Raw genomic sequence first — 141,176 nt, forward strand, 5'->3', positions numbered from 1 at the left:
TTTTAATTCAAGGAAAAATGTTACAGAAAAACACATTTATTCTTTTCTCTGATTTTTTCATTGAAGATGTGAATTGGCTGGGAGAGATGTGACCCCTCCACCTGTGTTTGGGCAGTGTCTCACCTCCTCCTCTGGGCCTGGCACTCCTGGATGGCACAAACAGTAGGCACTAAAGTAAAGCTTGGCCACACTCTGCTTATGTATTGTACACTGCAAATAATGAGGCCAAAACCTGTTTTGCCTCTTGGCATCTCGGTGCTTTGCTGAGTGTTCCTGCCCTGCAGAGCTCTTGCTTCAAATTTGCTAAATCTGACCCTTCCTGAGTGACTGCATTGCCTTGCCCTGCACTGACCCCTGTTCTGTGCCTGGCAGTGACCTTCTGGTCCCTAAGCAGGTCCCCCCACAGCAATTCTGCCCATTTACCACACACCCAGACAGACAAGCTGTCCTGCACTTCCTCACAACAGCGAGACACGCGGGACTGACAAGGGCACAAGTAGCAGGGATGGCTTGGGTTTGCTTGTGGAACCTGCAGGCACACCCTGCCATCCCAGGGTGAAGTCACCTCCACAAACATTCCTGCAGGTCTCTCACCTCCTCCTTCCAGCTCTCAGTACCAAGTCTCTTCTTGAAAACTCGGTTCATTACCACGACCACAACCAAAGAGCAGCTCTGTGAGATAATTTTATAATGTCTCCCTCTTGCTGTTAAAAGGAGAGGGAACAATTAGTCTCCTTGGTCAATAAGAACAGAAGGTGTTACCTGACAGCAGATAAAATTTCAGTCTTGAAAATACAAATCCAACAGTCAGTGCATGAAGATTTGGACTCTGGTCTGAGAGATACCAGAGAAATCCCCCAGATGGGCAAGCTCACAACATCAAAGAGGCTGAGGAAATATGGAAATATGACAGGCTAAAAACATCAGAGGCAGATGACTGAGTGCAAACCCCAGCCAAGCCAGCATGTTCTCTGTGGGTAGCATGGTCTCTTTTCCCTACACCATTCTTTTTCTTGTCCCAGCTTTCCATGGTCACTCCCAGAGGCACCTTACCAGGCCACAGGACTCACAGGCCCATCACAGCCCTGCAGATTGTTGGAAACCTAAATCTCATGGTTCATGTACCAGGGCCAGGCAGCTCTCCTGGGAGCAGAGGTAATTAAATTTTGCTCAGTCATGCAGGTAGAGAAACAGCTCTTGACAATCCTGCCTCTTGTCCTTGCACGCCTCCGTAACACCCTGTGCGTGGCAGCTGGCCTTGCCTCTCCAGAACCCATGAGCTGGAAACCCAGAGTACTGGAGGAGCTGAGGACACCCCTTAGGCTTCAGATGGTCTGTCTGGTCTCTCTCCTCAGAAAGAAGGGGTCACAGAATCACAAAATCTCAGGATGGTTTGGACTGGAAAGGACCTTAAAGGTCATCTCATTCCATCCTTCATGTAAGGACAACTTCCACTAGATGAAGCTTTCCTGGCAAAGCCCCCTCCAACATGGCCCCATCAGGGAGGGAAACTCTTTTTAAAGGAAAACATCTCATTCTGTGTCATTCATCAAACCTGCATAAGTCTTTCTGTGAACATGAGGGGCTGCAGCTGCACCCTCACCAGCCCGGCCACACAGTGACCAGCAGCTCGACCAGCATCTGTCCCCCCTTCAGCAGCAGCTGGTTCTGGCACAACTCCATTTGTGTGGAGGAGATGCAACCCTCACCCAAATGAGGGACCTAGGACAGTGCAGGGTCAGCCCCTCCACTGCTGGACAGTCTCAGAAGACCATGAGTCACCAGCAGAGTCAGTAATGAAACCAGAGAGCTCTGACAGCCATGTTATTGTAGATAACAAAAGACTGTCCCAAAAGAGTCAGAGTCCTTGGCTCCACCTTACACGTGAGAAACTGAGGCACAGAGCAGTGACGTGACCTCCCAGGGCTGAGGACCGAGAGCTGGTGTCACTCCAACACTCCATCACACTTCTTCTGCACCTGTAGAACTTTTTCTTCCCTCCCACCGCTCCTCTGGTGATGCACTGTCCCGTTCTCAGCCAGCTCTGCTCACTGCTGTCTCCACATCAGGTCACAACTCTCTGGCCAAAACATTCCCTTCCAGGTACGGGTGAGCTCTGCAGCACCTCAGTGAGTTCAGCTCCTTGTCTCCCAGGAAAAAGGCAGCTCTTCGCCATGGAGAGAAAGAAGTAGATAGGGAGGGGCCTGAAGGTGAAAAGCCCCTGCCTGAAAGAATCCAGGGTGCATGCGGTGCTCCAGTCCCCGGTCCTGAGCGCGGCTCTGAGGTCCCCACGGTGTCACCACCTCCTGGCTGCCTCCTTTGTTACTGCAGAAACTCTTTCACTGGTCCATTCCACCATCTAGTGGAGATCTCTGGAGAGGACACACGCCAAGCCAACAGGGCAAGAGCTGCCACAGAACACAGAACCATGGAACATTTAAGGCCAGAAAAGACCTCCAAGAACGTCAGGTCCAACCTTTGCCCAAATCCCACCATGTTCACAAACCTTATGATGAAGTGCCACGGCTACTCGTTGTTTGAACACTTGCAGGGACAGTGATTCCACCACTGCCCTCAGCAACCTGTACCAATGCTTAACCACTCTTTCAGTGAAGCAATTTCCCCTAATATCCAATTTAAACCTCCCTGGTACAACTTGAGGCCATTTGCCCTCCTCCTATCCCTTGTTCCCTGGGAGCAGAGCCCGACCCCCCCCAGCTCCCCCCTCCTGTCAGGGAGTTGCAGAGCCAGAAGGTCCCCCCTGAGCCTCCTTTTCTCCAGGCTGAGCCCCCCCAGCTCCCTCAGCCACTCCTCATCTTGTGCTGCAGAGCACTGTGCATATACAGTGTGCACCTCCTTCACACACCCCTTGTTCCTCCCTCGTTCCTACAATATTTTGTATCTTATTTAAGATCTGCCAAGACCCTTTGGTTACTCAGGGTAACCTGGGGTGTTTACTTTGCACTTAGATAAAAACTTGATCAAGTTCAGAGCACCAGTGTAGGCTTGTAAAGGATTTGAACACTTTACACAAAATCTGATTAATCCTGCACGTGGAAACCTCGAGGAGCCATACACAGAACATTCACGGGGAGTGTCCTGCAACGTGGAAGTGGGAATGGACAGAGTTTGCCATCTGCCAGTGACTCCACATTGCCCCTGTGAAGTTTATATCGATCATGAGGTGAAATCCAGTGGTCAGCACACAGTGGAAACCAACTGCAGAAGAGCTTCAGCAGTGTGTTCCAAGGCCTGGCTGGCACTGCAGTGGCTTTGCTCCACGTGCTGATGGGAATTCGTTAGGAAGAACTAAAAAATGGAGATTATTACAGTCATCTCTACAGAAGACAGACCAGCATCATACCTCAGGTAGTACACACCTGAATTGCTGAGAATGAGCTTCCACTCCAAACCACCGAAGAAGCCTTTTAGAAAACATTTGGATCACAGTAGGAACTATTTCATCACCGCTTCAGCAGCCACAGAGTAAGAACTAAGGCTGAATCTGGAGAAGGGCAGATGCCAATCACCCTCATGTTTTGATTTTTAAATGCCTGAAATATTCTGTACTTAAAAATCTGCCAAGATGCTTTTCACAGGTACTCAGAAGCAGAGATGCCCACGGCACTTCAGCAGCACATAAAATGCTCCAAGTGGAGGTGCCCAAAGCCAGGTAGGACAGGGCTTGGAGCAACCTGGTCTAGTGGAAGGTGTCCCTGCCCATGGCAGGGAGTGCAACTTTTCCTGGTCTTTAGAGATGGTCTTTAAGGTCTATTCCAACCCAAACTATTCTGGGATTCTGCGATTCCAAGTGTCCAGTCTGTTCTTGGTGATTCCAGCCTGGTCCTGCAAAGCCCTCTGCTGCTGCCAAGGGACAGGTCAGGGTGGATGGTGATGGTGACAGGGATGTCCTCACCCACACCGCTGCCATTTGGAGGGCATTTGGAGCAGGCACCACTCAGAGGAGCATGAGCTGAAACCCACCCAGCCCCCTATGGCTGAGACAGGTGCTAAATGTAATATCAGACACCTGTGGTGCTGGGCAACACCAGTAATAATACAAACAAAGTGTTTTCTCTGCAGTGCTGCCCAGTGTGGGGTGGCAGCCAGCCCACAGAGCTGCCAGACTTCACCAGTAAGGAAGTTACTCCAGTCAGGACATTTGCAGCCTCCTCCCAGCATGGTCCTTCCTGAAGATGACAGTGTGACCTATTGCAACAAGATTTTGAGACTGGGATATCAGTTCAGGCAGTGAACATCTGCCAAGGTACCTGCTTGTGGGACACCCAATCTCACTCCACACTGAGCCAACTGGAGCAGCATTTTGTACCAACATGGCACATAAAACTCCATCACCTGCTTCAAAAGCTTTGTGCACCTTTGTCTTCTCCATCTGGTAATTCTCCCATCTGCTCTTCAGCTGGAGGATAAGGGCCCAGAGAAGCAGGTTTGGCCAACCTTTTGCTTGTAGAGCAGGGCTTGCATCTTGCAGACATTAATAATAACCAATATATTAACATAACAACATAGTAACATATTATGTAATTTATTATCACTGTTTTTAACACTATACACATGTAACCTCACAATAAACCTCTTCCTGTACCAGTAGGTCCCCTGAACAACAAGGAAGTTCAAGTGAGTATTTGAGAATTCCAGCCTATTCATTCCTTGCATAATCCCAGTAACACATTAACATTCCCCAGAGCTATGCCAGTCCTCCCAGCAGTGCTTTCCAGTTAATTTGTTTCGTTGTTAATCACATCCGGTTAAATAAACAGAGCGGATCCATTTCATCTCATTTCACATTTCTGAAAGGAAAATATTCAGTCTGTATTTCACTGAGAGCTGAGAACAGGGCACTGAGAGAGCAAAATTTACTGAGGCAAAATTAAGGGTGCAACACACAGACACAGACACACATACACACATACCTTCCCTCGCTTCTCCTCCAAAAAGTTGATGTAATTTTGCATAAGTTGAGATATTTGTGATCTGACTTTTCTGGGTCACTGTTATTCCACACCATTTAATGTTCACAATAGCTCCCACTGAGTGCAGTTCTCTTCTGAGCACCACGGGATGTCCAACCCCTGAGGCCTCAATGAGGCACTGAGAGAGGGATTTGTGTGTCCAAAAGGAGATGCTCACATTTAGATTACACAACCCCCCCCCAGGTAAGGACTTGCCTTCAGTCACAAGGCATGGGTCTTATGGCCTACTCATGAAATGGGAAAAGGTGGGATATCCAGACCCAGCCCTGGGAGAGCTCAGCCTCTCTGTGCCTTGTTGGGATGTGCCCTTAGATAGGGACAGCCTGAGCACAGGGCAGAGCACAGGCACACCCTTCCCTGCTGGGCACTGTCACCCTATCTCACTGGTCCCACACCCAGCACCAGCATTCCTCAGAAAAGCTGCTGGAAATGTTTGTCTCACTTAGGAGCTACTTGCAGAACAGAAGAAAGCAAGAGGGGCCCTTCACGCAGGAAGAGATCAGCACAGCCAGGCAATTCTGCCAGCAAATGCTTCCTCCAGGGTGGCACCAGGCCCTGGACTCCTGTGCACACTGTGCAGGTCACTGTGCCATGGGGGAGAGCCCTGTCCCTGGGAGAGCAGGAGACAGCTCTGCCCACAGAGCTGATCAACACACAGGGCACCGTGTCCATGGAGAAATGTGCTGGCAGAGGAGACCAACAATGACAGAATCCACCTCAGGAGCAGCTGAGGGAGCTGGGGGAGCTCAGCCTGGAGAAAAGGAGGCTCAGGAGGGGGGACCTTCTGGCTCTGCAACCTCCTGACAGGAGTGGAACCAGTGGGGGTTCAGGCTCTGCTCCCAGGGAACAAGGGACAGGATGAGAGGAAACCACCACAAGCTCTGCCAGGGGAGGCTTAGATTGGATATTAGGGGAAAAATTCTTCACTGTGTTAAGTAAGCTTCCTGATACTCTCTGGCAGTCACAGTCCCAATGCCAGGTGCTTCAGCTGCTGGGACTGAAGCCCCTCCAGTGACCCAGCAGAGTCACTGACTCCCCTCACACCCCACACTCACATAGTGGGTTTTCTCACCAGTTCCACTCCAGGTTTCCCCCAGCAGAGCCTCAGATGTCTCATTCCATAAAGCATTATTATTCATGGTGCAGTAACACAGAAACAGCTCCGAGCTGGTGCCTCAGAGGAGGGACCCTGAGCAAAGGATCCCTGGGCTTTTATACCCTCCCAGTCCACGAGTGAGCAAGCCTTGCTGTTCCTCCCGAGCCCCCTGCTCCTGCCTCCCTCTCCATGTCCATCCACCTTGCTGGCATCACTCCCTTCGTGCCCTTTGTTACCCCAAAGGTTGGCAGTTCAGGGCCTGTCTCGAGCTCCTGCCCAGAGCTCAGTCTGCATCTCAACCCGCAGCTTGCAGACTGATTTCCTGCCCCAGGCGTGTTCCTCAGCAGAGGGACGGGCGGTCAGGCATGGCTCAGGATGCCCAGGGCAGTGGCGGAATCACCGTCCCACGATGCGCTCAAAAAACCTATGGACGTGGCACCTGCGGGCGTGACTTAGTGGTGGGCTTGGCCCGACAAGGGACAAGAGGACACAGTCTCACGTTGTGCTCGGGGAGGTTCAGGTTGGACACTGCGGAAACTTCTCCACTGAAAGGATCGTTCAGCCCTGGCACGGTGAAGTTGCCGTCCCTGGATGTGTTCAGAGAAGGTGTGGGTGTGACACCTGGGGACATGCGGTGGCCGCGGCAGCGCTGGGAGCACCGCGGCCCCACAGATGTTAAAGGTTTATCCCACCCCGATCCGCTCTGAGGGCTCTGAGGGGACCGGGGCGGGGCCGAGGGGGCGGGGCCATCGCAGGGCCGGCCCCGCCCTCACAGTGCTGCGCACGCGCCGAGGGCAGCCGCGCGTGCGCCGCGCCGCGCGCCGGCCTCATGCGCTGCCCCGCCGAGCTGCAGGGGAGCGGCCCCGCGCGCGCCCCGCACCGCCCGCACCCCCCCCGCCCGCGCAGTGAGCGCGCCCGGCCCGCACGGGTGAGAGCGGCGGGCGCGACCACCGGGGCCGTGCGGAGGCCCGGACCCCGCGGGGCTGCGGGGGGGACACGGGCGGCTTAGGGGGGACAGCGGGCACAGGCTCGGCGGGGCCGCGGCTGTGGCGGGAATTTGTGGCGGGAGGAGCCGGGAGGAGGGGACAGCGGGGACCGGCCGTGAGGGAGCGGGGCACAGCGGGGACCGGCCGTGAGGGAGCGGGGCACGGCGGGACCGGCCGTGAGAGAGGGGCACGGCGGGGACCGGCCCTGAGGGAGCGGGGCAGAGCGGGGACCGGCCCTGAGGGAGCGGGGCACAGCGGGGACCGGCCCTGAGGGAGCGGGGACCGGCCCTGAGGGACCGGGGCAGAGCGGGGACCGGCCGTGAGGGAGCGGGGCACGGCGGGACCGGCCCTGAGGAGCGGGCACAGCGGGGACCGGCCCTGAGGGAGCGGGGCACGGCGGGGACCGGCCGTGAGGGAGCGGGGCACAGCGGGGACCGGCCGTGAGGGAGCGGGCGGGGGAGCGGCCCGGGGGTCGCTGCGGGCAGTGTGGAGCCCCGCGCTGAGGCGGTGCCGGGTGTGCCGGCCCAGGCGCGGGGCAGATGAAGTACATCCTGGTCACGGGCGGGGTGATCTCGGGCATCGGCAAGGGGATCATCGCCAGCAGCATCGGAACCATCCTCAAGTCCTGCGGGCTGCATGTCACCTCCATCAAGATCGACCCCTACATCAACATCGACGCCGGCACCTTCTCGCCGTACGAGCACGGTGAGTGCCCCGCGGGCGGGTGGCCCCGGCTGGGTGCGGGCTCTGCCGGCTGGTCCCGGGGCTTGGCCTGGAAGGCGCCATCCCTCCATCCATCTATCCATCCCTCCCTCCATCCATCCCTCCAACCCTCCCTCCCTCCATCCTTCCATCCCTCCATCCTCTCTGCACAAACCTCTGTGCCTGCTCCTGGTGTGGCTCCCCGGACCGAGCCTGCCAGCGGCCCCGGGCTGGCTGGTGGGGCTGCAGTGCCCCAGCCCCCAGCAGAGATGTGCCTGGGGGGCTCAGTCCCCACTGCATTAGTCCTCTGTTGTATAAGGCTTGTAGTTTTATTTGCCACTCCCAAGCTTGCTGTGGCAGTCAGAGAAGGCGTTTCTTTGCACTGGATTCTCCCATTTTTGCTGTGGACTGTTTGCCATGTGTGCTGTGCCCATCTGTGTGTGTGCAGGGGAGGTGTTTGTTCTGGATGATGGAGGGGAGGTGGACCTGGACCTTGGGAACTACGAGCGCTTCCTGGATATCCGACTCACCAAAGACAACAACCTGACCACGGGGAAGATCTACCAGTATGTCATCAACAAGGAGAGGAAAGGAGACTATCTTGGCAAAACGGTCCAGGGTAATGCAAAGCCTGTTTCCTGGTCCTTAGAAATACGTCCTGTAGTTCAGTTATCCCTGGATGTTTCTGTTTTTCATCTTCACTCTGCACAATCCTACTTGTTGGGACTGTGCTGGATTTGGGTCCAGCTGTCTAATGCAGCCAGTGGTAAATGTGAGCAGATGTAGACTAATACTCCTGGGGGGTGGTTGTGAGCTGGATAAAATGGTTATTGCTTTTGGTGACTGGTGTGTCTTTAGAGAACCCAGAGGATCTTTGAGGGTCAGATCAGTCCTTTCCCATTTTAACCAGTCTCCACAGCTGGTTTGCATCAGGACTTTTACAAACAGTTAAAAACAGAGTAACTCTCTCTGCTTAGAGCAAAGAACAGTTTGTACTTAAATCTTTCAGATTAAAGGGAATGTTCCTTACATGTGTTTAAATTCAGGCAGGATTCCATTTCCTGCCAAGGCACTTGAAAGTCGCAGCCAAGAATAATCACTTCAAAAATGCATAGTTCTTTAAAGACACAACTCCCTGCTCAAGCCATATGGGAAGCCCTGGCTGGTGACTGTCAGTAATTTGCTCTGTAATGAGTTAAGAGGGAGAAATGTGTGTATGTGGGGGTTTTAATCCTTGCCTGGCTTTCTTTTCCAGTTGTTCCCCACATCACAGATGCCATACAGGAATGGGTAATGAGGCAGGCACGGATTCCTGTGGATGAAGATGGCATTGAACCCCAAGTTTGTGTGATTGAGGTTTGTAACTGGTAAAAAAAGGATAGTTTTGTTTCTTGTATGGAGCAAACTGAACCATGTGCGTATTTTGCATAGTAAATTTTCTTTAAGAAATGTTCCACTTTGCATGCTATTGAATGGGTATAAAATCCCCCTTGTTGACTTGACTTACTGGGGCTAATCTTTTGAATTGCAACACTCTCTGTGAGCAGTGACAGGACCCTAGAGAAGGACATGAAGCTGTTTCAGGGCAGGTTTATATTGGATCTCAGGGAAAGGTTCTTCCCCCACAGGCTGGTTGGGCACTGAACAGGCTCCCCAGGGCAGTGGGCACAGCCCCAAGGCTGCCAGAGCTGCAGGAGGGTTTGGATGATGCTCTGAGGGACAGGGGGGAGTTGTTGGGGTGTCTGTGCAGGGTCAGGAGTTGGATGGTCCTTGTGAGTCCCTTCCAGCTCAGGAGATTCTGTGAGCTAACCTGTAGAATGAATTTTACCTCTTGTAACTCAATATGCCACAGTCTGAGTTAATCGTGCTGTGCCCTCTCCTTCCTTGGTGGATGGAGGGAGAGTAGGGACATCTCCCTCTGGAAGGAGTTGTCTTTTCCTCTCAGCAGTAAAAGGAGCCTTGGAGTGACCAGTTCAAGCATAGACCTGGGACAGGGAATGGCACAAGTTAGTGGTGACAAACCATGCAGTTTGCAGTGTGTTTATGGAATGTTTCTGCTGCCAGAGGAGATGGAGTAGGGCAAAGGCTGAGACTGCTGGGATATGCTAACACAGGAAAGGGAGCTTGTCACAGTGCCCAGGTCATGGTGACTTAGGGCTGTGCCTGCAGCTTGAGTGCCAGTTTGTGTGCCAGGATCACAAGCTCAGGTCTGAAGCGCTGAGGAGACACTGTCTGACGAGGGATGGGAGGCTCCAAGTCTTGCTTTTGTTCCTGCCTTTGTATAAACACACTATATAGTTCTTAAAACTTAGCAGAAATTTTGCTTCTCGGTGCCAATCATGTTCATAAATCATAATTTTAATATCTAAATCTTTTCCCTGAAGAGAAAGTGGAGGTAAAACTGATGTCTCTGAAGAGGTGCTGCCCATATCAGAAGCTGGTTTTCTTGTGCCTTTTTGATTTTTAGGGAAATGATGAAGGAAAAATAATAGTTGGAGTAGATTGGAGGCTGTGGAAGTAGTGCATACAGGTGGCAAATCCTGGTGCTTTGCATGGAATAGGATCACAGAATATCCTGAGCTTGGAGGGGACCCACAGGGACCATCCAGTCCAACCCCTGGCTCTGCACAGACACCCCAGCAATCCCACCCTGACCCTCAGGGCATTGTCCAAACCCTCCTGGAGCCTTGAGGCTGTGCCCACTGCCCTGGGGAGCCTGTTCAGTGCCCAACCAGCGTGTGGGGGAAGAACCTTTCCCTGAGATCCACCCTGAGCCTGCCCTGACACAGCTCCAGCCATTCCCTGGGGGCTGTCCCTGCTCCCCCAGAGCAGAGATCAGAGTTGCCCCTCATGGGGAAGCTGTGTTGGTGTTGATGCTCCTTTGGGGAATCAGAGGAGGTGCTGAGGAGATATTTGTTTGTTATTATATATATTTTCATGTGCTGTAGCCCAGGCCTTCCAGGGGCCGTTTTGGTGCTGAATTTCCCTGTGTGTGTGTTCCAGCTCGGGGGCACGGTGGGTGACATCGAGAGCATGCCCTTCATCGAGGCCTTCCGCCAGTTCCAGTTCAAAGCCAAGAGAGAGAACTTCTGTAACATCCACGTCAGCCTTGTTCCCCAGGTGAAACACTTTGGTGCTCAGAGGCTTCCTCAGACCAAAACTTGCTTCCTAAAATAGGTGTTTCTGAAGTGCTGTACTCTGGGTACTGTTACTTCTGTATTTCTGTGCAGAAATGCAGAGATTACGTAGTTACCTATTAAGTCTGGCAGGAAGAGAACAGAAACTTTTAAAAAGTGTGCAAATGTCTAATAAAGGCTTGGGAGTTGCAGCAAGGGCAGTTTTGCATCTTTAACTGCTGTTTTTTTCTCTGTGGAATTGTCTCCTAGCTTTTGCAGATGAACTTGACTTTCAGGGCTGAAAGCTTTCACTTTCCTTTCCTTTGCATGGCCTGTAAAGCCACTTCTTGGCCGTTTAGGCATTAATCAGGTCATATTCCAAGCTCTTCCTGGAGTTCCCTAATACTTTCGTTTCTGTTTGCTTTCCCCTTCCCCCTGCAAGAGTTACATTAGCTGTTGCTCATGAAATATGCTGGGTTACTTTTGAAATTTGAAAATATAATATTTTGAGAGATAATCTGGTTGGTTTTTTTTGCCCCAGACCATGTTTTTAATGTGATTCGATCTTTAACTGTAGTTTCATAGACTGTCACATCTGACTGCTGTGTGAGCCATAACAATCTGAGGGGCTCTTGGGTCAAAGATAAACCTAAGAAAAGGTACTATGAAAGTGGTGCTTTGATAAGAATCAATTAATTAGGAATCAACAAAGAAAAACAAAATATCTTTGTGTGCCAAGCAGGTGAGGTGAGCTCCAGTTAATACCAAAAGTGTATGAACATGCTTTATGCCATATAATGCCTGATACAACCTCAGCTGTATTATCTACTCTGGTTTTGGAGACAATTTGCAGTCCTAGCTAAACAAAAAAAAAATCTCTAGTGCAGGAGTCATTGCTGAAAAAAACTTTCTGTGGTTATGCTAAATTTGGGCGAGCATGAGCATTCCTTGTGTTGGAACTGCATTTGACAGAGCAGATTGATAGTTCCTGGAGTACAGATCAATCTTTGTTCTCTTCTTCTCCCTCTTTCCCCCTCCGTGCAGGCCAGGTGATTTACAGAGAAAAATCAGAAATATAAAATATTTGGTATTTGTTGGAAGCAGTGGATAAACCTCTGTCCCTCTCCTTCCCATGCTCCAGTGCAGACCTGCTTACTGGGCAGAACTGGGACTGGGGTTTGTGCTCCTTGCTTTCAGTCTTGGAGATTAAAATGGCAGCACACAGGGGTGCATAATGTTCATGTGATTTGTGCAAGAACTGAGTCAAAGCTTTTGCAAGATTAATAGAGTGGACAGTCGTGATTAGCCTGATGAATCATTGCTGCATATCATCCTAATCTGATGTACTGACTCCTGCTCTTCTCTGCCCAGCCAAGCTCGACAGGAGAGCAGAAGACCAAACCCACCCAGAACAGTGTTCGTGAACTCAGAGGTCTCGGCCTCTCCCCAGATCTGGTAAGGTTTGTTGCACGACTTGGAATTAAAAAAGGCACTTCTGGTATGTTGCAACAACATTCTTGTCTGAATAATGCTTAAGTTGAGAGCTCTTGTGTACTGGTGATAAAAAAGGAAAAGTGACTGAGTTGGTCTGTTTTCCCTCAAATCACAGAGACTGTACAAAGTCAGCTCTTTTTATAGGTTTATGGCATGAATGCTCGAGTACTTCTGTTCTGCCTCACAGCCCTGACGTTGCTGCTCTGTTAGATTGTTTGCAGGTGCTCCACTCCACTGGATACCTCAGTAAAAGAAAAGATTTCCATGTTCTGTCATGTTGAACCAGAACAGGTAAAGATTGTTTTCTGCACTTCCTGGCAGTGGATATTCCAGCTGTTTCTCAGACACTGAGGGGAGTTTTATCTGAGTGTAGTGGTTTTCTGTTCTAGCTCTGTGTTTTGGTAGCTGCATGATTAATTTGCTGCTTTGTCTTACCTACCTTCCTTCCACGTGGACCTGGTGCTAAACCAATCCTTTCTGTACCTAGCACCCAGCTTTTCTTATAAAGTAGTGTAAGCTTAGAGAATCCAGTGGAATCCAAGGTTATTTCTGAACAGCTGTTTTGACTTTATTTGTCCTTCCACATTCCTTCTGTATTCAAGAAGAATGAGATTTTCTAGTATTTAGAGGCCAAAGAGTTGCCCAAAATTAAGTTTAAAGGATACACGACTGTATTTTGTACACTGCTCTTCTGCCCAAGATTTCATGAGAAGAGATTGCACTGAGAAATTGAGGTGGGATTTGGGAGGAGCATTGATTTACTTGAATGTATGTGCAGAAATTCCATGTTAGCATGATCGTTCTTGTACTGAGACTCAGAGCACAGTCTGGGGTGGACCTTGGAAAATAATCAAAAAGTCTGTAGGCTGAATATTATTAGCACTTTCCAATCCAGCTGGAGCTTGAAACATTTTGTCTTTTAGTGAAAGACTTGAGTGTCTCTTCACAGTCCCAGGTTCTGTCAAGTCATTTTAATTAGTTTGCTCTACAACAAGACCAAACTTGACTCCTGCACATTCAGGTACCGCTTGAATTCACTGCTAATTCAGAATTAGCTGACAATGATGTTGGTGTGTTACCAGTACAATATCTACCTCATGTTGGCCAGGAATTCAAAATAAGCTGGCCCTTGTCACTGTCTGGGAAGTTTAATGCAGTTCTATGTAGTTGTTGCTCTGACTGCAGTTGTGCTTGGATTGAGAGGTAAAACAGTCCTGGCTGTAGAGGAGGAAAATGTGCAGCCAAGGGGCTTTGACTGGTGCAGTGCTGAACTCTGCTTTCATTTGAGTCAGGAGAAATTAGGATTTAAAAATTGTGCCACTGTATTTTGGCTACCTAAAGGACAGCCTCATTCTTGATGGACAGGTGACAGTTGTCCAGAGCCATGTTTTCCAAGGAAGCCCATTTCAGTGAAGTGGAACTGTTGATGCAGGTTTTCCTCCTTGACCTAAGGATTCTTTGCTCTTAATCATTTAATCCTAAACTGGATAAAGGACACCCTGTAAAATGTATTGCTCTGTTGGGATCACAGATTTCCCTGGGTTGAGATCAAATTGGGAGCCCTGTAACCAGGAAGGAGAGTGAAGGGAAGCAGGAAGCTGGGCTTGTGGCAGTTTGGCTGTGGTTTCAGTTGGGACTCTGTATCACAGGAGTCTCTTTGAAGTGTTCTTTGAACTTTGCTGTGTGCTCACATAACTTGCCAAGCAGCTGTGCCTTTCCTGCTGCTGGGTTACTGTTTTATAGCCCTTCTCAAGGAGCTCCAGGGAGCACTAATACCTTCCCAAGCATACGGAGACTAATATTTAAGCTATTCCTGTGTTGCTCTGTTCCTAAACACGTTATTGCCTCGAAGTTTGGGTGGTTTTCTGCTATAGACAGGAACACTCTTGAGTGTCTGTCTAAAAGAATTGCCCAGGCACTGGGTGCCTGTGTTCTAATGGCACTTGTGTTTTGTGCACAGGTCATCTGTGTTCATGATGTCTCCTCTGTCTACCGGGTTCCTCTGTTGTTAGAGGAGCAGGGGGTTGTTGATTACTTCAGGCACAGGCTGGACCTTCCCATCGAGAGGCAGCCCAGGAGGATGCTGCTCAAGTGGAAGGAGATGGCTGACAGGTGAGCTGGGCACGTGGAGTTCAGGCTGCAGATTGGTGTCTCAGCTGTTGGTGGTGAGGGGATGAGTGTTAATTCCTGTTGCTCAGCTGTTCTCAGGTGCTCACACTGTTCTTTTCTCCTTGCTCAGAGCCCCATCCAAACCTTGAATGTTTCCAGGGATGGGGAATCCACAGCTTCTCTGGACAGCCTGTGCCAGTGCTTCATCACTCTCACTGTAAAAATGTTCATCCTTATCTCTAGCCTAAATCTCCTTCTTTTAGTTTAAAACATCACCCCTTGTCATAGCACAACGGGGCTACTGAAAAGTCTGTCTCCATCTTTTTCATAAACCCTCTCACTCACAGGCTGCCGTAACATCTCCCTGGAGCTTTTTTTCCTCCAGGCTGAACCATCCCAGCTCTCTCAGCCTTTTCCCATAAAATCCTGTGAGACAAATTTCCTGAGATCCTTATCTTGTGGTTGATAATATAAACTGTCTGTGTCAAACCCAATCTGAAGTAATTAAAAGCTGGACAGCTCTGCCCTCCCTTTTTATACAAAAAACTCTCTTAACGTTACAAAGTGTTACAAAATCTTTTGTGGACACATCAGGAATGTCAATAAAAAGTACCTTTGAGTGTGCTTTCAGGCAGGTGAGACAAGTGTTTGGTACCTGTTCTGTCTGAGAATCCTTGGACACTGGATTTTTTTTTTTTTGGTGAGGAACAGACTCCCTGTTTGGGGGGGAAATAGTGAAGAGTCTTTTCAGTTGACATTCAGGCCCTTACCTTCTTATAAGAGATTAGTTTTCAAGATCTGGATGTTTCCCTTTATTTCTGTGCCTGACACAAGCCAGGCCTGTCTGACATTCCCTCTTGATGGGGAAAGCCCTTGGTACCAAATGTGTTGAAAGTACCTGGCAGTTCTGAGATAAACACTGAACAAACCCTTGGCTGTGGCCAGCAATGCTGTGTAAATCCCATGCTGGGGTTGCAGGTGTGGGCAGCTCAGCCCTAGGACTGCAGAAGTCCCTTCTGTGTTTGCAGCTGCTGCAGTGAACTCAGCAGCACCGTGGGAAGATCCTGGGCAGTACAAACACACAGCGAGCTGTGCTTTGATCCCTGTCACTGCAGCCTTTGAATGTGATACAGCTCCCTGAAAACACACTTTGGGTTGGATCTGCTCAAAATGGCTTTTCAGCAGAGGGAGAAATGAGTTAATTTATATGTGGCTTTCTGCAACTGTTTTCCTCTGTCATTGCTTTGACTTTGATCTTGCTTTGATGTGTTTGAATCATAATTATTATAAAAGGTCACTCTTCCAGAGTCGTCAGCTCTGCTGGACACACTTTGAAGAGCCCAACTGTTTGTTCCTTGAAAAGCTGAACAGAATGTGAGTGAATCTCATCCATCTCCTGTTACTGATGGAATACCCCTTGTGTTCTGGTTTTCTGCAGGTACGACCGTCTGCTTGAAACGTGTTCCATTGCCCTCGTGGGCAAATACACCAAGTTCTCCGATTCCTACGCCTCTGTCATCAAAGCCCTGGAGCACTCTGCACTGGCCATCAACCACAAACTTGACATTAAGGTGGGGCTGGTTCTGTGTGTGCAGAAAAGATTCCCCCCCTCACCCATCTTCCACCTGCAGTGCTGCCCATCCTGGTTCAGACACTCACAGACCCGGAGACAGTAAGGGAGAAGCGATTCAGCCAGGGAGGTGCCAAATTGTCCCTGGGTTACAGCCTCAAAACAGCTGTTTTCAGGCCCAAAATGGCTTCAGAGCAAAGCAGCCTCTCATGCTGTGAGCTGTACGAGGTGTCTGTAGTGGATGGAAACTCCTCAGTGCTCAGGACTGGAGGAAGGCACTGTCTGCTTTAATTTCTGACAGTTGTTGCAAGTGAGCCTTTTTTAGGGTTTTTACCATTAACCTTGTGGTACTCACAGCTTTTATATGCTCCTGCCTCAGGCTTTATTAAGGTTTTCATGCTGGTTTGGCTGTGTAGATGTTTTTCGGGGTCTTGGTCATAGCTGGGTGCTCTGAAGAGGTGAAACATGTATCTGTTGCCAGAAATTTTACTTTCATTTAAATATACTATTTTTAATGTTCAGCAGTTTTATGTTGCCAGTGAGTCACTGAAATAGGTGGTTGCTTTATAACAGCACTGGTCTAGGTTTAGAATGCCTTTCGACTTCCAAAACCAGTCAGTACAAGTGAGAAGAATTAAAACAAGACTGGTGAAGTGCAAACCCTGCATGAGCAACTGTGGGTAGTCCCTGACACAGCTGTATCTGAGTGGTTCAGAAGGGGAGTGAGTTCTGCAAACCCTGGATGTGGAGATCTTATGTTAAAGAACTGACTAGCAGCACTGCAACCTCCCCCTCCCAAAAAACCCCTAAAACCAACCCAACAAAGTGGTTGTTTTAAAGGGTTAGCAGCCTGCCAGAACATCCAGGAGTTGAGGTACTGGAAAAATTGCAGGTTTTTTTCCATGTTCATGACACCCTTTAATTACAGAGGCCTGTGTTTTATCACATCCTATTTTCTCTGCAGTGCTTCTTGAAGAGGATGCATTTTTGAGAGAGTGATCCAGTTTTTCCTTGCTGTGTGGTGGTTTGTGTCTGCTTGGCCCCGTGTTCCCACCTCGCTGTGTTCCAGTCACACCTCCCATTTAACATTGGAGTCTGGGGCTCACAGGCTCCTTGTCACAGCAGAGCTGCAGAGAGGGGAGGAAGGAAAAATCCTGGCTTGTGTTTGTGCACTGATGGTGGGATGGTGGGGAAAGCAGTTCTGTTGGCTGACAGATGGGAAATCAGCCCAGAAAAAACACAAGTATCCATTAGGAAACAAATGCAGAGCTCTCAAGGAGGAATGATGCTATCTTAGTTTAATTGGATTTCAGGAGATGCTGTGCACCCCTGTGGCAGTGTCTCATCATTCTTGTTTTGGATTTCCTCCCAGTACATTGACTCTGCTGACCTGGAGCCCGACACGCTGCAGGAGGAGCCCGTCCGCTACCACGAGGCCTGGCAGAAGCTATGTGGGGCTGAGTAAGACTCTTCTTCCCTGGCCATTTCCTTGGAGCATGGCTGATAAACCTGCTGCTGCTGACAGCTTTGGAATCAAGGGCCTCCCTGGAGACTCCTTTCTTAGGCTCTGCACCAGCACTGACGTGGCCCCACACGCCCGTCAGGGACATTGAGGATAGGATGTTGAATGGAGAATTGTTAAATAAGTGAGGGAGGGGGTGAAAGGCAGCAGGGGGGAAATGATCATGCAGGTGAGGATGTGCCCAGACTCGCCTGCATGATCAGGGGGAGACAGGGTGAGAGGAAATGAGAAAGGAAAGGTCCTGATAAAGGCTGTTAAAGCCAGGGTGGGAATGGAAGGTGTAAATGGGGTATAAAGTTCTTTAAAGTGTGAGAAGGTAGCATGCAGAGGAGAGCCAAAGAGTTAGCACAAGGGGGCCTGTTACCCCTCAGGGTTTGGGTGGGATCAGGAACCTCCTGCAGAATTTGGTGTTTTGACAGCCTGGCACTGCAGCCAGTGGCTTCCTCAGGACAGGCCTGGCTGGGTGATGTGTCTGCAAACACATCTGGTGCAGAGCATGAGTCCCACACCATGAACCATTCCAGTATGGTAACTTGTGTTGTATTTGGGATCTCTCTTGGGAGGGTGAAATTGGCATTTAGAAAGTATTTCCCTGGCAGTTCAGTGACATTTTATGTGACTGTTCACATGAGGCCACTTGGAAATGGTGCTGCAGCCAGGCCTTGCCATGAAGGCTGCTTCAGAGCCCTTTTCAGGAGGGAGGTCTTGCAAGCCCAAAATTTTATGGGAGGGAGGTGGTACAAGGGTTTGGGGGAACGACACTGGTGATCCCATGTGAATGGAATGTCTTCATCCTCATGCAGTGGAGTTCTGGTTCCTGGTGGATTTGGTGTTCGAGGAACAGAAGGCAAAATTCAAGCTATTTCCTGGGCAAGAAAGCAGAAAAAACCCTTCTTAGGTGAGAAACATGCTTCATCCTTAAGAAGAAATAAAGCAAGGAAGGAGGCTGAATAACAGCAAGAGCTCCCCCAGTTTTCTTTGGTGTGCAGTTGTGAAGGAGGGAGGGCAGTGATCTGTGCTCAGCAAAACTGGGATTGCAGCCTCAGCCCAGTGAGCTCTGAAGTGGTGGGAGCTGTCAGGGATGGGATGACAAGGAGTCTGTCATGAGGGGATGGGGGTCTCAGAGGAAGTTTCAGAGGGGGCTGTAGGGATCCTGGCACCGAGAAATTTATGCCTGCATTTCAGTGAAGTGGCTCTGGGGAGAGACTGGAACTGATGTGTGAGCAGTGTGTGGGGAAGGGGAGGGCAGGAAAGCTGCTCAGGGTACAGCCCCTAAATGCCAGTCAAAGGTCTGCCTCGTGCAGGTTTTCCTGTGGTTCAGGATGCTCAGTGAAGGGGTGTGTGCTTTGCACTGTGGGCTCAGAGGGGCTTGTCCTGACTCGATCCATGTCCTGCCTTTCCTTCTGCAGGAGTCTGTCTGGGAATGCAGTTGGCCGTGGTGGAGTTTGCTCGCAGTGTTCTTGGCTGGCAAGGTAATGGCTCAAAACCCTTCCTGCCTTCTGCTCACATCTTGGATTGCCTGAGTAATAGCTGTGATTTTTTTTTTTTAAATACTTGTAACTTTTAGTGTTTCCCATCTCCTTTGCTAATTCAAAGGAAAAAGAACAATTGCTCTGAGTCTCACCAGGAGTAAGCGTGGGGAAAAGATGTTTCTTGGAGCATTCTGCTCCCTCCTTCCCTGCCTTTATTTCTGTATCTGAAGCTGTTGAATGTGTGTTTTTCCTGAATGACCCTTGTTGTTCATCAGTGACTGCATGAGGTGGGTTCCCCCAAGATTGCAGCCTCTGAAATGGGCACCAGACAGTGCTGACAGCCCTGTTCCTGCTCCCTGGGATGAGCTCTGTGCCTGTGAGGGGCTCAGCATGGTTGGGGATGAGAAGCAGCTGAACCTGGGGCAGGTCCTGGAGCTGCCTGTCGTGGTGTGAGGGAATTTGGTTGTAATTGCTGATTGTTTCATTGCAGATGCAAACTCGACAGAATTTGACCCCAAAACTGCTCATCCAGTGGTGAGTTTATGGTGATCTGCTTGTAATATCCTTAAATTCTGTACCAGACTGCTCTGCACATCCCTTGGTTATGTTTGTCCAGAGAAGCTGTGGCTGCCCCAGCCCTGGAAGTGTCCAAGGCCAGGTTGGATGGGGCTTGGAGCAACCTGGGCTGGTGGAAGGTGTCCCTGCCCATGGCAGGGGGTGGAAATGCATGAGCTTTAAGGTCCCTTTCAACCCAAACTGTTCTGTAATAGTCATAATGAATTCCTTGGAACACTTGTGGACAGATTTTTGAACCTGCATTTCGTAGCCTGCAGGCTCTGTGTGCCTCATAACAGTGTCCACCATAGTGATTGTCTTCTGCTGTAACTCAAAATGCCACTCAAAAGGAGAAAGTCCTCAAAAACCAGCCTGTGAAGTTATTTATCGAAGTATAAGTGATTGGGGATTTTGTTTCTGTACATGTAGTTCAGTAAATAGCACAGTATTGGTGTGTGGGACCTGTGTAGACTCTGACTTAGGGGAAAGCTTCCTGAATATCCACAAACCTTCCATGTGTTCTGTGCAGCCTTTTTTAGAGTAACTTGGCCAACTAACCTGGCTCTTGCTCTGCCTTGTCAAGACACTGTTCCTTGGGGTAGTTTGCTTGTTTTTGACATGGATGTTGATGAGGCTTTTCCAACCCCTTTATTGTTTCAGAGTCTGTCTGGGACTGTTATTCCTCCCCCATTCCCACCTTCCTCTCCCAATGTTCTTCACAGGTCATAGACATGCCAGAGCATAACCCTGGGCAAATGGGGGGGACCATGAGGCTTGGCAAGAGGAGGACACTCTTCCAAACCAAGAATTCAATCATGAGTAAGGCACTTCTTCTCTCTTCTGGAAATGTTTCCTGGGAATGGCATGCTTGTGTGGTGGGTATGGGGAAGTTAGACCTGGGAATGTTAAAGCATCCTTAAATGGCAGGTGTTCAGACTGTTCCAGTAGGGAAATGGAAATGGGGGAATTTAGTCCCCTCCAGAAGGGTCAGGTGCTGATGGATGCTGTTATATGGATGTGTTCACACTTGGTATCACTGCTGTAAGGAACATCTTCCTCTTGGTGCAGGGAAGCTGTATGGAGACCATGATTTCTTGGAAGAGAGACACAGACACAGATTTGAGGTAAAAATGTTCTGGTAGGTATTGAGCTTTTCTGTGTGATCCAGACACAAGAGATCATGGCTTTTCTTGCTTCTGCTCTTCCAGGTCAATCCAGAGTTGAAAAAGTGCTTTGAAGAACAAGGTCTGAAGTTTGTAGGGCAGGACGAGGAGGGAGAGCGGATGGAAGTGGTTGAGCTGGAAGGTGAGTCCTTAAGCAGTTGGTTTGTGGGCGTAGGATGGACAAGGGAATGTGGTTGGAGGGTAATTGAGCAGGTTTTTTTCTTTTGTGGGACCAGACCAGAGTCTCAGAGTGATTCCATCCATGAACTGACAGTAAAGAAAGAATCCCACGTGCCTGTCCATTTAGGGACAAAAGGCAGGTTAGAAGCAACACTTGGCCATCATCAGGGCTTCAACACGATCAGCATTTCAGCTGCAGCTCAGCCAGAGGCTGGAGAGATGTGACCTGAATGTTTTCATTTTGCAGAGCACCCTTTCTTCGTCGGTGTTCAGTACCACCCTGAGTTCCTCTCCAGGCCCATCAAGCCATCACCCCCGTACTTTGGGCTCCTCTTGGCATCTGCAGGGAGACTCACCCATTACCTGCAGAAGGGCTGCAGGCTCTCACCCAGGTGGGTTAAGAAGGACCCCCCTCAGCCCTGTCACAGGTGCTGCTCCCTGCACCACAGATGGAAGATCCTCTAGGCACAGTTTTCCTGGGGATAAGTGGTGGTGTTGCAGCTCCTCTTCTTTCCACTCTTGCTGTGAGGGCTCTTGTCTGGTGTGTTGAGGCTGACTGGGGGCACAGAGCTGTCCCTGGCTTTGGGGAGAGGGGACCTGCAGCCTCGTGCTGCAGGTCAGGGGTGTTTGGGGAAAGTTGAGCCTTGTCTTTTAGATGAGTGGAGACCTCGTGGGCTTTCCCCATGTTCCTCGTACAAGTCCCAGGTACAGGTTGATCTGTAAGAAACTTGTTGCTGCTGCTGGTTTAAAGAACAGGTCCTGGTGGTTGCAGCCTCATGTTTTTTTCTGCTGACTTCAGTTTTCTTTCAGTGTGCAAAGCAGCTGATGTTTTGGGTAGGTTTAATGGTGCAGTTACTTGTGCTGCTGCTCCCCAGTGCTCAGCACTTGGGCACTGTGCAACAAACACCCACCACTTGCTGGTGATCCTTCTCCCCCTCCCAGAGAACAGTGAGGAGCTGCTGAGTGCTGAGGCACTAAACAAAAAACCAGACTAAGTGCAAAGGAGAATTAGCACTGTCTGTATCAATCCCAGGCAAATGCAATACCCAGATGGAAGTGTTGCCTCCGTGTGTTGGCAGCAGGGCAGTCAGGTGAGTGTGTCAGGGGAGCTCCTTGTGTGATGGTCACTCATTTCAGTGAGGGTTGAGGGATATTTTAATTTCCTGCTTTTGCACACCTGAGTTTGAAGTGGCTCCTCACAGCAGAGGAGCTGAAGTGTTCTCTGTGCTGCAGCATCCCAGGGGTGTGTTGGCTGCTCTGGGAATCTCTTGTGTTGGGGTCACAGCTGGTTTCATGGCTGGCATGTAACCTAAAAGTATTGGTGGCAGTTGTAGGCCTGTGCTCCCTGTTCTTCCTGTCATCACCTTTTCAGGTGGGTGTCACTGCCCTGTGATGAGGCTCCATGTGACACTGAGCCAGGGGACACTCTGTACCCCTGAGCAGGGGCCTGGGCTGGAGCAGGAACCTCATGAGGCTCAGCAAGGGCAAATGCAGAGCCCTGCATCCAGGGATCCCCCAGTGACAGGGGCCAGGACTGGGCAGGGACAGCTCTGCTGACCAGGGACTGGGGAACAGCAAGGGAATGGGAAACAGCAGTGGGCAAGGGCAGTGACAGAGGGACAATGGACAGCATCCTGGGCTGTTTGGGGAGGGTGGATGCATGGACAGCATCCTGGGCTGTTTGGGGAGGGGTGGATGCATGGACAGCATCCTGGGCTGTCAGAGTGAGCACAGCCAGGAGATGGAGAGAAGTGATGGTGTCTCTTGGCATTTGTTAGAGACCCCATCAAGAGCATTCTGTGCAGTTTGGGCTCACCCAGCACAAGTCAAGGATGGATCAGTTGGAGATGATGGATCAGTTCCTAGCAGAGAGCTGCTAGGAACAGGAAGCTCAGGAGAACTGGCCCAGTGAGCAGAGGCTGAAGGAGCTGGGCTTGGTTAGCCTGGAGAAGGGAAGACTATGGGGGACCCAAGAGCGGCCTGACAACACTGACCAAAATGTTACCAAAGGATAAACAGGATCTTTACAGAAGTGCATGAAACTCAAATAAGAGGTCCTAACAGGATATAAGGAAAAACATCTTCTTGATCTGACTCGGATCAGTCACATGTTATTGGTGTCCTTTGCCCAGAGAGGCTGAGCAGTGCCCATCCTTGGGAAACTCCAGGATGTGACTGGATAAAGCCCAGAGCAGCTGTGTCAGTCTGTCCCTGAGTGTATCTGTCCTGAGCTCCCTTCCCAGATGGATTATTTTGTGGCTCTCAAAAAGCTGTTTAATGGATTAAAAGCAATCAGTTGGTACTGGGGAGCTGATAGGGCTCTTCTCCACGTAACCAGTGACAGGACAAGAGGAAATGGCTTCAGGTTGTGCCAGGGGAGGCTCAGGTTGGGTATTAGGGAAAATTTCTTCACTGAAAGGGTGGCCAGGTGTTGACACAGGCTGCCCAGGCAGTGGTGGAATCACTGTCCCTTAAAGTGTTCAAAAAAATGTGCATGTGGCACTTGAGGACATGGGTTAGTGGTGGCCTTGGCAGTGCTGGGGGAACAATTGGACTGATGCTCTAAAAGGCTTTTTCCAACCTTAACGATTCTGTGATTTCATGAAATAGTGTCTGATGGCTGGTTAACCAGGCTCCTGTTTAATTAATTTCATTTAGAGTAACTTTGCCTTCCAAAATGCCTGTTACACCTGTAATCATTTCAGTTCACAAACCTTAAACCAGGTGCTGCCCCAGCCCTGTTTCCTGAGGAGTGGCTGCACTGGGCACTGTGTGTGCTCTGCTGTTCCCCCTGAGCTGGCAGCACCCACACCAAGCCCCCCTGCCTGCTGGTGCAGATGGGGGTGCTCCCTAACCCCCCTGTGCCCTGCAGGGACACCTACAGCGACCGCAGCGGCAGCAGCTCCCCCGACCTGGAGATCACCGAGCTCAAGTTCCCCTCAGTGAATCACGACTGATCCCTGGTAATGTTTAGTGATCTCAGCCTCTTCCTTGGGGAGAAAATTACTTGCCCAGTCTTTTCTCCTGGCATCTGACTCTGAAATTTGGAAGGCTGGCACGCCAGGGGTGTGCTGGTGCTCACGTGTTCCAGCTGTGCTGAGGGCTGGGCTGTGCCCCTGTGCAACACATGGGGGTGGTGTTCCCTTAGCAAACTGACACATCGTGAAGTATAAATACACAGGCAGGGGTTTGGGATGAAATTCAGGTTAAGAACCAGAGCACCACTGGAGCACATGCTCCTGAAAATGGGGGCAGAACTGAGCAAGGGCTTCCTGGATTTGGGAAGCTCAGTATTTTGGGAGCAGTCTCTCACTGATGTCAGAGAATGTCTTGGAAGTAGCCATCCTGCCCATCTTCTGGGACAGCAGTCCCTGTCACACCAGAGGCTCGAGCTCTGGTCTGTAATGGCTGCAGATGTGAAAAATGGATGTACAAGGAGGGGACACTGAAATCTGGCACTCAGACTGCACCAGCAGAACAGGCAGACTCAGATGTTAAGGGAGTTCTCCCTCTGTGCAGCAGATGATCAGGGATGTGACCTTCTGCTCTGGCTGGTTTGTGTGCTGGCTTTGGAGGAGTTGAGCAGCATCTTTGGGGTGAGAGCAGGGCCCCACTGCTGAGTGCCAGGGGACCCTCCTCTCCCTTGCCTTGGTCTAACAGGCACTTCCAGAGCTCACTGCAGAGGGAAAACAGAGTCAGCCCCTGTGTGGCACAGGAGTGCTCCCCACCACTGGGCACAGGATTGGGACGGGATGCTGGGATCACTGGGTACTGGGCTGTTCCACAGCCTGGTACAACACTTCAGAGCTGAAGAATTCTCCCTGTAAATTTTTATCCTAAAGATGCTCTGAACCTTTGGCTCCCTGACAGCATCCCATGTGCTCTGGAGGCTTGGGGACTGCCCGGGTGAAGCTGTAGGAGAGGGGCAGTGGCAGTGTGGGTATCCCCAGGGACACGTCTCAGCCTGACTCCAGTGCTGTGCAGCTCCAGCCTGTGGCTCTGGGCCATCAGTAACTCCTGCTCTTTTTCTCTCTCCTCTCCAGGTGTGTCCCTGCTGCAGAGAGGAGTCTCTGGTTCTCCAGGCATTCTTACAGCAATAGCTTCAACACCCTCAGCTTTGGGCTTTCCTGACTTCTTACGGGTTTATAATTTTCATTCTGAGATCCTGTCCCTTATTTCCTCAGCTCTTCTGTCCTTCCTTTATCTTCCATGTAGATCCTGCTTCTTTGTGGAGGAGAGTTCACACAGACTCCTCCATTTCCTTCAGTTCCTTCAGTTTGCACCAGCTTGGAGAACAAAGCAAACTGTGGGCTCTGATGTGTGTGGGGGAATCCCATGGCACACGTCCTTCCCAGCACAGGGAATGCTGGCATCAGGGTGCCTTGGACACTGACAGTGGAGTTGCTTTCTCCAGCCTTTCTGCTTCCTCCTTGCTCTTTACTTACTGGTGAAATGATGTGGACGGCACAAGTTTTGGGGTTTGGCTCAGTGCCTGGGCCGGGCTGCGCTGCAGAGGAGGGCTCTGGGCAGCTGCATGCAGCCTTTCTGTGGGTTTTTCTGGGGGGGGGGGAAAGAAGGATGATTTTTTCTTTTTTTTCCTTTTTTTTTCCGTGGTATTTCCAAACCTTTGGCATTGGTGCTCTCGGTGCATTCGTTGCCACAATGAATTTGTAACCAGGAACATTCTCCTGGAATAGTGTTACTCTGGAACACGGTCAGCTCTGCCTGACGTGTCACTGCAGGGATGTGATTAACTGGGATCAGGTTGGGGGGGGGTGGAAAGCAAAGCTGCCAGGAAAGCCCTGACCCAAGGGGTCCGTGCTCCTGGAGCTGCTCCTTGGGCTGGGACACTCCAACCCCTTGCATCAAGGGGGAGGTGTACAGTGAACCACTGAACCACTTCCACTGCTGCCTTGAGCTGCTCCTGCTGTCCCTGGCCTTGGACACAACAGTTCCTGGTGCTTTTTCATGGATTGGAAGCAGAGCCTTCCATTGCCTTTCTGTACAGTCGGAGCCGTGTGTCCTGTGCTCCCGCCTTCCCAAGGGCTGTTCTGAGGGAGGGCGTTCCCCACCCCCGGTGCTGCCCGGCTGGGGTGCTGGGCGTTGCCGTGCAGTGCTGGGGGATGCCCTCCCTGGTTCCCTGCTCGTGCTGCTGTGGAACACCGTGTTTGGCTGTTGGGGATCGAGAGGAGAGGAAGGGATGAAGAGTTTCCACTGTCTGAGGTGCCACGCGCTCAGAACTCGGCAGGGTGCGGGAGTTGGGGGAGAGCTGCACAGTCAGACCTGGCTGAGCCACGTAACTAAACCCTGCCCTGTCCCTCCTCGCTGATCTCCTCCCCTTGCTTTAGTCCTCAGTTGTTTTCAATATTCCCTGTAAAGCTGCTGTGAACCCGGAGAGCTTTGGGCATTCTTCGTGTGCCAGTTCCAGCTCTTCTGGAGGAATGATTGCGTTTGATGCTCTGGTACTGCCCAGCCCCTGCCCTTGGCGTGGGGCAGGGTGAGATTGTTCCTCAGCTGCAGCACAACTGTTGTTTTCTTTCTCCTGAGATGTTTTTGTTTTGGCCAAAACTGTGCCACTGACTCGGTCATTAAACGCTCATTTGTAACGAACTGCACAGGAGCCCCGAGCTCGTTCTGTTCCTGCCCTGCTCGGAGGGAGGGAGGGAGAAGGGATTGAGGTACAACTCAAATGAGTCCTAAGTCAGGGAAAATCTGTGAACTGCATTCGCAGTGGTTTTAGATGTGGATTTCCGAGGTGGAGCTTCCGTCCAGCAGCAGAGAAACCTGGGGAACCTGTGCTGAGCCTGCATATGAGTCAGTTCCTAATGGAAGAGCGAGGCAGGGTTTGTCCCTTCTTCCCCCGCAGCTGGGATTGTTGGCCAGACACCCCAGCAGGGCTCCTGTTGTGGGGAGAGGGCCGGCCCCCAGGCAGCCCTGAGCCCCCCGGGCAGGGGCAGTGCACCCAGGGGGTGGGGGCTCTGCCGTGGTGCTGTGCAGGACCAGCCCTGCTGTGGGGTCTGCCCGGGCCCCCTCTGGCCCCTCCCGTGGGACGGAGCAGCCCCTGAGGGCCCACAGGGGCTCCGGGCCGTGCCCAGGTGAGGGGGCCAGGCCATGGCACTGCTGTGCTGGGGAGCACAGCGGGGGCTCGGAGCTCACTGTCCCCCCCCTTCTCCTCCCTCCCCCGGGGACTGAGAGCTCATTGTCCCCCCTTCTCCCTGCCCCGTGTGGCTGCAGGTGCTGTCGGCCCACGCCGCTGCCTCAGGGCCCTGCGGGGCAGGGCTGAGCTGTGCTGGCAGCGATGGCTTCAGCGGCTCGGCCGGGGCTGCTCCTGCCCTGACACCCCCCTCAAGCTCCAGGCAGGAACAAGGAACTGCAGCAGTCCCTGCCAGCACCGCGGAGAGCGAGAGGGGGACCAGCCTGGGGGGACGAAGGGGCTGGGCGGAGATCGGGAGGACACGATGTCATCCCTTCGCCACCCTGCGAGTGTCGCTCCGCTCCCCTCGGCTCCGGAGGCAGGGCAGGCGGGCAGGGCAGGTGGGCAGGGAGGGAGGGCAGGAGAGGCAGCCGCGGGTCTGTCCTGCAGCAGCACCCACTGCCTGTCCCTTCGCCCCCCCCGGCAGGTGCCTGTGGGAGCCACTGCAGGGCCCAGCCCAGAGCACAAACAGCGGGGAGGAACTTGGTATCCTTTTATTTATAAACAAATCAAGGTAAAATAAGTGCAGAGGAAAGCACTGGCTTACCCTGCCAGGCCCCGGGTGCAGCGGGACCAGCGCGGGTCACACCGAGGGGTGTCCCAGCACAGGCTGCGCTCTGTCACAAAGAGCCTTTTGCCTTCTCAGTACTTTGGGGGTTGGGGGATTTTTTTTTTTTTTTTCAACTTTGCCCCTTAGGGGTAAACCTGACCCAGTGCAAGAGCCTGGAGGGTTGGTCACCGCGGGGGCCCCTCGAGGCTGGCGGGGGGGCCTGAGCTGCGGCTCTGGATGCAGGGGGTGAGCGGAGGGCACGAGGAGCAAGTGCTTGGAGTGGAGATCCCGTCCCAGCCCTTCGGTCCCTGCAGGGGCAGCCTGTGCACGTGTGGGTCGGTGCTGGGGGTGTGTGGGGACACAGCAGGGTCAGCCCTCGCCTGCCCCTCCAGCCCTGCCCCAGCTCAGCCCGCTCGGGGGTCCAGGCAGCCCCTGCCCCACAGGCAGCCCCGAGCTGGCAGCTGCTGCCCCGGGACACGGCGGTGGCACAGCCCGTGGCCTCCACACTCCTCTTGCAGCTGCAGGAACGTGTCTGGGACCGTAGGAACTGCTCAAGTGCCATCAAAAATAAATACATTAAACTGCCTGAGACCAACAGGGGCCCGGGGCAGGACAAAGCCCTCACAGGAAGAGCAACATCGGGGTGGGTCCCCAGGATCCTCTGGGAAGACCCAAAACCCTCTCAACACGCTGAGCTGGGACGGACCAAAACTCTAGAGGAGCAGGAGTGCCCCTGGGAAGACAAACCTTGGCAGCTCTGGCTAAAAATCACCAAGAGTTGCGAGTTCAACATAGGTAGAAAAATCATCTCATCGCTTTAAACACACAACTCCTTAGTAAAAAAAAAATCCCAAAAGAGAAAATTAAAAAAAAAAAGGCGAGAAGGATCAGCCGAGTCCTGCAGCATCCAGGCAGCTCCAACCCATGCCAGGGGCACCCCAGCCCCGCTCCCCGGCTCTCCCAGCTCACTCCACGCTCTCAGCCAAGGCCGTGTGGCCTTTCCAGTCTGGAATAAATATGGAGGCCTCCACCCCCAGCCTGGTGTGCCCAGCTGGAGCTGGGCTGGAAGCCAGGGGCAGGCAGAGCTCAGGGGGTGAGTGGCCCGCGGGCTCCCCACGGGTGTGGAAGGCAGGGACGGGGTGGTCGATGCTCCGAGCTCGCTGTGGTGCCGCAGGGCTGAGCCCAGTCAGGGGCACGGCCCCACTGCAGCCCCGTCCAGCCCCCCATGCCCCGAGCAGGTGACAGGGAGGAGAGGTGGTGCGAGTGCCCAGTCCCCACAGACACTGCCCAGAGCTGCTGCTCCATCCCAGGCAAGCAGGACCGGGAGCCCACGGAGGAGTGCTGGGAAAGACCCTCTGCTTCCAACAGGACACCCATGGCTCGAGGCTGGTGTGAAGCCCAACTGTGCCAGGCTCCCTCCCGGGGAGGGCCGGGCTGTCAGCGAGGTGTCCGTCTGTCCGTCTGTCCGTCTGTCCGCGGTGTAAATGGGGTGTGTGCATGCGAACCTGTTGGCAGGTGAGCGCGGGTGGGGGTGGCCAGGAGCGGAGCTTCCGGGATCTGTCCTGTCAAGTGTCCTCTCAGAACTTGCCTTGCTTTAGCTTGTCGATGTGGTAAGTGAGCTTCAGGGCTGGCCCCAGCTTCAGCCCCATGTACTTCATCATCATGTCACTCCGCAGCAGGAGCAGGGCCTTCCCGTCGATCTCCTGCACGGAGGGAAACAACAGCGCTTGTGGCGGCCCCTGGAAGCCCCATCCCTGCCCACTGAGCCAGGCCAAGAGGCAGCAGCAGGGCTGGGGGTGAGCCCTGCTCAGCAGCATCCCAGCAGGGACATCTCAGCGTGGCCAGCACTGCATCCACCCTGCTCCAGCACAGGGCTCAGCCCCACAGCCCACGTGCGGCAGGAAATCTGCTGGGGGATCAACACCCAGGAGCCTTGGCCAGAGGGGCAGCAAATCCTGAAGGGAGGTAGGGAGGGAAGAAAAGGGAGGTTTTGCTGACAGGGGAACGATGGAGGCAGGGGAGCGGTCCCTCACTCCAGGGCACTGTCACCCCAGCACAGGAGCAATGGTGACAACAGCCCTGCCACGACACAGCCCTGAGGCACAGATGAAGATGGAGGTGAGGGAACAGTCCCGAAACTCAAAGAGCCTGCACTATGTGATTGGTTATTAGGAAAAATTTCTTCCCTGAAAGGGTGGTCAGGTACTGGCACAGCTGCCCAGGGTAGTGGTGAAATCACCAGCACTGGAAGTGTTCAAAACACATGTGGATGTGGCATGTCCCACCTGAGGCTCAGGAGGGGATGGATCATGAGCTTAGAATAACCAGGGAACAGCTCTGTCCTTGGCATCTGCAAGTGGAAGTCTCCCAGTCCCTCTCAGTGCTCCTTTCCATGACCCAGTCCAGGCTGGGGCCAGAGCTTTGCACTGGACAGTTTTCCATGAAAAAATGTTAATGGACTTAAAGAAGAAAAATAAAAATCACCACCTCAAGCAACAGAACATCCTGTCCTATGTCAGTGCCCAGTGAGGTTTCTGCCTGATGAGACCTCCAGGGATCTCCAGTACCAGGTTTGAGCTGGTTTTCCCTTCTGCAGATAAAAGCAAGGTTCTCCCCAGGACTGCCAATCCAGGGCACTTCCAACCCTTGACAGCTTTTGCATAATTAAAACAAACATTTTTCAATTACTGGTGGTTTGAAAATAGAACTAATTAAAAAAAGGAGTGTTGTGTCAGCACAGCCCAGAGCAGGATGCAGCACTGGGTGTTTGCTCCCAGTGCTCTTCTGACTTCCCAAGCAGCACCAGATAGAACAGGGACTCAATCAAAACAGTTCTGGCAGGAATCAGGACATGGAGCTGCCAAACCTCTCGTAGCTTTAATGGTACAAACTCCACACTGTGTCTGCAGCTGTTTTACACTTACAGATGTGCACAAGGAGCAGAGCCTTAGGGGACTCCCTGATACAGGAAACGGAGTTGAGCAGCGAAGCACTCCGTGAATCCCACTTGGAATGTGTTTCTTGACAAGGGAATTTGCCATGAGGTGAGTTATCAGGCTCCAGGGCAAGCAGGGTCTGTGTTTTCAGCACCAGGATTCAAACACACCCAGGTTGCCAGGTCTGCCCCTGGAGGGGTCTGAGTGAGGATCCCAGTCCTGGACAGGGGATGAGCAGGATTTATGAGGATATTTTTATTAAGCACAGAACTCCAGCTGGTCCAAAGTGCTGCCATTTTCTGACTCTCCTGCGTTTTCCTTGTGCGCTGATTTCCCCCTCCCACAGGTGACACACGTGTTCACACAGACACTCACGTGTTTCCGGAACAGGTCCGCGTGGGGGCCCAGCTGAGGGTCGGACTCGCGGATGAACTGCATCACCTCCTCCACCGTCCAGGACGAGGGGTCGCGGCTGCTCAGCCGGGGCCCGTCCCGAGAGCCGAGGTACCTGTCGGACCCTGGGGGTGCAGACAGGGCTGTTACTGCAGCTGTCCCACAGCCACTGCCCCTCAACCCACCACTCAGCCTCCTCTCCCACAGCAAGGGCAGAGACACAGCAAGGATCACATCCCAGTCAGGCCCCATATTCCTGCAGCGCAGGTCTGGCACAGGAGCCGTGTTCCCTCTCCTTTTCAGGGCAGCCTTCTACACTGAGCCCTTTTCCTCCATCTCAACCCCAATTTCCCCTTGTTTGCCCCCCCCTTCCCACTCCTCCTCGCCTGTCAGCTGACAGCTCCCACCTCTGCAGAACACCCTCCCCACTCCCACGTCTCTCCCCACACATGGTTCCTCCCCCACTCCCAACACCTTCAGCACATTTAACACAGCAAAGCTGGTAAAAGTTTTCATTTTCTGACAGGTTGAGCCCACAGGTGACGTCCTGTTGTCCCGAAGCATAGCCCGAGCTGACACAAGTCCTGTTCCCAACGTTCTGGCATCAGCACAGCCCCTTGTCCCACCTCTGCCCTCACACACAGGTGGGGGGGAGCCACCAACAGCCTGAGCTTTGGAGAGGATCTTACTGACACCTTGCACTTAAAATCACACTTTTTGCAACCTGATGTGCTGCAGTGACCAGCTCAGCTCTCCTACCCCTGTCCCTCCGCACAGACACGTGCTGTTCACACACCCCACCCTCCCACCCCCTCTCAGCTCCAGACTCTCCAAGCAGCTCTTGACTCCCCAGCCATTCCCCATCCATCCTCATGGACCCACATGCCCATTTGGACACAGTTCAGCTCCTGCCTGCTCCTTCCTCTCCACCAACCTCCGGGTCCCCCCCGTCACCAGCCACAGGAGCAGCGTCACTGTCCACACTGCCACCCGCCCAGGTGCCATCACACCTCGCGGAGCTGGTGGGCTGTGCAGAGCCCAGTCTGGTACTTGCTGAAGTCAGAAAGGTGTAACTGGAGTTAGGAAGGCCCTCTCTTGCCATTGTGCAGCTGCAGGGCTGTTCTGAGCTCTTACCCCCAGAGCTAAGCCTGCGCAGGGCAGAGCTGCTGCCCTGGCTGAGGCTCGAGGGTTGGTGCAGGTGCCTGTATCCTGGCAGGTGATAGTCTCTGGAGCTCCTGCTGTGGCTGGAGGAATTGACAGAGTTCAAGGCAGAGTCCATAGGGTCCAGGCGAGGCTCCAAGGGCCCTGGGAGGCCATCTCCCAGGACAAAGGTTTCACCTGGAACGCACCAAGCTGCAGTCAGTGCACCCGCACGCCACGGCCCGACGCTCCCGCTCGGGGGCAGAACTGCAGCACTCCCTGGGTCTGACCCCTCTCACCGGGCTCCTGCACAGCACAGGGATCAAACCAGGCACCGCCTGCTGTTCACCTGGCAAATGCCCGTCCAGCTAGTGACAATGGTCAGTGCCCAGCCTGGGACAGCAGCTCCTCTGCTCGTGCCACCACCAGCTCTGGCCCAGCCCTGTGCCCTGATGGCTCTGGGCCCTCCATAGCAGGCCTGATCCATCTGGATGCCAACAGACACAGCACTCACACACAGCCCTGAGCAGGGAGGGGACAGGAGGTTCCCTGAGGGATCCTGGAGGGCAGCACCACATGCAGGGCAGGAGGGGCTGCACTCTCATGGCCAGGCAATGCTCCCATGCCGTGCTGGTCCTCCAGCCCCAGAAGCAACATGCTGGTGACCAGCTGCTCATTCCTCCTGCCCTTTTCCAGCCTAACCACTTGGGAGACCAACTCCCTGTGCTGGCACATGCACAGCAGGGACTGGGCTGAGGGTTCTCTCCAGGCAGGGTCCCAGGGCAACAGCAGCTTCCTCACCTTCTCTAGAAATGCACTGAATTTCCAGCTGTCCATGGCACTATTGGGAAGGAAAGGCTGAGGGGACTATCCAGGGTTCTATCTGAGCCAGCAAGACCTGCCCTGCTGTTACACTGTGACAGTTTCACATCAGGGCCACCGGTCTGTAGGTTTTACTGGCACAACCAAGTCTCAGCCCACGTGGCCCTTGAGCCTCCTGAGTCATCCTTCAAATACCTGCATTCTTTACTTGAATTACCTGGCAAGTTCCTGCATCAAGCAGGAAAGCAGCTCCCACACTGAGGGGCAGTGCCTGTGCACTCCAGGGCCAGCACACCGGGCTGGGGCTGCAGCTCCTCTAGCAGGGTCTGCAGAGACCCCGAGGGCAGCTCACAGCCCTGAGCTGCTGCCACTCAACACACAGCAGGTGACAAGGGGCAAGAAACCAGAGCCACTGCTCTGGCCAGGCCCTGGGTTTGCTCCCTGGGTCTTCCCAGAGCACAGGAGCAGCAGGTGAGAAGCCAGCACAGCAAAGCTGTCCTGAACTGGGTTGGTGGTGAGGATGCAGAGTTGATACTGCAGAGTTGATACTGCAGTCTGTGAGAGCCAGAAGCTGTTGAATTTTCCCAAATTCCCTGCTGACACGATGGTGCCAGGCTCCAGCAAAGGGAGGTGCAGAGCCTGAGCCTAACCCTGAGTGCTGCTGACACACAGTCCCACCTGACTGCAGCAGCCTCTCCTGAAGGCACCTTATTTGCTGTGGTTTCATGAACTGTGGGACTGCTGTGTGAGCTGCAATCCTCTGGTCTCAGTGTTCTGGTCTGTGTTTGAGCAGAGATCCCAGAGTCAGTTCAGCTGGAAATACCCAGCCCTGAACTTCCAGAGCTTCAGCTCCTAAGGGAACCCCCTTGTCTGGCTGTTGGCCAGTTTGGTGAGGCCAGTGGGAGGTTATCACCTGGGTAACTGCTGTTCTTCCACCTCGGGGGCTTTGTCACTCTGCACTTGAAGCACTCCTGCCTCTTTTAGCTTTAGGTCTCTGGGACATATCCCAAAACAGCAGCACAGCCCTGAAGTCTCACCTAGAAACTGCTGGTGTTAAGACTGTACCCCCCTGGTGACCTGTCCTGTGTCACTCACTTCCCACGTGGGCAGATGTGTTCTCACCTGCTCTCAGTGCATAAAAGGTGTTTTTATGACTCATGGCTTTTCCTGAATAAGTGTGAACCCCTCCTGCACTCCCACCATCCCATTTCAGCTCCTGGCTGGACACAAACCCAGCACAGAGATGGCTGCTCTGGCCCAGGGGTGGGTGCAGATCCCCAGCCAGACCCATCACTGGCTGTCCCTTACACCAGGGGGTCTCCACTAGAGCTGCTTCTGAGGAGACAGTTGGTCTCCTCTTCAACAGGACAGTTCTGCTTAAACCCCAAACCACTTCCCAATAAACATCTGGGAGAAGGTGCTGTCTGACTGCCAGGGAAGGGCAGAGGCAAGAGAGGGGTCGGTGGGCACGGTCCTGAGCACTGCCAGAGCAGCTGGGGCATGGGAACAGCTCCCTGCTGCACATCTCCACTCCCCAAGGAAACCCAGCCCCCCTGAGGTGCCACACAGCTTCAGCTGGGCAGGAAGCCCCAGGGCACTCACCCAGATGTGCTGGGTCAGGCACACACATCTCTAACTGCTCCCAGAAGTCAACAGAAGGCCCATCTTGGGAGCTTAGGAGAGCACACGCACAGGTTCATGTTGGTGCCATGCTGAGGATCCAAAACTCAACCCCAGAAAATACTTCACTCAACAATCAACACACTGATGTTATCCTGATGGGAATGTGATGCATTCTGCAGCTATGTGATCCTGTTCTCACAGGAACTGTGATCACACCCCCAGAGGCCAGGGGTGAGGCCAGGCCTGGGGGCAGCACGGTGCTTTGCCCAGGAGGCAGAAGTGAAGGTGCTCACTGACCCCAGGTTCCCTATCCCTGCACAGGGCAGTGTTGCTGGGCTGTGAACTCTGCAGCAGAGCTGGAGGCTTCCTGGCAGGGTCAATGCAAGAGAGACTGAGGGTCTTCTTAAAAACACAAGTACACAGAGAACTGCTCGGATGAACTGACATCTCTAGGAAGGGGAGAGGGAGATGAGGCAAGAGGGCAATGATTACTGTCCCTGTGAGTCATCTGCAGCAGAAAACAACGTGCCCGGGGGCATGGGCAGGGCAAGACTGTGCTCAGGCACGATCTAGGATCCTTCACCCTCCTCAACCAGCGTTGAAGGAGGGAGGAGGTGGTTGATTCTTAGGCAGATTTCCCTACACAAACTGCTAGACTTAACTAAAGGCTGGCAGTTGGCACGATGTAGGGAAACACACCACAATTAGTGGCGGAGAGGTAGGGAGCAGATAATTAAAGTTTAATTAAACAAATAGTGCTACAGACTCAACAGTGCCATTTTACTGCTGAAACACAGGAGTTTGGCCACAAGCACAAATCTGATTTGCACAACTACTGAACACCCACTGCTTCCAGCAAATGCTGGGCTGTGAAGGCAGGTCCCCACTGAGCTGGGACTGCAGCGTTTCAGCAAAAAGCAACACAAGTGCCACTGGATGCAAGAGGAAAAACAATGTAAGATGTGAGATCCCTTCCTCATCTCTCTGCTTTGCCAAAGGCATGGTGAGTGGGATATCCCACTGCTGCTCACAGCCTTCCATTTGGCAAACTGGGAAGCGTTCAGGGCCTGCTGTCTGTCACTCTGTTGAAACCAGAGAGAGTTCAGCCCCATGAGATGTACCTCTTGCTCAAGAAATATTCAATATCCAAGCACTTCAGGTGCATATTCTTAAAATATATCCTCTGAAATGCAAGTATTCCTGCCTGCACTTTGACTGCACGGTGGAGGAGGATATATTCATTCCAGCTTTTAGCTATGGGATAAGAATGACTTTCTAGGTGGAATTTGGAACTGCAGCTCGTTCCTCCCTGCTTGGACCAAGCACAGAACCAGACCAAGCTGCTGCAGGAAGGTCACACACTGACAGGATCACCCCCTCACACACAGACACACTTTCTGACCCACTCGTCTGTGTTTTTTGAAGAGGCTGGAGTATATTGCATCCAGATGGCACAACCCACTCAAAGGCCAAGGAATAACTGAATAGACTTTGAAGCAGACCAAGAATCAATCTCACAGACAAAGGTTCCTCCTTGGAATTACCCATTTTGGAAGGCTTCTCTATTCACTGACAGTGCAGAGTGTGCAATATTCACCACCCAGCTAAGGCACCTGAACCTTTGGAGCAGACCAGCACTTCCAGAACAGGCTGAACTGCGTGTCCCACCTGCTGGGGGAGGAGGAGGGGCTGGGCCATGCTAATGGTACCTCAGTGCAGTGGCTGATGGATCAGAGGGGAACGTCAAAGACACCAGCACGGATGTGTATTTGGAGGTGAGAAACAGAGGGGGCCTCAGGGAACAATTTCCAACTTGTCAATACGCTGGAATAGATGAGACAGTCCCCACATACCACCTTGGTCTTTGTTTCAGCTCTGTGACAAACCTACAGTTTTACTTACTGTAGATACTGAGGCCACTAAAAACCGTCCATCACAGAATCATAGAATGGTTTGGGTTGGAAGGGACTTTAAAGCTCATCTCATTCCCACCTCCTGCCATGGGCAGGGACACCTTCCAGTGGCCCAGGCTGCTCCAAGCCCTGTCCAATCTGGCCTTGGACACTTGCAGGGATGGGGCAGCCACAGCTTCTCTGGGCAACAGGGTGCAAGTTCAGACCAGCTGTGCTCAGTGACAGAGTCAGTGACCCTGCAGAGCACAGGACACTGTGATGGATGGAGACCAAAATCACCCACAGTGATGGCAGGCTGGGCACTCACACCTGGGATCAGCAACCCCAGCAAAGCCAGGGAAATGGGGATTCTAAAGGGACAGCAACAGAGCATGAAGCCATTGAACTGTGAGCCCACCCAGGAGTCTCCAGCACTTTTTCAGGAATGTATTACAAAGAATTGTGATTAACACCTTGGCAGATTTCACCATCCATTAATTAAAAGGCCTCAGTAAGATTAAATCTCCAGTCTGCATTATGGAGGGTTTGCAGTTCAGAACAGAAGTGGAAGGATTTTTACTAGAGGTTGCTCAGCTCAGGGAGCCCTCCAGCTACCTGGACCTCCTGGAAATCTCCCAGCTGCACATGCAAAAGACACCTGTGGATCAGACACCAAAGAGGACATTCCAGCAGTTGCTGGAATGTGGCCCAGCACACCAGTGCCATCCCAAGGGACTCTGTGGGAAGCAGCAGCAGGATGTGAATGATTTGGCTGAGCCAGTGGAGCACATGCCAGTGAGACCCCCAGCTATTTCAGGGAGGACTGTGAGGAACAAGATGAGATCCTGGGAAAGGGCAGCAGGTTCCTGGCTGTCCAGCTGCACATCAGCATCTGTACAACACACCCCAGCAAACCCTCAGGGAACAACCCAGGGCAGACTGACTGGAGCAGCTGGGCAGTTTAAGGATGTTAATGCCATGCATGGCCATGGAAGCCAAACCACGGGTGATTAAACCCCAAATTACACGGTATGAGAGGATGACTATCAGGGTTAGAAGGAATTCCCACTGCATTCCACATGCCTTACACATCCGTGTGGGGAACCTGCCTCGCCACAGAGCAGTTCCCTTCCCTCTGGAACACCAAGCACAACCCATGCCAGGGACAAGCAAAGCAGCTCCCTGAAGCCATGGCTCAGTCTGGCACGGCAGATGTGACCCTGCTGAGCCAGGACAGGGCACTGTCAACAGCCAGCTTTGGGAAGAGACGCTGTGCTCACCTTCCAAAGGGTGACGGTCATTCTTTGGTAACTTGGGGGAGAGAGGAGCAGTGTATGGAGGGGAATCTTGGGAATAGCGCTTTGTACCCCGGCCTGGTCCCTGCAGAGAGCCGTCTAACGAACTGCTTCTGTCTAGGAAGAGAGAACAAGCCCTATTTAGGAGTGGAGATGCCCTGGGAAATTCAGTCTTGCCAGAGTCCCTTGAGCTCTGCGTGCATTGCCAGCCCAGCACATCCGAGAGGGCTCAACAAGTGTTACAGAGAAAAAGGGTGGCGAGAAACCTAACAAAGAATCTTAGCCATGTTTTGCCACATTTTACCCCAAATATCATCCCTAGTTGACTTAGTTCCATTTCTCCTCGTTCTACCCCTTGGCTCATCCCACACAATTCCTGCTCGTCCCACTCTTCCCCTTTCAGACACACGTGACCCTTGGACAACTGGCAAACAACCCTGGGGTGATTTACACACCCTCTGTGCCAGACACAGTGCTGGATTAAACTCCACTCCAATTTTCCATCTTCCCCTCAGTGCACCCCCAGCTGTGGCTGCTGCTCCTCTCCCAGCACACCCCAAGGATGGGGCTCTCCGTGCCACAGGGGGATGTCGGGATGGGCTGGGACATCTCCTTGCACACACAGTGTCAGTGGGTGGATGGACACAGAATGGAAGTGCCAATACTGATGGGGACAGAGCCGGGTGAGTGACACAGGGGGTGGCAGACCATGTCCCAGCTGAGGTGACTCTCCAGCTGCCCCCTGCCCACTTGGGCCACCAGCTCCCAGGCCCCTTCCAGCTGCCCTGAGCACACGTGTGAGCCCACAGCACTCCGTGCTGGGCACAGTGGTGCAGTGTCACAGACAAGAGCCAGGAGCCAACACCAGCCCAGAGCAGCCCCCAGAGCTGGCACAGGGTGCAGGAGGGGGGACAGGCACGGCGGGGACCGACACTCAGGGAGATGCATCACACCCAACACACAGGGACAGGCGGGTGGGAGGCACCAGACGCACAAAGGTAGAGAAAAGGACCTGTTCTACCAATATCCTTCAGGGAAATGAAAGACAAGCTGCTTGCCCTGGGACTCCATGTGAGTATGACCAAAAATCGCTGTGACATTGTTAAAAAGACAAACTCCATCCTCAGGACAAGTCCCTGTAAGAAACATTCACTGCCCAGCAGAGATGGGAACAAATGCTCTTGGTAATGTCTCTGGATATCCCTGTGTCACCCAACCTTCTTCACCCAACAGCCACAGAACCACAACACGAGGTGATGCTTTGTAAAAGGTTTCATCAGGTTTTGGTTTGGGTTATTTATTTAAAGTGGTTGATGTTCAAAGTCATGCAAACACAGAACGTCAGGCTGTAGAAGACAATCCAGCAATCAGAAGTGAGGTTGGTGTAAATTAATGAAAGGATAACCCAAAAATAGAATTTTGCTTTTAAAGGAAAAATTTTAAGAAAATAAAGAAATGGAGTAAGATCCAGAGCTGTACTCAGCAGATCATCGGGAAAAAAACCCCACCTTCAGTTCAGGGATGCCATAAACATCATGGATGTGAATCATCTGAGAGGGAAGGACCCCAAATCTCAGTGGACAAAGGCTCACTTTGAGAAGGATGCTGAGAACAAGCAGATCATTTACTGGGATAAAAAGGCCCTGCTCAGCATGGAGCTGTGCACCTCAGAGCACGGGGAGGGCAGGAGGAAGGCAGGCTTTGAACTCAGCTGTGTTCTGAGACAGTGTACAGGCAAAGCCAGGCCTGTGCTTCAGCTACAGAAGGAACGAGCACAGGGCAACAGAGCAAGGGGATGTGCAGAAAGGTAAGGGTTAAGAGAAGAAGAAGGGAGGTTGTCTTGCCTGCAAATGATGGGACTGCTGTGAGGGGTATTTCATACCCCCTGACTCGGGAGCCTGGTGGGAGGAGGAGAAGCCCACCTGCCCATGCTTGGATGGTGCTGTGGGCCATCCCAAGGCCCTGGGATGGACACCTTTCCAGGCAGCCAGAGGCACTCACCTCATCCTGCCAGGCCAAAGTCACTCCAGGCTCCCACTGTGGGACACTGTGCCTTGCACTGATGGCACTGGCACCTCCTCCCTGGCTGCAGAGAACACCTACACACCTGGCTCAGGTGTTGATCCATCTGTGACACCCACCTGCACTCAGTGCACTTTAAGCTGAAAGAGGGTAGATTTAGACTGGACATCGGGAAGAAATTCTTCCCTGTGAGGGTGGGCAGGCCCTGGCACAGGTTGCCCAGAGAAGCTGTGGCTGCCCCATCCCTGGAAGTGTCCAAGGCCAGGTTGGATGGGGCTTGGAGCAACCTGGGCTAGTGGTGGAATGGGATGAGCCTTAATGTCCCTTCCAACCCAAACCATTCTGGGATTCACTTCCATCTGCAGCCAGGCTGAACACTGGGGCAGGGCTCAAAGGACAAAAGAAACAGGATAGGAATGAAAATGTCCACCACTGACTAAGTCAAACAACGGAATGTTCTCAAAGGGGGATGTGAGGGCACAGAGGAAGCCAGCAATGATGGTGCACCTGAAACTCTGGGTCTGCTGCAGCAAATTGTAACAGAACTCAGCGACACACTACTCAGAGAGACTGGACACGTGGTGCCAACATTTGGAACAGAAGGTGAAAAAATGATTCTGGCAACAAAATGCCCATGTCTGACCTCAGCAGCACCACAAGGCTTGTGGCTGGCTCCGAAGGAAAGGGCAGGGAAAATACAAGTGGTACATACCATGGCAGGGGTCCACCAGGAGATTGACCCAGCAGCTTCCCTACTATGGGGAAATCCTGATCTATCATGTGAGGGAAGAGAGGTCAGTCTCATGTACCTGGAATTCAGCAGATGTTAAAGAGAGCCACTGGCTGAGACTGAGAGCATGAACTACCAGAAGCCCTGTTCTGTGCACAGAAATCTGATTTGAGGGGAAAGGCAGCACTGAGAGACACATAAGGTTGGGGAGCAACTGCCAGTGAATCTGCTTGAAGAGCATTCTCAAACTCTGTCATTTAGTATTTTTATTTCAACCTTTGGCAGAAATGTTAGAGGTTTACTGATGAAATCTGCGGATGTCTTCCCACACCAGGCCAGACAAAGTGGTGTTTGAAATTAGGCAGGAAAGATCTATATAGAAGGAAGAACCAGTCAGGAGGTAAATCCAGCAGCCAAATGCAGATGTGCACTTGAAACACTGTCCCATGAGCTGGGAACCAGCAGGTGAAAACAGTAGATGAGAAGAACAAGGTATGTGACCAGCACAGGCTGATCATCACCTGTTACAAGGACACACTGACTGGAAGTGGCTGTAGAGATATTTCTTGTGACCATGGTGGTGCCAGTGCTGTGGCACCAGGTCCCCATGAGCTCCTCCCCAGAGGACTGGGTCACCCCGTGAAGTTTAAGTCAAACCAACACTGGCTGAGGAGAGCAGAGAGCATCCAAAAGGTGAGTTCCCCAGAGGGATACAACTGCTTTCCAACTAATTCCAGAAAAACGAGAACCAAGTTGAGCTAAAAGACAATGTTAAGACGAGGAGACAGATACCAAGTTGCCCAGGAATAAATTCTGGCTACAATATAGTTTCTAAATACTCAGCAAAAAACCTTGGAGCAGCCTCCAGTGGAAGAGCAAAATCTGTAACTCCGGAGTCAGTCAAAGCAACACCATGTGCTGGGGTGCAGCAGGGCCCAGGGCTCAGGGGGCCAGAAGGTCCTTCCAGTCCTGTGTTTTCAGGTGGCTCCAGGGCAGATCTACCCATTCAGAACCTTTCACAGCCCAGGCACAGCAATCAGCTTCCTGAATCCTTGCTGTTCCTGATGCACAACTCCACCTGTTTCCCCCTGTTTCCATGACCATGCCTTAGTTGGTAGGATGGAATGGCAGGACACAGCTGACCCAAGGGCTGCTGCAGACCTTCCTTCTGCCCCAAGCACACACACCAGTTCTCCACAGCAGCCCCAGGAGTGCTCCTGAAAGCCAGTTTGTTCTGGGAACTGAAAGCAGCTCCAAGCCCTAACCATTGGCCACTTACTGGAAGAACCAGCCCCATACAATCCATTCCCATCCTGTAGAGGAAGCAAGGCAGGACATGCAGAGCTGAAACAGCTCTGTGAGACCACAGCAGATTGACACTTGGCATGATTTAAGGATGTACAACTGCACTCTCATTCCTCCATGACCAGCCCAAACCTCCCAAAATCGCCGGTACTCTTTCTTTGCCCTCACCAGAAGCCACTGTAAAGTGTAGACAATAATGTTTATCATCTTCTTTCAGCTGCCTGAGAAAGGTGTTAGATGACCAGATGACCAGCAAGCTGTGAGACATCAGTATGAACTGCAGGACTAGGTGCTGTCACTTCCCTAGACTGTGGTTAATTTTTCTTTAACCCCTGCAACCATTCACGAGTTCCGGATGGGCAGGTCTCAGCACTGTGTCAGAACTGGTGCTGTGCCTGAGCTTCCCTGAATTCTGATTTACACTTCTCCACCCTGCCTGGCAGCCCAGCTCTGGGCAGAGCCACCACTGACCTCTCTTGGAGGCTGGAAACCCTGTGTGTGAGCTACAGGAGCCTCTCATCCATGCCCACACCTCTCCTCTCCCTCCCACTCTGGTTTTGCTCTATCCCTCAACAACAGGGTATCTCCACACTGAAACGTGGAGATTTCTTCTTTTTGAGGGTTCCCCAAGGGGCAACCTCCAGTCCCAATAACTGACCATGCTGCTCCTGTCCTTGAATTTCCTACAGCTCCTCTTCTCACAGCACAGCACAACTCCCTGCTCCTGGCCCTGTTGGCTCCAGCACAGCTCTGCTCAGCCGTGGAGGAAGCAGAGGATCATCCTCACTCTCCTCCTGCTCATCCCCTCCCCGAGGGTGCTCTGTGAGGTGCAATGAACAAAGCACTGTGGCATTTGGCAGTTGCCCCTACACCTCATGCTTAGAAACTTCTTAAACAGTTCTTTCCAAGTGCTTCATCCTTTTACATTCCAAACTCTTGCTTCTCTTGTCAGAGCCATAATTATCCAAAGGATTAATTTTGGAAAGATCTCAAACAACACAACACCTATTTGCTGACTGGGGAAGCAAAAAGCAAGACAGGAGAGGAGAGCAGCACTTGTCAACCACCTAAGAGGGTGCACATAGCTTTGATCCTCTCCACAACCAGCATTCCTAGAGCAGGAGCTCCCCCAGAACCCCCAGAAAACCCGGGGGGGGCAGTCAAGCCCCAGGACTGCTGCCACTACCCAGCACTGTGGGGGGAACTGCTGGACTTGTTTCCGAATAAGAGCAATTTCAGCCTGATGACCTGCACTGTGGCATAAACTGCCCAGCTGGGGTGTGCTGGTCAATGCAGCAGAGCATCAGCCATGGCAAGGTCAACAAAACCACCTCTGCCTCGGATTGCTGCATGAGCATCACCTGTGAAGGGCCACATTGTCACCGAGGGCTGGACGTGCTGGCAGCGGGTCCACGGCCACTGTGGCTCTAATTCATCCCTAATTACAGTTCACCTGCTGCATGTTATCACTCTCAGGCACTCTTTCACCTTACTCCTCACTGTGTGAAGTCACCACAAACAGATTACAGGGAGCAGGGAGGACTGGGGGACGAGGAGAGGAGGGAAGACAAGGAGACAGCACGGATGAGCGGAAACCTAGAGCGGAGATGGAAATCAAACTGACAGGCAGAAAATGCAGCTGGAATCCTGCACAACAAGAGCCCTGCGGTCATGTGCACGACACTGGGTGTGATGTAATGAACCCTGTGAGAGGGCCCTGGAACACAGCCCTGCCTCCAGAGATAGAGATAAAATCTGGGTTAAGACACGGAGCACTTGGGGTCCCTACAGCGCCGCCCCCGCCCCAGCTCCTACCTGGTAGATACCTGTCGTGGTCGTACTCGTGTGAGCGCTGCATGTGGCTGTTCTGAGAGAAAGGCTGGTTCCCAAAGAGGTTGTCACTGCGCAGATTGTGGCACAGCTTCTCCAGGAAGCGGAGGACGTAGGTGATACTGTTTACTGCTGGCAGGTTCAGAGTGTGCTGTTCCCGATCAAACACAGCTGGAGACAGAAACAAACAGAGCCCAACACGTGAACCCCCTGCCGAGGCGGAGGCTACGCCCAGGGCCGCGCAGCTCCTGGATCTCGGCATCGCTGGGCTAGGCTGGAGCCAACAACAGCCACTGCCTGGGGCTGGCACAGCGCCGGGACAGGCCGGGACCAGCCTGCTGCTCCCAGCGCCGGGCGGGCGGCAGCGCCGGGGCAGCCACGGGCGAGGGAACCAGACCTGGCTCTGCATGGGCTTAAAGACAGTTAAAAACCTCAAAAACTGGGGTAGTTCTTGTCTTTCCGTGAGGAGCTGTGAGAATCCCCCCCGTTGTGCCTCCTCCCGGGGCCGGGGCAGCGCAAGGGACAGTCGGAGGGGCAGGATGGTGCCCAGGCTGATGCCAGGGCTGCTCACTGCCTGCTCGCTGCCTGCTCCCACAGCTGTGCCCACAGGCCATGGGAACTGCTCTGCTCTGAGTCAGCCACCAGCTGCTGCTTCACTGACACAGATGTGTGGCAAGAAAGAGAAGACAGAACTCTTCTGTCTGCCCCTGGCCTGTGGCTGCACCAGGCTCCAGGACAGACATCTTCCAGCGAGAGAACTCTTGCAACAACCTCTCTGAAGGCAAAGTGCTGTGGGCCCATTCTCACCTGAGATGACCTCTCCCCCGTGGCCTTGTTTTAAGAAGGAGAAGACTGTTTTCTGATGATAAGCGCAGTCAATGCAGGCCTGTACTGCTTGCTGCAGGACAACAGAAGCTCGAGCTGGTCCAAAATGGTCTGGCAGCTGCTGAACCTTCTTCTTGTCTAGGTGGGGCCCAGTGCTGCCATTCTTGTTCAAGTAAATGCAAACTGCCAAGATGAGAAACGTGTTTGCCATTAACCCACTCAAGAAAGCAAGAAACAGATGCCTAAAATCCAACCTGAGAGACGCTGAGATTTTAAGAGTGTCCAATGGCTCACAGGGGGTAATCCACCACGACTGCCTGTCTGCATCCTCACAGTGGAGCTGCTTCTAGAGGGGAACTGCCTCCAAAACCTTCCTGCCTCATGCTCACCTTCCAAGCTGCTGCCGTTTCTCCCTGGTCAGGCTGTAAAGTGGTTCCCACACCAGCCAGGTCAGGTGGCCGTGGTGTTCAGAGGGGATGAAGGAATTATACCCCCACTTTTCAGGGGTTCCTACAGTGTTTCTTTTTTAGAGAAACTGAGTTCTTTAGGTTCCTCTGAAAACTGGCCACTTATATTCTGGGCAAACAGAGGGCTCAGCCCATATCCAGAGCTTGACTCAACATGTCAGAAGCAGCTTTGCATTAGACTTTCCTGGCCAGATTCATCCTCAGCTGCACTCACATCTGTAGCAGTGCACACACTCTTCACTGCTGTTCCTCCTCCCCTACTCCCTCCTCTCCCTGAGTGCCTTGACATCCTGGCTGGAGCTGGACAGATCACAGTCCTTTGGTAGCTGCTCTGCCCCCTGTGCAGCTCCAGCAGCCGTGCCTGGCATGGTCTGGGAGAGCTCAGGGGCTCACAAGGGTCTCTGCACACCCGAGTGCCCCCAGGCACGAAGGGCCATGAACAGTGTCCCTGGAGAGCTGTGGAGTCACCACCACGCACGTGGGAACTCAGGGAAAGGGGTCCCTGCACTCAGCAGGTGGCTGCAATCTTCCTACAACTTCATTATTTCCAAATGGACAGAGAGATAAACAAACAACTGATCTGGACTCAGTGCCTCTCCCAGGCCAGCCCTCCTGGAATTGTAAGGATTGCTGGTTTACAGGCTAGGAAGAAATGGGACTCTCCTGTGGTGTCACTGTCTGCCTGCTGCAGTTCCTAACTGTGCAATCCTGTCAAGAACGTGGTCTGAGACCCTTCCTTACCTGTGGGAGCCTGCATGGCAGAGCTGGGGATTGTAGCAGCGTCCTGGGGCACAGTGCTTGTGTCTGGCTCTGGGGTACTGGTGGTTGGAGAGGTGGGTGCTGGGTTCAGCAATGTCCTAGGTTTCCTCTGCAGAAAAAGAGGAGATATTTCTCCTTTTATCCCTGCTCTCCTTTACCACCCGTGATCACTACACTCTCTCCTCTGCATCCAACAGACAAGGCACTGTGGAACATGACACATTTCTGATGGTGATGACGGGGTGTCCTAAGAATGTAGTAATCAATAGGTGTGTATTTTATAAACCACAATCCTGACAAATAACAAGCCCGAGATCTGCCACCTCAGTTTGACTCGGATCAGCCACACACGAGGACAGGAGAGCTTATTCCATCGTCTGGCCACCCTGCCGTGCTCCCAGCATCTGCCATGCTACTCCACAGCCAATGCACTTCCAAAGACACAGCTTCTTGATGGAAATGATCTTTAGGACACAGACATTCTCTACAGCTCTGGGGTTGGACTCTGAGGATGCTCCCAGCCCACATACCCCTCAGGTCTCCTACTTGCTGCAGTCACACAGCCAGAGGCTGAGACAAACGTGCACAAACACACGCATGCACCATCCCGTGGCAGGACCTGCAGCACCTGCTGTTCACCCGCCTGCATCAGCATCAGCTTTTACCTTACTGCCAGGCTTGGGGCCTCTCTTTCTGGGGAATTTCAAAGGCTCCACTGACTTGGAGGGTGCAGGCATGGGGTGGTGGATTAGCGCTTTGGTCGTTCGACCACGCTTCTTCCCTGTTTTGCGACGCCTTTGCCCTTGTTGATGCCCCAAAACAGTCTTTGTGCTACTGTGCATGCTAGGTTTCTCCGAGTTTACTTCGGAGGCAGGTAAAGGGCTCTTTGGAATCACAACTGAAATAAAAAGAGAAAAAGCAAATATAATTAAATCAGGCGAGAATCAAAACAAGAGCAGCCTCCATCTTTATACAGTCACATGGAAAAACCTGGAGCACTCACAGCCCCCTGAGCGGGGGCACTGCCCTCCATGCCGGAATAAAACCAAACACACAGATCCCTGGCTTAGCACTCGAGCTGTGGGACACTGGGGCTTGGCCTGCATGGGCTGAACTCCAGAAGGATCACGTTTTCAGCCATACCTTCCTTCCTGAAAATAACTGGCACCTACAGCTCTTCCTTCTGCGAGTGGTGACCTGCCAGCGACCACGTAAAAGGCTCTGAGAGCATTCCTAGGGAAGGATCAGCCAAGACCTGCCTGAGAGTCAGGGCTGTGCTGGAAATCCCCTCACTCAAGGCTGAAGTCAAATTTGTTCTGTCCCTAAATTTCCAGCGAACTGCAGCGGAAGGGACCAGCTCCACCCTTGATGGATCACTGCTCCTGTAATAGCTCATCTCAGCTGGACCAGCTGCCTTCTCCTCTCAGGTACTGCCAGAGGCAAGTCTGTTCCTTCTTATCTTCTCACACTTTCCATGATAAAACCAGGTTTCTGGTAAATTTGCCCATAAATCCTCTGAATTTGGTCATTCATCTTTCCCAAGTCCTGTTAAAGGCTAGAGACGAGCTGGCCCAGCTCAGTAGACCAGTATTTCCTTCAGTTTTAAAATTCTACCAAAAAGAAAGAAATAAACATCCTCCTGGATATTGAAAAATGCAGAGAGACCTTTAGGATATCTTGTTTCTCACACGTGGAAACCTCCATGTGTATTCAACATAGGGGCAAGGAGTTAGAAAGACACAAACACTTTTGAAATGAGGGGCTTTGCAGTTAAGGAAAAAAAATCTTGGCCAAGGAAACAGAGTGAAATAACAGATTGATACCAGGATGGCACAACTGTGGGTACATACAGAGATTTTTAAGGTTTCTTTAATGAGGATTTTATGAGCAGTTACTGTAAGCAAGGACTCATTCCCTTGGCACAATGAAGTGCCCCATCCCTGCAAGTGTCCAAGGCCAGGTTGGATGGGCTTGGAGCACCCTGGGCTAGTGGAAGATGTCCCTGCCCATGGCAGGGAGGAGATGAGCTTTGAGGTCCCTTCCAACCCAAATAACGTGGGGCATGCAGGATCCAGCCCCATTCTGCTTGTCATGTGGGCAGGGTAAGATTTAGTTTGAATTTCATTTCCTTGCTTTTGTGCATTAACATTCTGTATCAGAAGCTGGGAAGAAGCACACAGTCATTCAGAATCTGTCTGACTTCCCAAGTAATGACCTTTTTGTGTCAGGCTGATACAAGGAATTGTGGGAGAAACAGGGTTTTACTGCTCCTTGTCTGAAATGTTAATATTAACAGCAAGGCTTCTTGGCTGGTAAGAAAATGAATAAGATAGCTCAAGTGCTTCTTACAGCTGATGGTTTTCCAGGAGAGTCAGTGTCACCTGCTACAGGTGACATCTGGCACTGAGCAGGGAGGAATGGCACACGTGGGACAGCTGCTGATCATGGGAACTGTGGGGGCTCTGGCCTCACCTGTGCATGGCTGAAATGTTTATATTACAGGATTTATCAGAATCCCCCAAGTTGACAGAACAAGGATAAACACAAGGAAAATGCAACAAGTTGCCCAGAGAAGCTGTGGCTGCCCCTGGATCCCTGGGAGTGTCCAAGGCCAGGTTGGACGGGGCTTGGAGCAATCTGGGCTAGTGGAAGGTGTCCCTGCCCATGGCAGGGGGTGGAATGAGATGGGCTTTAAGGTCCCTTCCAACCCAAACCAGTCTGTGACTGTGTGATTCTAAAACATTCCACACTTCAAAGGAAATGTCAAACATCAAAGGGATGTGGAAGCCAAGGTGGGAGGCATTTCATCTGAGATCTGCACAATGCTCAGTGTCTAAACCAAGTGCCACAACAAGGTTTCTCTAACCTGGAGGAGAAACTGAGGATTCTACAGACAAGCTGTGAAGCAAACCCACGCTGATCTCAGTTTCTCCAGTGACAAACCCACAGAAAAGGTGCATTTGGGAAGCTGGGGTGCAGCAGGCAGAGCAGCTGGACTGCACCCTTGGCTCCCAGGCTGGGACCATGTCGCTGGGAACCCAGGGCCAGGGAAAAAGAAACTGCTGCCAGGTGAAGTCCTGGGGTGCAAGCTCTCACTGCATAATCTTGTAATAAAAACTGACTTCATCTTTTGGTGAAATAAATGCAAGAAACATCTGTTGCCCACTTCAGCTGTAAAGACAACACAGGTAATGGCAATTTGCCAGGCTTAAAGAATTCGTTTTGGGTTTTGGGCAATAAAAGCCTGTAACAGGGTGCAGTTAGATCCCATGATGGGACACCTCATGTCATTCAGCCACCCAGAGGAGTTCCCACTGTGCCTGTGCCCTTGGCAGCACACCCCTAGTCCCTGTCACAGCCACAGCTCCTGCAGGGACGGGGCTGTTCAACAGAGCAGGTGAAATGACAGGTAAATGTGCAGCCAGCTCAGGGCAGAAACACAGCCTGTGCCCCAGATGGGTGCTGTGTGCCCGGCAGTGGTGCTGAGCACAGCCCTGAGCACAGCCCTGGGCACAGCCCTGAGCACCCTGCACAGCAGGCACTGCTGCTCCCCCTGGGGCTGCTGCCACCAGACTGATGCAATGCACATTTTTCTGAGCCAGAGTGCTTTAATGAAATGAGGTCTTATACTCCCACGATCCAACCCCACTCAGCAGATTGCCCGGATTTTTTGTTGGATTTTAACCAGGCTGTGAGTCAACAACAGCCGGTGCTAATTCCTTTCTCTTGCCCTCCCCGATGCAGAGCTGCACTCGCTCATCCTGAGGAGACACCACGAGCTCCAGAGCAGTCATCCCACCAGCTGCACCCACACAGCCACGGGGCAGCCCCCAAAACACAGGGGTACTGCTGCCCACGCTCTGCCTCATCCCCCAGGCACTGGGGTGACTGGATGCTTCCTAAAGAAGCCTGAAGTTTCCTGTCAGCAGCCTGTTATTTTCCTGCAGGATTTCAAGTACTGCTGTCACATGGACATGGACTGGTCCAGAAGGACAAGACTGCTCTGGAGGGAGCAGTGCTGAGCACTCAGCCCTGTCTGCACCCAACTCAGCACCCACAAGAGCTCCAGAGGTGGAAATAGCTGTGCCCAGCAAGCAGGATTATCTCACAGCTCCAACCACTGCTCACATCTCCTTAACTGTGAACAGCTTCCATTTACTGCAACTTATTCAGATTATTACTGCTTCCTAATTAGTAAGAATCTAAAGCTTTTAAAGAGTGTCCAAAGAAGGGCCACAAAGATGCTGAAAAGTCTGGAGGGGCCACACAAGAAGCAGCTGAGGGCACTTGGTGTGTGCAGCTGGAGCAGAGCAGACTGAGGGCAGAGCTCAGCAGGGGCTGCAGCTCCTCCCGAGGGGCAGCTCCGATCTCTGCTCTGGGGGAGCAGGGACAGCCCCCAGGGAATGGCTGGAGCTGTGTCAGGGCAGGCTCAGGGTGGATCTCAGGGAAAGGTTCTTCCCCCACAGGCTGGTTGGGCACTGAACAGGCTCCCCAGGGCAGTGGGCACAGCCCCAAGGCTGCCAGAGCTGCAGGAGGGTTTGGACAACGCTCTGAGGGACAAGGTGGGATTGTTGAGGTGTCTGTGCAGGGCCAGGAGTTGGACTCAATCCTTGTGGGTCCCTTCCAGGTCAGGATCTTCTGTGATTCATCTGGAGGCAGTGCCAGCCCAACAGTGAGCAGCTGCCAGAGACATCTCCACTTCCTTCTTCCTTGTAGAAGCCACTGAGAGGAGCCACATTTTCAGAAAATCAAGCAGGGCCGTCTTAAAAAATCCACAGTTTGCTGTTTTGCTGTTGCTGAGAAAAGCAGTATCTCTCTGCCCCACAGCTTTGGTGCTCTCCTGAGCTCTGAGGAATCTCAACAACTCCAAAGCTCTCCTTGCTTTAGGTGAGGAGTTAAGCCAGCAGCCTCCAGAGATCCCTTCTGACCTGCATTATTCAGTGATCTGAACTCACAGTTAATCATTTCAGCTCATTAAGGGAACAGAAAACTAATCAACAGAAGTTTTCTGCTGGCTGAACTGTCTTGTTTTGGGTCATGCAGGCATCCAGCACCAGGGCAGACATGGAGGAGTGGGTTGGCTCCTTGCTGGGCCGGCTGGCATCGGATCCATTTGGCACAGTGAGAAACATTCCCCTGAACATGCAGGACCAAAACCAGCTGAACTCAGAGCCAAAGAAAAGTCAGACACCACTCATGGTGTCATTGATCACTGAAGGATCAGTTTAAACAACAATTCTGAGCGTCCTGCAGAAACCAAGTGAATTCAGGGTTTCAGGCCCTGCTTCCCAATGCCAGTGCACCCTCTGCCAGCTGACACACGGCACCCACACTGTGACTCCAGCTGTGACCTACAGGAGGCTCTCACAGTTGCCATCCACACACAAGAGTAGTCAGAGGAAGCAGCATTTGTCACCCATCAGCTTATCTCAGGCTTGGCACAGCTTGAAGAAGACAAAATTATGTGCTTGGGACATGAATTACAAAGCTGAAACCATGTAGGAAAATATGGAACAGAAATAGTGAAGTTGCAGAAGGGTTTCCTGCCTTTCTCTACTATTTACCAGCCTCATTTACCAACAGGTGCTGGAGCCCAAACCCCAAATCTCCATTTTCTGTGCCAAGAGCTCTGTACTCTCAGATGCAGTTGTAGCTCCCACACTGCTCCCTGGAGACCTCAGTAGTGACCACTGCAGTGTCCTGAGGGGCAGGGGTGGTTTCTGAGCAGCCTGAGCACGCCACTCATGCCCATCCCAAAGCCCCTCTGCAGGTTGTCCTGCAGGCCACCCCTCCAGTGGTTCTTTGGTGCTCAGCTGCCCCTTGTCCCATCTCAGCACTGCACAGGAATCAAAGACATGGGTTACAGAGACACCTTTAAGGAAAGTAAATTTGCCAGAGAGCAGAAATCGTGAGATCTGGCTGAATCCTTCCCTGGATGAGGCATTTCAACCCTAGACATACTGAAAGCTGGAGCTGGACAGGAACCAGAGTTCAGTGCCTGTCCAGAATAATCTGTGAAAGCTTCAAACCCCTGTGATTCTTCCCCAAGCAGAGACCATCCTCAGTGGCCACCATGAGCACAGCTGGGACAGAAATACAGGCTCTGGGAAGGCTCCAGACTGGGACAGCCCTGAGCTCTGGCACAACACAGGAGAAAGGGTCAGAGCGTGGGTGGGAGACATGGGCTCCCTGCAAGGGCAGGGATTCAGAACAGGACTCCAAATCCTGGAATTTAAAAGACAGAAAAGGCAACTATTCTGGTAATTGAGTAATTCCTGCAAGGATTCCTGCTCTCCAGCCTGGAACATCTACTTGGGCTAAGGCTGAGGGTAGAGGAGATATCCCACACAGTAACACAGTGAGAGGATCCAAGCACTGCTGGATTCTACCTGTTCCTATGATCAGCAGACTGAACTCCCAAAGACAGTTTCCTTTTACACAGGATTTGTCTAGTTTCAGCTTTCCACTACTGAACCAAGGTTCTTTATCCACTGATCCTCTGCCAGACCTCACTGGCCAGCACACAAAGAAATCCAAATCCATGGTCCCCAAAACAGTCTCCATCCTGCTCATCCTGACCAGCAGGTTGCATTTTAATGTCTTTTCTGGGCAGGACATTCACAGGGACATGAAGAGTTGTTGCTTCAAACAAAAGTAATGCCTTGCATGTTTACTGAACCTGAGACAGGCTCTGAACATTCATCATGAGTGTCCCACTTCTTAAAGGCTTAGAGATCTGCACGGTCCAGGGCAGCAATTTTCTCATCTTAATTGCTGGCATGTGCTCAGATGAGCTCTGTCACTGCAGATGCCACTGTACACCCCACTGGCACCAACTCTGGCGTTTTTATGGTTGTTTTATTTGGTTTTTTTTCCAGTTGCTATATTTACAAAAATTTATAAAAATAAAACAATTGGGGAAAAAAAAGAAATGTCCCAGGAGTCACGGTGACACCATCAACTGCAGTTTGCTATTTGTACAAGTCTCACATTCTCAGCATTCACAGCAGCATTCCTGTGGGCCCCAAACCACCCTGGCAATCACACCCAGCTCTCTCCAAAGCAGCACAGAGGGATCTTGAAACCCTTGCCAGGTGTTGCTGCACCTTGTGCCATGTCTTAGTGGTGCTGGGCTGCATCCTGACAGCCCTGGGGACTTGCCTCAAGTGCCAGACCAATAACAGCACTGCAAAACAGCCCAGGTGTCCCACCTCTGGTTACAGCCACCCATGGATGTGTGGAAAAGAACAGCTGGAGACTGCATCAGTGCTACTGGAGCTGAAGAGCACAAACCCCTATTCTGGACCTGCAGGGTCTGCTTACAGCAATAAACACCACAACTCAGGGCCCAGGAGACCTCTCCACCCCCAGTCTGCCCTTGGTGCATCACCAACCCCCCTTTACCCAGACACTTGCTGAACCCAAGGAGCTGATTCTACCCAAGGTGCCTCTGGCTAAAACATTTTCCAAAACAGAACAGAGGCTTTATCCAATAACATGGCCCCCAAGAGGAATCTGACCTGCTTGGGCAGTGTCAATCCAGCTCCTGTAACAAATCTGGAAGGGTCTGGACTGGACAGTGCCCATGTGGATGGATGTGACACAGCCCACCTGCCTTTCCACAAAGTCTTCAAGATCCTCACCAAAAGCTTTTAGAAAAGCTCCAGAGCCATGGGATAAGAGGAGAGGTTTCTACAGGGGCAAATCAGGGATTAGAAGAGGTAAGGGTTAAGAATCATTCTTGTGTGGGGAACACAGGGATGCACACCAGGATCTGCATTGCTCATCCATGAGCGACCCAGAGAGGGGATGAGGGAGGTGAGAAAGCTTTCCAGTGATTCCAGGGGCAGACAGGACTGTGGCAGCCCGTGAGCAGAGACTGAGTTTCAGGGCAGGAACACAGCAGGTGACCATCACAGTGATAAATGGAAAGCAGTGAGTGTGGAGAAACCCACTGCTCCCTTCAGCTGGGCTTGGAGCTGCCTCCTGCCCCTTCAGCACAGAGAACTTGGGCTGCAACTTCCACTGCACAAGAACATCAGCTCAAAGCACAGGAGTGGCCAGGGAGAGCCAGAAAGAAGGAGTCCCCTTTGGAAAAATGAGAGATCAGGACATTGGATGTCACCAGTAGAAACCAACTGAATAGAAATCCTCATTTTACTGGTTACAAATCAAGCAAAAAGCCCCCAAACCTGCAGCAGATCCCTGGAGTCCCATTTCCACAGAATTCCAGCCTTTCTGGGGACATTTCAGCCAGGGCTCAGCTCTGCCTTGCCAAGACCCCTCTAGTCTGCCCTTCACTGGTCCTGTTAAAACTCTTTGGTCACATTAAACATTTCTGAGAGTTCCTTCGTGCTGCTTTGGCTCTTCTGCTTAGGACACAAATTGCAACATCTTTTAATGGTTTTAACCAGTTTCCAGCATCATTTCAGAGGCAGTAACTCCTATTGTTACTTAGCAGTAACTGATGCTTTTTAGAGTATAAACATCCGTGTGTAGATACTCCTCGGGGAGGGGGAGAGTGCTTTGAAACTGGGCACAAGAAGGGTGGCAGGATGGGCCACACAATAGACTTATCCCCAAAATGCCCCCGGGGTCAGCACCGGCCTGTTCTGCTGAAGGCAAAACAAACAGAGAGAAGGGACTGGCTCCTGATCACAGACACACAGGGACAGCCTGTGAAGAGTAAGGGTGCCCAAACCGTTGTCCTCAGCAAAAGCCATTGTCAGTTTTGTGCTGAGCACACAGATTTCCTCAGTCCCAAACCCAGGTCTTCATTTCTCCCCATACAGGAAAGAAATGAACTGCTTTGTACCCCCTGGGCAGCATTAGGAAAGGAATGGGGAAACTGAGGCACACACCTTTTCTGTAAAACCCTGCAAAGGCTGGTGCTTGGACAGGGAAAACAGTCTCATGTCCTGCCACTGGAGCAGCCAAGCACGTTCTCCCCCAACAGCAGCTCAAAGCCCCTCATCTCTCAGCACATTTCCTGTGGAACACCTGCACAACCAGCCACAAACGTCTCACTCCACCAGTGACACATCTGGAGCTTGGAGCAGCAGCACATTCCTGCTCCTTCAAGCCCTCTTTTCCCTGCCATCCCCTCTTTCAGCTCCCAGAAGGCAAAGGAGCAGGAAGGTCATCCTGGGAATGAACCTGGCACGGGGGAAGGGTGGCAGTTCTGGAGAGCAGGGCTGGCTCGAGGGACTCAGTGTGCACATCTGCACTGCCCAGGAAGCCCTCAGCAGAATTACAGCCCAGACTGCAGCAGGGCTGTTATTTATTCTGTGCAGAGCATCCTCATCCCCACAGAGAAATACTCACCTGTGTGTGCCAGTGTCCAGCAATCTCTGCAGCCACAAGCTGGTGGCCTTGGCTCACACCCTTTGTGCCAGCACTCACACCATTGAACTCTCAGTCCAGTTCTCCAGGGCCTGTCAGATGTTCCTGTTCAGGTGCAGATGAGCACAGGGGCCACCAGTTCCCCCAGCCTGTCTGAGCATGGCTCCTCCTGCCAGCCCAGCTCCCAGGAGCTGCACAGACCCTACTACAGAACGTGGTTCAAGTGCAGAGGGAGGTAAACGTCAGATTTGTCTACAATCATCCTCTTCAAATCCAAAATCAGCAGTTTTCCTCCTGTCCCCACCCCATCACCTCTTATTCCAAATAAACTGGCTGCAACACAACCTGGGTTCCTGCTTGCTGTGATCTCCCTCTATCAGTCTCATCTCCTCCACTGCAAAAATAAAGCTCTTATAACAGTGTGTTGTTTTAATCAGCTGTGAAAGCAGCTTTGGAATTAAAACAGAAATTCTGAACTACAGAAAGCGGATGAGAACTGAGCTGGGCAGCTCCAGCCTGAGAAACCCATCAGCAGAGTTGAAACTCAAGCCCCTGAGCGAGGGGATGCACCAGTGAGTGAAAGAAAAGATAGAGGGGCAAAATCAGGGAGCTCCAAGAAAAATGACAATGCTGATATTTATTGACAAAGTCAGAGCAGAACCAATTAAAAATCTGAAGCTCAGTACCCAAACTTAATTTGATTATCCCCAAACCAGGCTGAGACCATCTCCTGCATGGCAGTGCCTGTGGGCACGTGGTGGGTACCCAGCGAGCCCTCAGCCTGGGCAGCACATCCAAGCCCACCTGAGCCACTCCTGAACCAGGACAGAGCAGATTTACACCCCGTGGAAGTTTGCATGGTGTTAACTGCTGTTTGAATCCAGTCAGCTCACGGACACATTTCAGTGACAGATGTGCCATGAGACCACCCCAGCCACACTGACTGACACGTCCTCTGCCCCTGGGAGGTAACTGCCACTGGATTTCCAAAACCCCCTGCTGGGAATGGTTCTGTACTTTCCCCATATTCAGGCTATTCAGGGCTGTTCCTGGGGTTTCTGCTTCTTCTGATCTCCTCTGAAGCTCTTTTTTTAGCCTTGGCTTCCGGGTTAAATATTAGCAGAACACCTTCACCTCAGCAGTGCACAAAGAATGAGGAGACTGCCAGGTGGGTGCGGTTTGTTCACCTCCTGTTCTTTTTAAAGCTGCTCAGAAGTTATAAAAATACCAAAGATCAAGAGAAGAGCACGACAAGCAGCAAAAGGTCTGGTATTTGTAACAAGTGGGGCTGTGTGTTCAGGATGAAGTTCCCAGATTCCATAAAAATGCACACCGTGGCAACACGGACCATTCACCAAAGCCAGGGGCAGAGCTGGGCTCACCAGCATTTACTTCCCCTCTCCAAAAAAGAAGGAAAAAAACCCCCAAAAATGAAGAAACCCCCCAGCAGGTCATGAAAAGATGATGTAATGTTCCTGTTCCCATGGAGTCACTGTCAAAAGTCCCACCACAATGGGGCTGTTTCTCCTATACACATATGACCAAAATATACTTTAGGATACAACACATGAGGAAAAGTCAAACTAGGAGGGAAGTCTAGACACTGATACCAAGGACAGGCAGAGAAAAGGAGGAAACTCTGCCTTTCCCAGGTCAGTTCCTCTTCTCAGGAGGCTCTTGCCAGCCCCGAGACATCCCACAGTATAACCTCAGGTATCTGACACACCACACTCATGGTTCCCAGAGCCACAGGCACTGTCAACATTCCAAGAGGGTGGCAGGAACACCACATCCTCCTGCAGTGCTGGGGTCTCTTATCCAAGCCCCTAGACCTCCAAACCCAATGCATATTCCAGGACACACATCCAAACCAAGCCAGGATCACTGCTAAGAGCCTCTTCTCTGTGCTCCAAACAGCTCAAGACATTTCTTCCAGCAGCCCTCTCAAAGGCAGCCCTGCCCAGGTACCATGGCTGCTCGTGCCTTAGACTCAGAGATAAAACACCATCAACTCCTGTGTGTACCCTCCTCCTGCTGCCAGCTCTACCTGTGTGGCCCCAAAACCAGCCACCCAACGCAAAGAACGTCACCCAGTTTGATGTGTGAGCTCCAAATCCCAGCTCAGTCCTGAAGTGACAGTAATGAGTATTTTTCCATCTCCTCCAAGCAGGATGAGCTCACCTGAGTGCTACCCTGCCAGCTACTCCTGACGAGGCTCCTCCACCCACCACTATGTTCTTACCCCTAAGAAGGAAGAGAAACCAAGCAACGTCCAAAATAAAGTCATAAAATACACATTACCTTCACCCCTGGGCAGGAAATCTAGCAACTGATCATCCTCTTCCTTTGAGGACAACAAGCAGTCAACCAACAAATCACACAGTGAGAGGTGAAGAACTTCACAGGTCTTCTGTCCAGGGCCAGCATCTCGTAGTCCCTGGAGTCCCTGCTCCTGGCACACTCCAGCCCCCCGGCAGCAGGCTGAGTAATGCACAGCTGGTGAGGCCAGGGAGAATGGGAGCTCCACTTCAGCCCATCCCCATGGTAACTATCTAAACCCATTAACTTTTGCTTGCTCTGCAAGCAGAGGGAAATGCTCAGGAGCAGCCAAGCCCAGGGACAGGGAGCAGGGTGCTGACAGCCCACAGCACACCCACACAGGCAGTGCCTGCTGCTGACCAGTGTCCCCAGTGCCCTCAGCACAGCTCCCACCAGCCCTGGCACAGCAGCAGAGGACCTGCTCTGTATTAGCTCTGCCCTGCCCTGCTGGGCTCAGGGTGTCTCTGCCAGCTGGGCTGGTGCCAAGGCAGCAACTCCACTCCAAATTCCAGTGCTGGAGCTGCTTCCAGCTCTGCCCTCTCAGCCTTAACGCTTTCACTGCTGCCCCTCTCCCACAGCCAGCACGGAGCCACCCCTCTCTCTGTCACAGAGCATCCACCAGGCTGGAATTGGGAGCAGCAACATGGGAGCACACATGAGGGACACTGCTACAGCGGAAGAGGGGGGTGTGTGTGGGCAAGGTCTTTTCATAGGTATGGACTGAATCTGGATTTCTCAGGACCTAGAAAACGAGCTGCTTCTCAAGAGTCCAGGGAAGAATGTCCCTGCCACAGCATGTCCCTGCCACAGCATGTCCCAGCAGCAGCACTGCTGGGGTCTTGCACACAGCCACTGGTACTCGGCTGTAAGAGCATCCTGCAAATCCTCATACTTTTTGAAACAAATCCCATCTAACTTCCTGATACTGTGGCAGAAACCCCAGAAAAATGCATGTGTTTCTTCAAAACTTAAAGCTGGTGTTTAAATATGAACCCTACCTGCTTTCCTGTGCAAAGACCCAGATCTTGCAGAAATCCTCACAGTCACAGGTCACAGTGAGCCCCAACCCCGCCTGCCCAGGCCCTTCTCCCAGCCCTGTGCAGAGACAGAGCCTCCAGAGCACCATCTCCCCAGGGGAAGGGCTCAGAGCTGGAAGCTGCCTCACAGAGGTACCTGAGAAGACCCTGCTTTGGTTTCTCTTCCCCCAGGTGCTCACAACTCTCCATCCCACAAACCACTTCAGAAAGGAGAAAAACTTCTCACGGATCCTCTTCCAGTGTGTGCTTCCTTGACTACAAAGAACTGAACTTTCCTCTGGCCTGTGATGGGCTGTGAACTCCCCACTTCCCATGAATTACAGAGGCAGGCACATTTCTCTACAAGACCATGCCTTGGCTGAGGGGGATTTCCATCATCCCACCTCCCAGCTGAGGGCAGGTGGCCCTGGAAACTACAATCATTAACCAGCCTCTTATCTCTTCCTTCTTTCTTCTCACTGATTTTTATCACAGTTATTTCCCTCTCTGTTTCCCTGAAGCTCAGCAGCAGCACCTCCATTTCTGTGTGCCTCTCTCTCTCTCTCTCTCTCTCCTTCTCCCCAGCCATGATTTAAAGTAACTAAACAACAATCCTTATTCTTTAGGTCAATCCTAACTATTGATTTTCTGTAGTGCTCGTGATGGAGAGGGACTCTCCAAAGCAGCTTCCCCAGTCCATGCTCCACTTATGGCAGTGACCTGAGAGCAGGATTGTTTCTGTCCTGTTTAAGAGCCCACAGATTCCTCAAGGACCAGGAAGGTTAAAAAAAGTAAAATGCATGCAAAAGTTTTTCAAAAGCACTGGGTCTGGCTGGGCTGAGTTAATGCTCTGCACCAACAGCTGGGGGCTGCTGTGCCAGGGTTCCAACACACCAGGGCTCAGCTCTGCTGGGCCAGGCCTGCACAGAGCCAAGCCCTGCTCTGGGCAGTGCTGGGCTGGGGGGCACAGGGAGCTGGGAGGGGGCACAGCTGGGACCCCACTGCTCACGGGATATCCCAGCCCAGAGGGCCCCACACTCAGCATGTAAAGCTGGGGAAAGGAGGAGGAAGGGGGATGGAAGGATGGTGTTTGTTGTCCCCAGTCACTGTCCTGGGGGTGCTGAGCCCCTGCCTGCAGTGGGGAGCAGTGACTGAGAGCCTGCTTGGCCCTGCACCCACAGCTTTTGTTTCCCCTGGTAAACTGTCTGTATCTCAGCCCACCAGTTCTCACCCCCTTACCCTTCTGATTCTCCCCCATCCCCCTGGGGGGGTGAGTGGTTGGGGGGGCTCAGCTGCCCCCCAGGACAATCCACCACACCTGACACACACATTTGCCTCCTTCAATCTCTGCTTTCCTCTCAAATCACTCTCCCACCAAACACTGCTGCAGTGCACAGACTCGTGCACTCTTCATGTGCACCACAGCATCTAAACCTTGAAACTCTGAGCTTGAGGAGCATCAGCCACCTCCTGCCTGTACCTGCTGTGATGGCAGCTGGGTCACTGTGTGAAAGCACACAGACCTGGCAAGGGTGGGTAACTCCTTCCCCACCCAACACACCTTCAGGGCCTTCTGCTGACAAAAATCCATGTTTTTAGTAATGTGCACACAGTGCATTTTGGCCTTGCTTTTGTGTGGTGCAACATCTAAAGACGGGGAAACATCATTCTCTGTTTTGCCCTAATTCTAAAACTCTACAACAGAAAGCCCAAACCCTTTGCAGGAAGTCTGAAGGGGTTCAGTGCCCCATGCAACCTTAATTCAGCTGCTTTATGTCTTTGTGCTGTGATAAATATTTCTCAGCCAGTATTTCTCTAGGATGAGTGCCTGACTCAGTAAGAATGACCATGCAAACAGCTCTTTCAGAAACAGTAAAAAAAAATGCTGAGCAGCTCCTGAGCAAGGCAAGTGCAGCAGCTGCCACTGCCCAGCCTGCCCTCTGAGCAGAGCTCCCAGTCCCCAAATGCAGCTTAACACAGAGTCCACCTCACCTTGTGTTCCTAAAAGCCCAGATGCATGTTTAAGGGTAAAAAAGCATGTGTGTGAGAGGCATGAAAAGCCAGGTAAGGTGCTGTACACCACGTATGAGGAGTGGAGTGGGGATTCCTGGCCAGTGGACAATCCCAGGGCGCCCTGCTGGTGTGGGTGGGATGCTGGAGGAAGTTTGCTGCACTCCCACAGAGCTGCCCCTCCTTTTGGGATGGCCACTGGGACCTGCCTGCCCCCGTGGAGAAGCTGAGGATGCACAGGATGAGCTGTCCCACATTCCACCTGGCTCTGCAGCCCAGCAGAGCTGACCTCCAACCCCGGCCCGAGGCTGACACGGGGACGTGCCCAGGACCCACGGTGTGAGGAGGCACCCCCAGAGCTGCATCTCCCCTGGCTCACGTGCTGGTTTGGAACCCCCAGCTCCAAGGGGTGCTGCATCCAGACAGGACAGGCTCTCCCAGCAGGCTGCTGCACAGCCAGCAGGTAGCAGTGGAATGACCAAGCTGGCATTCAGGCTGCTCTTCCTCGCCACCTGACCTCCCTTTCCTCCCCTCACACACACTGGAGTGCCCTCAGGAGAGCACCCCTCAGCATGGCTGGCCAGCCCCAGCTCCACCAGTACCCTGCCCAGCCACCCCAGCTAAGCAGACACTGGTGGGAGTGGGAGGCCCTGGAGCTGGAGAGAGGCTGTGCCTGGGAGAAGCCCTGCACTCCTCCACCTCCACTGGCAACCAGCAGCAGAGACAGATTAGAGTTGAATGAAGTTACCAGCAGTAAATAAACAAGCCAGCCCTCTTTGAAGTTCTGCTTCCCTTGAACATGAGCTCATCCCACGAGGCCTCTTTTTGCTCAGCCCCAGGAAGTCACCAGTCTCCATGGAGTTAACTCTTCCCAGGATTTCTCAACTTCCACGAGACCTCACACAGTCAGTTCAGTGTGTGAGCAGAGACTGGTATAACCATGACTGATCCCCTGCACGTCTCTCCAGGTCTCCCTGATTTCAGAGGAATTCCCACCAGGAAAGGGGAACTGCCTGGCTCCACTGCATGGTCCTCCAGGCTGGCACAGGAAGGTTTACTGGAGCAGCACTCTCAGGTCTGGGAGGAGCATGCTCAACCCTCCTCCACAGCAGGGCTGAGGAGTGAGGAAACAAGGGAGGAATTTCATTAAAGGAGAGAAAGTTCCCAGAAATCCTTTCTTTTGGTTTAATCCCACAGAGTGGAAGTCGGAAAGTCTTGGGCAGGAAAGGGAGGCAACAGCCACAGAGGGGGAAGTAAAATACCACAAAGACAAGGCTGATCTCAACTCCATGGCATTTTTGCATGGCTCATGTAACCCCTGCCAACGCCTGCTCTTGTCTCAGGAGTTCAAAAAAAGGGGAAAGAGAGCAGAAATCTGCCTGAGAGTGAGGGCTGCCTCTTCCTGAGAGTGGGGAGCCAGGACTTTCGGAGGCCACTGTTCACGTACGTGCAGAGTCGCTGCCGATGGAGCTGATGTGAAAGGGAGAACCTGTCCCTGCCACTGCCAAGGGGGAAGCACGTGCTTCCAAGGAGGCCTCCAAGTTACCCCACCATGGGATGCTGGTTCTGGATGATTAACTGGGCTCTGCTCACTCACAGCTTCAGCCCTGGCATGGGGAGGCTGGGCAGGAAGAGAGCTTCCTGTGCCAGTGGCCACGGGACAGATGGATGTTCCCACTTCTACCAGGAAGGTGTGCTTCTGAAACCCTTCACCCCCAGTCTACTGCCAGGAAAGCTCCCACCAGCACAAATGTCTTTAGCCACTTGTGCAGTACCTGAGAAGCACCTTGGAGATGCCAGGTGAGGGCCCCTGACTCCAGGGCACTGTTGGAGGGGTGAGGAACCGGCTGGGAGGGCTCCAGTGCTCTGCAGAGCCCTCAGGGCAGCAGCAGGCAGGACATAGACAACAGCAGGAAGAGAGGGAGAGGCTGGGAACACCAAGGCAAAACGCAGAAATAGGAAATAAACAGGAATCATCCCACCCAAGGGGAGCCTCTGCTTGGCCTGCACACAGGACAAGAGAGATGAGCCCAGGCAATCCACTGACACCAGCCTGGCAGCACAGAGCACAGCCCTGGGACACGCCAGGGGACACAGAGCAGCACCAGCTGACCCTGGGTTTTCCAGAGGAACAGTCTCATCAGAGAAATGCCTTTCCTCAGCAATCCTTCAGCTCTGGTAGCGAGGCTGCTCCCCTGCCCCTCATTTCAGTGACAGGCACACGCAGGGCTCACCAGCCAGCAAACACCAGACGGATGTGCTCTGTGACAGCTCCCCCTGGGCCTGACACAACTGCAATGTGAGCAAGCCAGAGACACATCTGAGAGTCCACACAGCCACTGCTCAGGCCTTGGCAAGGCAGCAAGGCCCCCAGTCCCGCTCCTACCCCACAGTCACTGTGAGCAAGGCAGGTACATCTGCTCCACACCTGCTCTTCCCACGTTCACAGCACAAGGCAGAGCAAGGAAACTGCCCCAAGTACAAACAGGCACATTCCTGCAACCCCACAGTTCTCATTATTCCAGTGCCCCTGAAAAAATCTCCACAGGAATATGTGATTCAAAGGCGCAGGAAAGACTCCAAGGAAATTCCTGGAGCAGAGCAAACCTCAGCAGTGTCTGTACAGCACCATCCCTCCCCAGAGCCATCATCCTGCCCATCTTTACGGATAGCTGCTCCTCAGCACCTCCAGTCAGGCTGTTCCAGTGCCGTGGGTGTGATCACACGTGGCTTTACCATGCATGAAGCAACACAAGAAAGCCAGACCGGGCACCCAGGTGTCCTTGCTGCCAGTCTCTGCCTGCTGTGCTGCGTTTAGAGAGCTGAGTGGAGGAGGAAGACAGCTAAGCAACAACGTGGGCCTTACCTTTTGTACCAGGGGGCTGCAGATTATCTCCAGTCAGCGAGCACCAGCCTACGGGAAAGATGTCCCGGGAATCATATCGGCACCAGTAATCGAAGGCACCTCTCCAGCCATCAAATGTTATGAGGACCTCAGAACCTCTCACCTCCCCAATGGTGGCCGGGCAGATGAAGTGAGGGTTCTTCCTGTCCACTGCCTCCAGCTTCATACCTGTCTTGAAGAAGTTTTGGGATGGAGATGGTGGTTCCTACAAGGAGAAGTAGAATATGTGCTCAAAGGGGACATGCCAGTGCTTCCCCAGAACAGGGCTGTGCCCTCATCAGCAAACTCACCTCCACTGAACAGAGTTAGTGGGCTGGATTTGAAGCCCAACAGGTGTGGGGTTCACTCCACAACACTCTGGCTGAGCTACACAGCCCCATGTCCTTAACCCAGAGGCAACAAATCCACTGCAGATTGCTCTGCCCTCAGCTGGCTGCTGGACCAGACCCAGGATGTGCCACATGAACACTGTGCCCTACAACAGCTCTGTCATGCACCACAGGCAGAAAACAGAGCTACAAAGAAAGAGCCTCCAGAGGATACCCTCACCTTCCTATCTCAGAGCTGGAGAACTTGAGATATGACAGTGTCTCTCCATCATTCTACCCCCACCTTCAGCTTTGCGAGACGCGTGAGAGACCCACCATCCACCCTTATCTGGGGCTTGCTCCTGAGATCCACCGAAGCCTCACCCAACCATCCCATCCCATCCCATCCCATCCCATCCCATCCCATCCCATCCCATCCCATCCCATCCCATCCCATCCCATCCCATCCCATCCCATCCCATCCCACATGTCTCTGGCCGGCTTCTCTCTCTGACTGCACTAAGGGTGTGAGAACACAACCTATGAACTCATGCAGTTGCCTCACGGCAGTATCTGCTCTACTTGCAAGCTCTGGCACATTAAAAAGTTCCAGAGAGGTGCTGACTTCCCCACCCTGCATGCCCCACTTCGAGCAGCACCCGCAGCCCTGGTGAAAAGCAATCTCACATCTCAAGCCCGGACACCGAAGCCCAGGCTGGTCGTTTAGCACAGCTCTGGCTGCATCCTGACACTGCTACAACACAGCTGGAGAGGGCACAAGGCACCAAGGCAGGGCTGAGCAATGCCACTGCCCTGGCATCAGCACATCTCTCATGAGACACCAGCTCGAAGCTGGGTGCTCTGCAGCGAGGTGGCCATGCCAGAAGGATCTGCACAAACGGTAAAATACCTTGTGAAAAATCCGGACAGGAGCCATCTCTGCTCCATTCAGAGTCTTCAGGAGGAACATGGGCCAGGAGGAGGCATTCAGCCGGAAGCCTGAGGAGAAGGAAGCAGAGAGGGAGACTTTGAGGCTGTAGGGGCCACTGGCTCCGGCAGTACATGCCTGCTCTGCTGGGAGCTCACACAACTGTGACTCCACACCACCCTCCTCCTCATGCTGCAGTCACGTTTGACCTTTTCCAGATACTCTGAATGCAAAGCACTGTGTTGTTGAAAAGAAACATCTGGAAACAGCTGTCTGACTGCAATGTTCACTTATCATAACAAAAGCCTGCCCATGGACCATCCAGGCAGAGCAGTTTGTGCCAGTGCTGGCAGCTCCAGGGATCCTGCCAAGGGGAGACATGAATCAGCAAGTGCACACTCAGCCTATGGAATTTCTTCCTCAATAGGGAATCACACCTTCTGGGTGGCCTCCTCCACCTTTACTGTGAGCTGCAGGCAAGCTAAGGTGAAGAAATAGAGACTGTGACTTGGCTGGGAAACAGATTTAACCCTTACAGCGAAGGATGGCAAGTTTTGGCTCAGCACCTTCTGTGAATAAAGTAGAGAAACAGCAAGAAGGGGCTTATGGGAAGAAAAAAACCCACAGCTTCACAAGCTCTGAGTCTGTGGCACTGAGAACAACTGCACAACTGACAAGAGGTTCTGGATATCACAAAGCTGCTTCTCTGCTAAATGTGCATCTTCCTGCACAGGCAATTTCTGCTGCTTAGCTGTGTTTGGTGTGTGTTTGTGGGGTCCTGAATGTAACCCTGGGACTGGGCCTGGACAGAGAACAGCCCATGACAAGCAACGTGTCAAAGCTTTGCCAGGGTTGCAAGGCTCAGCACAGCCCCTCTGCAGATGGAGCTCCCAGACCTGTCCCAGAGCTCATCCCTCACCTCCAGCACAGCCAGGAGTGAGTTTTATCTGCAGCTCCTTAAACTTGATGCCATCTGCTGGCAAATGCCAGGCAAGGTATAGGAGGAACCCACAGCTGGGAGAGGTACCCACAGGCTCTGGGCAGGGCACCAGAGCTGGAACCTGCACCAGGGACCGAGATTTCTAAGAGATGGGCAGCAGCAGGCATGAAAATAACAGAGAAAATGGCAGCTTTAGTGTTAATAAAATCACAAAATGGTTTGGGTTGGAAGGGACCTTAAAGCTCATCTCATTCCACCCCCTGCCACAGGCAGGGCCATCTTCCACTAGACCAGGTTGCTCCAAGCCCCGTCCAACCTGTCCTCAAAAGTATTATTTGGGGATGTGCTAATTGAGAGAGATTTATGAAGACACTAAAACTAATGGGCAGCAGAATGCAAAAGCAGGTTAATCTTACTGATTATCAGGAAAGAATCAGCAAATCAGCTCAGCATATGGCTAGTGTCAAAAAAGAAGGAAAGAGTTGTGTGTTTATCTGAAGACAAGACTGGAAGAACTGTTGGACTGTCCAGTCTATTTATAAAGTTGTAGCCAAGAAAAATTAAATAAATAAGCGGGAACTACTGCAAGTGCCCCTTCACATGAGACAGGACGTAAATCACTGGGAACCTTTTCACACATTATGTTTCCTGCCCAGGCAACTTGCTGTTGAGTCACTGGACAGTTTGGGCTGGAAGGGACTTCAAAAGATCATCAAGTTCCACCCCCCTGCCATGGATAGAGACAACTTCCACTACCCAGGTTGCTCCAAGCCCTGGCCTTGGACACTTCCAGGGATGGGGCAGCCACAGCTTCTCTGGGCAACAATCCTGAGCTTGAGCTGCAATGAGGGCAAGCAGCTCACCTTGGTGCAGAGACCTCTTTCATCTACACTCTAAAGCATTTCCCCATCCACATCACAGTGTCCACATGGAAATACAGACCTGGTCTGGGAAACATCTGGTTCTGTATCTTGTCTATATCCCAGTGCAGGCAGGGCAGGCCACAGGCCCCTGTCCCAAGCACAGACCTATAGAAACCCCTAAGTTTTGCCCATAATCAGCAAAGCCCTCGCTGGACAGCTGAACTGCAGCTCACCCAGGGGAGGCTGCAGCATGCCTCCATTCTTCTCACAGTTCCCAATGGGCTGGATCTCAGCAGAGTCCACCAGGCGCCAGAAGTCGTTCTTGTTGTCGCTGCCGTCGAGGCGCAGGCGCAGCCGTGCACCCGTCAGCCCCACCACGGTGGCGATGCACGTGGACGTGGTGTTCCGGGGGTCCTGGGCCTCCAGCTTCATGCTGATCTTGAACTCGTTGGCAGGGGGAGTGTATGACTGCAAGGAGAGGAACAGGGTCAGAGCCAGGACTGCCAACACACGCACCAGCTCAGGCACAAAGCTCACGCACGGGGCCCACTCGGGACTGACGGCGTCCTCTGGGCACAGCGCAGGGACAGGCACCACGGAAAGGTCAGTGAGCCCTGGCAGCTCTGTGACACACAGCACTCTCCTTCCATACTGCACCATCTCAGCAACTACACTGAGCCTGTTCTCTTGGAATCATGGAGTCACTGAGGTTGGAAAAGACCCCTAAGACCATGGAGTCCAACCATTCCCACAGCACTGCCAAGTCCACCACTAACCCACGTCCCCAGGCACCAACATCTACACATCTCCGAACTGCTCTGGGGATGGCGACTCCACCACTGCCCTGGACAGCCTGATCCATGGCCTGACCACCCTTTCAGTGAAGAAATTTCCCTGATACCCAACCTAAACCTCCACTGGCACAACCTGAGGCCGTTTCCTCTTGTCCTGTCCCTTGTTCCCTGGAAGCAGAGCCTGACCCCCACATAGCCCCACCGTCCTGTTATAGGGAGCGAGAAGGTCCCCGCTGAGGTTCCTTTTCTCCAGGCTGAGCCCCCCAACTCCCTCAGCTGTTCCTTGTGCTCCAGACCCTTCCCTGGACATGGATCAGCCCCTCAATGTCTTTCTTATAGTGAGGGGCCCAAAACTGAACCCAGAATTTGAGGTGTAGCCCTACCAGTGCCCAGCAGTTCATCCTGCAAACCCCGTACTCAGCATGACCACCTCTCTGCTCAATGCCTGCTGCCCAGGGGGCTGCTATTCCATTCACAAAGATGGGTGAATTCTGCAGAGAATCTCCTTACTGGGCAGGATCCACTAAAAGCTTGATCCCAGCCTACTCAGGACCCTTCCCCAAGGGCCTCTGCTCGGCAGAGTAAAGGCACACTCATGTTCCCCTAGTGCACATCTGAGAGTAAAATCTCCTCTGCTACTCTAAATGTATCTTTTTAATCTTTGCTTCAGCACACTTGGATTTCTGTTAAGTATTTTCCTTGCCAAACCAGGGGCCTATCCCAGGCACAGAATTCGGGGGTCTCCAGTGGACCTTTCTCATTTCCCCCTTCTTACCTGCTTGAAGCAATGGGCAGGAGCTGGGATGGCACATGTCTCTTTCAGGTATTTCTCCCAGGTGAAGTGACCTGAGAAGTGAAAAGAAAAGGAATCAAACAGGAACTGATGAGCAGATTTCTCAGAAGAAGAGCTGGCTGGACTCCTGACGCCAGCAGTTCTGCACTTCTCACAGAGGAGGTGCTCACAGGCAACATGTTTTCATCAGGAACCTCTGATGTTTGTGAGCACAGAAGATTTACAACTGCAACTGACAGGCAGAACAAAGCCTGGCGCTGCCTTCGGCATCTTCCTGCTCTGTGCTGCTGAGAAGGGGCTGCACAGAGCCAGGGGAACAACCTACAGCTTAATGGAAAACACCCAGCACAGATGGGAATCTGCAGGGTCTTCCAGACAACTGTCCCTTAAAAACCATTCATTAAACACATCACTCAGTCGGGGGCTTATGAACAGTCACCATGGGCTATGAACAGCCCAACCTGGGGGCTGGAATAAGATGATCTGTAAGGCACCTTCCAACCCAAGCCATTCTGTGATTCCATGATTCTAAATCAACAGGGACCTGCTCTGTGGTGACTACACGGTCCCCCCGGTCCAGCACACACCGCCCACCCAGCAGCTCAGAGCAGGGATCAGCCCAGCAGTCAGTGCACAGGTCAGCAAACAACTCCCTGAAGTGGCCAGAGAGTCCACAGCACGGGTAGGATTGGAGCAGGGATCCTCCAAACAGGGATTTACTGAGCTCAGCACCTTGCACCCAACGAAGACCCCTTCCACTGAGTGCAGCACGTTTCCCCCTGCCTGCCCCTTCCACACACACACAGCACGAAGGGTGACAGCAACGTGCCACCCAGGGAAACCTGTTATTAAATGAGGAATTAAAAGCTCCTGTGATCTGAGCAAATCACGACTTTTGCCATTTAAACTGAGCAGCTGGGAGAGGATCCTTCCAGGATGTCATTCACTTGCATTCATCCCAAGGGCTCCCAGGAGACCTTGCTGTTTTCAAGGCAATTCAAGAGCACTGGTGGCAGCACAATTACAGTCAGCTACCACTTCCCCGAGTCACGGCAAGTTTTTAATCAGCCTATTTTCAAAACAAAAGCTACATTAAGAGCCACTTCAGCTACTGCAGCACACACCACACCTCTGAAAATTCAGGCAGTAAGGTCAGCACACATTGCTTCAGAGCTGCCTTGTGTGCACAGAGGAGCCTTCATCATCTATGAGCTCCAAATAAATACAAGGAATGCTGCTTTCTTGCCACCTCCCATGCAGATGACTAGCACACTGTTAAATATAGGGAAAATAAACAGAAAAAATACAGTTTCATTGCCACACTGGCTGAATATTGCTGTTTACAGACTGACAGCAGCTCTCCATGCCCCAGAGTACTCTGTTCCATCCACCGGCACATATTTTCCTTTCAGCCACAGCCTCACATTGGGTGAATGAAGAAATTCAGTGAGTTACTGCAATGATGTTCTCATAAAACCAAAAATCTTTTTGTTTAATTGAAGATACAATTTTACATTCAATTATGTCAATGAAACTCTTTGCATGAATAATGTGGAGTAAACACCCAAGCAAAGCAAAGCCAGGTACTCCCCACCTGAAAATGCCTTATTCATCCCACCCCTTAACTCTGGTTGCTGATCTGGGCTCATCTCGGGCCAGGGCAGTCCTTCAGAGGTCCTGGAGCACAGGGGATGCCCAGGTGACTGCACCAGGCCCTGATCCAGCAGCTTGAGCAGGATCAGCTGTGCTTGACAATTTTATTTAAAAAACCACCAAACCTCCCCTCTCCTCAGCTGGTTTCAATCCATTTTAATCTTTCCACTTTTCACTCCCTCCACACCAAGCAAGGCCCTCCCGCTTCCCACAGCAGCTCACCCCACAGGTGATCCACTCTGCACCATCCCAGCGGGAGCAGTGAACTCCTGAGACAGTTGTGGGCCCCCAAAAATAGTGTTTGGACATGGAACTTATTTGAGATTAATTCTAGAGCCCATTGGGACTCAACCACCATATGAAGACACACAACACTAGAACTGCAAGTTCTTTACGACCTGAGGGAATGGCTGGAGCTGTGTCAGGGCAGGCTCAGGGTGGATCTCAGGGAAAGGTTCTTCCCCCACAGGCTGGTTGGGCACTGAACAGGCTCCCCAGGGCAGTGGGCACAGCTCCAAGGCTGCCAGAGCTGCAGGAGGCTTTGGACAATGCTCTGAGGAACAAGGTGGGATTGCTGGGGTGTCTGTGGAGGGCAGGAGTTGGACTGGATGATCTTTGTGTGTCCCTTCCAGCTCAGGATGTTCTGTGGTTCTCTGAGTCTTACGACTCGTGGTTCTGGTGATTTATTTTGCACAGAAAAACAAGAGCAGCAGAAAGACTTCTAAGAAAAGACAGAGCTGATACAGAAGCATTCAGCCTTCCCTCCCTCCCTCTCTGTTCACTACTGGCCATTCCCCTGCACAGATGGTACAACCAGCACAGGTAGAGCCTGTGCTTCTTTTTCAGGATTACTCTCAAACCAGGATAAAACTGCAACTGGAGGCTGTCATCACTCCCTTAGCATGAGAGGAGATCCTGCACAGAATGTAGGGAATGGGTTTAAATGAATTCAGTAATAGTATCCAGCTCACAATACAATATTTTCAAGAAGGAATTTCAAAGTACACTTAAACTTAATCAAATGCAATCAGCAGGAAGAATCAGACGAAAATGGCATAACACTGAAGTTGGGGGTTTTTTACAACAAAGGGTTGACTGCCAATAAAACAGAAAAAGCAGGATGCACTGAGGGTTTGTTAATGGGGAAGCAGAACACAAGCCCTGAGCTCTGTCCTTGAGGAAGGGCATGTGGTTGAAAAGGGACACATCACACCCGACCCTTTCAACCTCAGCTCCCCTGGGCTGTACCCAAATCCTGCTCACCACACTGATCCCCACTCACTCTCCACACCCAGCTCCAGACAGGTCTCCCCTGGAGCCAGCACAGCAGCCGGAACACCTCAGCTGCCTGTGCTGCTGATGCCACTCTGCAGGCTCGCTGGGGACGGAGGTTGGAAGGCAAGAGGGAAAAATATCTTACCCAGCTTTCTCCTTAGCACTGACCAACTGTCTTGCATTTTATATTCTTATCCATATTAATAAATTGGATGCCTTACTGCAGAGGGACAGGACATTTTAGCATGCAAGATGTTTGTTTCTGATCTGGCCTGGACATGTAACCCTGGTTCCTGAGTGCTGGTCAAAAAACAGTGAGGGCTTTTCCCCACTTGCCAGTGAATCACTTTGCTTCCTGAAAAAACATCAGCCAGTCCTTTTTACTGGTGATGGAGCAGGAGTGTCCAAGGGCAGAGCTGACTGTAGGGATTGAAATCCTCTCCAGCCCCCAAAAGCAAAGGAGAATGCTTGCTCCAGTGCTGCTGCTTCCAGTACCATATGCAAACTGTCCTACCAGCTCTAAAATCACCCTCTATTTCACCTGGTCTCTGCCTGCTCTTTCATGTTCCCTCCCCTGCCTTGCAGAGCACACCACTGGAAGGATCCCCATTGGGAAGGACTGTCCCTCCAGGTAACACACAGAGAATCATATCATAAAATTGTTTGGATTGAAAGGAACCTTAAAGCTCATTTCATTCCACCCACTAGCCCAGGTTGCTCCAAGCCCCATCCAACCTGGCCTTGGACACTTGCAGGGATCCAGGGGCAGCCACAGCTTCTCTGGGCAACCTGTGCCAGGGCCTCCCCACCCTCACAGGGAAGAATTTCACCCTAATATCATCTAACCCTGTCCCCTAGCAGTGGGAAGTCATTCCCCTTTGTCCTGGCACAACAGGCCCTTGCCCAAAGTCCCTCTCCAGCACATCAGATCTTTTTCACAGGAAAAAAGGGGAGAAAAACACTTCATGAGAAACATCCCGTTTTTGCAGTAACATCTGTGAGCCAAAGTAAAGCCAAGGACTGTGAACCTGTGTGACTCCCTGGGACTCAGCCCTGGAAATGCCACCGGGCTGACGGTCTGTCACTTGTGCTTGCCTTGGGAAAGCTCCCTGCCGTGTGCTCATGCCAAAGGGAGGTATTACTTGCAGGCAGAGAGTCAGATTTGGGCTCTGATGTCTTAACCTTCAAATATATTTACTCCAAACAAAACACTCTGCACACTCAAGGGGTCAAACTCCAGTAGTTGTGAACAATGCAGCTCTGCACCCTCATGTTTGGATTCTCTTCATGTTGCATTTAACGTTGAACCTTTGCCCAGAATTTAAATGAAGATGGAGTTTCTGTTTATATCTGTAACTGAAGTCTGGTTTGGGCTCCATTAGCATTTTGGCTCCCGAGGGGTCATCAATCCAACTGAAACAATACATGTGCGTTTCAGGTCACAGCTGTGAAGGAGAACGTGCCCTACCCAGATCAAGGCATCCCATTAAAGTCTGCAGCCCATATGTGTGGCTGCTAAGGAGCAGCAAGGCAGCACATGAAAGCAGCACAGTATGAAAACGAGCAGAGCATCGTCTGGGCTCGCAGACCCAGTGACGGTGGCTGTCCCTGACGTCTGAATGCGGCTCCTGGGGGTCAGCTCTGCCACTGGCTCTGCACAGTTCCTGCCTGTCCCACCGTTCCCATTCCCAGGCACTCTGCCCAGCCATCAGTCTGGCTGCACATGCTCCACTAGGAACAGCTACAGCCCAGAACAGGAGCCCCATCACTCCCTGTCCTGCTCAGCAAAACATGCGAGTCAAAACTAAGAGGTTTCAACCTCCAGGACTGTCTGGTCTGCTCTGCTCCTCCTCAGAGGTGTCCCACTTCATTGTTAGCTTTGAACAGAAATCCTTCCAGCCATGCCAGAAAGATGCTGCAGGTTCACCTCCTCTACAGAATCACAGAATCATAGACTGGTTTGAGTTGAAAGGACCTCATCTTGTTCCACCGCCTGCCATTGGCAGGGACACCTTCCACTAGCCCAGATTTTTCCAAGCCCCTTCCAACCTGGCCTTGGACACTTCCAAGGATCCAGGGGCAGCCAGAGCTTCTCTGGGCAACCTGTGCCAGGGCCTCCCCACCCTCACAGCCAAGAGTTTCTCCCCAGTGTTCCATCTAACCCTGTCCCCTGGCAGTGGGAAGCCATTGCCCCTCGTCCTGTCACTCCAGGCTCTTGTCCAAAGTCCCTCTCCAGCTCTCTTGGAGCCCCTTTAGGCCCTGGAAAGGGCTCCAAGTTCTCCCTGGAGCCTTCTCTTCTCCAGGCCCCAACTCTAACAGGATGTACCCCCGAATTCGGGGTAGTGATGAGTTTCTTGCAGGGAGGTGATCCCTGACCCTCGTTGCTGCACCACATGCCTGTGGAGCAGCCGTGTGCACCCCAGCCCACCTGCAGCCTTCCCTTGCAGGCCACAGCCCTGGCATGCAGTGGGTGCAGGGCTTGGTGTGCTGGGTCACCATGAGTGCTGCCATGCACAGAAAGCTCCATTTCAGGTCAGTGTGGCCACTGAGAAACAGCCCATCCTCTGCATCTGCAGATGGTGCAGGACGTGGAGCGGAGGGAAACTGCAGTGGAGCCCCCAACACCCCAAAAGCTGAGTATATCCAGCCCATGTGAGCTGGGGGAGAGAGAGCAGGGGGAAGGAAGAAGCAGGGAGGGAGAAGGGGAGGAGGAAGTGGGGAAGGGAGCTCACTTACCTTGGTACTGGGAGGGAGACTCTGACGGGCGGCTGTGCTTGTGCTTCTTACCATCTTTCCAGTCTATGGCTGAGACAAGAAATAGAGCATTTGTGTGAGGGAAAGGAGCCAGCTAATGCACCCTTCAACTCTGCCTGCTTTACAGGCACTTGAGAAGAGCAGAGCTCCCTGCCCTGCCCCCAGGTGACTGTGGATGATTTGCCCCCATCTCTGGGGGGTGCTCCCTTCCTCCCCACAGCTCATGCAGATACCTGACACGAGGTACCTGCATTTGCACCCCAGTCCCTGCCCAGTCCCCACCAGCCACTGCTCTCCCCCAGTGATCAGCAATAACACAAAGAGCAGCAAACTGCTAGAGCTCATTTTAGCTACGAGAACAAGAGCTCGAGAGGAACAAACACAACAGCCACTAGAAACGGCTCATGTGGATCTTGGGCACCGAGAAGTGGAGCCTGAATCTCTCCTTGGGTATCAGCTCCTGGTGATTTCACACACACAGCCTTAGCCCTCTCTGGAGATGGGGAGAGGACCTCCCTGCAAATCTGCACAACTGCCCTTTCCACACACAACACGGGGTTTCCATGTGTCCTGTGCAGCTCAGAGGAGGGCACAGCAAAGCAGCACCAGCTCTGGAGAGCAGCTCGTCTGAGCTGCCTTTGCTCATGACAGCTTTGGGCCTCAGAGTTCCAAAAAAATTAAAATTCCCAAGACAGCTCTGGAAAGGGATAGAGCAAGGAGCAGGGAATGCTCATCCCTGCCTCCAACAGCCTCCATCCCAACGGAGGGATGCCAGATCAGCATCCCTTAAATGAACATGAGGGGCATATGGAGTGTGGCCACAGCAACACGGACCAGACAAAGACCCTCCTTGGAGAGACATAAATGAATGAAAAGGATTGAAGGACACCCTTCCTACAAATGCATTACCATGAAGGACAGTCTTCTGCCATGTCCCTAAGAAAGCAAGAATAAAGGACATAAAGTATTTAAGTCAGAAGCCAAGAGCCCCCTGAGCGGGTAAGGCTCCCTTCCGTGCTGCAGGACAGCTCTAACAGCATCTGTGCACTCAAAGGAGCCTCTCACCACACTCTGCAGGCGAAGGTACATTTTGTTCTTAACCTTTAACATGCAAAAATCCTCATTAAGCATGATACAAAAGCAGCAGAGAGGGAGAGAAACACAACAATTTCTGCAGACAAATAAAGAAACAGTGAAAGTTCAATGCATTATTAAAAAAGCAGGTAAGTAGGACAGAAACCCATGTGTGCATGATGCAGGTGTTGCCTCTGCAACCTGTGTCACAGCACTGGCAGCACAGGTCACACAGCCAGGCTGGCTGGAGGCACCAGGCTCCATGAGCACAGAGAACAAGCTGTGTGTGAGGCTAAATCCAGCCAGCCCAGTCCACAGCCACACTGCTGACTAATCAACCTGCCTCCTTTATTGCCAAGCCCTGCAGCTGCCTCGCAGCAGGGTCTCCCCATTCCCTGCTTTCCTTCATTTATTTTCACTTCATTAAAGGACAAGCAGCGTTAGGAAGAGGCTAATGCTGCTGTAAGATGAACCACCACAGAAGCAAAGGAGACACTTGAAAAACATAAAGGGAGGAGAGAAATCGAGCACAGAAACCTCCTGCAATAAAGCTTGGGAGTGAGGAGCAGATGTGAACAAAGGGCTGCCGAGGATGCTCTGTCCTCCCGCTCTCCCTCCCCCCAGCCTCGGGAGCGTGTGATGAGATCACTGCAGCCCAACACATGGCACAGCACTAATGGAAATCAATAGTTTAGTTAAGCACAAGAAGCCAGAGCAGCTCAGCTGCAGGCAGCAGGCTGTGGGTTGTTGGGTGATGCACAGCCCAGGTAGCACTGTGAGGGACCGAGGGACACGATGAGCCTGGGACAGATTCCCTCTCCACGAGGTAGGCTGGTCTCTGGTTTCATGCCTCATCAGAAGGGGGAGGCCTGTCCCAGCAGAGGCAGTTTGCCTCACACTGGGAGCACTGGCAGATGGTGTGTGCCGTGGGTTCTGCAGAGCACCCTCGCTGTGCCCCACGAGCCGCAGGGGTGCCCCAAAAAGGGACTGTGCTCAGCCCATGCTGGGGGTGGATTGATGGACTGTTCTCTGCACACTGATGGAGAAACATGCAGGTTTTGGGCTTCCAACCACATCTCCCAGCCCGTTCCTGCCCCCTGAGGCCCTGGGTCCTCCAGGCTGTACCAGCTCCCGACCAGCCCTTGGCTGTGCCAAACATCACTGCTCACCTTTCTGAGGGCCTGGTTTCCGCATTCTACCACCTGCTGCTGCCCTGATCCCGGGACTGGCTTGCTCTTAGAGAACTGAAGGTGTCTAGGACAAAAGAAATAAAGATGAGAAAATTCCCCATTCTGGAGCACACAGTCATCTGCACCATGAACTCATCACACACGGGAAACACACGCCCTGTCACCCGGGGTTGCACAGAGCACTCACAGTTCATTTCACCCCCTCAAACTACAGGACTTTCTCCAATTTGTGGACAACTTCAAATTCATGGCAGCAGGAGCAGCATAAATCAGCACAAGGAGCACATGCCCATCTCTGTGCTCACCCCACAGGGGATCTGGAGCATGTGTGTGGAAGGAGGGGCTGCTCCCACTCACAAACAAAGGGAGGCAGAGCTGAAATTTATGAAAGAAAACACATGGAAACATAACATTAACTCTGGCAAAGCAGCACAGCAATCCCCAGCTCCCCATTCGCAATTCAAATAGCTCAGAGAAGTTCTGGGGAATAAGGATGAGAAATTGGACAGTGACCCAGGAAATACTTTTGCTGTTAGCACTGCCCCAAGCGTCCAAGTTGTGCCGCAAATTCTTTTTTCCTGGTTGGAGGAAAACTGGCTGGACTGTCCCCAATAAGTAGAAGCATTTGCATTCTTGTTATAAGCAAATATTCCTGAAAATCAGGGCTCTTGGGAGATGTGTGCTGGGCACATGGAGGGAGCCCAGGGGCCGGCACAGCCGCTCTCCCAGGGCAGTGCCCACTGCACACGCCGAGCCTCGCCAGGGCCTGCCAGGAAACACCCCAATGAATGGCTGAGCCACAAACAAGCCCTCGGGAAAGCAGGAAAAGCATGTTTTGACACTCCACTAACTAATGAAAGATTAATTGTGCCAATATAACTCCATTTTGTTCACAGTGGGGCAGTCGGGAGAGGATGGAAGAGGAAGCTGTCTCAGGACACAGCGCCGAGTCGCTGCTTAAAGGGTTATTTACAGCTCCAACTTGGCAAGAACTTGGGATTTTGAAAACCAGGCTTTTTCCAAACCTAAGAGAAATAAAGACTTTAATTTTCTATAACAGCACTATAAACTACAGCCTTTAGATGCAACACTGAGCAATACTCTGAGAAGAAAAATATAGAAAGAATTAAATACTAAAGGAAAAATATCCCTGGTGTTTTTTTTTAATCCAAATTAAAAGGTGCACAGTAGTCACTTATTGCCTCTCTTCTAAATAGTGTGTGTGTCTGTACACACTTGTGAAAGGAGTAAAGTTTCTTTCCCTTTCAATAGTGGAAGGTAACTTGCATGTGAAAGGTTATTTACAACTTTTAAAGCTTCTTTTCATAATTTTCTTCATTCATTTTTATTAAAGGCTGGCAGTCTGGCAGGAAAAGTCCCCCAGACATAAAACCCAGTCTGAAAGGTGTCATATAAAGGCACCAGACAAGCACCTGCGATCTCTGGTACTGCCCCTCTGCTGTCTGTGGGACTTTCTGAAGCACCTACACACACAGGATTGTGGAAGCCTGTGGCTGGAGAGGAGGGTGCACTCCTGTACCCTCCACCCTCCTGCAATGGGAATAACCCTAATGAGGCTCAGGGAGGACCTTCTCACTCTCTACAGCTCCCTGACAGGAGAGTGGAGCCAGGTGGGGTCAATCTCCTGGGTAATAAGTGACAGGATAAGGGGAAACAGCCTCCAGTTGTGCCAGGGGAGGTTCAGGTTGGACATCAGGGAGAATTTCTTCACAGGAAGGGATGTCAGGTATTGGAATGGGCTGCCCAGGGGGGTGATGGAGCAAAGTCACAGTTAGGAAGGATCCAAAAGGATCCAGTCCAACTCCTGGTCCTGCACAGACACCTCAACAATCCCACCCTGTCCCTCAGAGCGTTGTCCAAACCCTCCTGCAGCTCTGGCAGCCTTGGGGCTGTGCCCACTGCCCTGGGGAGCCTGTTCAGTGCCCAACCAGCCTGTGGGGGAAGAACCTTTCCCTGAGATCCAAGCTGAGCCTGCCCTGACACAGCTCCAGCCATTCCCTGGGTCCTGTCACTGGTCACAGAGAGCAGAGATCGGAGCTGCCCCTCTGCTGCCCCTGGGTTTTACTAACACAGGGCTTGGGAATTGGTAATTCCCACTGATTGTAATTTATAGTTGCCCAGAGGAGCTGTAAAATCTCCACCCTTGGAGATATTCCAAACATCACCAGCTGCCTCCCCAAGCAGCCTGATCTAACCTTGTAACTGAGTCTGGCTTCAAAGCCAGGCCAGCTCTGCATGTGGTGCTGGACCTGACAACCTCCAAAAGCTCCTTTCAACCTGAAACACCCAAGGATTTTATCTCACTGACAACAGATTGGAAAGCAAGAGGAATCACTCCAAAGGTTTCCACGAGGCTGAAATGCCCCCGTGAGGACAGACTTCAGTGTAGAGGGAAGGAAGTGAAGGGCAGAACAGGCTGTCACGGGCACTGCAGGACAGGAGCACCGCGGCACCGACGGACGCGGCCTTTGCTCCATTCAGGGACTGCAGACCAAAAAAATGTGAAAGTAATAACTAGCAGAAGATACAGTTTGGTATCCAGGGGGGGGAAAGTGATGCATCCACAGAGACAGATCTGGAATGACCTCAGACACAAACATGCCACTGCTGGGGAGCTGTTGGCTTGGTCCATGGCACAAAGGACACAATCTTACTGCTGCATCAAATACAGCCTTTGAGATTCCCACAGCCCAGCACACGCTGCAATGCTCCACCTCCAGAACCTGGCAATTGTACAGAACTGCACACCAGAGTTAAAACTCCCCTTGTTTTCAAAAGCTGTGTTTCTCCTGCTTATGGAGATCAAAATAATCTCCCAAGCACGGACCACAGCGTTACAGTGTTGGTTTCCAGAATTTATAACCTGAAAGGACAGATCAATGTGCAAATTCATTTCAGCAGGATGCTACCTTAAAAATGTAAAAAGGCCAACTGATTTGCTGCCTTTAGTAGCAGATAAAGTGCCTTTCCCACAGTTTCAAACAACTTTCACTCACCGAGATATCAAAAGTGCCAAGGGCTCCACTGAACTGTCATGGGCTCTAGTTCCCCATCACTCCTCCAAGACAGCAGAGTCAGTACAAACACTGCGGCATAGCAGAACCTGAAAGCAAGAGAGACAAAATGAAAAAGTTTGCATTTAATTGCAGAAAGGCTACGTTACCAGCTGCATTATTCATGTTCATATTTAATTCATTTAAAACATCCAAATTTAAATTTAAAGACAGCTGTAACAAACATTCCCACTTGCCATGGCAAAGCAGTGCAGAACTTGACACAATTTAAGTTCAGCTTGCAGTGAGTACACGGGACTGTGGCTGTTAAACACCTTTGATATGAGTAAGATCACATCAACTGAGCTGATAGAAACTAGTTCAGCTTTTGTAAAATGAAACTATCACACAAAGGAGGATTGAAAAGACTAGACCTGATTAGTAATGAAAAGGAGAGAGACCACATGAGAGGCACATAAAATAACGAGTAGCGTGAAGGGAGTGAACTGGGAACTCCAAATTATCCCTTCCCAGTGCAGCAGAGCAAACCTACAAAACTCAAAACTCCCAAGTATATACCAGGGAGAAGGAAATGTTTACTGGAAACTAACAAATGTGCAACTTTCTCATGGAGGAAGTTGTGAAGAGAAGCAAAGCTTTAAATAACCTTGAAAATGACAAAGACATTGAAAAGCAAACGAGCACTTATAATGGTATCAAAATATAAGATGCAAAATATAAGATGCAAAGACCAAAGGCACCCAGACCCCAAGAAAGAGCTGAGTGAAGGTGGGGTGCCCAGATAGACCCTCCCCACCACATCCCTGCCCCGGCTGGACCCTCCCCACCACATCCCTGCCCCGGCTGCTGGGCTTGGCAGGGAGAAGCTGAGCCCTTGCCTGGCTGTGGGTGCTGGTTCACAGCCAGAAGCAGGACACCAGCTCGAGACATGGTTTGTTCACGCCCTGGTGACCCTGTGCTGGGTTACAGTGAGATCCACACCTCTGAGGCATGAGCTTTTTCCTTGGGCAGCACAGAGGCAGCCAGGGCTGGAAGAATACCCCAGGGCATGCCCAGCTCTGAGTGTGGCTCCCTCGGCAGCCACAAAACACAGCCCACAGCACAAACACCGCTGAAATGCATCTTAATCCAATTAAATTCTCACCCCCACTGCTCTAACCAACAGGCTCTTCCAAAAGCTCATCCCTAAGGGGAGACGGATTCAATTTACCTGTGCCAGATTGGAAGGGACCTGCAGGGTTAGAGGGGAGCCTGCTCTGCAACATTCTTCCCCCAAATGTGGCAACTGCAATGGCAGTTAAAAAAAAATGAGAAAATGGGGGGTGGAAGACGCTGTCCCATCTCTGCAGACCTCATGAGATGCATGTAATCCCGTTATCTCCAAAGCTCTCGCTCCTTCAGAGCGCATAATCATGAAAAGAGTTAAAGCTGAGGCTCTTAATGTCTCTTCTAGGCACTTCTCTTTATTCCACTCAAGGCACCAGTCACATCTGAATTATTTCCTGGGGTTGTTTGGACTTCCTATTATACAGGGATGATTATGGTGAACCTTGGGATGGAATCCAAGTTGGATCTCAGCACTCCCCTGTTTGATTGAAAGGGGAGCTGAAGGTTTGTTGACAGCGTGCCAAGCTTCAAACCTCGCTGGACAATGCTGCTGCCAGCAGGCCAGAGGCTTCCAGAGAGCAGAGGGAGAAAACTACAAACGGTGAAGCTGAAAAATGGTTTTATGAGGTCGGATACATACCCCACAGATTAGGACAGGGGGCAAAAAAGGGGACTCTGCATATTGCCAGAGGACTGTGAGAATGACGCTTCTTGGAAATCCCATGGGACAGCCAGGAGTGAATCCTGATGGTTTCTCAGGATGTAAAGCGCCTGCAGTCATTGATTTTTTTCCCCACAAAAGCACAGGTCTGGAGCACCATGACCACTGCAGCCAGTAAAAATCCCTTCCATGTAACCTCTGCTCCAGCTGAGGTTTCCTTCCCACTCATCCTTCCATCAAGCACTATTAGTGTTTCCAGCAATAAAGAGCTGTCCTTTATGATTCCCTCAGGAAATGCAAGGGCAGCACTACAGGCTTCTGCCCATCATGGGTGATGGTGGTGCTGCCATTCCAGCCTCCCAGCTGGAGGTTCAGGCTCCGTTCTGGAAGCCCATCTGTGCACCATGGGTTACATGGGAGCATCCAGTGGCATCCCAGCCCCATCAGGAAACCAGCACAGACACATCATGAGCGGATCGTACAGTCACAGAACATCCTGAGTTGGAAAGGACCCACAAGGATCATCCAGTCCAACTCCTGCCCTGCACAGACACCCCAAAAATCCCACCCTGTCCCTCAGAGCGTTGTCCAAACCCTCCTGGAGCTCTGGCAGCCTTGGGGCTGTGCCCACTGCCCTGGGGAGCCTGTTCAGTGCCAACCACCCTTTGGGGGAAGAACCTCTTCAACCTCAGCCTGCTCATTTAACATCTTCTTTTGCGATTTTTAATCTCTGTGGTGGAGAAAGAAAGGCACTTTCAGCCCACCTGAGCAATGAGAGGACTGTCAGCGCATGATCTGAGACCTCTGACCACTTTTGCTTTTCACAGCAGACTTCTCAGCTTTCTGCCCGACCTACGGACGCCAGAACTTTTGCTGGTCTAAACGCACTGGTTTTTCCTGGTTTTTTTCAGGGAAAACCCCTGGTTTTCCTCTCAAACTGTGCTCTGATGAGCTGACTGACCCCTCTCCTGGGCAGAAGCCAAAGACCAGCAGGCAGCTCCCAGGACTGAGCACCAGCATGCTCAGAGCCAGACACGCAGACAAGGAGTCCTAAACCTAAATGTCAAACAAATGTTCATGTGGGACCTGAAGGAAACTCTCAGGAGTGGAGCAGCTGCAAAGTCTGAGGAGGGGAGTCAGAAGTTTTCTTGACCAACAAGTTAATTCCCTTCCATCTCCCTGTTATCATCCTCCTGGGTAAGAGTGGAGTTTTAGTTCTCCTTGTCTTTGCAAAACCACATTTTTGGCAGCTCCAAACACAGGCTGATGAAGCTACAGCACCTCTGGAAGCACCTCCCCTCATCAGGGGGAGGTGAACTGCACAATGAATGTTGGTATTTCCATCTGGAGTACTGATCCCCTTGTGTGATCTGAAATACCTGATGGCTGCAAACCATTACTCCTTTTTCTACCAGAGGGATTTTGTGTCATTTCCAAAATCTCTCTTTCTGTGGAACTAATTTTATCTTTCTACCACGTAAGAAGTGGACTGATAAACTCCAGACTTCGCGACAAGCTCCTCACAAACACATTCTTGTGTTACCACACTGAGGTGTCTCAAAGATGTGATCACAAGTAACACACTTCCTCAGCCCCTGAGCCGAGTCTCAGGGGAGCACATATTTTAAAAGACAAAAACACGTGAAGAACTTGGATAGATCATGTCTGTACAATGAAAATATCAACTTTATCACTTCCTTTTGAACGCCTTCAGGTTGGAAGGGAGAGGAGATGGGTCAACCTCCTTAGAAAGTGGCAGCTGGACCATCAGACACTGCTGAGTTGAGCTCAAGGGATCACCTTCAGCCTGAGTGTGAAAACCAGGGACCAGTGGGAGGAATCATCACCATAAGGGAACCTACAGCAGTTACCACTGCTCATGACTGCAGAGGAAATCAAATAAAACCTTGCAGGATTCCAGTAAAGGTCTCCTTCCCTTTCAAAAAAAAAAACCAGCACGGGCCTTGGCTCAAACCAGAAATATCTGATGTGTCACTGTGAGCAGACCTGGCTCTCCATGAAGACTCAAGAGGCTGCAATAAAGACAACAAGTTTGGCCCGCTGCAGGAACAGGATAACCAGGCTGAGAGAGACTGAGAGAGGAAAGGGCTTAAAACAAAAGCCAGGTGAGGTAATCTGGCTCGAGTCTGCTAAAGGAAGCTTCTTAACAGGACGAATCTTCTCAGTGCAGCTGTGTTTCCTGAGGAGCTGGGAGTTATGGCCATCCTGCTCCATGGCTGCCAGTTCTGTACTGAGGGGAGTGGGCACTCCAGCCCTCAAATACCCCTTGGAAAGATGGGGCTTCACTGCTGTTAGAAATCCACACACTGGGGAAAAATCAGAACTGCTTTTGTTCTAAGACTGGTGTTGGTTTGTTTCTTAGAACCCAAACTCATTCCCCTCCCTCAAACAGAAAGAAAACAGTGCAAAACCTAAAGCCTTCCCATTCAGGAATCTTAGAATGGTTTGGGTCAGAAGAGACCTCAAAGATCCTCTTGCTCCAATCCCCCTGGCATGGGCAGGGATATACAGCACTCAGAGGATCCTGTGCTGCTCCTGCCCAGCCAGTGCCACGTTCAAGGCTTGGAGCCAAGGCCTGGGCTGCCTCTCATTGCCAGGGACAGGGAATGGCCCACCATGACCACAGCTAATCATATAAATCCCCTGAGACTACAGCTGGGGTTGAGGGAGCTTCCCTGGGCTCCACAATCATTTCAGGACCCCTTCATGGCTGGTCCTGCTGCTGAAGCTGCTCTGAGGTTCTGTGTTGCTGTTGTTTCCCCTGGGGTGAGCAATGCCTGTATCCCACGTCCCCCTGTGGACGAGGCCACCAGCACCATGGCTGTCCACAGCTGTTCTGGAGAAGCTTAGGGAAAAGCAGCAGGTCTCTGTTTCTGGGTGTTAAGCAGACACATTTCTGACCTGTCCCACCACTGTGCCGCAGTGGAGCTCTCCCAGGTGCACTGCAACAGAACTTAACACAGAGGACTGGCTTTTTGGGCAGGTGAGGCTCCTGTTACACGGAGAACAGGACTTCAGTGCCATATGGCAAGAACATGCCAAAGCAAGGAAGTCAATCTGTGTGCCTTAGGATGCTGTTTCTGCCACTGAACCATCTGTGCTTCAGCTATTTGGTGTCGGCACAACTCACACAGCTAAAAGTTAGTCTCCTGCTTTTGGAGCAATGGCCTGGGGTACAGAGTGGCATGGCAGTGCACCCAGCACCCAACCCACTGAGGACACCTGGAAGCAGAGGAGATTTATCATACATAGGTCACTCTGTAGCCTGATTCCAGCATATTCTGACATACCCTGATGACCAGGGGCCAGGCCACAGGCCAGCTTTGCACATACCTGGGTTTCCTTTTGTGGCAATCCCAGGAACATGGAGAGGTGTGGAATATGGTGCACCCCACACACCTCTGGGCTGGGCCATGCCTCCCCACTGCCCAGAGACAAGCTGGAGGGTGCCCACCGAGGGCAGGGTGTGATGCAGAGCACCCCGAGGGGAGGCCAAACTGCTGCAGGCAGCAAAGGAAGTTTTACAGCAGCGGGGCAGGGTCAGTGTGCACTGAGCCACAGGCCAAAGCCAAGAGCTATTACCAAAAGCAGATGGCTTACAGGGGACCTTGAAATGGGATTCTGCCCGTGGCACTTACAAAGTCACCCCACACAAAAGCACACAATAGGATGCTTCAAAGTCTTTAAATAAGAATTTAAACAGGAGTACATTAAAAACCAGTGCATGGTTTCCATATCATCACCAGACAGGCCAGTACAGCCCCCCTCCCACAGACAACCATGGCTGCTTTCCCAGACAGCAGATACACATGTGATGGATGTGCCCCAGAATGAGCTCCAGTGCAGAAACGCTGCACAGGTCAACATCCAGTCTATTTATCTATATAAAAAAGGTTTAATTAACCTTATACTTAATTCTCTACTGGGCTGTATCTTATTAAAAAATAAGCTCTTTACAGGATGAAAGATATGGGAGGGGAGGATCAGGTAGATAAATACATACATGGTTTGTAATGGTAACTAATGAAATAAATACATCTAATGCTAGGACAGTGTAGTCCCTAATAAGGGGAAACAGGAGGCAATCCAGAAAGAAAGGGCTCTGACTTCCAGTCGTGTCTCTGTTGGAAATGTCAGGACAGAGTGAACATCAAGCAGGATGTGAGAACTCCTCAAAGAAGATTTTGCATTAACTATTTCTAGTAATGTCAGTTTGATAAGGTTTCAGCAGAACATCCTCAGGAGACCATAAGCAAGGAAAGGCAACTTGAGGGGGAATAAAAAACCAAAGGGATGGTAATTAGGGGACAAAACAGAAATGTAAATGAGGAAAACCTTGGAAAGAGACAGGAAGGAGATGACCCAGTCCCTTATAATACCCTGTACCTCACAAGCACAAGGGAGGAGGAGGATCCTCAGGGACAGACACATGGGGGCAAGGGTTTCCACTGAAATGGCAGGAAGGGAGAGGAGAGCTCCAGGAGCAGAGGAGAGCAAAGCAGCCCTGAGGAAAAGGTGAGGGACGAAATCACCACTCTCTAATGAGCTAAATACTGAGATGTGGGGGGATGATGATCATTACATACACCTACAATTACATTTTCCTTCTGCTTTCCTTCTATAACCAATCCTAACAATTAAATGGAATGCTTAGCAACATCCCCTGGGAAAATATGCTGGATGAAAACTTTCATCCTGAAGTCTCTGATGGCATCAAAGCAATCACTGAGCGTGTAACTGGAGTGTGCAAGGTGCTCTCTTCCCTTGTCTAGCACAAAGGAATGACCTTCCCCAAAGTTAAGTATTTCTTAACTTCCTGGGGTCCAGCACCAACACAGGCACATCCCTGCTGACAAGGGGTGGGGGGCCCATGACTTCAGCCACACTCAAGGCTGAATTCTTCACAGATCTCTATACAAACCCCTGTCCCTGACTGAACAGCCACACAGCCAGCCTTCCCAAACCTTCCAAATACAACTCTCTGCCCTCCTGAACCTGCTCTCTCAGAGAAGGCAAGGTAAAATGATCCCTTTAGTATATACATATATATATATAAAAATCCATCCTTAGTGACAAAGCCCAGGGTCTCCCTGCCAAGCAGCAGAGCCAGACTCACCGTCAAGCTCTCCCCTCCAGCACTCCCAGCAACTGATTCTTCTTGTGCAAACAGAGGACAGATGAGAAACAGTTCCTACTGATCTGCCCCATCTGCTAAAGAAATGAGAAAGATAAAATATCCAAACCCTCAGGGTATGGAGCAGAGCCACAAAACCTTTATTTACCTCTGCTAGGACTGAAGAGGAGTCAGTCTCTGCTACTTGGAACAGAGACAGAGATAATCCAGCCCTGACAGGGGGAAAGAGGGACGTCTGGGAGGGTGAAGGGAGAGGCTGTGCCATTCCTCCTGGTGCCTGGCCCACTCCAGCCCAGCAGCAGCCTGCCAAGGCAAGGGGCTGTCCAGGAGAACAGCTCCCAAAAACTCACTGTACCCCGAGGGAATGGCGTGTCAGGGCAGGAAACAAGCACCTTTGTTTTATTTTCTCACTCGTGTAGAGATATTAATTTGTCTATTTCTTAGGAAAAGGAAAGGAAATTGCAGCAGTGCAACATGTCAAGAGAAACCAGGCTCACTGAGGATGGGTATTAATTACTGCTTGCTATTTTTATCCTGTGTATAACTCTGGTCTCGTCTATGACTTAAGGAGCTAAAATCCCAGGAGCCAAAACTCTGTATCTACTGAAATAGGTGAAAGATCCTTTACAGGGTGCAAAGTCTGGATACAGAGAAATTCTAACAAGTGCCCATCAAAACGTCAGTCAATTTTAATAAGAAAAGAAAGAACAATCAAGCAGTACACAGAAATATTATCTCAGGAGAATTACTCCCAGAGAGGAAAAATCACTAGCCAGTTCCTGCAGGAAACCCTGAACAGATGGCTGTTAATTATGGAAAGAAAAAGTTGTTAGGCTGCTTTACATTCCTGATGGGCCAAGAGTTTGGACAACTAAAAAATATACTGTGAGGCTCTTCACTGTTTTCAGTACAACACACAGTAGATGCCAATAAAAAAAAAGCAAACTATGACCACAAGCAACCAAAAGTCCATCCTGCAGCTCTGCAAGTATGTTCAGTGTCTGCCAACGAGCTAATGAAAACAAGGTCCTCTTACAGATTGTATCTGCTCAACATTCAAGTACCTGCTGGACATTTTGTACAGCTTATAAAGCCATAAAATATCACAGGGCATTTACAGATTTTCCAGCTGACAACGATATGAAATAACTGAGCAGTCATGGAACACCCCGAGTCCTCTGGCCAGGCAGAGGATAACACTGAACAGACACTGCCACACACACTACTGGAGACTCAGTCAGCACTGCACAAGCTCACGGTGATGGAAAAGGAGCCCAGATTCCAAAGCCATCCCTTAGCCTCACTGTAATGCTGGAACAACAGCCCAGATCTACAGTGCAGGGCTTGGACAATGCCCAAGTGGAAGCAGTTCCTCCTGTCCTCTCACAGCACTCCACTGCCAAGTGAGCCACCACCTCCTGCCCTGCTGGGGACATGTGGCATTATCCAGTCACCCAAAGCCCTCCAGTGTGTGGGGCTGTGGAAATGACAAGGTGGGCTTCACCTCTGGAGGAGTGGGAGCAGCCAGGAGATTGGCTGGGTTATTCCCCCTGAGGGAAGAGTCAAGGGCTCCAGATAAGCAGCAAGGTGGTGGCCTCGCTGCACAGAGCTGATACCTGCTGCCAATCAGTGATCAATATCCTCTGGATGATGTCAACTGTACATAACATCACGCACAGCAGGTACTCTGCTACGGAAAAAAATCAACATTATATTGCAGACAAAGACAGAAATACTGCTAAGCACCAAAAATTGGAAGATTTTAAACTTCCATCACCGAAGGAACAATATGAGAACCACGTATTATACAGTTACTGAACTAGGAACCACATCCAACACAGATGTAGACTAACAACAATCACAACATTTCATGGTCGGTGGCCCTTCACTACATCAGCAGGTCTCAGTTCTCCACCCGAAGCTGACACTCTAACTGAGACTCCACCTGGAAATATTTTCCACTTATGCTGCAATACCTCAAGAGTTATTTTCTTTAAGAGTGTGACTAATAACTTAGGACACCACCTGATGAGGAGGATGTCTCCATGGCCTTTTTGAAGGCAGGTACAAGCTCCCCAGACACCAGAAAATTTGAGCTGGAAACATGCAGTCACAATCAGCGCTGCATCACAGCTCCTGGGTCAGGGCTGCCTCACACTGGGCTGCAGCCAGCAAAAAGCAGTGAGTTTGACACTGCCAGGTACCTCTCACCAGTGCCACGGGTCTGGAGAGCTGCTGTGTGCACACAGAATCACTGAACGGCCTGCCCTGGAAGGGACCTTAAAGCCCATCTCATTCCACCCCCTGCCATGGACAGGGACACCTTCCACTAGCCCAGGTTGCTCCAACCTGGCCTTGGACACTTCCAGGGATGAGGCAGCCACAGCTCCTCTGGGCAACAGCATTTTAAACTAATGGTTTTTAATGACTTTCAATGACTAATGACTTTTAATGTCATCTTCATAAAATGTACCACTATCTAAAAACTCTTTAAATGTTCAAGACATGCACTTTGCTACAGAAGTATAAGACAACCGGGGAATTTGTGATATACAATTTTAATAAAACCCAGGTCACCTCACACACCACATTTTCAGTGACATCAGCCCAGATCAAGGACTGTTAAGTCATGGCCAACACAACACAGGGATCTGGGACTGGGGCTGCCCAGCTGCCACACACGTGTCATTAAATCCACAGCAGTGCCCGAGAGCCAGCAGATGCTCTCTGAGCACAGAAGGGAAAGGCAGAAAGGAAGATCAAACCCTACACGATGATTGCTTTTACATTTAGAGAATTTTTCTTCCCTTTGTTAGCCTGCCAAAGAGAAGGTGAAATGTCAAAATGGTGGGGTTAAAGTGCAGCAATACCGGTCTGAAATCAAGCAAAGCTTCTTAATCTCAGAATAGTCAGGCACTGGAGTGGATTGCTGAGGAAAAGTCAGAATCACCACCACTGGAAATCTTTAAGAAGAGCTTAGACAAACCTCTAGGAAACACTGCATATAGGTGATCCTTCAAGGTCACTTCTAGAAACACTGAAACCACAAGCCTTTCTCCAGAGGCACTTCTCTGCTCACACAGCCACTGCACTATTTTGATGGACTGCAGCATCTTTTTTAGGATTTGCTGGAACAAGACAAAGAAAAACAAAAGCAACCACAGCCAGCGTGCAGGGAGCAGCAGTCTCAGGCTGCGGGAACAGTCACTGGACTTATTTTTAGAAAGTGGAATTGGTACAACTTCCTCTCCGGTCCTGACTCCATCAGCTCTTCTGCCTGCTCTCTGTGCCTTCACTTAACTAACGTGGAGAGAGCAGAGCTTCCTTCTACCTTCTGAGTGCCACCTGGGCAGGACAGGCAAAGGCAGGGACATGGCAAGGAAGGCTCCTGCAGCCAGGAGGAGCAGGGGGAACACCAGCTGGATCCCCATTCACTGCACACACAGCTGGGCGTTCCCAGCGCCTCCAACGCGGGGGACAGGGCTCCATGTGAGGGGAGGAGGCAGAGGCTGCTCCAAACAGGAAGGGAGAGAGGCCCAGGAGCAGGGATGAGGCACAGCCATGGCACAGGGAGGTGTTCCAGCACTGCCTTGTCCAGGTGGGTGACAGGGGGGTGACTGCAAGCAGCAGCCAAAGGGACCGTGGCTCACTCAGTGGAGAAACACCAGGCTTTGTCCTGTGCAGCCTCTGCCAACACTGAACTCAACACAAGCATCCTCCAAGTCCCCCCTGGCACAAATCCCACTTTTCCCAGCAGGACACTTCGCTGGAGTCACGCATCACTAGCACTCTCGGGAGAGCAGAAGGTGCACCTCTTCCCCTCACCCCCAAGCAAACTGCAGCATGGGTCACTCCAGCAATGGGTGAACCAAACTTGTTCCCTTGTCACAATACCCTGGAGAAAGGACCTGGCACAGTGTCCAGTGAAACCCTGGAAGGGCCAGGAGAGGGGAAGAACAGCACGAAACTCAATAGGCAAAGACTGAGCTTCACAAATTTCCACTGGCATCTAGTCCTACAGCTTCTGTTGCTGAAAACAAACCCGAGCCACGGAGAGGTTTCTGGACTGTTCACACTGTCAATCTGGAAAACAAGCTCACCGAAGCTGGGTAACTCAGAGCTCACCGAAGCTGGGTAACTCAGAGCTCACCAAAGCTGGGTAACGCAGAGCTCATCAGCTGGCAGGAGGCACCTCCAGGAATTCTGCTGCTGACTGTGCTAACATCGTTCGATTTACAGCACATACAAAAAACTTCTGACCAAGAAATGGAGAGGGGAGGATATATTTCAGAGGTATAAGCTTGTCCCAGGGAAAAAACAGTCCTGCCCTGGACTCCCATGTCAACTGTCTCTTGTTGGTAATGGCCACATCGACTCTTTCCTTATCTCCGGTGATCAGTTACTAAGCAGACATTGGAGCTGCAGGGGTGACTTCCCAGCTCTGAGGAAGCCAAGCGCTGTCGGCTCCTGTGCTGCAGCTCAGACATCACCCGTCCATCTGGCCTGTTGGACAAGGCTGCCACGCAAACAGCCGAGGCAGCAAAACCGACGTTCATCTTTTCCTTCAGTTCTCAGCCAAATTCTTCATTTTTTGCTCAGGATGAGTCTGCATAAAAGCGTCAGACTCTGCCCAGTGAGAGTAGAGGCAAAGACACAAACTCTGCTTGAATCCCCGCTACAGAGGCAGAGACTTTTGGTAAGTGAAATGAGTGAACCCTGCAGACTGCAAACCGTGTATCACGGCATCTAAATCTGCCAGAAGTGCTGCATCAGAAACCTCAGTAAAAGACCTAAGTACTATTCTGTTTTTTAAAGGAAATTTAATGTAGATAGAGATCTCTAGGAATTAAAGTTTTCAACACCAGCTGTACTAAATTCTGCTCACAACTGAAACCACCTCTGAAATGTCCTGCTAAGGGACACGGACACACAGGACAGAGCACAACTTCACAAAAAGGACGAGGTGCTGATCTCCAGTGCTCAGGTGCTCCCACCAGACCAGGTCACTAGACTTGTCTGCTCCCAGCCCAGTGAGACCTGGTGATACAGAAGGAAGTTTTCTTGTGCTTCCTGCTACTCTCAGACTTGTACTATCAGCTTAAACACTGAGCGAGTGTTTTATAACAGCCTCCACTGATGGGTATTGAAGCTGAGTAAGAAAGGAGTTCTTCACAAATAAACAAAAAAACCCATTCCTTTAGGACTAGTCCCTGTTATCCTGCAAATAAAGTGGGATGAAATATTCATGTTGCAGCTTGGAGTGCAGGTGCTACACCAGGACTTAGAGCTGGGTGAGGGTGGGGTCAGAATTACAGTTCTGCTACAGTGAGAGTTTAATTGTGGGATGATTTTTACCTTGGCATGTCTCTGAATTACATATGTGCAGGAGATTAACCACCCTGCAAGACAAACTGGCAGCCAGAGCCTCTGCTCTGCCTCATTTCTCAGGGACCCCTCCTTGTTAGGAAACTTTTCAAACATAAACAGAGGCATAAACTGCTCCAAATCTGTTTGTGTCACCGCAAACTGAATTTCAGTTGCAGGCAAGGAAAGGAAAAAAGACTGGGGCTAGACACAAATATTACAATTCAAGAACCCCAATTAACTCATCCCAGCTCGGAGCCCCGGTCACCAGCACGCTGCTCCAGGAGCAGACAGGAGCTCAGGAGGATGCAAAGCCCTCTGTCTCGAGCACACAGTTCAATCTGCAAGTCTGCAAACAGGTCCAGGTGTTGGCACACATCACCTGCACAGATGTGGAACTGCCAACAGGAAGAGCCTTAAAAAAAGAGCCGTTACTTAGGAAGGGTTTAGACCTGTGTACCTGATCGTACTCAGTGCTGGGAAAAATGAGGACATCTCTGTGTCTCAGGCCAGGAAACAAAGTTTCAGAGAGTCCTTTAAATTACACATAGGGCAGGGACACAGCTCCCAGAGCACTCACGTCCTAGACTGAAGCACAGTTACTTGATGAATAACATCATCATTTCATACCCTAACAGTATCTTTCACTTGAAGACACCAAATTGTCCTGCAAAATTCATTAAGTTTCTAGAGACATGCATCAAGAGTTAAACTTTATTAAACTTTTAGGCACAGGAAAAGCAGGGGCTCAGGCTCAGCACTTGCACGAGGTGCCACTGGGCCTCCTGTTCTAAACTCTGCATTTTCTTTTCTTTTAATTAGCTAATCACCTGATTTATTTCATACCAAATATTTGACTGAAAAGCAGATTATCAGGACGCAGAACTGTCACTTGCTGAGATGCATATACCAAACCAGGAAGACCAAGGTGCAGCATATTTCTCTCAAACAAAACGGAATCAAACTAAATTTAATTAAATAAATAAATCCTTTAAATAGAAATACCTGCATATTTCCTTCGTGCCCTTTTTGTAAGGGACTCCTTGATTTTCCATCTGCATTTTCATACCATCTACTGGGCAGATCCTGAACTACCCCCTGGTACATGGAGGCCCTGCAGGGCTGCAGCCCACGGCAGCCTGACCCAAGCTGAGCCCCCCACGAGCCCAGTTTTCTTCCCCATATTAACACCAAGTACAGGACCGTGCCTGGGATGAAGCACCATCCCATACTCCAAATATTCCTAGCAAGTACGTGTGGACAGCACAGCCTGGCCAGCAGAGGTGTGAGGGTAAAGAGAGGCAGGCAAAAGGAGGAGGAGGAGGCCCAGCCCAGCCCACGGCATTGCTCAGGCGTTGAACCGAGGTGGGAGAACATCTTCCCCCAATATGACTGGCTGCGAAGAGCAGCGACCACATGGCTGTTCCCAGCCACTCAGTGCACGCTGTTTACTATAAACAACAACAGTAAACAGAAACTCAGCCAAAAAACCAAAGCCGGGGACCCCGGACCCGGGTCTCCACATCCCGACTTTCCCCGTGGAAATAATTAGTTTCATATTCAGCCGCTGAACCCAAACCATCCGAGGCCCGAGGGAGCCAAGCAGCTTCAGTGCATCCCAAACTCGGGCCGCCTGTTTGGATTTGCCAGCTCTGCCTTCAGTCATCCAAACTGCTGCCACAGTTTTCACACGGGAGCTTCAAAGAGCCTGCGGATTAAACCTGCGCGGCAGGAGCCAGCCGACACCGGGGTTATTTTTAAACATCTCAACTGTGCACGAAACGCTCGAATGTTGTCTCACTCCCAGCTCTACCCCAGCCCCCGACTCGGGGGGGCTGTGAAGGAGGCGCAGATTTTCCCCAGGGATGGTGGTTATGGGGTTTCTCCGGCGGGTCCCGGGGGTCACCCCGACACCTCCAGCTGCAGGATCCCGCTCGGAGCACCGGGCTCCATCCCCACACCCCCGGGGGCACAGGACGGTGTCACTGAGCCCCGCAGGGCTCGGCGGGGAGGAAGGGCACAATCCCCTCCAGGCACAGCCCACAGACGGGGGCCACCCCCTGCAAACCTCCGGCAGCTCGTCCCGCTTCCCCTTCGCTGCCGGGAGCGGCGGGCCCACCCCGAACGGCGCTGGGGCCGGGGCACGCTCCGGCCGGGCCAGGCACCGCTCCGAGGCCTCGGGGCGAGACGGCACCGCGGCTGCCCCAGGCCCTGCCCGGGGACACCCGGCAGAGTAACAAAGCCCTGGAAGCGGCTTCCCCGGGAGCCACAGCCCGGCCGGGCAGCGGCGGGGCCGGGGAGCCCGCGGGGCGCTGCCGCGGGCCGGGGGGGCCGGTGCCGGGCGGTCCCCGGCAGGTGCGGGCGGTGACAGCCGCCCCCGGCCCGGGCACCGCGCGGACGCGGCCGGGCCGCGCTGACAGGCGGCAGGAGATCCGGGCCGGGCTGCGGGCCCGACCCCGCCCGCCCCCACCGCGCCTCTCCCGGGCCGAGCCGAGCCGAGCCGAGCCAGGCCAGGCCGGGCTGGGCCGGGCCGAGCCGCCCCCTCACCTGCGCGGCCGCCGAGCGCTGGCGCTGCTCAGTCCGTCAGTCCCCCAGCCCGTCAGCCCCTCAGTCCCTCGCCGCCGCCGCCGCCATGTTCGCGCTGCGCAGGGAGGCGGGGAGGGAGCGGGGGGAGCGGGAGGAGGGACCGGACAGCCCGGCCCGGCCCCGCCGGAGCGGCTCGGGGAGAGCGGGGCTGGGGGGCCGAGCGGCCGCGGCGCGGCTGGGGCTGGGCTCGGCTGGCTCGGCTCGGCCAGGCTCAGGATCGGCTCGGCCCTCACAAACTCCCCCCGACCGTCGCTGCCGGCTCCGGACTGTCCTCCCTCAGGGACAGAGCCCCGTGCTCACTGCGCACTCCGGGCACGGGGCAGACTCCCACCGTGATCTACACACCCAGGGTGGTGCCCCTGTGACTGCCCAGGGCGCTCTGGGCATAGGGCAGAGCCCCACTGTGACCCTCAGTCTGGGGATGGACCCCCTGTGCCTATCAGAGACCCCCTGGGTACCACAGAGTGATCCGTCCATGTCTGGGGCCCCACTGGAGACAGCCAGGCCTGAGGGGGGCCCGCACAGCACAGCCAGGTCCTGGGGACAGGCACCCCCAGATATTCCCTTTCCTCCCACACTGGGCAGGACATCTCCCTGCAGCACCGTTCCAGCTAGAGACACCACAGGTGTACACAGGTATCTGGGGACTCAGTGTCCCTGAATTCCCCCCAGGCAAAGTAAGATCCCTGTGACTCGAAGCTAAGAGGATCCCTTGTGCCCCTGTTGTACCTCATTACCTTCACACACCATCTCCAGCTTCCATCCAGGCAGACCCCTGTGCAAGCTGACCTCATGAACACCCACAGACCTTGGTGGTATATCCTGACAGACCTTCCCTGTGCTGTAGAGCAACCAGAGCCTGCAAATGGTACCTGAAAACCATCCCCCATCACCCCTTATCTTGGGAACTCCCAGCTAACAAGTGATAGAACAAGAGGAAGTGGCCTCAAGTTGTTCCAGGGGAGGTTTAGATTGGATATTGTGAAAAATTTCTTCATGTAAAGGGTTGTCAATCCCTGGCACAGGCTGTGCAGAGCAGTGGTGGAGTCTGACGTGTAGATTTGGCACTTGGGGACATGGGTTAGTGGTGGCCTTGGCAGCGCTGTGTGAATGGTTGGACTCGATCTTAGAGGGCTTTTCCAGCCCAAACGATCGGGGGTTCCATGTGACACGTGGCTACTGCAGGGGCCGTCATTGCCCTCACATCCTCTCTCTGCTCCTTGGATTGCCCAAAAAAAAAAAAATCCAACAAAATTCACGTGCTCTTGAGATTCAGTTCACTGCTCATGTGAGTGGTCAGTGGATCTGAAGGACCTCTGGCGGTAGCAGTGACTTCTCATGACCTGGGTGTTTCACTGGGACATTGGAGGCGTCATAGAATCACAGAATGGTTTGGGGTGGAAGGAACCAGCCGGCTCCACCCGCTGCCATGGACAGGGACACCTTCCACTAGCCCAGGTTACTCCAAACCCCATCCAACCTGGCCTTGGACACAAGGGATGGGGAAGTGACAACTTCTCTGGGCAACCTGTGCCGGGCCCTCACCACCCTCACAGGGAAGAATTTCTTCCTAGTATATTTTCCTACATCCCCTTGGAGTGACACAGGCATGTCACAAGTCTTCTCAGGGAGAAAGCATCTGAACAGTTTCCAAAGTACTTATAGTGACATGGCTAAGGTTGGAGTCTCTCCCTGAGTGATTTCTTGTGCTGGGAGATTACATGGAAACTTGAGTGGTTTAGGAAGGAAGGAAAGGAGGAAAGGAAGGAAGGAATCAGAAGGAAACATTGCTAGTGTGGACAGGGCTTAGTGGAGTCTGGAAAGGTTGTTCCTGGAAAGCCCTGCTGTGTTTGGGGGCTTCCTGCAGTGAGTGGCTTTGTTACCTGTGATGGAGGGAAGGCGAAGCCAGGATTCAGCTGTTCCCTGCCTGCTGCCAAATCTGCAGAATCTCCTGGTCCTGGCTGGGAACCCACACTGGGGCCAGGCAGGGAGCACAGGCTGAGTGAGGGCTCTGGGCTTCAATGACATGAGGGACCTTCCCACCACTGCCCAGGCCATCAGGAAGGGCTGGAACCACCTCAGCCCATTCCTCTGCTCCCGTGCTTCCTCCTGTGCTTCCCTGCAGAGACGGGAATGCCATGGCTGTGTTGGGCTGAAGGCTGCGGGATTCCCAAGGGACTGGAACTGATGTCTGGACTGTCTACTGAAGGCAAGAGACACCACACAGGTGCTCACACTGGCCTGGTTCAGCCTCTGCAAGGCTGAAGGTCCTGCCCAAGGCCAAAGAGGCTTCTGTCTGACCAGCAGCTGACTTCTGGGATACAACAACTACTCCACAGGTCTTTGACCCCCTTCTCAGGGCAATAAAAAGGAATCAATACTCTCAGAGCAAAATAAACCCTGTATTTGCCTCTTTCTCCCCCCCCAAAAAAAACCCCAAACAACAACAAGAAAAAAAACCACAAAAACAAAACCAAACAAAAAACTCAAAACAAAACCAAACAAACAAAAAACCAAACAAAAACAAACAAACAAAGGGGACATAGTTCATCAAACAGAGTAATAACTAGGAAGAAAATTCTTTAAAACAGAGCTGTTCCAGAGCTGCTGTTTGGAGGCTTCTCATGTCTTCTGAATGGTGGCACTGACCACTGCCGTGGACCAGCACTGGCCTGGAAAACCTCTTGTTCCTAAAATATTCACCTTGAGGACTGCACAGTTGGAAATTCTGGTGAGGACTGTGCACTTCATTTTAAGAGGTGGAGCACACAGTTATGGTAGGACATGAAGAGGTATGTTTGCTTCCTTCATGGTGCTGCCTCTCAACCTGAGCACCTCCTGTATAAATTCCCAGGTTTTACCAATGCTCTTCATGGGTTTCATCAGCTCTGGTATTTCCTCATTTCCACAATAATCAGGATTTCATGAATGGAATAAATGCACAAGAACTCAGAGCTGCAAGATGGAGGCAGGAGCGAAATTTCTCCATTGATTCTAATTTGGAATGAGCAGCAGCCGAGTTCAGAGGGATTTACATATGACATCCATATGAGCACCACAGGAATTCAGTTTGATTAATACTACAATGGAAACAAGCTGCAGAAATGGTTTGCCATTTATTCTGAAGTGTTGCCAGAAGAGCTCAGCACATTTGCAGCCTGGTTTGGGCCAGCTCTCGGAGAGTGCCGGGGTGATGGATGGCCAGGACGGAACAGCCTCAAAGGGGCACCAGTATCCAGTGCCTGCAGGAGAGGGTGCAGTGACTGGGAAGAAAACCTCCTGGGCTGTCCTTCTGCCCTCCCTCTGCCTCCCCCATTATTGCCTGCCAACAGCCGGCACCGAACGCTCTCCTAGGCTGCTTCCCACTATTTGCAATGTTCCCATTCATGAACTTTGTTTTCTGCCACAAATTGATCCTCAGTCTGCTATGGATGACATAAATATAAACCATATTCTGCTTGAAAGAAAAGACCCTAATGTCCCCTGGTCCGTGACTTTCTTATCCTGAATCTGATACTTAATAAAAAGGTGAATTATAGGGCATCAGGAAGATCTAGAGGAACATGTGCACCCAGTATTCCTACCTCTCTCATCAATATGTTCTACGACCTGACATCTCTCTTGGAGACGAGACATGGGAGTCTTTTCCCCATGCCTTGGAAAGGCAGGAGAAAAGGTTATTTACAGAGATTAAAGCCCCGACAAGCAGCAGATCACCTTGCAGGACCTCCCATACGTTTCCTTTCCCAAAGCAGTCTCATATTGAGACCAGCTGTTGAATTTACCAGGGTCTGTCTGCCCCAGAGAGTCTATTTTTGTAGTGAAGACTTCATGGCCTGAAAAATCACCTTTGTGAGTACCAGTGCACTCTTTTGGTAGTGGGAAATTGCCTGGCCTCATGTCCCAAACAAGCAATCAGTTTGGATCTGCTTTGCTCACCCTGAACTTCTTCCCAGAGTTGCTGCTTTCTTGATCCTACCCCTCCTTTGCCATTAGCACCCTGCCAAGCTTGGGTACGTATTTATCATATTTCTGTTATTCTAACATGAAATGATTACATAATTATTACTTCATATCAACATGCAACCCATAATTATCTGATTTCAGGCTGACTCAGCAGTTGACTGGTATTTCCAAAGCCTGCTATATTCTTCTGTCAACAGTTTGAGGATGCTTCTCTTTGGGTTATCCAGGTCTAGATGTAAAAAATCGGTTTATTTTGAGTGTGTATTGTTTAAAGTTCTTGGCTAGTAGGAGTCCTGCAAGTCCTTCATCAGCCTTATGAAAAAAAGATCCGTCTTGTCTCCAAAAGCAGAACTCAGGAAGTTATTGAACACTTGATTTGTTGCCACTGTTAATAAATTTCGTGTGTCTATTAATAGACCCATATGGGTTTGAATTCCCTTTGTTCCCAGCGTCTTCTAAACATTTCCTACTGATGCTCTTTGATCCTGCCAGCCACGAATCCTTCCCCTAATGGCTCGTTTCTTCTGTTCGTACCCTTCACAAATTACCGCACGTCTTAATCCGCGCCGACCCCTCATCCTCCCGGAGGGATTCACGACTCAAGAGCCCTCTTTGATCCACGTGCTGGAGAGAAACGCTGTTCCCCGGGATACGAGGAGCTGCTGCGCTGGGTCATTAGTGCCGTGGCTGCCGGTGGGCTCGCAGCCAGCGGCGAGGGGCGAGCCAGGGCTGGGGCTGCGGGAAGGGGCAGGGGCTGAGCTGCTGCTCTGCAGGGGCCGCAGCAGGGACATAACGAGCTGCTCGCTGCTCTGGGCCGGTGCCTGCGCCTTGCCCGTGCCAAGGGAGCGCAGGGATCCTTCCCAAGGGGTGTGGGAGACCGTAAATCACACCTCTAGGTCCTGTTCCACAGCGCCTGGCACGCAGGGGCAGCACCACGCGGGGCAGAGCTGGAGGAATATTTTCAGGTTTTTGACCTTTCCGCCCCCACCCAAACTTTGAAATCAACTGTTTGAGGCATTTAATGTAACTTAATAGGGACATTCTCATGTTCAGTCCTCTCGTTGCACTTTCTCCCTTCTTTCTTTTTTGCCATTTTCCCCCGACACAGCACCTGCTCAACTTCTCAAATTATTGTAAAAAAATTTTAAGCAAGAGATTTTTCAGAATCATAATAAACTATTGGACAGAGGAAACAGCTCAAGTTATTGATTCAGTTTGAGTCATCTTTTCTCAAATCACCCATTGAATTTCTGGCATTGCTTAGATTCAGGGTCATCTTGAACTCACTGATCAATATAAAATGTTATTATTTATACATCTTGCTGTTTGTTTGCCCTTACTGCTCTTCAACACATACATGCCAATTTGGGATCATCAGTTTACTAGTTTTCCCCCTCCTTTTCCAGTGAAATAGGACAGATTCCAGCTGTCGCTCTCCTTACAATGTCGTGACCATTCCAAATAATTGAAAAAAAGTTTCTCCAGGAACTCCCATCTCCATTCAATTTTTCTGACTAAATTCTGCTCTCCAAAAAATACAGCCAATAGTTTGCAGCTCCTTCAGAACAACAGAGTCATTGTCTGATGACTGGACTCCCCCCTCCAGTGAATGTGACACCTTTCTATCCCTTCAGAACAGAACATCCCTGTGGAATGCAAAATAATATTAATTATTTTATGTTAATTGATAGAATGCATAATCAACAAACAAGAATGTAGACTCCACACGTGACTGAGGGTTCTATTCATCTTTTCTTTCTGACAGGACAAGGGGGAATGGCTTCAAGCTGAAAGAGAGTATGTTTAGATTGGATATCAAGAAGAACTTCTCCCCTGTGAGGGTGGGGAGGCCCTGGCACAGGTTGCCCAGAGAAGCTGTGGTGCCCCACCCCTGGAAGTGTCCAAGGCCAGGTTGGATGGGGCTTGGAGCAACCTGGGCTGGTGGCAGGGGAGTGGAACAAGGTAGTCTTTAAGGTCCCTTCCAACCCAAACTCTTCTGTGGTTCTGTGAGTCTGTGAAATCCTGCTCCAGCTTAGCTGGTTTTCCCTGGAAAATCAGTCATTTTGCACTGAGGAAGGTGCAAGCTCAATGACATTCAATATTTTAGAGCCTACAGCCAGGATGCACAAGGGAGGCAGCTGGGAAGCTGTCTGAGTTGTGAACCAAGAGACCTAGCAAGCCTTGGAAACATGGAAAATCCCAAGGGACTGAGGGTTTACAAAATTGTGATGGTTGGAGAAAGGAAGCCACTAACCCAGATCAGATGGTGGGAAGGATAATTGGGTTCCTACAGCTCTGCAGTGGCTGAACAGCACAATTAATGGCTTTTGGCATGGAAAATAGGTCGGGCTGGACAGACTCCTACTCTTTGCTGTGAGGGATTGGGGATGGTGAAAACAGCCTCACTGGTCCAGGCCATGCCCGAGCAGTTCTAAGCAGGCACCTCAGCAGCACCATGAGGTGGGGAGGCTGAATCAGTGAGGAAACAGCACAGCAAGGAAATCATGAAATGCTCCAAGCTGGGAATGTTGAACATCAGCTGTACCTGGCTCTGTGACAGAGCTCCTGACCAACACCAGTGTGTGGAGAGGGGCTGCTCCTACTGGGATCACAAATTAGAAAGACAGAGCTGTGGACTCATGTTGGTAAAGACGTAGATGACAATCATAAAATCTACAGTAAGGTTTGCAGGTGACAAAAAGCTTGAGCAGGACAGGCTAGTGCTGCCAAACCCTCATTAAATAGCCCTGGTCCAACCGCTGCGTTTGAGGTGGCATCCACAAATCCGCACCTGGGAGCCTGGAAAATGCATTGCCCAGGATGAGAGGCTCTGCCTCACAAAGAATCATCATTCCGAGCAGCTTCAGAGTCATTCTGTGCATCCACCTGACACGGCGCTCATAAAAGGGGAGTAGCAAGGAGTGAGGAGTGACCTAGATCCTTCACACGGCATCGGGAAAGCTATTCCAGGAACAGCTCTGCTGTCAGCCCCGACAGGGCCTGCAGGAGCACAAAGAGAGCTGCAAGAAAATCTACAAAGGTCTTCCGGGGGCTAAAAAACACCCTTGACTCGAGGTCAAGGAGCTCTTCATGCTTGGCACAGAAAGCTGAAGGATCTTTGCCATGGCATGTGCCTGCTTGCACAGAAGCAGCTGGAAGTTGCAATGAAGTGGAGGAGCTGGGGATGAAAATGAAGGTGATGGAGAACAGGAAGAGGTGTCAGTGCCAGGGGTGGCCTGACCAGGGCCAGGGAAGACAAGCATCTCCCTCCCACCCTGATCCTAGTGGAAGAGGGGAATTCCTGCCCTGGAACAGTGGTTGCATTTAACACAGCTTCTGTTTACATGTGCAGAAAGACTTGTCCTGCTTTTCTGTGTTTTCCTTTCTACAAATTATTGCAGGCCTGTCCCACTTGGAGATGGAGCATGACGGACTCTGCTTCCACCTAGGACAGAGAGCCTCTGCTGGCCCTGAGTGACATCTTTTACTGGAGCACAAACCCTGGGAGGGATCTGCTCCTTGTGCTGGCAGGGACCTGAGGGATTTCCATCTCACTCAAAGCATGTGGTTTGCTGTGCTCACCTGCGGCCAGAGGGCCTGCTGGTCGATTTTTGGTGGCAGCTGGGTCTGACAGGATGGAAATATCCAGCCTCACTACAGTCTTTGGGCTCAGCAGAGAGCATTTCTGTGAGACTTACGACAGATAAAAGTTGCAATAAGGGGTCTCTAACAGTCACTTTTGGCTTTAGATTTTGCAGCCCCTCTGTGGGTAGGAATGGCTGCACAACCCATTAATCTCTCCCAAATTAAACAGAATTATTTCCTTTTTGCATGTGATGAGCCTCTCCCAGGTCAGGAGACCTCAGCTGCTTTCCTTTGCCCCGGGGGGGATAAACCCTGTAACCAGTGATGGTGGGAAGGCAGGGCCAGCCCTTGATCATTCCTGCAGGGCTGGCAGAGCTTGAACTCCAAAGCTCCTCACTGGCTGCTGCGGCAGCATCACCGCGGTGCCACAGGGATACTCCTGCCAACATTGCCCCCTCCTTCGTCCAGAGCTGGCAACCATTTCCACCCAGCATTTGCCTTTTCCACGTCACCACTTGCAGCAGATCCTTGACTCAGCTGGAAGCTGGTCGGGAAATCACTTTGGTGAATTAATTTGTGAGTTGTTCCCTCTGATTATGAACGGGTGGCCGGGCTCTGCGGGACGCGGCTCCTGCACAGGCGGGTGCCGGGGCCAGGGGCAGCTCCTGGGGCTGGCAGCGTTTTCCAGGGCATCGCTGTGCTTTCCTGCAGATGTGTCACTTGGTTATTTATTGCCCGTCGATACCGATAAGAACACAGCGAGTGTGTGAGACAAAGGGGGCGGTTCCCGTGCAATCCTGCTGGTAAATGGCTCCCGGGGCTATTTCAGGACACGAACTTGGAAGTCGGGCTGTTCGCTATGGAAATGGAGCTGTCTGCTTTCAAAAGTGCTTTTCCTGCGTAATGTCTTCGCTCTCCTCGGGACGCTGCCAGCATACTGAGGAGACTTACAGGAGGAGGTTTTTTTCTTTCCGAGGGCTTTGCCTCTGTCCAAATCGTGGAGCAGAGGGTCCCACCCTGCCCGGGGGGGCTGTGCCGTGGGGGATATGGAGGAGAACTGGCGTTTTCCTGTTGTCTGCACTTCAGCCTCGAGCCTTCAGGCTCCTGAGCCTGGGGAGCACTGGGGGCCTGGGGCAAAGTGTGGCCATTGCAAGGGCTTCAGATGAGGTTGGTTTGGGGGATGAGAGCAGTGGAGGGGCCGAAGCAAGGACACAGGAGGGGAGAGATGAGGCCTCCAGGGCTGCCTGTGACACTGGGCACTGCCTGCACCTGCCCAGCCCAAAGGCCACTTCCCCCATGCCCTACCTGCCCTGTGTGCTGCTGGCAGTGCCCTGCACTGCTCTGCACCCCTGTGCCCTGTGCTGCCTGAAGTGCCTGCCCTGCTGCTGTTGCTGCCTGTGGCACCATTCCCTGCCTGCAGCGACACACAGTGCCAGCCCTGAGCGCTGCCTGCTGCCAGTGCTGCACCCTGGGGCACCCTGACAGCCCTGCCTGCACCAGGCACTGCCTGCACCAGGCACTGCCTGCACCAGGCACTGCCTGCAGCCGTGGTCTCTGCTTTGCACTGTCTCCCCTTGCAGTGCCACAGAGCAGCTGGGGTTGGAAGGGACTTTAAACCTCATCCAGTCCCACCCCCTGCCATGGGCAGGAACACCATCCACTAGCCCAGGTTGCTCCAAGCCCCATCCAACCTGGCCTTGGACACTTCCAGGGCTGAGGCAGCCACAGCTTCTCTGGGCAACCTGTGCCAGGGGCTCCCCACCCTCACAGGCAATTAAGCAGCTTGTTTTTATGCTGGTGCCTAAAATGATCTGTGCGGTTCCTGGGAGAGCCTTTGGGTGGGCTTCAGACAGCTGGCCTGGTGCTGCTGGAGGAGCAGAGAAGGATGTCCCAGCAGTGCAGGGAATCTTCTGGAAGTCCTTCTCCACGTGGCTGGGTTGGTGAGGGCAGGACAGGCAGAGCAGGCAGCACAGGCACCGTGGTGACAGAACCACACCGATCACCCTGCCAGGCCCAAACAGCCACAAACTTGGGTGTGTTTGGGCTACCAGGGGAAGAAAATGCTTTTCCCTCCACCTTCCCTCTTCCTCTAGGCCTGACCTCATGGAGCATGAAATCAGGGTTGTTTCTGGCACTTATCTGAATTTGTGGACAGCCAGCTCATCTCACCCAGCCTGGCAGGTGGTGCTGGATGCGGCTGTACCCGGGAATCCCGACAGCTGCAGATGGGGGAGAAGGGGGGCACCAAGGGGGAAATGGTCCATGGGATCAGTATGAGGATCCTTCCTTTCTCCTGGCACTAATTACCAGGCTGGTTGTTTCCAAAACACCGAGAGACACAAGTTCCCTGGCCACAGAATCACATAGATTCATTACTGTTGGAAGACACCTCTAAAATCATTGTGTCCAGCCATTAACCTGGCAAGGCCAAGCCCACACCTAAAACCTGTCCCCTTTTGCACATAATCAGGGATGGTCACTCCACCCTGCCCTGGACAGCCTGTTCCAATGCCTGACCACCCTTTCTGTGAAGAAATTTTTCCTGTTATCCAATTTAAATCTTCCCTGGCACAACCTGAGGCCGTGCCTTCTTTGCCACAGGGCCCTGATTATCTTTTAAGACCAGCTCCCTTGTTCCACTTCAATTAAAATTGCAGCATCCTGCTGCTCCTGTGAGCATAAAATCCAGCAGTTACCTGCACAACTGAGTGACATCACCTGATTTGATTGGGATTTACAATCTGTAGAGCTCAAACAAAATGCACTTAATAGCAGGCAGATTGCCAGGTGACGAGCCACGCACCCCATCAGCAGTGTCAGGAGGGGTTGATGCTGCTCTGTGACACAAACAGTGTTTCAGGGCAGGTCTGAAGCCTCCACCTGGTTTTTCAGAGGATTTCTGTGTGTTTGGGGTCTTGCACTGCTCCACTCTGGGACACTGAGAGGCCATGCCAGACTTTCCCTCTTCATGGGAACTTGCTTTGCTGAGAATGGAGAGACCTGGGGATGCTAATTTGCCTCTCCCAGAACATTAATTGAATTGCAGATATAAATTGACATCAGGGTATTCTGGAAATAAGATATAAAAAGATTTCCTGGCGTGGTGCTGCAGATTTTTCTCTGTTAACATTTTGCAGAGAACAGAACATGGCTCACAAATACCTGCTATTAGTGGCAGTGTTCATTACAGTGTCACCAGCTGTGCCAGAGACAGGAGATCTCCAGGATGCTGAACGTGGAGTCTTGGAGCCTGTGGAGCTTGGAGCCAGGAGAATGGGCATTGCCAGTACCTTGATTCCCTGCTCCTGCTTTCCAAAAATTAGGGAAAATAAGCCAGATGAGTAGGAGGTGAAGAGTGTGAGTGCTACCGATGTGAAGGAAGTAAAAACTCCCCTAGTCCTTGTCAGGTCAGGGAAGGGTAAGTTTTTTCTTTCTGACCCAAATCTTGGGGTGGAGAAGACACTGGAGTAGTGTTCATGCAGTGGTTGAAAATCAAAAAATTACTCTTTTTCAAGAGCTCTGCCTCCCCCTTAGGAAGCAGCTCTTATTTTAGGGGCAGAATAGTGCTGAGCTGAGCTTGTGGCTGCTCGTGGCATCCTGGAGCATGTCTGGCAGTGATTTCCCATTGATAATCCAGAAGAACACGATGTGTCTGCATGGGAAGGATGGAATGAGATGAGCTCCAGGAGGCGCTCAGGGATCAGACACTTCCCAATGACTGTGTCAGTGAGAGGCTGTGGCAGCTTAAGCACAGGAAGAGATGTGTGTCCCTGAGCAGTGTGGAAGTAAAAACCTGGGGGAATTTTAGTAAGGGAGAAGAAACAAGGCCATAAAAAAAATCCTACACAGAGTGATCTGCTGATGTGTGAGCCCCTGGAGCTGTGTGAGCTCAAGCCAAGCTCTTCCCACCCTGTTAGGCTCCAGCAAGGGACGGCAGCAGCGACCTGCTGGAAGGGGTAAAAGCTGCAGGTTGCTGCAGGAGAGAAATACAGCCCATAGTAATAACAAACATGCACCTCCTGCCCCTTGACAGAGGCTGTAAATCCTGCCAGACCTTCTCCAGCTGACTCCTGCTTGGCACAAGGGGAGAGCTGAGCCCTGGGAGCCGTGGGATCCCCCACTCCCCATGGCAGTGCACTCACCAGGGGAAATATCTCCAAATTACACAGTTGATCATGGCACAAATTCCCAGCAAGTGCTGTTGGAAAGCGTGGCTGGGGGAGAGGAGCGGGTGGGGGTTCCTCCCCTTGTTCCAGGCTCCTCTTCAGCAGCTGAAACCAGCAGACGAGTCGGCAGGGATTTCCACTTGGAGGTGGAGAGAGACACAGTTCCCAAGAGCTGATAGAAAAATAAATGGCTTACAGTGAGTGTCGTTTCAAAACCCGTTGGAAGCAATGAAAGATTAAGCACCAGGCCAGCATTGCCCTTCCCTGCTCAGTGTGGCCTTCCTTACGTGCCTCTGGGGCAGCTGAAACTGAGTCACCTCACCAAGGCCTGAGGAGGCTTCACCTCCTGGAGCTGCTGAGCATCATCTCTGAGCAGGAGGACGGGGCTGGAGGAAGGCTGACACCTCTGCCAGGTGCTGTAGGGGAATTCAGAGGAGTGGGACTGAGCTCTCCTCAGTGCTCACAGGTCTCCTGCCTCGGGACCGACACTCTGCTCACTGGAGGGTGGGTTTATGAGCAGACTGGGGACGTGGACTGCCCAGGGCAGCTGGGTTGTGGTAACTGGGAGCACTTGAGCCAGAAGTAGGGAGGGCTTGAGGCAGAAGTTACTGGCCCTAGTCCTGCCAACCTGCTGTGATGCCACTGAAAGGCCTCTGTGAACGAGAGCAGCAGAACAGGGGCTGGTTTGAGCCCAGGACAGGAGGTGACCTGCTGGGCAGGGAGGAGGTCAGGGATGACACCTCTGGCTCAGGCTCCATCTTCATCTGCAAGGATTGCCTGGGGGTACCTCTGCACCCTGCCAGTGCCCCTCATTCCACAGGGGCACGCTCCAACCTCAGGTTAGTCATGTGTAGAACTGTTGCAGGATCTGGGCTGTAACTGGGACTGTCCTGATGATTATTCCTGAGCCATCAGAAGTTTAAGACATGGCTGCATCTAACACAGAGGTCACTTACAGATATTTTTGTAGATGTTCATAATTGTCTGAAACATCCAGCTGAGCTCCCTATGTGCTGTCTGTGCTAGAGGATGAGCTGTTTTGGAAAAAACAAAGGAAAATGACCATTATACTTCTGAGGATGTGAAGAGACAGATATTATTTCCCCATTGTTTATAAACAACTTCTTGTCTCTTCAGAAGAAGTTCACCTCTACAGCTGGAAGAGCCCATGGGAGATGCTGGAATCCCCTCCACATGCTGGTGGGGGGCTCAGTGCACCCAGCACCTCCAACACCAAGCCCAGACACTTGAAATCACGGTTTGGATGGGTCACCAAGCTTGGAAATGGGAAACCGTGGCGAGTATTGTCTTGGACATGGGACATTATGGTGGTCTTGAGTCCCAGGGCCAGGCAGTGGCAGGGCTGGTCTGTGCCCAGGGGGCTGCAGGAATGTGTGGGCAGTGCCAGCAGCTCCTGGGGCCTCAGGACATGGTGTACAGCTGTGATCCCCCATGATGCATCAGCCATACAGAGCTATGGCAGCCTGGCTGGAAACGTGGTTCAAGGATAACCTTGGAACTGCAGCCTGGAGAGCTGTGATTTCCTGGTGGGCAAGGGAGGTTCCTCCCCAGCTTGATTTCCTGAAATATGAGAGTGGCTCAGAGCGTTTGGGGCTCTCCAACCCCTTGCTGGGACTCCTGGCACGACCTGCAGGATGTTCTCCTGCCTCCCAGCTCCACCCTGCTGGCACAGGGAGCCGGGGCTCCTCCGCTGCCCGGTGCTTGCCAGGCCGGCAGATGGGCACCCGTGGTTCCAGGCTGGCCAAGTCCTCAGCAGCTTGCCACGCAGGTTGCTGCACAGGGGGATTGCCAAACCACTCCACAGCTCTCCAGACAGATCCCCAGGCTGGCAGGGATCCTCTGCTCCGTGCTGGCTATCGGCATCCCCGGGCTGGCGTGATGGATATGCATTAGGGAGCTGAGGATCCTGGTTCCTGCAGAGCTCACCCACCCCCCTGGAGCCACGCTGAGGGGTCATCCCTGTCCGTGCTCACCCTCTGCTCTCCTCTGCACATCCTTCTCCTGGGCTCTGATGGTGCAGCCAACGTGGGCTGGGGGCTGCTTTGGGAGATTAACAGGAATTTTTCCACACTCCCCCTCACCCTGAGCACGCAGGGGCAGACAGTCTGCCAGGCAATTCCATCCAGGAACATAAGTGAGTTATTGAAAGCCTTGCTGGCAGAAACATCAGGATCTAATTTCAGAGTGTGAGTGAAAATATTATTCTCCAGTGTGAGAGGAGAAGTGATGAAAGAACAAGAGGCTTTTTGAGATGAGTCGGGAACACCAAGTTACACCAGGACAAAAGCTGAGCAGTGACTTCCCAAACCCCAAACTTCCTGCAGAAAGGTTTTGGTTGTGATTAAACCATTGTCAAGAGCTTCTCTCTGCTCCAGAGCGTGATTTCTGGTCTTGGGAGACTGCAGAGGGGGTTGGCCAAGGCTGGAGCACGAGCTGGAGGGTAGCTGTGACTTTGGGGGGCTGGGTCGTGCACAGTGTTGTGCAGTTGGTGTGAGTGTGGCCTTGCCTGTGGTAGGTCCAGGCAGGAGACCTGTGCTCAGGCACGGTGTGGGGAGAGGAGAAGGAGGCTGCCCCTTGCCATGGAGCTCCTGGAGTGCAGGCAGTGCAGCCAAGGCAGGTTTGTAAAGAAGAGTGGTGGGTTAGTGGTGCACCAGAGCCTCAGGGGTGGGACTTGCACAGCCCCTGCCAGGGATGGTCCTTGTCTGCTTCGGTGCCAGGCTGGCCTGGCAGAGAGACTCCTGCTTTTGTCTGGGAGAGAGTTAATTTTCTTCCAGTAACTGGCACAGAGCTGGGTTTTGGAATGACAATAATGGTGATAAAGTGATGTTTTAGCTGTTGGCTGAGTCCTCTAAATCAAGGACTGTTCAGTGTCCCGTGCTCTGCCAGTGAGGAGCTGCAAGAGAAGGTGGGCCAGGAGAGCTGACTCCAACTGGCCAGGGGATATTCCACACCATAGGACAGTACAGAAACAGGGGAGAGTTGCCCTGGGGCTGCTGATTGCAGCTGGGGGCTGGGCTGGGCCATGGATGCTGAGCAATTGTATTGGGCATCACTTGTTTCTCTTGGGTTTTATTCCTCTCTCTCCTCTTATTATCTTCCTTTTCATTATTATTATTATTATTATTACCATTACATTTTACTTTATTTCCATTATTAACCTGCTCTTACCTCAACCCATGGATTGATACTTAGTTTCAGGCTGAGGTTGAACCCTGACAGAGGGGCAGCACAGCTGGTCCTGCCCCAGGCAGGGAGTGCAGGAGGGACTGGGGTTTCCAGGAACTGGTCCCTGTGAAAGGCCAGGACAGTGGCAGAGGTGTTGGGACAGTGCTTGGGGGGCTGAGATGCTGCTTCTCTTGCTCCCACATCCCCACACACGAGGCCCTCGGGGCCAGTGCTGTCATGTCTCCAGCAGCCCCAAACCCAAGCCAGGCCCTTCGTGGGGTGCTGATCCTCCCAAGTGCTTGCAGCCCCCAATCCAACGTCAGCCTTCCAAACCCCAGGAGAGCAGGAAGGCCACACGTGGGGCAGGAAAAGCCTGAGGGTGCAGAGAAGGACATTTATGTCCTTGAGCTGGGCTTTACTTGCTCGTGAACTGCCACCTTTCGTGTGCTTTGAAAGGTAGTGCTGGTGTTTGGAGAAGCTGCTCCTTCAAACCCCAGCCCTGCTCAGCTGTGCTGAGCTGTAATCCCGGGTAGAGCTGCAATCCTGGGTAGAGCTGCAGGGGCAGAGAGAGGCTCACAGGGACACCCCCTGCCATGGGCTGACACGTGTGAACAGGCGTGTGCTTGCTCACACACACACACACACAGATGGATGCTGTGAGCAGGGCTTGGAGCAGACCATCTCCAGAGGTTTCTTTCAGCCTCAGTGCTCTCTCACTCTGGGAATGGTTTGGTCTTTGCAAGGGGTGCAGGGAGAGATGGCAAAACTGGTAGCTGCACACACAGCCTGGCCTGGGCTCCTGCTGCAGTGCTGGGCTGTGGGAGATGTGCTGGGGTGAGCTGAGCCTCTGGACAGGTTGTATCTCCATGGACATCCTGGGCAGGACCTGTGGTCCCAGAGCAGATCCTGTGGTCCTGGAGCAGAGCTGTGCAGGCAGGACCAGCCCAGCCATCCCTCCAGCTGCCTGGGGCAGGACAGCACACAGGACACCCCTGAGCTCAGGACACCCCCACTGAGACCTCCCTGGGCTGTGCACACTGGGAGGAGTGGGGGCAGATGATGGCTTGTCCCAGGTGGCATTTGGGGGCCGTGTTCCTCTGTCAGAGTGCACTTGGTGTGATATTTTATTTGGAGCAGTCGAGAGGATGGGAGCCAGCAGTGCCACACGGCTGTCCCTGCTGCCAGCTGGGCCTGGGGCTGTCCCAGGGAGTGCTGGGACTTCCCCCACCCTGGGCCTGTGGCTGCCAGCACCCAGGGGAGGTTTGGGAGTGGTGCACATCAGCCTCCAGCAGCCTGGACCTATTGGGGCAGCTCCAGGATGAATAAATAATCCCTTTACCTTCTCTGCCTGCTTCCCCTGCCCCCTGCACCCTTTCTGTGGGCAGTGCCCGTCGCTGGGTGTGAGCCCTGGTGCAGGAGCAGTGCTGGGCAGGGGCAGGGCTGTGCTGGGCTGGCTGCAGCTGTCAGGGTTGTTTCCTCTTGCTCCTGCCAGGGGCTGGCACTGCCCTGCTGCTGCCTCAGCCCCACACCCCAGGGCTGGCTCAGTCTGACAGGACCAGGGAAAGAGGTGTCCAAGTGAACACCCAGACCATGGAGCAGCTGCCTTGGATGAGGAGATCTTCCCAAGAAGACATGAAGAAGGTCATGGAAGGAGGATTCCTCCTACTCCAAGGCCCCAGCATGACTCCAGGGCCTTCCCAGGTGCATGTTCCAAGCACCAGGAGACCTCAGTGGCTTCAGCTTACCCTGGCCCCCAAACCCCTGACTGCTCTCAGGGGCTGGAGAGGAGACTGGGGCTGATTTCATCTCTGTCTCATTCCTTCTGAAGTGAGACCTGCACAGCTCTGAGAGAGGCCCTGTGGGGTTGGAGAAGCTGGAGAAGCAGCTGTGGATGGGCATGGAGAGGTCACTGGCTTGTACCTTGGTGCAGAGAGGCACCTGCCCAGCCTGGGAAATCACAGGGAATATCCAGGGAATGTCTAAAGAGTGGGAGGAACAAGACTTTACTTGGTGACCTCCCCTGCTGGAAGAAGGAGATTTTTGGCAGTGGGAAGACCACTGCACTGCCTTGGCAGAGGCCAATACAGGGCAGGAGCAACTGGAGAAACCCTGGTGCTGGACTCAGGCTGCCACCAGACCCCTGTGGCCCCATCCAAAGGCTGTATCTGTGTGGGTGTTCCCAAAATGAGCAGGAGCAGCCTAAAAGGAATGATGTCCTGAAGATCAGGGCCTTTTCCCCACACTGAAGAGGCAAGTGTGTGATGCCTCTGCACAGTGCCAGAGCAGGGGCAGCTAGAGAGCAACCAGGGCACCCAGGGCCTGTGTGGGAAAAGGCCCATTGTGCACTGGGGTTTAAAGGAAAAGAGGGAGAGTGACTTTTTACATGGGCAGTCAGTGACAGGAAAAGGGAGAAATGGTTTTAAACTAAAAGAGGAGAGATTTTTAGATCAGATATTAGAAATATCTCCCCACCCTGTGAGGGTGGGCAGGCCCTGGCACAGGTTGCCCAGAGAAGCTGTGGCTGCCCCATCCCTGGAAGTGTCCAAGGCCAGGTTGGACAGGGATTGGAGCATCCTGGGCTGGTGGAAAGTGTTCCTGCCTGTGGCAGTGGGTGGGATGAGGTGGTCTTTAGGGTCCCTCCCAACCCAGACGGTTCCCTGGTTCTGTGGATCTGTGGCAATGGGGGGTTCCTGGTGGGAGAAACACCCTGGCAGCGGCCCCTGCGAGTCCACCCGTGCCGTGAGGACCCGGCTGTGCCCCCCCAGCCCCCGCCGCCCCCCGGTGTCCCCGCCGGGCTCGGTGCTGATGGGAGCGGAACATCCCGTTTCCGTGGCAACCGCGTGTCCCGGCGGCCGGTCCCCACCAGAGGGCAGTGGCCGCGCGTGGATGCGCCGGGCCCGGGAGGGGCCGGGCGGGGGGCGGCGGAGCGGGGGGACCCCGGCCCTGGGTACAGCGGGACCGAGGGGGTCCCCGCCCTGTCCAGCCCGGGGCGGGGAAGGGGCTCCAGGCCGGCATCTCGCGGGGTGGGGATCCCCCCCGCTCATCCCCGGGGCACCCAAAACCATCCCCCCGGGGGTCCTGAGGGCCCTGGGGTCAGCGGGGACACGGACCTGCCGGGGGGTGACCGCCCTCTCCTCCCCCAGCCGGCGGCACCTCCGCGGTTGAGCGGCCCCTTCTCCCATCCCTGCGCCATCGGCTCCTTTGATCGCCCTTTGATTCCTTCTGGAGTGAGACCCGCGCTGGTCTGAGCCTCCCCCGGCCTTCCCCGGAGCCTCCCGACATCCCAGGCCACCAAACTGTTATTTCAAGTGAAAGCAGAGCAGGTCTGAGCCTGGATAGAACCACAGGAGCATTAACGCTGGGACAGACCTTTAAGATCACCAAGACAGACCTTTAAGATCACCAAGATCCGCTGTTCTCCAGCACTGCCATGTCCACCATTAAGCCATGTCCCCACCTGCCACATCCACTGCCACATCATGTTTTAAATCCCTCCAAGCATGGTGATTCCTCTACCACTGCCCTGGGCAGCCTGTGCCAGGGCTTGGCTACCCTTTCTGTGACAAAATTTTCCCCGATATCCAATCTAATCCTCACCTGGTGCAACTTGAGGCCATTCCCTCTCCTCCTGTCCCTGTTCCCTGGGAGCAGAGCCCGACCCCCCCCGGCTCCCCCCTCCTGTCAGGGATTACAGAGCCAGAAGGTCCCCCCTGAGCCTCCTTTTCTCCAGGCTGAGCCCCCCGCAGCTCCCTCAGACAGTGCTGCTTCTCCAACCCCTTCCCAGCTCCGTTCCTTTCCCTGCACACTCTCCAGCCCCTCAGTGTCTCTCTTGTTGAGGGCCCCAGAGCTGCCCCCAGGGCTGGAGGTGCCCCAGCAGTGCCAGCACAGGGACAGTCCCTGGGCCTGGGACACCCCATGGCTGGTACAGCCCAGGTGCCATTGGCCTTCTTGCCCACCTGGGCACACCTGGGCTCATGTCCAGCCACTGTCACCAGCACCCCCAGGGCCTTTTGCTGTCAGGCAGCTTCCCAGCCCCTCTGCCCCAAGCCTGGAGCTCTGCCTGGGGCTGGTGTGACCCAGTGGTCACAAACAGGATGGTCCCTCCAAGGGCTGCCAAGGGAGGAGCTCAGGCCATGCTGGAGGGGGCTGATTCCTCCCATGGTGGGACAAGACCCCTTCTCAGCTCCCTTAACACTTCTCTAGTTCCATCCTGCCTTGGCACTGGAGCCAGCTGAACCAGTGCCAGAAGCACATCACCACCATCAGTAACATCGCTAAGACAAGCCTCTATTTGCATATTTTATAGCATTAAACATGCACTGCAACCCACAGAACACACCACAGGGGCTCTGTGCTCCCTCAACAGCCACTCCTCAGCCTGGTGGGGGACACCAGCTGGTTCTCCCCACGGTGACCCCTCCTTTCTGAAGGAAAACACCAGCACGATCCCCCATCCTGGGAGGATGGTGACTGGTAAGTCCTTCTGCTCTCACAGAAAAGCCAGTTTTGCTCTGGCAGCAGAGTGACCAGGAGCTTTCCCTGCCTTCAGTCCTGTGCCTTTATACAATGCTGTGCTCAAAATTTCACCCCCCTTCCTGCTGTGCCTGGCCTGGCTGCTCTGCCTCCAGCCCCATCACCTCCCAGTGCCTGGGCCTTGCTGGGAGGGCTGCACGTCTGGGGGTGTGGAGGGGGGCTGGGGGATCTCTGCAGCACCAGAGGGGGCCTGTATGGACATCACCTGCCTGCATGGGGGGAAATGAGGAGACTGGGACTGAACCAGAGCCTGTGTGGATTTGCAAGAGTCAGAGGGAAAGTGTGTGTGGGTTTCAGCCTCATTTGAATGCAGCTCAGTGCCACAGCATTCCCAGGCTGAGAAGGAGTTTTCCCCGGTCCCTTGCATGGCTCCGTAGCCTCAGGCACACAAGCACAACAAGAAACATCTGTCCTTCTTTCATGCAATCAGTTTCAATCACTAATAATTATCTCTTCCCTTTTCCTCCTCTGCTGGCTGCTGTCCTAGTGCAGTGTGGCAATACTGGAGACCAGGTACCCACCTGCACAGTGCCAGGGCTCGTGTGGCACAGGCAGATCAACCCCTGCTGCTTTTTCTGGCCAGGGCTTAGCCTTGCTTGATAGACCCTGCATCCCTGGGGATTTTGTTGAAAACCCCAGCTCTTGGAACCAGGTGATGGGAGGATCTCAGCTCTCCTTGCGGGATAAAAACAGTTTTCTTCTTCTTTGACGGGGGAGAAAGCTGTGAGTACAGACTGCCAAGGCAAAGGCACTGGGATTCCTTACTGTTTTACAAAGAGATCTCCTGGTTTTTGGGTGTCTGCATCCCTTGGAGCCATTATTCAGCTTCTGCCTCTGGAGGAGGCAGGAAAGTGAGGATGGTTTCTTGACACTGCAAGAAAATGCGACCCTCTAAACGCATCATTCCTGTGGCAGGAGGGTTTGGGGTGAGCACTCAGCTGGAGGTATTACCCCATGCTTGTGAGCAGATTTTGGTGTCAGCTGTGTGGGAAGGTCTGCAGCCTCAGCCTGGGATCTGGGAGTCAGGTTAGAGCTGGATTTACAGTCAGCTTATCGAGTTAGCTCTGGGCTTGTTTTAAACATTGGCAAGTGGTGAGCTACTGGCTCCGAGTACCTGTGAAGATGAGACATATATATATTTACACATCTGTTATTAACCTAAAAATATAACTAAGTGGCAGATTACCTGTCTTGGTTTTTCATAGAAATGTAAGGTTTGGAGTCCTTGCAGAGAATAGAAAAGGACTGATCCACCCTGCAGGTCTCCAGAGCTGTTCTGTGTCCAGCTTGGCGGTGCCAATGCACCCTGGGATGCCCTGTGGAATGGGCATGGAGGAGAGAAACCCTGAGGGTGCCCGGTCTGTGTGTGGACACACAGCACTGATCACAGCTCAGCTCTTCCCCCAGAGCAGCACTCAGAGGGTGGATGTCACACGGGGCTCCCACACCAGCTGCCAGAGCAGGTTCCCCTGCTGAGGACAGGAATGTTCCCCAATATCCAACTCGAACTTCCTCTGGTGCAACTTGAGGCTGTTTCCTCTTGTTCCCTGGGAGCACAGCCTGACCCCTTCCTGGCTCCACCCTCCTGTCAGGGAGCTGGAGAAAGCAAGAGAGGTCCCTCCTGAGCCTCCTTTTCTCCAGGCTGAGCCCCCCCAGCTCCCTCAGCCTCTCGTCCTGCTGGACACGCTGTGGCTGGCACAGGACAGGAGCCATCGTTCTCCCTTGTCTAGGGAGGAGTTCCATAGAGAAGAGAGACCTAAAGAGGAGGAAGTGTTTGGCTCAAGGAAACTGCCTTGCATTTGGTCATCAAACCAGCCCATCTTGCCCCTGACAGCCCTGGCCTGGCAGGGAGAAGCTCCACAGGTGCTGAGAGCTCTGTGGGGGCAGTGGGTACCTGGGCACTGAGCTCAGGGACCACTGCTCTTCCAGCACCGTGGCTGCCTGTGTGGTCTCTGGGCATCCCTCTGTTCCCATCAGCTTGAGCAGATCACTGGGATTGCTGCATCTGTGGCACCAACTGGGGAGCTTGCTCTGTCAGCTGGAAACTGTCAGCACATCAGGAACTGCAGAGGTGGCTGAGGATGAAAGTTGAGCAGGGACCTCTGGGCTGGTCATTTGCTGTAGGTTTTTGTATTTGGGATTTTGCACTCACATCCCGAGGGAAGCCCCTGACTCACACAGCATCCCTGCCCACCCCACCAGCATGATCTGCTGGCCCTGCTGCTGCTGTGGTGGCCAGTGAGCTTTGCTGCAGTGGATGTCACTCACCCAGGACCACCGTGGTAAACCTTCAGGGGAAGTAACCTTCAGGGTACAGTGTTCTTCAGGAGAAGAATGGAGAGAAACCACTGAACCCAGCAGAGCAAGACTTCTGCCAAAGCTACTTGTCCTCACCCCTCTTAAGGGTCCTCACCCCGTGCGGCCTCCCCTGCCCAGAGCTGAGGTGTGCAGAGCTGGGATTATTCCCACCATCAGCAACCCAACGTGGTGTGTGCAGTAGGAGCCAATCACGCCTTGCAGGCAGCAAAGGCCATCCCTGAAGCCCTGGCGGCCTGGTTTACCTCAACACTGTCCTGGCCCTCTCAGACACCCTGCCTTGCCCTGGAGATGGTGGTGTTCCTCCACTGGGCTGAAACGCCTCTGATTTCAGGGGCCACAACGAGATGAATCCCATCCCAACACGCACGCCGAGAATGTCCAGATGGAGAATTAGCGTAGAATATCAGATGCTCCTCACGTCTTTCCAGAGAAACCTTTGAGTCATTTGCTCCGAGGCTGCGTGGGTGTGTGGGTATTTGTGCTCGTGCACGTGGGCTTGCACCTGGCTACTTGTGCAGACGGATTCTTCCCGTGCCCATGCGAGCTCCCCCCGGGCATACCCTGGCCCTGTGCTCTGCCCCTGCCCGCTGGGGCACCCGGTGGGGGCTGCAGGGAGGGGTTTCTGGGGAGCAGGGGCAGCCCCCGAGCAGTGGGATGTCCTGGCTGGCAGCAGCAGGCGAGGGGAGGCTCCCGGCGTGGCTACCACGGCTCGGCGCACGGCGGCTCTCCAGGCAGGGCTGGCTGAGCAGAACGAGCTGGCAGAGACAAGATAACATGCCATGGGGAGCAAAGCCGCCTGGATCACCTCTAAAATGCCTTATGCCATCAGACACTTATCACCTCCAATCCCCAGCTCGTCCCGGGTCACGTACCACAGCCGCTCTATTACTAATATCATTAAGATCCCTTTGCTGGCTTCTAAATAATAAGCATAGGCGGGGATGCTGTGATTAATGGAGGGCTGATGGATGAAACCCCCTGTCACCATTTAATACCTGTAACAATAGATTCATTAACTAGGATTAGTTTCAGACATAAGCTTTCTATACCCATGGCTATTACTCACTCAGTTCATTAACAGGACAGCATTAGTTCTGGTACCTTTGAGCTACAACACATCCTGCATACAAATGACGCCCGGTGCAGTAACTTTCAGGAAATCCAAAGGCTGTTTATAAAAAGCTGGAATCTCTTAATTCCAACCTGTCAGCAAAGGCATTTTGGTCTCATTTTCTGCACGCTTCGTTCCTGAAGGTGAAGGACGGAGGTGATGTGGCAAAACACAGCTCCCCCACTGCCCGGGGTCACCCGTGGGGTGAGCTCTGTGCCACCTGGCTCACCACAGCATGGCACTCTTGTTTCCCAGGAATTCACTCCGGAGAGTTTGACAGGATGATTATTTCCCATTGCCTCCAAATGTGCTTAAAGGGATGGGCTGGCCAGCTGGCTGTGGGCTGCTGCATCCTCAGGATTTATCCCCACACAGCATCCTCCCAGGTTTGGCCAATCTAAGTGAAAACACTTTTATTTCCTGTGTGGTGTGTTTTTAAGCTCATTTCTGTCTGTGGTCCCTGGAGACAGCTGCCTGGACACTGCTGGGTGGGGATGTGATGAATGCAGGCACTGGAGAATCTCTGGTGTCTGGAGAAATGTGCAACCAGGTGTGTGCCAAAGGTGAGGGGGCAGTCGAGGTGGCACTGGGCAGGTGCAGTCAGGGAGGTGCAGAGGCTTTGGGATGCAGATGGCCAGCGTACAAGGAGAGGTGTGTGCTCTCCTCGTGGATGGTCACCCAGGGAACTGCTCCGGCTGTAATTGCCACTTGTTTGCTTAGCTCGGGACTTTGCGGTGGTGCCTGAGCAGTGGTGGGGATCAGGTGAATGAGACTTCTCTCACTTTTCTTAGCAAGAGGGCAAAGCTACAGGGGTATATGCCTGGCTTCATTTCCTAGAGGCTCTCCCGTGCCTCCTGCTGTCCTGGAACCTGGGGGAGGGTGCTCAGGAGGGGGATTTCTGCACTGCAGTTCAATGGGCGGTTGCACAGGCTGGGTGGTCACAGGGTTGGGATGGACTTACCCTGGAGTGGCAAAACAAGCATTTTGCAGTATGCCCAGATGAGTCCTGGGCAGGGAAACTAATGCCCTGGCACTGCCCAGGGAGCAAGGAGGTGGCATCAGCTGTGCCCTCCCAGTGCACAGAGCAGCAGCAGCAGATCTCATCACCCGGCACTCAGCTGTGCTCACACAGGGACTGGCTGCAGGCAGGATACTCCCCTTGTCAGGAAACCCATGGAAAAATGTACGTGTATCCAAGAATATTTGAGAGCTGAAGTCAATCTGCAGGATTTTCATCTACTGTGGGATGTGCCTTCTCAGTTCATCATAATAAGTGTAATAAGTTCATTGTTACACAAAATGCACAATGCCCTTGGCCCGAAAAGCAAAATAAGGCTTCAGAGGATGCAAAAGCAAAGCTGAGTTCTCACATTTTGATGCATTTCAGTCTCAGCCTCCTCCCCATTATTGTGTGGTGCCGAGCCAGGGGGTAGGAGCTGTGACTTTGCACATATGGAAAGGTAGGAAAGAGAACCCATTTCCTCCAGGAACAGTAACATGGGCTGGAAGAAACCACGTTGGGATTGAGAGAGAGGAACCAAGGCAGGAGAGGGAAGGAGAAGAGGTTAATTATATTTCATAGATAACAATGCAGACAGCATGAACCAAAGACATGTACTCTGGCAGGAGGCAGGAGGGGTGTATGGATGTCCCCTGGAGCAGCTCCTGGTGCACCTGTGAGTGATGGGGAATATGCAGGTCCTGGAAGATGCCTTGCCTTTAATGCCACATGTGAGTTTGCAGCACACAGCAGGAATGGGGTGTTAGACATGGGGTCAGTGTGAGGGGCAGCTTTGGGGCCAGCAGGGGAAGAAAGCAGGAGCTGCAGGCTCTGGTGCTCCCCAGCTGCTGGTGGGAGGCTCTTCAACCTGAGCTGCTCAGTTCCTCTCGAGGGCAAGGAGGAGCCCAGCAGTGCACCTGCTCCACACTGGACATGGCTGGTGAGCAGCAGGTCATGGAGCACCTGCAGGTTACCGTGGAGTCTCTGCAGCACTGGCCAACAGCCCACACTCCCTGCATGTGAGAGAAATCATTGAACCATTTGGTTTGGGTGGGAAGGGACCTTAGAGTTCATCCCATTCCAACCCCCTGCTGTAGGCAGGGACACCTTGTCTTTGACCAGGTTGCTCCAAACCCCATCCAACCTGGCCTTGGGCACTTCCAGGGATCCAGGGGCAGCCACAGCTTCTCTAGGCAACCTGTGCCAGGGCCTCCCCACCCTCACAGGGAACAATTCCTTCCCAATATCACATCTAAATCTGGTCTCTGTCAGTTAAAAGCCATTCTCCCTTGTCCCTGCTCTGCTGGGACAGCCACAGCAGCAGACTGGGGGCAGTTATCCCCTCCATGCAGCACGGGGGAGGAGGTTTCCTCTGGAGAACCATGTCCAGTGCCAGGCCCCCAGTTCAAAAGGAATGTGGGGAAGCTGGAGCCAAGGTGTGGTGGGGATGAAGGGCCTGGGGCACACGGCCTGCAAGGAGAGCAGGAGGGAGCTGGGCTGGGTTAGTCTGGGCACACGTGGGCTGTTCCCAGCCTGCAGGTACCTGAAGGGTAAACACAAAGCTGAGGGAGCCAAACTCCTCTTGGCTGTGGCACACACAGTGACAAGGGGCAGCATCCCCAGACTGCAGCTTTGGGTGGGATACCAGGGAAAGCTTTCCCCCAGGAGGGAGCTCTGAAAGGTCACAGGCATCCCCATCCTTGGTGAGACTTGGCTGGGCAGAGCTATGGCTGCCCTGATTTGTGCTGGTGACAGTCCTGCTCCAAGAGGGAGGATGGACTGGGACCTCTGGAGGTCCCCACCACCAGTGCTGTAGTGGCCTTGCTGAAGTGGTTGTGTGGACAAAGCAGTCAGGCCGTGCAGGCAGGCCCAGCCCTGGGGGAGCCCACCACTTTCCAGCATCCCTATTCCTGCTGTTCTGCTCCTGCCAACGTCCCAGCTTGGCCACAGCAGCCAAGGATGGCAGCAGGCACCACGTCCCTGGTCCAAACTTGCTGTGAGGTTTCAGCAGTGCTTGGGCCAATGAGGAGCTGGCTCAGCTCAGTGATGCTCCTGCTCTCTCTGCCTGGGAGAAAGGAGCCCCTGCTCCATCCCATGTGGGGCACCTCCTCCTATCAGCAAAGGAATTTTCTGTATGGAGGATTTCAGTAAAAATGGGGAGAATGGATGGGGAAGGATGGAGAGAAAAATATTTTTTTTTTTCCACTGCAGATTTCAGCTTTTAATCAAAAACCAGACACAGCCTTCGACAATTTTGGCTCATTCTGATGAAAGACTTTTAATGAAAACTGAAACTGTCCATAGGGAATAGGAGCTTAAAACATAAACAATGAAGTCAATCAACCATCCAACCAAATCTTTCTTATTCTTTAATAAGCAAGTGGGAAAAAGTGGTGTAAGAGTGATGGGAAGGATGCCTGGCCAAGACAGAGAATGGGGTGGACAAGTAGTGGTCAGGAAGGTTTGGGACACATAGAATTACACAGTGTGATGTGGACACTCCCCTGGGGCTGAAGGGTTTGCTCAGATCCCATCAGCAGCTGCTGCCCCGTCCGGCTGAGGGAGGGACACTGGATGGTGCCAGCTCCGGGGGCAGGGGATGCAGTGTGGGATTCCTGCCAGGCACTGCCCCTGCATCCCAGCCAGAATGCATAGGGATGGATAAAACAGCCAGAGAGAGGGAGGGGAGCATCCCCTCAGAGAACATGGATGGAATTGTGGAATTACAGAATTGCTGAGGCTGGAAAAAACCTCCAAGATCTTTAAGTCCAATCGTTCCCCCAGCACTGCCAAGGCCATCATTAACCCATGTCCCCAGCTCACACATCCACAGGCCTTTTGAATGCTTCCAGGAATGGTGATCCCACCACATCTATGGGCAGCCTGCTCCAAGGCCTGACCACCCTTTCCCTGAAGAAATTTTCCCAAATATCCAACCTGAGCCTCTCCTGGCACAGCCTGGAGGCCGTTCCCTCTCCTCCTGTCCCTGTTCCCTGGGAGCAGAGCCCGACCCCCCCCAGCTCCCCCCTCCTGTCAGGGAGTTGCAGAGCCAGAAGGTCCCCCCTGAGCCTCCTTTTCTCCAGGCTGAGCCCCCCCAGCTCCCTCAGCTGCTCCTGCTGCTCCAGCCCCTTCCCAGCTCCGTTCCCTGCACACTCTCCAGCCCCTCAGTGTCTCTCTTGTCTGAGGGCCCCAGAGCTGCCCCCAGGGCTGGAGGTGCCCCAGCAGTGCCAGCACAGGGACAGTCCCTGGGCCTGGGACACCCCATGGCTGGTACAGCCCAGGTGCCATTGGCCTTCTTGCCCACCTGGGCACACCTGGGCTCATGTCCAGCCACTGTCACCAGCACCCCCAGGGCATTTTGCTGCCAAGCAGCTTCCCAGCCCCTCTGCCCCAAGCCTGGAGCTCTGCCTGGGGCTGGTGTGACCCAGGTGCAGGATCTGGAACATCAACTTGTTGAGCCTTGTACAGTTGGCCTTGGCCGTGGAGATTGCAGAGGAACCTCTCCCATCCTCCCCCAGAGCTGCTGCAACACTCTCACTTCCATGGATGAGCTCAGCCCTTACTTTGGAGTCTCTGCATGAGAAAGGCTCAGCCCCCAGCTCTGCCTGGCTCAAACATGGGTTCACTTGGAAACTATGGAGGAAGCAAAGCTTGCACCTGACCCTGGTCCTAGTCCAAGAAGAGCTGAGGCAAGTCAGAAAGCAGGTCCCACCCTGTAAGTGGCAGGTACCCTGTGTTTATGGTAATAACAATAATTTACCCTTCACTATCACCTTCCAGCTGAAGAGCATAAAGCCCTTTGCAGGCATTAATTATCATTAGCCTAATGACATGGTTGATGAAACGGAGGCTGTGAAAGCTGGAGTGATCCACCCAAGGTCCCCAGGCCCCTGTGGTGGCAGAGGCAGGAGTTACGGGCAGGCTTTGGGCTCAGGGGGGGCACTCAGAGGTTACCCCAATGGTTCCATGTGTGCCTCATTCCCACCTCCTCCTGGGACATCCCTGCTGGCTGGGGATTGCTCCATGGCACAGGGGGAGCAGGCAGTGCTGCTGCATGAGCCTGACAGTGGCTGGAGGAGCCCCAGTGTTGGGGTCGCAGTGCTGGGACCTTCCTGGGGTGCCCAGGGCTGGCCACGATGGCAGCACCAACGGCCCAGGAGCTGGGGAGCTTTTCCTGGGCACTGCAGAGGCGTGGGCAGAGCTGCTGGAGCACCCCTGGCTGCAGAGGGCAGCAGGGTTGGGGCAGAGCACCCGCTCTGGGATGCAGAGCATCTGCCGTGGGATGCAGAGCCCAGCTGGGCGCAGGGCTGGCAGCCAGGGCTGGGGCACAGGAGGCTGTTAACACCACACAGAAATTTCCTTTGAAGGCGTGGGATGATTTATGGGTTATTACCGGCTGTGACAGGGTCGGCTGCCAGGCCTGGGTGATTTGGGGTTGGGGGGTGCGGGAGGATAATGGGGACAAATTGGGGCCCGAAGGAATGTGCGCTGGTGGAGCAGCGGGGGTGGGGTGGGGAGGGCAGGGAGGGGCCGCCTTCTCCTCCATTCCCAGACACAACCTGCTCTCATTATCCGGAGCCACCACAGGCGCTAACGCACACAAATATATTCTAATTTATTAGAGCTGGCAAAGATCTCTTTGCAGAGAGCGAACGTTTTATTTTTGAGGCTCAGTGGTTCAAGTGTTTGAAAGGGCAGCATTCTCTGTGCCTCCAATGTGGGGCTAATGATAATCTAAATTAGTTATTGGAAATAATTACCAAGGCTTTATTGTGCCAAACATAGCAGAGCCCTGGAGAGCAGTCGCGCTCAGACACGGCCATGCAGCTAAAAGCTTTGATGCTTCATTAATATTCAAGGGGAGTCTTTGGCTGTTTTCCCTCCTCCCCTCGCGCTGCCACAGCTCTCTGAATGAACCCGAGGCCTCCGGTGACACCAGCGAGGGGCCTGCCGATTGAAATTAGCACTGGTACCATATCAAAGTTCACTGCTCTCCTAATCTCCAATGGAAAAGGTGGGTTCGGGAAGACGCTATCGCTCGGCGCGGCGGCGAGCGCTCAGTGCCGAGACGGCTTCTCCTGGCTCCAGGCGCCTGGTTCGGGGCTGAGATAATGCTGGAGAGGAGCATCTCCAAGGTTGTCCTACACAGCTGGGTTTTATGATATAATGGACCAAACCGGCTGCATAATTAATCAGCCTATATTTTTTTCCCCTAGTAAATCTTCCTGTGATGGGCAAACAGAAGCCCTGGAGCTGTGTTTGCCTGCCAGATCCGTGGTGGTGGATGTGTGTCTTTTTCTTTCCCTTCTCCCCATCTCTCGTTTGGAATAAACGCTGTGGTTTGAAAGTGACTCCATCCCTGTTTGTGAGGGGCTCTCAGGGCTGCTGTCATTTTTTGCATGCGAAGCAGCTGCAGCCTCCCTTCCAAAAACCTTTGGGCTCTGAGCAGGACGGCAGGATGTATTTTTGGATGCGGGCTTGGCCTGGCGGGGCTCCAGGGAGAATTTCCTCTCCTTGCTCGGGATTCTGCACTAATCAAGCATTCAGTTCCGGCGCCCGCGGGCAGGGCTGGGAGCAGAGGCACCGTCCATCCCGGAGATGATAACCGTGCTCAGCACATCCCTGCGGGCTCGACCTGCCCCGCCAGGAGCAACGGCGGGATTGCTCCGCTCCAGCCAGGGCTGGGTGGAGAGAGCAAACCCTTCTAGCTGGCAAGATAGGGGACAGCTGCTGCTGCGCCTCTTTTCCAGGCAAGCAGCGCAGTAAATTGGGACAATCCAGGAATTTCACCCCCCCTTTTTATAATCCAGGTCATGCAATGGCTAAAAACACCGCGAGCCCCACACGTTTCTGAGCAAATCCTGCCCTTCTCCGAGATTTTTGTGCCACCCCGAGGTGCAGGGTGGGGACAGACCCCGTGCCTGCCCCGCAGCCCGAGGGGTGGGGGTGCGCAGGGAGCCCCGGGGCCGCGGCAGGATGCGGCGGGCGGTGAGTCATTCCCGCTCCCATCCCACGCCGTCTCGGAGGGTGAGTTATGGGACTTCTCCTCTGCTGAGCAGGCACAAATCATCGGGGCCTGTCAGGAGTCAGGATGAAGTGGGCTGGCTGGAGAGTCCACACTAGTCCTTTAACAAGATTGATGCTTTGCCGCTTCCCAGGTCTGAGTTCAAGAATCTATATTTTATTCCTTCTCTCCTCTCCCTTCTCCCTGCCCCGTTCGCCGCTGCAGAAACGCGCTCTTATAATTCCTGGTCAGGTCTGTGTGTGCGAGGTGGTAATGTGTCTCCCTGGGAAGAAAAAAATTGTTTCTAGGAAAGATTTATGTGGAATGAATTATTTAACCTCACAGCCCCGACTATCCCCCTGCCTGCCCACCTGCACAGACTCCAGGACCAGAGAACTTTGTCTGGGAAAGGCCAGGTGAGGATGGGCCAGTGTGTGACTGGGGGTGCTCAGGGATCAGAGGGGACCCAGGAGGGCAGAGGCCAAAGCCCATGCAGGGTCTGTGAGCTGCAAGTGCCCCTGCTCCTCCCAGGTGCCCCTGCCTGGTGTGGCCATTGCTGCCTGCTTGTGCTCCAGAGCTCTGAGAGTGGGGAGAAAGCCAGAGGTGAACAGCTGGTAAAACATCTGGAGTGCCCTTCTGCCAAGGCCAGACATCTCTGCCCCCCCCCAGACAGGACACACTGGTGGAGCTCAACCAGCATAACCCCTCTCTTAGCTGAACCCTGAAATCATTTCCACCCCCCTGACGAAACGATGCAACACACCCCAGGCTTGGAGCTTCCCTCCATGTCTGTGACAAACCCCCAGGAGCGATGGGGTGGCCTGGGGAGATGCTGTGCTGGGGTGGCAGAGGGGAAGGGACAGGCAGGGCTGCTGTGGGAGTGCTGTGCTGAGGTTACTGCTGCCTGGTGCCTGCCAGGGTCAGGAACACGCAGCCCAGCCCAGGGTTCTGCAGACCCGGGGCAAACTCAGAGGCACAAAACATGTTTGTAAGATATTTTTCCCTTGCAAATCATGGTTTCTGCAGGAAGTGCCTGTCTGCAGCGAGTTTCCAGAAAGAGAAAAAACACACACACAGAATGGGCTTGTGCGAATTGAAAACAAAAAGCTGCCAGACGTTCCCTGCTCCTCGCTGCCCGCCCCCTCGGAGAAATATTGGCAGAGGATGGGAAGGGAAGGGAAGCCAGAAAACTTTTGAAGAAAAATATTAATGAAAACCAAACCCTTTCTGCTTCTTCTTTAATTTCCAAAGGGAAGATCAAGGAATCCCTGCCCTGCCCTCTGGACTCGTGGCTGACCCCGGAGTGAGGACAGGAGTGGTGCTGCTCCAGGCCTGCTGCTGTTTGTGCAAGAGCCAGCCCAGAGCCCCTGGGCCTGAGCGTGCCTTGCTCCACTGACCCCTCTTCCTTAGGCCTGGAGCATCTTCTGAATCCTGGAATGGGTCCTTTCTGGGGAATGGGATGATGTTGCAGGCAGGAGAGCAGCCCCAGCACACAAGCCAGTGTGAGCATGGCCTGCTTGAGGGGAGGACCCTGGAAACCCCAGAAGGAGTCCCAAGTGCCAGCCTGTCTGGGGACACAGTGCCCAGCCTGGGGACAGAGCCACTGTCAGGGTGTACCCTGGCTTCAGCCCCACTGCACAGCAGAAGCAGGAGGGGTGGGAAGGGTTTTCGTTCCAGCCACAAGCTGAGAGGGCGGAGAGCAGCTCAGACACGAACATGGCAGGAGGGATTTGATGGGGGCAGTGGAGTTTGCAATGTTTTGCCTCCAAAATCTGCTGAAGGATTCAACACCTGCTTTCTGAAGGCTGTTCCTCTGAATCCCAGGGCCCACAACCCTTGTGACAGAGGGGAAACTACCTCAGCTGCCAGAGTCCTCAGCATCAGCTCCCAAATACCTGACTTGGGACATGCTGTCACCTCCAACACAGCCAGCTGGGTGGGAGGACTGGGAGAGGAGGGACTGGCAGTGGGGAGAGATGGAGTCTGCAGGCACTGCTGCCTACAGTGGTACAGTGGGATCCTGCACAGGTGGCCACTGGGATCCCATGGAGCAGTGGGGTCTCGCAGTGAAACAGTGCTGGAGTATCCTGGCATCCCACCATGGCCCTGCTGGGGCAGACTGGGATGCTGGAATGGATAGGGGGCTCTACTCTGCTGGATTTCTCTTGGAGCCTGCTGGGAGGGTGAGATGTGTGGGAGTCCCTGCTTGGGGTGGACTTCAGCAGGGCTGTGCAGGTGAACCAGGGACACTGGGATGTGGTGGTTTTCCAGGAGACAGCAGGATGCACAGGCAGAGCTGTGCAGCAGCTCTCTGGTGACAGCAGGACTGTCACAAAATACCATCTCCTCTGGAGGAAAGGGCAAGGCAGGCAGCTGGAGCCTGACCCTCCTCAGTTCACGAGGGTTTGATCAGGGAGATGGTGCCCCCCTGCCTTGCTGTGCAGGGGCAGAGTCCATCCCCCTTGCCTGGTTTTGCAGGATCCTCGTTCCCCCAGACACCTCCTGGCTCGAGGTTTCCCAGTTCACTGTCACAGCAATACAGAAGCAAGTCCTAGGAGGGGACTCCAGGGCCAGGGGGATCTGAGAGGGGGCTGTGGAGTACTGGGGGGGGGTGAACTGCAGAGGCAGATGTCTCTGGGGAGGTTTGAACAGTCAGGATGGAGGAGGATGCCTCCCTGTTCCTCTCTTTCACATGTGGGGTGTGGGATGTGCACCCCAGGCCTGCACTTGTCTCTGCTCAGCACTCACTGACTCCCTTCTCCATGCAGCCCCTTCTACAGTGCAGAACACAACCAGCTTCCTCTGCAGCTGCCCTGACCCCTCTCCTGCATCTCTCAGGCTCCTTGGGAAAAAGGCTCCTCTGGGGGTGGGGGAGAAGAAGCTGAGGAACTGGTCAGGAGCTGCTGGAGCTGAGGTGGGCACGGTGGGCACAGCACCCCTGAGGGGGGTGGGCAGGGTAGGTACTGAGATGGGCAGGATGCTGCCCTGGCCCACCCAGGCAGCTGCCCAGAGCCTCTCTGAAGGGATGGGGCTGCACCATGCAGCTCTGTCTGACAGCACCACTGCCCACCCTCTCACAGGAATCCTCCAGGGAATCCCAAATGCTCAGAGGAGATTGGACTGAGCAGGTGAAGTGCCTGGGAGTGCCAGGATCAGGAGGGGCAGCTACAGTGGCTGGGGTGGGAGGGGTACAGAGCAATTCCACTCAGCACCCCAGAGCTGGGTGGGTGTGCTGGGAGGGCAGCTCTGCCACGGGGACACAGCACAGGCCGGTGCTGCCTCGGTCAGGGCGAGCAGAACCCACCTGCCTTTCTGAGCCAGGGGACAGGAGGGGAGGAAATGGCCTCAGTTTCTGCCACGGGAGGTTTAGCTTGGATATTAGGAGGTATTTTTTCATGGAAGGGGTTGTAAAGCACTGGCACAGGCTGCCCAGGGCAGTGGTGGAGTCGCCATCCCTGGAAGCTTTCAAAAAGGTGGGGATGTGGCACTTGGGGACATGGTTAGTGGTGAACACAGGGCTGATGGCTGGACTTGATGATCTTAAAGGTCTTTTCCAACCCAAACAATTCTGTGGTCCTACGATCCTGTGAGTCCTTTGGGTCTCTCTCTCCCTTGCTGTCTTGGCTAGGCTTATCCTGGGAGCCCACCCGAGGCATCAGTGAGTCCTCTGATCCCCACTGACCACACACTGACCACCCCAGCGCCACAGAAAATGCCAGAAAACCTCTGCAAGTGCTGGTCTGTGGTACCAGCCCCAAGGCTCCAGCCCACAGAGCTCTGTGAGCCACACAAACAGCATTACACCGGGGGGATTACACTGCACAACACGCACAGCCGTGCCTGTGCCTCGTGCATCCCCAACAGTGCTCAAAGACACCCACAACAGTGCCTCCAGCTTTCAGTTAAAACTAATTTTAACCAGCAAACACCTGCCAAATTGATTTTACGGCTTTGACACCGGTAAATCACTTGAAATTTCAAGCCTCCACAGAATTTGCATTCCGCTATTTTCACGTCTCTTGGAAATTCTCGGCTTTGGCTGATTTCACCGTGGGACTTCTTCACAGAGCAGCCCAGGGGCCAGGAGGTAAGAGGCAGAAAAATGGCAACATGAGTGACTGCTGGGACACACACTGAACGGTTTGTGCTGCATTTTTTGGGTCTGATGTCTGAGTCTGGCTGATCCTGAGTTTGAGATATCACTTTGTCTGCAGATGAGCAAATCCTTCATCTGTTGGAATCTGGCTTGTGAATGGGTTTCCTTGTGATTATATGTCCCCAAGTAAGTGACTCTGTTGTATGACTGGGTGGCTCAGGAGGGCAACTCTGCTGAACTCTGTCTGTGATGAGCTTGGAGCCTGCATTTCATGTGTTCTGTTTGCTCCAGAGACAAATGAAATCAGATGAAATCCACAAATGCGTGCGATTGTCTGGACGGACAAAATCATCTCACCATGGTAGCTTCCATGGAGAGAGAATCAGAGAGTCACAGAATGATTTGGGTTGGAAGGGACCTTAAACACCATCCAGTTCCACCCCCTGCCATGGGCAGGGACACCTTCCTCTAGCCTAGGGTGCTCCAAGCCCATCCAACCTGGCCTTGGACACTTCCAGGGATCCAGGGGCAGCCACAGCTTCTCTGGGCAGCCTGTGCCAGGGCCTCCCCACCCTCACAGGGAAGAATGTCTTCCAAATATCCCATCTAATCTTGTCCTCTGTCAGTGAGAAGCTGTTCTCCCTTGTCCCATCATTACAATCCCTTGCAAAAAGTCTTTCCCAGTGTTTCTGGGAAAGTACCAATACCCCCTGCAGGTACTGGAAGGCCACAATTGGGTCACCCCAAAGCCCGGGTTACAGGGGTGGGATATCACTTGGATTTTGGTGTACCCCTGCATAGCTGGATGAGCTGGGCCCAAAGAACAGCCAAAGCCCCAGGTTTCATTCCTTCCACCCACAGTGTGTTCAGTAGCTGATGGTGCTTGTGAGGAGAGTTGCTCTCACTGCTTTTCTATGACAAGGACAGAAGGAAAGGAAAATCAAAGGATCTTTAAGGTGTTCCTGGAAACAACAATGCTGCTAGAGGAGGATCTTATCTCTGAGCTTTTTAATGGAGTGGATATCTTATCCTCCAACATCCCAGCTGTTGTGTCCTGCAGTTCCTTTGTTTTCCAAGTGGGCTGCTCGTGGCAAAGGGTCAGAGTGGTGCAGCCTTTGCCATGTTGCCACAAGGCCTGATTCCCCTCTCACTCACAGCCATGCAGAACAGGAAGAACAGAGGTGATGTACATGGGATGGGGCTGAGAGAAGCTAGAAAACATTCCATAATCTGACCCCAGAGCTCCCAAACCCTCGTCCTGCCAGTGCTGCAGGTGAAGCTGGGCTGTGCCCAGAGAGCACCGTGGAAGAGAGACCCAAAAGCAGAGGAAGGGCTGGATAATGTGGTGGAGTGAAATGGGAAATTTAGAACAGTATAGGGAAGGAGAAAGGAAGAACCACAAAGAACTGGAGAACTGCAGATACCTGTTCCATGAAAAGATCTGAACAAGGACTGACATCCTCAGAAACTGTGTTAGAAACCCAAGAGAAAAGGGGAAGGCAGGTGGAAGGACAGAAAACAAAGCAGAGACCACGGTTTGGAGTCCCAGAACTCAGGGAGAAGAAACAGAGGGTTGGCCATGCAAGAGGAAAGAGCAGCTTGTCCTGAAGGGAGAAAGACAGAGGTAACAGTGTTAACCAGGAAACAGAGGAGGAGGTGTAGGAGACACGCAGAGAAGACGGAGAGGATGGAGCAGGCCAAGAGGGACAGGGACAGGTGGTGGGCAGGTCCTGCTTTCACATGCCATGTGTGTCCAGGCCAAGGCAGGGGAGATGAGCAAAGAGAGGAAAGACTCGGGTGCCCTTCAGAGGAGTTCTGTCGTTGTTTTTGGTGAAGGGCGAGGAGAGAGCCCAGCAGAGGTGTGCAGATGATCTGAGCTTACGAGGAAGCCTTTGCCACTGGAAAGGATTAGCATACAAAGGATTGTTCTGAAATGTGTGGTTTTCCTCAGGAACTTTGGAAACTACTCTTCTGGGGCTGAAGGTGGCACAGCTGGTAAGTGGCTTTCTGACAGGACTCTGGGATGAGTACAGGAGTGGGGGGAAGGTGCTGCTGCCTGAGCCCTCGGCACTGCCATTGGTGAGGATGCTCTTACTGGACAGGGTGGAAATGGAAGTGACCATTGCCTGTGTGGAAGAAAGCTCCAAGAATTCAGAGCACTGAGATTGTGAAGAACCAGCTCATCACAGAATCTCAGATTGGTTTGGGTTGGAAGGGACCTCAAAGATCATCTCATTCCAAACCCTGCCATGGGCATGGACACGTCCCACTAGCCCAGGTTGCTCCAAGCCCCATCCAATCTGGCTTTGAATACTTCCAGGGATGGGGCAGCCACAGCTTCTCTGCCCAACCTGGGCCAGGGCCTCCCCACCCTCCCAGCCAAGAATTTCTCCTCAGTACATCCCATCTCTCCCTGCCCTCTGGCACTGGGAAGCCATTCCCTGTGTCCTGTCCCTCCATCCCTTGTCCCCAGTCCCTCTCCAGCTCTCCTGGAGCCCCTTTAGGCCCTGCAAGGGGCTCTCAGGTCTCCCTGGAGCCTTCTCTTCTTCAGGTGATCCCCCCAGATCTCTCAGCCTGGCTCCAGCCTTGGGATCAATGTAAGTGGCCTCCTCTGGACTTGCAGAAGCAGAACCACCAGGAGGTTGTAGGCAGCTCTCATGAAGGAGCAAAACTGGAGGAAAGAGTCAGTCTCAGGCACTGCCACCACACTGCAGACTGTGAAGCAGGCACTGCAAGCTATAAATGCAGGGTAAATAATCTGGCCTGTGTCATACACAAGATTTTTGAGCTTATGTTATATGGGACAACAGATAAAGTCAGTGAGATGTATGGAAAAATGGAATAAAATCCAGCATGTGTTCTCCAAAGGCAGCTTGTCAGGGACTGAGCAATCCATGGCTTTTCTGCACTGTGTTGTGTCTGGTCTGGATTTAAACAACTATCGGATAAAGCACCCATGGGAAATTATTAGCTAACCTAGAGAAGATGGGATCACAGAATTACAGTGGATAAAGAACTTGTGAAGGGTGAGTCTGCAGTGGGTAATATTAAAAGGAGGTTATCAGGAGGAAGGCAGATAAGTGGTGATGTTCCCTGTGGATGCGTCTCAGGGCTGTCTCTGAGCCTTTCCTTTCTTGGCCTTGGTTGCACCCTGCCTGGAATCCAGATCCAGCAGGAGGATGACCATGTCAGCAGGAGCACAGCAACCAAGAAAGGAAGAGCAGAGAGCAGCAAGGAATGGGAGAGCACTTACCTTGCCAAGAGCCGACGTCAGGCAGCCCTTCCAGCCAGCAAAGGGACGGCACCTCCTGGGCTGAGAGAGCAGATAAGACCAGGCTGAAACAGTTCAAGTATTTCTGTACTGATGCCAGGAACATGAGCAATTAAATGGAAGAATTAGAAGGCCTCATCCAGGAGGAATGAGTAATCTTGGGAACTGTGGATATGGGAGGACGTATCTTCCAGAGCATAGATGGGAGAACAAGTGTTACAGATATCCTTGATCACAGCCAGATTGTTCTACCAGACAGAAACGGGGGAGACGAGTTCAGGGTTTGTCTCACTGAAGAGCTGGAAAAGAGAATTTGGTCCTGACAAAAACCTGAGCCTGAGTGGCCCTGACTTGGTTTGGTTTCTGTGGGATGGGCTGGGGGGGGACACGAATTGGTCTCTGCCCAAGGGCTGGGTGTTGGCCTGCAGGCTTTGAGAGCAGAAGCAAACCAGATAATGATGCTGCCTGGCCAGGGGAGCTCACAGGGGGAGGACGGACACGTGGCTGGTCCTGCCTGGAGCCACATCCCCAAGGGAGGAAAGGGCTGCAGGGAAGGGCTGCAGGTCCCCACCATGGACGTGCCCCAAGCCAGGCACAGCCAGAGAGCTGCAGGAAAGGGCAAGGCTGAGAGAGGAGGAAAGGTGGGACTGCAGCAGGATGGGATGATGTAAGGGAAGCCTTGCTGCAGGAGATCTATGGCTTCTGTGGGCAAGAGAAAGCTCAGGCAGAGGCTGCTTTGTGGCACCAGGAATATTTCCTCCTGCTGGATAGTGAGATTGCCAAGACTGGAAGTGGCCACTGCCTGCTTGGTGCTGGTGCACTTAGGGTGCTTGGCTGGTCAGAGTTACTTGCAGGTTCAAGGTTAAGATGGGACAGTCACTTGGGCTTTGCTTTCCTCCTGGCTGGGTGTTCCACCCTGGTCCCTCTGCTCTGGAGCACACTGTGCTCCCAGCCTTTCTGTATGTACTGGAGATGAGCTTGAGAAGGTGAGGGAAGGAAGGAAAGGGCTATCCTGCCCCTAATCTCTGTTCTCCCATTGCTTGCCAAGGCTGTGAACTCCACAGGATGAGAAGAAATGGTCTCAAATTGCATCAGGGAAGTTTAGATTAGATATCAGGAAAAATTTATTCACTGAAAGAGTGGTCAGGTATTGGAACAGGCTGCCCAGGCAGAATTCCCAGGTGGAATCATCATTCCTGGAAGCGCTCCAAAGGCACGTGGATGTGGCACTAGGGGACATGGGTTAGTGGTGAACATGGGGGTGCTGGGTTAATAGTTGGACTCAGTGATCTTAGAGGGCTTTTCCAACCTTAATGATTCCATGATTCTGTGATTCTCTGACTCTGGGGCTCACTGTTGTTCCTTTCAGATGTGCAGCAAGGCCAGGTCTGCTGCAGCACTGGGACTACCCTGGTCTGTGGAGGGGATGGCTGCAGAAGCCCTTGCTGGCTGGTACGTTCCTTGGCACGTTTCCTGGCACATTTCCTGGCGTGTTTCCTGTGCCCAGGGCCAGGCCAGCTCAGCAGCACCTGTGGCAGCTCCCAGAAGGGCTGGAGAGCAGAGCATGGCACAGGCTGCATGTCCAAAGCCATCAGTGCTTGGCTCTCTGCTCCCAGGCAAATGAGCCAGTTAACCTGATCAGCTGAACATGTGGGCACCAACACGGGCAGCCAGCAGAGCGTTCCCTGCCTCGTCCTGCACGTGAGGCTCCTGCTAATCCAGCCCTCTCCTGGCACATCTCAGGGCTGGCTTGGGCAGCGTGTGCCACCGGGCCAGCCCTGGCTGGGCAGGGCTGCTCTGGCCTTGCCTTCCCCTCCCAGTGGGATTTGGGGTTACTTCAGTCCCTTCTCCCGAGCCATGGGGGAACGCCAGGTTTGTGCTGTGCCTGCAGGAGCGTTTCATCATCTGCATCCCCCTCTTCACCTCCCCATCCCGTCCCGCTGCTGCCGGGCAGCACCTCTGCATGTAGGTCAGGAGGAAGGTTTTGCTTCACCTCCCGACTTCCACCACACCTTAAGTGTGTGGGCAATTACCCGGTAACTCCGCACACACCCTGTCGGCTCTAATTACCCGGCAGAGGCAGCGCCAGAACAGAACAGAGCAGCAAACTGTGTCATCCCCCTCCAGGGCTCTTCCCGAGGTGTGGGCGGTGCAGTGGGCGCTGCTGGCTCAGCCTCCTGTCCCTGCAGGGGAGAGCTGATGGACTCACACGGACCAGGAGTTCATCAGCAACAAAAGGTCCGTGGTGCCAAAAGTTCTCTCCAGCAGTGGCAGCGCGGCCCCAGGGCCTCTGTGTCCCTTCTTCCCGTGGTAACTGTGGGTGCTGTGCAGGACACAGGCTCCCTGTCCCTCCCTGCCACTCCCAGAGCAGAGCTGAGGCCAGCAGTGATGACAGCGTTCCTGTCCCTCCATCCAGAGGAGGCCATGAAAATGGTCTGGGGTCTGGAGCCCCTCTGCTCTGGAGCCAGGCTGGGAGAGCTGGGGGGGTTCACCTGGGGGAGAGAAGGCTCCAGGGTGAACTTTGAGCCCCTTCCAGGGCCTAAAGGGGCTCCAAGAAAGCTGGAGAGGGACTTTGGATAAGGGTCTGGAGAGACAGGACACAGGGAATGGCTTCCAACTGCCAGAGGGCAGAGATGGGTATTGATTGGGAAGGAATTGTTTCCTGTGAGGGTGGGCAGGTCCTGGCACAGGTTGCCCAGAGAAGCTGTGGCTGCCCCATCCCTGGAAGTGTCCAAGGCCAGGTTGGATGGGGCTTGGAGCAACCTGGGCTGGTGGGAGGTGTCCCTGCCCATGGCAGGGTTTGGAACTGGATGATCTTTAAGGTCCCTTCTAACCCAAACCAATCTGTGATTCTTTAAGGCAAAGCTGCACCATGAACAAATACATTCCCCCCAAAACCCACACAAATCTTCTCTCCAAACCAGTCCTCTCTGCAGCCACACCCAGAACATCAGGAACCTCAAGGTTTGCCCACCTTGCTGGCCCCCAGCATCTCCATAGGTGTTCTGGGGGCTGGGATGGAGCTGACTCATCACCAGAGTGGGTCTTGTCCAAAAACAGAGCCTCATGTTAGTGCTCATTGCCTGGGCTCTTGTGGATACCAGGATAGGTTTGGAGGCAAGATTATAATCTGAGAGAATCCCAGCTGGGTAGTGCTGTTGTTTTGTTGCTGGTGGCTGGTGATTGAGCCCCCAGTGCCGTTTAAGCTGGGTGTGAGGGCTGTGTACAACTGCAGGGGAAAAGGACAGCTAAATCATTCTCTTTGTGCATTTTATAAATAAAATTGTTTTTTTATCATAAATCCCCCAAAAACAGGGGAGCAAAGGAAAAAGAAGGGGAGAAAAGGAAAGGCTTGTAAAACATTTAATTTCCTGTAGAATGAATGCTTTGGCATGACCCAAATTCACTCCTCTCATTTCCATTTCTTGCAAGTTAAAATGCTTCTCTTTTGATTTGCCTCAGCCTCTTTCTCTGCCCTTCAGGTTCTCTGATGGCAACTGGACCAAGAAATCCCCCATCTCCCTACCCCAATATCGTCCCTTTGCTTCACCCCCTCAGCTCTCAGTGCCCAATTTCCCCCACAGCTCCCCAGAGCTGGGTGCAGGGGGGGCTGCCCCTGCCCAGAAAATCCTTCTCTGGAGGGGGCCCAGGAAAGCTGATGGGGAATCTCTGTGCCCAGGGATGAGAAATGAAAGAAAGCAGTTTCCAGCACTGTACCCACTGAGCCCCATCAGACGGGTTTCCTTCACAGGAGGGGCAAGCTGGTAGTGGATGTTGGGTGATGGGTCCAGCGGGCTCTGCTTCCCGCAATTTGGGCAGGACTGAGCCCAGATCCCTGGCTGGGAGCATTTCTATAAATGCAAATAAATAAAGGAAGTAAATGACAGTCATTTTGGACGTTTTCCTGTATGTAAATGCGTTTCCTTGGTAATCACATCTCTAGTATTTCTGTTTATTTTTATACATCTGTTTTCGGTTAGCCCACAGCGCTCCGTGCAAAGCACAGCCATATCCTCAGATGTCCCTCACCTTGGGCGGGAGAGGGGCCCTGCAGTGCCACACGTGTGTCCCCTCGCACACACGTGTGCACCAGCACCCCTGTGGGGGCACTCCCGCCCCCACCAGTGATCCCACTGCGCTGGGCAGGGAGATGCAACACCACGGGGGTCACTGCCCTGGGTTTCTGTGAGCCTGCCCAGCAGTTTGTGGTGCTGTGCTGCTCTCAGGGACGCATTTTTAACTGTGCCTGTTCAGTTGCCCGGAGGGTTCATAAAGCCTGGGGCTGGGGTCAGTCCGTGGGGATCTGTGAGTGCTGGACCAGGACACCGGTGAGTGTCTGCCCTGCTGGTCCCCTGGTGTGTTTGGGCTCAGCAGGGTCAGGGCAGGACACAGTGCCCTGGCTCCAAGCCCAGCTGTGTCAGGGTTTTTGGGCCCTCCCTGCCCCACAGCCAACACACTGCCCTACCTCTGGTGCTCCACTTCTCTGATCCCTTTGGCACCGCCCTGGGGAGGTGCACAGGGAGGATGAGGAGTGGGATGGAGAGTTGGTGGGCCCATCCCCTCGTTCCCAACATGCTTTTGACCTGTGCAAAGGGCTCTCCATCATGTGGCCCCAGCACTCTGGAAGCCACCTTGACTGTTGATCACCTTCCCTGGACCCGCACTTGGCTTTGTGGAGACACCAGGCTGGGTCATGAGGGCTGTCTCCTACAGCCCCAGGCTGGTCCTGGAGCACAGAGACCAGCATGTCCCTTCTGAGACACCACCTGTGACACTGGCACAGTGGGACCAACATGTCTGTGCACTGGGGCTGTCTCAACAGGGTCCATTGAGCTGTGACAGCATCCCACACCATGATCCCCACACCTCCAGAATCTGCCCACCTCAGGTCCCCCCACACCAGCTGACCATGAACGCTTCATGGTCCCCATGGTTGCCCCTTGTTGCCCACCCACTCTCCTCCCAGGGCTGCCTCTGTGGGGGATGAAGGAAAGTGCCAAGTGGGCAGGGACCACATGGGGTCGGTGCCCAGAGCCCAAGTCCCTGTCTCTGACACTCTCCCAGGGACACCCCAGTTGTTGTTCAGACATTTGTGATGCCTCAAGATAAGCTGAGGGCTGAAATGCAGCTCAGAGGCTGGCTGGCACCTCACAGAATGAGTGGAGAATAAACCTTTCTGGCTTTGCAAAGGATTTTGTTCAGAATTCTCCCCTAATTTAAGCTAAAAAAGAGCATCCTTAAAATCATCAGCAGCTCACGTGCTGTGTGACAGTCACAGCATCACAGAAACTCAGCGCTCGCTCTGTGCACACCCCCCTTTCCGCCCCGTGACCTCGCACAGGATCCGCATCCAGCCAAATTGGGTGCCACCTCTGCGTGATAAATAACCCAGGGAACATGTGCCAAGGTGCCCCTACCACGCAGCACCTGAGAGAAGTCACTGCTGTGAGCATCATCTCACCCGGCACATGGCTCGAACCCAAAGAAAAAGCAGCGTTTTCTCATTCACCTAAAATTATCCACCCACTGGAACAGGTACTATATCCTGGTGATAAACAGGAGCTGCTGGTTTAAGCACATGTTCTCCTACAACGCAGCACAAACCCAGGCTGCTGCTCAGCATCACCTGCACGGCTCTGATGCCTCCTGCATCCCTGTGGAACAAGCGAGCTGGAAATCACCGGGGCTGGGCTTTCACTAGGACTGGAGCTCCCTGACACTGCCCACACCCCCCCACACACACTCTTCTTCCCTCACCACTCTGCTTTCTCATGAACCCTCCAGCCCGGGGTTTATTGCCTGTGCCTTTTGCTGTATCCCAGCTAGAGCCTCCAGCCCCGGCGTGTCAGACACGGCACAAGCCCTCGAACAGCACGCCAGTGCTGCCTCTGAGAGCTGGCAGACTCATAACCATTTTTGGATAGAAAAATATAACACTGCAAGTTAAAAAAAAAAAAAAAAATAAAACCTTGGATTGCATGTAAAGAAATAAAGCAAAATGCTATTCCCCCACTCCTGCTGTCTGTGCTCAAGCCTTCCAAGAAGTTCCTGTCCTCATCTGTTCGGGTATCATTTTACAGCTCGATGACAAACACAGAACTTGCCAGTTTAAACATATAGGGCTCAGTTTTGCTCTCTGGTGCTCACACACACTTACCTTTCCCTCGCAGAGGTGTGGGGGTGACAGCATTGTTAGTCCCTGTCTCCTCACAGTCCCTGGGCAGAGGCCCAGTGTTGTGTTGGGGTGTCAGGAGTGCTGCCCCCACATCCTTCCCATGTGCCCCCAGCCCCCTGGAGCTCTCCTCTGCCCTGCACCAGTGCTGGGGGAACCACACGTGCTCCCACTCGTGTCCACCTGTTCGTGTCCACCCTGGTCATGGTCACTGGGATCCCAATCTCCTGCTCCCCACCTGTGGGGGTGGATTTACCAGAGCCCAAAAGGTGCTGCTGTCCCTCCCCATCAACGCCTCAGGGAGACAGGACCCCAAGGCAAAGCCCAGTCAAACACAGCCTCACACAGAGAGGAACCAAAGCAAAGCATTCCAGCGAACAAATCACATTAAATGACGCATTGCCTATGAGATGGCAGGGAATGCACACGCAGCCAGCCCGGCTGATGCCGACCATGCTGCTCTGGCCAGTGGATGGGAGGCTGCACACCCACAGTGCCCTGCTCTGCCCCTGCCCACAGCTGCTCTCTGCTGCTCCTCACACACAGCACGTCTGTTCCTCAGCCCTGTAGCCCTGGGGGAGGATGCAGGGGCAGGACCCACATCCAGAGCACTGCCCTGCCCAGCCCCCAGTGCCACCCCACGGCTCCGTGGCAGGGTGGGCTTGGGGTCTGGGGAGCTGCAGGAGCAGCCAGCACACAGCAAAGCCCATCTCAGGGCAGGGATCCCTGCAGCAGGATCAGTGCCTGCGGCTGTGTCAGCCCTCGCGGACTGCAGGGCGTCATTCCCAGATAAGGGGCCTTATGCTGAGCCTGATTTACGCCTCCCTCCCTTTCCTGCCTCCTTTTCCAGGCACTTGACCGCTGAACTGCCTAAACTCTCCTCCAGTGTGTGTCAGCTGGGACGTGCAGGGAGCTGAGCAGGACAGGGGCCAGACAGTGTTTGCTGCAGGTCACTCCATGTGCAGAGCCCTGCCCTGACGTCCCTGTGTGACCCAGCACGGCCTCGGGCGGGGCACAACTGGGGGTCTCTGCTGCAGGAGAACCCCAGGGACCTCCAGGGCTGGACAGCATGAACAGCCCAAATCTCCTGCCAAAACCCCAGCAAACTCCTTTTTTTTTTTTTTTTTTTCACATTAATTTAATTTTCAGGTGGTCAGTACAAGCCTGCTGTGTCATATTCACGTTGCCACAGCCACAGCACTGACAAGTGGGTGATTTCAGTGCATTTGTACTTCAGAAATAAAAAAAAATAAATTAATTTTCCCAAGTCTAATTAGAAGGCAAGGAGATCTGTGGCGGGGGGGCAATGAGGTGAGGTCTTGGCTGTTTTAAAGGAGACACAGGTTTGTGCCTTCTTCTCTGCTGTGACTGCAGACCCTGTGTAGCTCTGGGTGATCCACTGGATGCTGGATCCCAGTCCCTATCATGATCCCACAGGCAGCATGAGGATGCTCCCGGAGATCAAGGGCAGCAGTGGTTCGAGGAGGGAGTGTGTTCTCAGCCATCTCGCTGCTCAGGGCCAGAAGAAAGTCAGACTTTCTCTGATCCTTCTGTGAGTCACTTCATAGCAAAGGACTGAGCCAGCCCCCATGGGGCTCTGAGTGAGGGCTTTGCTGACAACTGGGGGCTCGGAGAGCCAGTTGGTGGTCATGGGTTGTGTTACGGAGCCATTTCATCAGGACATTTGAAGTGGAGCAACATGAGGGCACTTGTATTCCCCTTCTGGGCGAAAGCTGGCTGGATATTCTGCATATTCCCAGCTTTCTGCAGCAGGAAATGGCCGGGGTTATGGAGTGACCACAGCGCTGTCTCCTCGCAGCTCAACTGCTGCAGGGACATCACCAGTGCCAAGCCCTCCTGGGCAGTGCAGGCAGGACCAGGCCATGGCACTGTGTGTGTGCCCACCAGGGGAGCCACCCCTCTGGCACTGCCAGCCGTGGCACTGTGCCCCACAGGGTGCCCACCGTGCCCCCAGCAGGGCCAGCATTGCTGTCAGGAACCACGAGCACCGTGGGCAGGTTTAGCTGGAGAGCTGGAGGGATCCAGCCCTGCCCAGGCAGTACTCCAGGTTCCCAGCCTGCCGCAGCAGCCAAGCACTTGGATCGCTGGCACCACTCTCTCTCCTTGAATTACTCATCTTTTCCATTACGAGGCCTCCCATACTCCAGCAATCCATCTGTTTGGTGGTGCAATTTCAGGATCATGCCTTTTGTCAGTGATGTTAATTTTGGCAGGCAGCAGCAGATGCGGCGCTGAAGCTCCCTGCTGAGGCCTCGCCGCCTTTTCCTGGGCATCTGGCAGCGTGCTCCAAGGTGCCAGGGGAGATGGCAGCCCCCTCCCTGGTGTGGCCAGGGGTCTGTGCTGGTGGTGACTCCTGAGGCCAACAAGCAGTGCCAGTGGTTGTTGCTGGTGGCACACACGTGTGACAGGGGAACACGGGGAGGTTTGGTGCCCTGCACCCAACACGTAACAGGCTGGCAAACTGCTTGTGCTTTGCTCTCCAGCTGCAGCCCTTTGATGACCTGCCAGATCTTTGCTCATCTCCCCAGGACTTACCTGCCTTGTGTCCATCTTGGGCATGGCTGATGCTGGGATGCTCCTGGAGCAGATGCAGACATGGAGCTGCCAGGTGACCAGGGGTGCACTGCCACTGCAGCTGCTCAGGGGGACCACACGTGACCAGACCCCACAGAGGTATTGTTGCACCTGAAGGTGCAACTTTAGGAGCTCCATCTTTAGGCACATCAGTTGCTTCCTGCCCCTGGTTCTCCTCTGAGAACTGATGAGCTGCCTCACCCTCCCTGGGGTTCTCCCTTCTTCTCTCATCCCTTCAGCTCTTGGCTGGTCACAGAGTGCATTTCCCCCCAGTGCCCACAGGACCCATGTGCAGACATGCCCAGGACGATGGGAAGGGGCCTGGGGCACCCTGAGAGTGAGGTCTGGGGGAGCAGCATGGAGAGGGTGAGAAGCCAGGCTGTGCTGACCTCCTGAGCAGGGCTCCCTGGAGAGCCATGTCACTCCCCTGCACCAGGGCACGAGGAGGGTGGTTCAGCAGGGACCACAGGAACAGCAGAGTGCAGCAAGCTCAGCTTTGGTGTAGGGGTTGGTACTTCCAATTGGAGTGGGGGACACCAACTGCTCCACTCCTGTCACACTGGTGTCCCTCACTGCGTTTTTCCCTGGCAAGGCCCTCAGCTTTAAACTTGACTCTTGCTCAGGAGCTTTGGCAGGTTTGTACCCAAAATTATTATAGGCTTGCACCCAAAATTATGCTCCTGTGAGGCTCGTTCAACTCGCAAAACTGAGCTCAGCAGGGAAACTGGGACATCCCCTTGTGGAGCTGAGCCAGAGGCCTCAGGGTGTCCCAAGATGCTGCTCTGTGTCAGCAATGGTGTCTGGGGAGTCTGCCCCACACGGGGCCTGCACTCACATCCCCCTGCCCAGATGCCTCCCCAGGAAGGGTCTTTGTGCTCCTGTGCCACCACAGGAACACTTGTCCTGGGCACTGCAAAAGCTGACAAATGGGGAAAATCTTCTTTCATGCCACCTGAAACCACTCTGGCAGAGCAAGAAGGAGAAACTGGCTTTCCTGCCTCAGTGGTGCCCCACAGAGGGGTCAGCTCGAGCCCTTCCCATCTCCCCACCTCCCTCCCTGACATCCACCTGCCAGGATCAGCCTGGCTCTGCTCCTGCCCACGGAGCCTCCCAGGGCTGGGTGCTCCCCTGCTGTCCGTGCTGTGAGCCTGATGGGCAGCCCAACAGTGGGCCCCTGCCTGCCCTGCCTGCCCTGCCTGCCCTGCCTGCCCCACTGGCCCTGAGCAGGCAGAGCCACTGCAGACAGAGAATCAGAGTCACAGAACCACAGAACCAGTCATTGAATCACTGAGCTTGGAAAAGTCCTCCAAAAGATCATCAAGTCCAGCCTTTGCCCGAATCCCCCCAGGCCCACTAAAC

At 52.9% G+C, this 141,176-nt stretch overlaps 2 protein-coding genes across 5 annotated transcripts; one reads left to right on the forward strand and one right to left on the reverse strand.

Annotated features, from left to right (window-relative positions):
- The first annotated feature begins 6,899 nt into the window (after positions 1 to 6,899).
- Positions 6,900 to 26,569, forward strand: CTPS1 (CTP synthase 1). The gene is made up of 19 exons (XM_050326203.1): positions 6,900 to 7,018; positions 7,605 to 7,781; positions 8,227 to 8,397; positions 9,034 to 9,134; positions 10,782 to 10,898; positions 12,266 to 12,349; positions 12,599 to 12,679; positions 14,349 to 14,500; positions 15,936 to 16,068; positions 17,440 to 17,528; positions 18,393 to 18,487; positions 18,999 to 19,061; positions 19,552 to 19,595; positions 20,339 to 20,435; positions 20,685 to 20,740; positions 20,825 to 20,921; positions 21,207 to 21,351; positions 23,832 to 23,922; positions 25,003 to 26,569. The coding sequence occupies exons 2-18, from the start codon at positions 7,616 to 7,618 to the stop codon at positions 23,914 to 23,916; spliced, it is 1,776 nt and encodes a 591-aa protein (XP_050182160.1). The 5' UTR covers positions 6,900 to 7,018; positions 7,605 to 7,615; the 3' UTR covers positions 23,917 to 23,922; positions 25,003 to 26,569.
- A 1,059-nt stretch (positions 26,570 to 27,628) lies between these two features.
- On the reverse strand, positions 27,629 to 93,884 carry SCMH1 (Scm polycomb group protein homolog 1). 4 transcript variants are annotated; one of them, XM_050326167.1, is made up of 16 exons: positions 93,775 to 93,884; positions 78,923 to 79,029; positions 75,885 to 75,969; positions 73,624 to 73,692; positions 67,942 to 68,012; positions 66,606 to 66,840; positions 64,552 to 64,640; positions 63,295 to 63,538; positions 46,407 to 46,639; positions 45,724 to 45,850; positions 44,498 to 44,698; positions 43,676 to 43,861; positions 37,789 to 37,920; positions 32,166 to 32,369; positions 31,014 to 31,156; positions 27,629 to 29,405 (listed from the first exon to the last, which is right to left on the reverse strand). In XM_050326167.1, the coding sequence occupies exons 3-16, from the start codon at positions 75,907 to 75,909 to the stop codon at positions 29,280 to 29,282; spliced, it is 2,085 nt and encodes a 694-aa protein (XP_050182124.1). In that variant the 5' UTR covers positions 75,910 to 75,969; positions 78,923 to 79,029; positions 93,775 to 93,884; the 3' UTR covers positions 27,629 to 29,279. The 4 variants fall into 4 exon arrangements, with proteins under 4 accessions (XP_050182124.1, XP_050182125.1, XP_050182126.1 ...); XM_050326168.1 differs by lacking the exon at positions 93,775 to 93,884 and adding an exon at positions 85,846 to 85,925; XM_050326169.1 differs by lacking the exon at positions 37,789 to 37,920.
- Positions 93,885 to 141,176: the final 47,292 nt, after the last annotated feature.

Source organism: Myiozetetes cayanensis, unplaced genomic scaffold, assembly GCF_022539395.1.
Source record: "Myiozetetes cayanensis isolate MyiCay16 unplaced genomic scaffold, myiCay2020 scf31, whole genome shotgun sequence".
NCBI classification, from domain to species: Eukaryota; Metazoa; Chordata; class Aves; order Passeriformes; family Tyrannidae; genus Myiozetetes; species Myiozetetes cayanensis.

Coding starts and splice junctions, on each gene's coding strand:
- CTPS1 (XM_050326203.1), top strand. CDS start 7,616: ATGAAGTACATCCTGGTCACGGGCGGGGTGATCTCGGGCATCGGCAAG. Junction 8,398..9,033: donor TCTTGGCAAAACGGTCCAGG/GTAATGCAAAGC, acceptor TTTCTTTTCCAG/TTGTTCCCCACATCACAGAT. Junction 16,069..17,439: donor ACCACAAACTTGACATTAAG/GTGGGGCTGGTT, acceptor ATTTCCTCCCAG/TACATTGACTCTGCTGACCT.
- SCMH1 (XM_050326167.1), bottom strand. CDS start 75,909: ATGCGGAAACCAGGCCCTCAGAAAG. Junction 46,640..63,294: donor GCAGCCCCCTGGTACAAAAG/GTAAGGCCCACG, acceptor TTTTTATTTCAG/TTGTGATTCCAAAGAGCCCT. Junction 44,699..45,723: donor TGCCATGCAGGCTCCCACAG/GTAAGGAAGGGT, acceptor TCATCTTGGCAG/TTTGCATTTACTTGAACAAG.